Source organism: Perca fluviatilis, chromosome 9 (assembly GCF_010015445.1).
Source record: "Perca fluviatilis chromosome 9, GENO_Pfluv_1.0, whole genome shotgun sequence".
Lineage (NCBI taxonomy): Eukaryota > Metazoa > Chordata > Actinopteri > Perciformes > Percidae > Perca > Perca fluviatilis.
The window spans coordinates 33,977,569-34,121,747 of record NC_053120.1 but is presented as its reverse complement, the minus strand read 5'-3'; the positions used below and the strand labels follow the sequence as shown (position 1 = coordinate 34,121,747).

The 144,179-nt window shown below is 40.2% G+C and overlaps 2 protein-coding genes and 1 pseudogene across 11 annotated transcripts; all 3 read right to left on the bottom strand.

Annotated features, from left to right (window-relative positions):
* Positions 1-28,172: 28,172 nt before the first annotated feature.
* On the bottom strand, positions 28,173-55,633 carry LOC120565538 (calcium homeostasis endoplasmic reticulum protein). 4 transcript variants are annotated; one of them, XM_039811408.1, is made up of 20 exons: positions 55,466-55,633; positions 53,841-54,014; positions 51,194-51,232; positions 49,455-49,621; positions 46,306-46,443; positions 46,041-46,192; positions 45,278-45,389; positions 44,622-44,711; positions 39,786-39,978; positions 39,330-39,493; positions 38,653-38,907; positions 37,216-37,420; positions 36,052-36,293; positions 34,439-34,572; positions 32,842-32,928; positions 31,350-31,496; positions 30,124-30,231; positions 29,932-30,026; positions 29,163-29,348; positions 28,173-28,521 (listed from the first exon to the last, which is right to left on the bottom strand). In XM_039811408.1, the coding sequence occupies exons 1-20, from the start codon at positions 55,488-55,490 to the stop codon at positions 28,484-28,486; spliced, it is 2,751 nt and encodes a 916-aa protein (XP_039667342.1). In that variant the 5' UTR covers positions 55,491-55,633; the 3' UTR covers positions 28,173-28,483. The 4 variants fall into 4 exon arrangements, with proteins under 4 accessions (XP_039667342.1, XP_039667343.1, XP_039667344.1 ...); XM_039811409.1 differs by having other exon boundaries at positions 46,041-46,183; XM_039811410.1 differs by lacking the exon at positions 51,194-51,232.
* Positions 55,634-58,172: 2,539 nt separating this feature from the next.
* On the bottom strand, positions 58,173-89,858 carry si:ch211-247n2.1 (calcium-activated potassium channel subunit beta-2). Of its 7 annotated transcripts, none has more exons than XM_039811415.1 (6): positions 89,794-89,858; positions 74,134-74,244; positions 61,464-61,571; positions 59,929-60,099; positions 59,154-59,349; positions 58,173-59,025 (listed from the first exon to the last, which is right to left on the bottom strand). In XM_039811415.1, the coding sequence occupies exons 3-6, from the start codon at positions 61,511-61,513 to the stop codon at positions 58,741-58,743; spliced, it is 702 nt and encodes a 233-aa protein (XP_039667349.1). In that variant the 5' UTR covers positions 61,514-61,571; positions 74,134-74,244; positions 89,794-89,858; the 3' UTR covers positions 58,173-58,740. The 7 variants fall into 7 exon arrangements, with proteins under 7 accessions (XP_039667349.1, XP_039667353.1, XP_039667347.1 ...); XM_039811419.1 differs by lacking the exons at positions 74,134-74,244; positions 89,794-89,858 and adding exons at positions 86,091-86,163; positions 88,094-88,283; XM_039811413.1 differs by lacking the exon at positions 89,794-89,858 and adding an exon at positions 88,094-88,283.
* LOC120564931 lies at positions 80,805-81,466 on the bottom strand (annotated as a pseudogene).
* Positions 89,859-144,179: the final 54,321 nt, after the last annotated feature.

The window sequence follows — 144,179 nt, the reverse complement described above, 5'->3', positions numbered from 1 at the left end:
TCACTATTACTCTCTATCTCCCACTCCTCCTCACTATGTCCGACATCACTCTTACCGTTTCAGCATGCAGACAACTCAAGACCGGACTACACAGTTCAAAACACAACAAACTGAGTTCTTCAGGGATTTAAACTGCCATGCTTAATGATGGCTTTTCAATCCTTAGAAACATAATTTCCGTGTGTTTTTCATGGAGTCTGTTAAAGTAAATGACAATGGGTCATTTACTTGAGGTCTTGTTGGAGTTGACTGTTGACTCACTCCCAACTTTGCTTCATTTTGGAGCTGGGGTTGGAGAAGCAAGGCAGGCTCCCACAGAGATCTGGCTCAAATACTTTTAGAATCCTAGAACATTTAGTGAACATTGAGCACCAGCTGGGACAGGTTTACTAGTTTATGACTATTGCTGTTTTTGGTTTCTTCTTAAGTGTTGCTGCATTTGAAATATTTACTTTCTAGTTGATCTGATTCCTCTTCCTCACTCTTAAGCATCAAGCCTGGGTATCAACAACACTGACTAGTGACCTTTACTCTGCTCTGTAATGTAGACAATAGTCTAGTTGAGGGTGCAGTCCACTCTGATTTCTTCAAAAGCCCAAACAGAGTTTCCCTCAGTGCAGAGCCTGTCTAACAGCACAGACTGATTACTTCCTTAACACAACTGCCTGACACAGCTCACACACACAGCACAATCATGAGACTGTGTGTGTGTGTGTGTGTGTGTGTGTGTGTGTGTGTGTGTGTGTGTGTGTGTGTGTGTGTGTGTGTGTGTGTGTGTGTGTGTGCAGTAGCTAGCCAAAAACAGCACTATAGCCTGTCTGCTTCCTTCCAACCAATAGCCATATGGAGTCGCCTATCACTGATTTCACTAGCAAAGATTATGTTGAAATTCAGAATAACATCAGAAAAAAAAATTATATTATATATATATATATATATATATATATATATATATATATATATATATATATATATATATAGCTGGTAGTAATCAAACACAATTCAATAATGAATAGCTTGAAGAGACACAGAGAATGGTCTGACATGATATTTTCGGGTACACACCACATGAGAATCAAGCCAATTTTGGGCCATATTCCCCCCTCCTGACAATCGTCCGCAAAGCCCAGATTTTTATGATCCTAAAGATTAAAGAAAGATCTAAAGAAAGGTTGTGAGGTATATCACAAGGGTTTTTTACATCCACCGATCTGCTTGGAAGTCCAATCCAGCCCAACCGACTTCAAATCGCAAATTAAAATGTTCGTTATTTACTATCTAAGGGGCCAGCCAAGGACGCAGTCTAGTCTTGTTGTACCTGGGCCGGGCTTCTGAGGGAGAACGTTGCTCAAACGGGGATATGATGCATAAATAGCGGAAAATAGGATGGAAAAAAAAACACATTTGAAGCAGTAGCGTTAAGCCTGCAACTGGAGGTGGATTCATGATAGTTTGGGCTGAGGGTTCATTCCTGCACCTTATGTTGCATCTCCAGTTCCTTCCCTTGCGCCCCTACCATGCGTCTTAGCACCACCCTCGTAAGACGCGAGGGAGAGATGTGAGGACGTGGAATCGTTAGTTGGGAAATAGGACATCCTTGTCACTTTTAAGTAGTGTCCTTTACTTATGGTGTGTGTACAGCTGCATCACATGTCACTGGGCAACACAAAAGTAATGTTTATTTAAAATAAATTCATCTGTTTTTTAATTCCTGTATTTGTGTTTCCATGTCCTTTCACATTGGCATTCATTGTCCTATAGATCCATGCATGGACCACAAACCACTATCAAGGACTGAATTATAATCAATGGAACCATTATTCATGGTCTAAGTATATTTCACACATTGAAATATTTGTAATAGAAGGATCTCCACAATCATTGAAGAGCTCAGCCGGTCCAGAACAGCTGTTGCACACGCCATGACGACGCTGGTAGTGGAGCATTTATACCCATGTAGCTATAATACTTTCGCATAGGCTGCACTCATGTATCCTCGCTTCCCTCTCCTCTGACAGCCTCTTCTCCTCTCAAATTATTCTGATTGATTTAAGGAATTGGGATGTATTTGAGATGAATTTCCAGGTCAAGTGAATGAGGATAGAGTAATCGAGGGGGGATTTTGAGATGAACCCTGAAAGTGTACAAGTGCAGGTGCGTACCATTTGAATCCCTTGCTCCTGCCCCGCCCACTTTCCCTCTGCTCTCCAAGTGGCCTCCGCCTCCTCCCCTATCTAATGTTTCTGTTTACAACACTCTGCTGCTGGCTCTTGGAAACATTTTAACCTCTATGGGCCCAGCTGAAGTTGTCAATGATCTATTTTAGCATGTTGTAATTGCTTAAAGATGGCTAAACAAATGCACCATTTTTCATGTAAAAGTTACACCACTTTGTGCAGACGTTGCACAGATGTGGTGAAGTAGAAAGAAGCATTTGTAATAAAAATGTAATCAAAGCTGCTTTGGGCTTTGCAGATCATCTGCAATGATTCAACAACTTAGGGCCCTATCTTGCACCCGGCATAGCGCAAAGCCCAATGCAAGCGTCTTTGCTAGTTTATTTCCCATCCAGCGCCCACCTTGTTTAAATAGAAAATGCACCTGTGTCCATCTGAGCGCCCATGGGCGTGCTGGTCTTACAGGGAGGTGTGTTCAGGTGCATTCTTGGCGTATTGCTATCTTGAGGCAGCGGAAAGTGATCGTGCCATTGACCAACAAAAACCTGGTCTAAAGTCAATAACGCAGGATTTCATTGTTATTTTAACAGAACATTAGTAAAAATGTGCCTAGGCTTGTGCACAGCGCGCGCACACTATGCTTGTTACACACACAGACGTGCAGCAAAACATTAAAAATAAAAAGTAAACTTGCCACATAATGCTGGAGAGAGGCAGGATTAGTCACACTATTATTTGTTACTGCTACGTATGTAACTTTATTTTTTTCCCCCAGTAATTCCATAAATTACTAGAGACAAAATACTATATTGAAGAAAACTGCTGATTTTCATTCCTTCTTGTTTACCTTACGTAAAAATTGCTATATTATTCAATCTATATATTTTCCTTAAATAAACTATTGAGTAGTGTCAAGTCACATAAATAATTCAAACTGTAAAGATTAAAAGTTTGTAATTTCTGTATTGGTGTTTGATGCTAGTGTTTTTACTCTGTGTGTTCTGAGTGACAGTGTGTGTGTGAGGCTTGTGCAGTGTTTGACAGCACTGAGCTTGTTTTGAGGTGTGTGTTAAGAGTTGTGTTGCTTTGAATTAGTTTTGCAGGTGATGTGAACTGTTTAGCTCAGGTGACTGTTGGTAATGCAGACGGTGGCTTGAGTTTTCAACATGTGACTCCAGTTGTGCCCGTTGTCGTTTAGCAATCGAAAGAAACTGTAACAATGAATAAATAAACAATTTCTCACAGTGCACCATTTGTACCTATGTTGGGTGTGTCATTTGAGGTCCAGCACGCTACTGCATGTAAAGGGAGAGTTTAATTAGACCAACAAGAACCAGCTGTGTCAATCAACTCCACATGGCACTGCTCTCATGAACTATCCCCACACCTCTCTCCCTGCAGCTGAATGCAATCCATCGACTTTAATAAAGTGAATGTACTTGCATAATTCTTACACTTTTTGGGGTTGTACCCACATGGTTAAATGCATTTATGGTAAGTCACTTTGGATAAAAATAGATATGTTAATTGTAATGTTTGAACTCTACTGATGAATGATGTTAAAGTTGGTGTATTTGACATTCAGGACAGACAAATATTTTCTATGTAAAGATATAGTGGAGTAATAGGGTTCTGAACATATAAATGGCAACCTGCAACTGATAAAAATCAATAGTGATTCTAATAATGGACAGTAAAAGTACAAATTAAGTCAGTCTGTTTGGAACAGAGATGGCCCGATACCATTATTTGCTTCCCAATACCGATTCTGAAACCTGAACTTGTGTATCGGTCGATACCGAGTACCGATCCGATACCAGTGTGTCATATATTTTATTATGTTTTAACAACTGTATACTACTATCCCTGTATGTGATATTATTTCTATCTTTGTTGTCTGTCTGGCTCAGGTTAAACTCTTTGTGAAACATGAACAAACACAAACAATGAATGCCACAGAACTTTCTTTTATTATCCAGTTTGACAGTCAGTTATAACGGAAAAAGAACATAAATAAACTACTTCAACGTAGATTTTCTCTTTAGGGCTTTATTACGTGGTATCGGATCGGTGCATAAACTTCAGTACTTCCCGATACCGATACCAGCGTTTTAGGCGGTATCAGAGCCAATGGCGATACTGGTATCGATATCGGAACATCTCTAGTTTGGAATAAAGTTAGGAGGTCCAGGGATAGCTACTATTGTATCGATCAGTACAACGTTGTAGGCGTGGCCTCAGGAGTGGCCCTAGATCCCTCCAAATTACGTAAAATTTGCATGAGCATTAATGAGATATAAACTGTTCATATTTCTAGTGACCCCTAATGGCAAATGTTTTCCAAATATGGTCCAGAGCAAATAAGAATCTTAAGTTTTGCATCGATAGCATTTAATTTGGACGAGATATGCAAAAGTTTGTGTTTTGGTCGCTAGCTACACAAATGTGTTCATTCGTAATTTGTTATTTTTTTAACCACGCAGAATTCTTTTAAAAACTTTTGATCATGTCCATCTGAAGATGCTATATACAAAGTTTTAGGCAGATCGGGAGAAAACCCCAAGGGAAGTTCAAAAAAGTAGGTTTTGCACATTTTCGCGATTTTGCGAAAACATTTCCTAGGCACAAATTGGCGTGGCTTACATTGTAATTTAGCTGCCTTGCTTACGTGGCTCCCCACCTCTTCGGGCATGCACCCGTAATAAGCTCAGATTCTTCAATTTAAAACTCATTTGGGAGAAGTGCAACTGCCTTACAGCAAAGTTTGCGTGATGCTGATGAAGTGATGCAGCAGAGCACTGTTAAATAAATGGATTTTTTCTATTCTACAATGGATTCTACAATGGATTTTAGGATAGGTGATGTGGATTGCATTAAAATAATCTTGAATGGATACTTTCAGCCCCATTGCTCTCCTGTTTCATATGTCTCTACTGAAAACTATCAGCACTATATAGGCAAAAAAGCCTGGGGGTTTGTATGTTGTTTTCCCGACCCATCCTTCTTCAAGTGATAGTGATGTCATCATGTTCCCAGATCTTAGCAATTAACTAGTTAAAAACAATGGTTTTATTAACCTGAGAGGAATGATTGATGAAATCATGACAATAAAACCCAAGTTGTAATAAACCAGATTTATCCCTAACGTTCGCCTTGTTTGTGATTGTTATGCAGTCAGCAGGTGTCAACAGCAACTGCAGTGTTCTCCTACAGAGTGAGAGGGCAGTCAGGCTGGTGTGAAATTACTGAAGAACCTCACAAAAATGAAAGTGCTCATGTTATGCTTTTTGATTTTTCCCTTTTCCTTTATTGTGTCCTATATCTTTGTTGTGCATGTTATAGGTTTCCAAAGTGAAGAAGCCCAAAGTCCACCCCAAAGGGAGTTACCATCTCCAACAGAAAATAGTGTTCACCAACTGCTCGAAACAGCTCTACTACTTCTGTTACTTCCGTGACAAACGCGTGTCATTTTGCGTCACTTTGTATCACTTTGTATCACTTTGTGTCACTTTGTATCACGTTAATAATAATAATGCACGCCTAGCTGCTAGCGTGGCATGCCCTCAAACCAAGCTAGTTAGAGTGGAGGCCTGAAGAGTTCAGATAGCTGTATCGCCATGTCCAGGAGACAGTGCAGAATTAAAAGGTTACGTATGAAAGATTAATTTGTCAAGATTTAAATACAACTCTGAAACGTCTTGCTCCAGTCTAGCTTATGAAGCTGTTTCAGGTAGTTCTGCCTGTGTTTCGGGATCAGACTCCGAAGCCATGGTTACCAGCTAAAGCGGGTTTGTTTGGGATCACACTAGCTTGCTTGTCAGGGCCCGCCCCACTCTGCTTCTGACTGGTTAGTTGTCCTTACCTAGGTCCTACGCATGTGCGACTCCCAGCAGCAATATGCAGTACGACAAAAATATCATGCAAACCTTTTCAGGTTGCAGAGCAAAGATCAAGAAATAGACTTCAGGGAGAAAAAAAATACCACAGTTAGCAATTACACACAATGGAAATGTGATTGCTTACACCAAAGGCAATAAAAACAACATAGATAACAGTACGATCATAGAAGAGCCAGACATCAAGGAAAAGAGGAAGAGGAATTTGCCTCTTAAATCTTTGCCAAAGATTAAACACTGGAACCAGTTGCTCAGGAAGTAACAGCGGTGTAGAGATGTGACACTTTGTATAAATGTCCTCCCACAGCACAACTCACATAAATATAGCTGATATTTTTATCTATTCCATATGGAGGCGGATGATTTTCAGCCCTGGGAAATGAGGTTCCTGAACACCAGTGGAACATCCATCTACACTGTCAATGTAACAAAGAAATACACAGGCTAAGACAACTTTTCTCTTACTGATGTGTGCACGCCTAGTTCCTTGGATGAATTAAGATTTTAAAGAGTTACTCTATTGAACAATGTTAAAATTGTGTTGTAATTGTTATTTCATTCTGTACAGAAGACAAAAGCCAGAGCACATATATCACTTAAAGGCCTCCAACATTTAAAATGGTAAGTTTTTTGCAGTGCAGTCAGTTCATTTGAATGGAATTGATCGGCTGATTCATATGTGTAAGTGATTCGTATGAGTAAATCTGTGCAAATCTTTTACGTCAACTTTGATGAAGACGAGTGAATTCTGTGGCAAACTGTGTTGACAGTGTAACCCAGGGAGGACAAATCACAGGAAGCTATTATTAGTTGCGTTACACCATCCACTTTTATATAACCCACAGTATAAACTGCTCCACAAAAAACAACTTGAGTTCAGTATACCTTTGTTAGATCACAGTTACACTCTTTTCCTTATGTCTACTATTATACTAGAAGACTTTGAACAGACTTTGAAAAGACTAAAGTCTGACACCATCTCACATCTAAAGACAATCATCATGTATCTAACATTAAAGACCAACCCGGTGTCACACCAGGTCATGAAATAGTCACGTTATTTTGATTTATTAATATGTGTACAGGTCACGATTTTGACATTTATTTCGTGTACACGCCACGAATTTTGAACGTGTACAGGTTACTATTTTCGAACCTGCTCTGGGGGACGCAACAACGGGGAAATGAGGCAACACATGCCGGCCACAACAACGGGATGACCCGCCACTCGCGGGACGCGATCCACTCGCGGGACGCGATCCCCGGGCGCAGGGGCACACAACAACGGGGAAATGAAACGCCACAACAACGGGACGGTTGTGGTTAGGAAAAGAAGAACAGGGAAAGGAACCATCACACAAAGTCCTGTGTTGTTTGACCCATCCACCACCCCGCCCAACCTCCCTGCGCGGACTTTCGCCTTATCAATAATACTTGCTACCGTCATCGTTCTGTGATCACGAAATATGCTTCCCATTGAAATACATTGCTTTATAATTCATAAACGCCACACGAAAAAAACGACATTTACGTGTCCTGTCCACGTCTTAATAGATTCAATAAAGTGACCATATCACGTCTGCCATGAGACCGGGCTGTAAAGACATAAGACGGATCTTGCAGGGTCACACATTGCAAGACTACAGCTAGATTCGTTTATAAGATTTAACCTGGCTAGCTAGCTACTGCTAGCGTTAGCTGGTAACTTAAGGGAAAGTTTGTCGATTTTTCTGTTCTGCCGTACATGCAGATGAATGGCGGCAGTACCCGGATGTCAGTGTTTATCCGCCGGTAAATCTCCCGTTGGATGGCGCGCTTCAGAACTGGCTTTAGCCGTTTGCTGCTTCCTGTTTGGTGCAGGAGGGCGCGCACCCATTGGTTGTTGACAATATTCACATAATTTAACTTCACTACCAAGACTTAAAACTTACGATAATCTCAAACACGTTTGATTTTGTTGGAACATCAAGACGGGAAAAACACAGACCTGGACTGAGTTTTATGACCACCTTACAACAAACAATTAAGACGTGAATAACAATATAATTTCAAGTGAATGTACAGTAGCTAAAGTAAGTGTAGTTTGAGCACAAATAAATGCTGCAGCTCCTCAAAACCAATGTAGGTGTCCTATCTTGTTTCCCAGCTGCTGAGTGGAGTGACGGTGGTTATAGTGCGTTCCATTTTCCTCGGAAGCCGGAGTTGGGAATAACGTCGCACACGAGTTGACCGCATTCCATTTAACAAGTTGGAATTTACAGTGTAGTTATGTTCACGCATACAAACTGCGTAGCCTCGTCCACAGCTAAACGTTGGACAGTACTGTGTGTGCAACTGATTTAGTGAAACACAAACAGACAGACAGAAGTGCTAACAAACGGTATATTACTACAGCTTTCACTACTGTTGATGCACCGAGCAGCCATGTTGGATTTTGAGGTCAGCTTTGCTCGGGGTACTGTGAGGATTTCCAACTTTCCGAGTTGGAAATCTAACTTCAGAGGGCGTTCCATTTGAAGTTTCTGACTTGGAAATTCTGACTTCTGACTACAAACAAAACACACCGTTAGCTCCGGAGAACCCGGCCCGAGCCCGACAGGCATTAAGAAATTTGTGTCCGAGCCCGACCCGAGCCTGACACAGTTAAAATCTAATTTGTTTTTCCTCATACTAATGACACATGTAGGCTACGTTTGTGGAAAGCTTTTATGAAGCAACTGTAGGTAGGCATTCGGAAATGTCAACAGATGAGCGCATCAGTGCACACAGGGCAACAAGCGCACGTTAATCAGCTGTTAAAATGTTCAATGGGTTAACCTCTCCTGATCGCTTCGTTTCCGACTGTGATCAGAAAACCAGGGGAGACTGGTTACCTCCAGGGCCGACGTTATAACATGAATAACCACTAACTCTGCTCCGGTTGCATGATCTACAACACGCATGCTTCCTCTTTCTCTAGGCTATCTCTCTTCTTCCCACTTACCTCACACACTCACACACACTCACTCACACACACACACACACACACACACACACTGAGCTCTCTTAAAAGGAGCCGCAGCACCGTTTACAACAAATGCCTTATCGCGCTGATGTGACCGAGCCCGACCCGACCCCGACCCGACCCCGACCCGACCCCGACCATAATTTCTAAATATCTGTCCGAACCCGGCCCGGCCCGGCCCGTCGGGTACCGTCGGGACCCGTCGGCCTCGGGTCGGGTATCCATGCCTTAGTCAGGAAGCAGAAGCAGGAAAAGCTAACACTAAGCTACTATAAGTTATGTTATTAAGTTTACTTTCAGTGAAATAATCTTAAAGGTGCAAGGTGCATGTAATATTGTATGTAATACTGGCAGCTAGCGGTTAAAATAGTTACTGCACTACCAATTCAAAATACTGGAGAGTCGTTTCCCCCGCCCCCTCCTGCCCAGACTCGAAGTTCACGGGGGTTGCCAGGCTGAGACCGCAGCATTCACAACAATGTTGCTAGACGCTTTTCTCACATAGCCAGACTTTACTTCACAGCATAGCAGAGTAGCTAACGTTAGATGCTAGTCTCACATAGCCAGACATTACTTCACAGCATAGCAGAGTAGCTAACGTTAGATGCTAGTCTCACATAGCCAGACATTACTCCACAGCACAGCAGAGTAGCTAACGTTAGATGCTAGTCTCACATAGCCAGACATTACTCTACAGCACAGCGGAGTAGCTAACGTTATATGCTGGCTGTATTGACAGTCATAAAAGCCCGTGCTCACGCGGAGCTCTGTAACCAACTGACAAACACACTTTTTTGGCTTAAAATTACAGTATGAACCGCTAAAAACACAACAACCTCACCGTCCTCTCCACACGCCAGTCAGGCACACTTCCTCGGTTTAGAATTACAATACGAAACGCTAAAAATACCACTACCTTACCGACGGAACACACTTCATTGGCTTAGAATTTCGGCAACAATCGCTAAACACACTGCAAACTCACAGTCCTCTCTTCCTGATTTACAGACCCCCTCTCGTGGCTTAAAATAACTCACCATTGTCAGCTCCAGCCGCTGAACTACACGTTGTAAACGTTAGCAGTTAACAGGGTTAGCATGGCGGCGTTAGCCAGGACCAGTCGGTATAACTTTACTGGCTATGTCTCAATTGTTTTTGCGAGTAACCAACTCGGGTACTCTGGCTATATAATTCAATGTGAGTACACAAATGTTGAAATGACATAAAATGCCCGTCACTAGTGGCTGTGATAAATTAGCCTGAAGCTATGCTTACCTGTTCAGGAGGAAATAAGCCAATTCTGCGTCCTTTTGGGATCCAAACTGTCTCCATCTTTCAAATACATCTCCAATATTTACCAGGGGGTTATTACGTCTCTGGTCACGCAACTGTTAGAAACATGCTGTTTTCTTTTTTTTTAGGTCGGGTAGAATCTATCTCCTACCCGTTAATCCTGTTCGTTTGTGTGCTGCTTTCATGGCTGTACTACCGTTACAGCTGTAGCGCGCTGGGTTTACGTTTTTACAGGTATATCTGGCAACCCGGCCTGGCTGTCAAACTGGGCAGTTGATAACAACACACAGATCAAAACATAAACATAAATTCCGTCACGGAATGTAAATTTCAAAAAGAAAAAATACTGACATTAGCATTGTTGTCAGAAAAGATAGTATTTCAGTTTAACATGTTTCCTTAATATCTGATGAGGCATTGGGGTAATTTTGGGATTTATTACTGTACAAATATTACATATTGGACCTTTAAGTGAATTAAATTCCTCTGGTAAATAGTTCCGCAGTGAATACATAGAATGTATCATAGGTCTATGGCTTTTATTGTGAAAAGTAAGACCGGAGAGATGGTCTCTGGTAAACGCTGTCTTTGTCAAGGTTGAAAGGAGTACTAAAGTTTGCCGTCTATACAGCCTTCTGTTGTTGTATTATGATCCTCATAAGTAAACACAAACAACACAATGTGATTGGTTGATTTCTTTATACGCAGTGCGAAAGCTCAGAAAAATCAATGTTAATACTTTATCGCTGCGTTCTGTGTGAAGTGTTTATGACAAAAACAACAGGTTGCTAATTAATTGCACGAATCACACAGTGTGTAAAGGCCTTAAAACCCTTTTTTTACATTTTTGTTTGTGTATGGACCATATAATATTATGTTACAGTTTTTAGTCTCTTTAGAGATGTCCGTAGGTCTATTTGAACTTTCGACAGAGCCAGGCTAGCTGTTTATCCCTGCTTCCGGTCTTTATACACAGATATGGCACTGATATCCATCTTATTCTGAGAAAGAAATGACTTAGCTCAACAACAAAAAAAGATCTCTATAACGTGTTTACTTATGGTATCTTAAGACCTAAAATGTCCCAACTAGAAGACATTTATTGACTCTTTGCTGTCTGAGTTTTAACATACTTTATTTCCCCGATAGTAAAAAGAGTACAAGCAGATGGGGATGTGGCAACAATTACCACCCAGGAGAGCCGGTAGACATGAATGAGAAATTAATGAACACGCGCACACACACTTTTACACTTGCACCATTCAAACCACTCCTGTGGTCAACTTCCCTTTACCACCGTAGGGTTTTATCTGGAGGCCGTGTGTGTGTGTGTGTGTGTGTGTGTGTGTGTGTGTGTGTGTGTGTGTGTGTGTGTGTGTGTGTGTGTGTTTTTATGTGTGTGTGTGGTAGTAGCAGGGGTCTTGCCTCAGGCCACATTACAGCTCCTTATCACATGTGATCTCTCAGTAATAGCAGGCCTTGTAGTAGCTAATGGCAGCATCTCTCTAATGATGTCTCCATTGATCCAAGTCCACGCAGCTATTTTGAGAAGAACTGCGGCTTCTCCGCCACCCGCCTCTGCTCTTGTCTCTGTCTTTACAAGGTGCCATTAGTTGAGGTTGAGCCTGTGAAATGAGTGTGGCTGGGTTAAAAGTGGATCTGGGTACATGATGAGGAAAATGCCTGGGTTAATTGAAGGCCGCGTCTCTGGCTTTGGTTTCACAATGAGCCCTGCTGGGCTGGTGAAGGTCTGTGGTTCAACTCTCAACAACTGATTCTCTGGAGTTTATTTTTACACTTATGCTAAACCAACAGCAAGACAATGGCCACCTTGCTATTTATCTCATCCGGAACCAAATCTACTCATGTCAGCCCTCTAACAGCAGGGCAGCAAATACAGTCCAACCACAGTGCTTTAATTAATGTATCTTTTCATATTACCACTTGATTCTTCTTAAGATTTTTCTTTTGTCATAAAAACATTGTACTCATGAAAGTAACTGCTGAGATCCGAAAACACAGTGACATCACTACAATGAAGTCGGATGGGGATATTTACTTTGTACAATGGACAGTTTGAGTTGTAGTTTTACTGTTCACCTTTGTTGTCTCCGCTAAATAGGTTTGACTTACCAGCGTTTTGTTTACAACCTGCCTGACACCTCATGTCTGACTTCTTTGTAGAAATGACAGCATGTTCTCTGATCTGAGCATTAATATACTGTATATATATACACACACACTAATGGTCAAACGTTTTAGAGCACCCCAATTTTTCTAGTCTTTTATTGAAATTTTAGCAGTTCAAGTCCAACGAATAGCTCGAAATGGTACAAAGGTAAGTGGTGAACTGCCTGAGGTTAGAAAAAAAAGTAAGGTTACCCAAAACTGAAAAATAATGTACATTTCAGAATTTTACAAAAAGGCCTTTTTCAGGGAACAAGAAATGGGTTAACAACGTAAAGCTGTTCTGCAGCAATGGAGGTTGATCAAGCTTTGAAAGTTGGTGCTACCAATTCCCACAGATGTTCCAACTTGTCTGGATTACTTACAACCCCCTCTGTTTGTATAAAAGTATTGTTGGAACACACTGTGGAACCATACCCTCGTGAGCATTATTTGAACAGTATTGTACTGCAGAAAGTAGTGTGTTGCCATAAAAATGGCGGGAAAAAAGGCAATTAACAATGGAAGAGAGACAGACCATCATAACACTTAAGAATGTTGGTCTTTCCTACAGAGAAATTGCGAAGAAAGTCAAGGTGTCAGTGAGTACAGTATTCTTCACCATCAAAAGGCACTTAGAAACTGGGGGAAACTCTGACAGGAAGAGGTCTGGCAGACCCAAAGCCACAACAGAATCAGAAGACAAGTTTCTGAGAGTCAACAGCTTGCGTGATATACGGCTCACAAGACAACAGCTTCAAGCACAGCTTACAGTTTTTTTCAATTGCTTAAGCACAATTTTGAAAACAGGGACAGTCTTTTTCAAAACACTACACACAATTAGCACAACCACACACCCAATTAGCAGAACACCTTTGCAAAATGAAACGCTCTTGCAAAAACTATACACTAATTTATAAAAAACATATTTTGTTACCATATGAAACACACACTTTTCATTTGACTTAATTAAGTTTTAACCAGATACACACTACTGTTGCTAACCTAAAACACTTTTAGCAATTCTACTTCTCAGTGATTAGAGTACTGTAAATGAATTACACAGAGAAATTTACAATAAGTTCACCAAACACTACACAAGACCACTGCTGCAGACTGAGGAAAATATCATTTATTTCTCTCCATATATCCAAATCAGTCAACATGTCGACATGGAGAATGACAAGTTTTCATGCTACTACAGTAGTGTGCATAACACTGTTAGCTTAGTAAACAACAGACAAACATAAAATACGGTATCCAGTACAGGTTACAATCACAAAAAAACAACAACAAACAAAAAAATGATCTGACAAAGTACAGAAAATACTAGAGATTATCTCTTCTCCTAGCTGGATCTGGCCAGAGAATTTCATCAACATCACAAGCGATATCCTCATTGACAAGACAACCGTCTTGAATGTCGAATCCATCCTTGCACAGCTGCGGCGTCGACTTGGTCACAGGCGTCCTCCATGGCCTGAATGAGGGCTACCTGAGCCTGGGGACGGAGATCGTAAACCCTTGTGTGAATAAGGGCCCCCTTCCTCCTTGTCGTTCTCGACCCTCAATCCTCAAATGTCACAGGGAGGGGTATCAAAAGTGCTGATATGGTGCATACAATGAGCAGCTGATTACTGTAACTGTAGACAGATTTTCTTTTACCCGTTTCCTTGTCGAAATGTCCTTATGACAGATGCCGCTGTATATCTACTAAGATTTGGCTGAACTCTTAGTCCAGCCTCCCTCAGCATCAATCCGTGGTTCACAACATGGTCCACTAGTGTTGCGCGACTTTAATTTAATAAATTTGGTCCTCTTCTTCTTTGAGAATATTCTCCGGCTTCAGGTCTTCCTCTCCCTCTCCCTCTCCCTCTTCCTCTACCTCCACCTCAGCCTCTACCTCTGGCTGGGCCTCTTCCTCTACCTCCTTTTCCTCCTCTGTGGATTCCCCCTCTCACTCTCAGTCTTCTTCTTCTGACTCCTTCCATTTTGGTTGAAGGCAGGTGAACGTACCTGCTGCATTTTATACAGTGCTTAAACCTGATTGGTGTGTCTACAATTAAGCAATCGTGTTTGCATACCTGGTGGCTGTGTTGAACCAATTGGTTCATGTGTGTGTTCATTTGAAAGCCTTTGCTTTGAAATCGCAAGGAAATTACATCATGATAAATGTCTGTGTCAAATGCATACAAGTGTGTTTAGTGTTTTGCAATCACTGTGTGTAATGTTTTGCAAAAAGTGTGAAGCTGACAATGTGCTTACAGTTGTGCAAATCTAGGCTAGTGTTTTGCTCCTTGAGTGTAAGGTTTTGCTAATTGTGGGAAAGTTTTAATTTTAGTGTGTAAGCAATTGTAAAAAAAAAACTGTAATAGTGGTCGTAATAAGCAAGTCTCAGTTTCAACTGTAAAGAGAAGACTTTGGTCGAGTAGGCGAAAGGATGGTTCCTCAGTGTGTGACATCAACTGTCAAACATGGAGGAGGAAGCGTGATGGTCTGGGGCTGTTTTGCTGGATCCAGGGTCGGTGATTTGTACAGAGTGAAAGGCACCCTGAACCAAAACGGCTACCACAGCATCTTGCAGCGCCATGCAGTACCCTCTGGTATGCGCCTAGTTGGTCAGGGTTTCATCCTACAGCAAGATAATGACCCAAAACATAAGTCCAAGCTATGCCAGAACTACCTTAGCAAAAAAGAACTAGATGGTAAGCTTAAAAACATGGAGTGGCCAGCACAGTCACCAGACTTAAACCCCATTGAGCTGGTTTGGGATGAACTGGACAGAAAAGTGAAAGCAAAGCAACCAAGTGCCACACATTTATGGGAACTTCTGCAACAGAGTTGGGAAGAACTTTCTGAAGAATATTTGATTTCCATTGTTGAAAGAATGCCACGAGTGTGTTCAGCTGTTATATCTGTCAAAGGGGGCTACTTTGATGAGTAAAAAATGTATAATACATTTTGGTTTATAAATTGATTCCATGGTTTCTTTTTTAACTTAAATTGTTCATTTGTTCTATTCTTTCATTTCAGAGTACAATAAGACATTGAACTGCATGGATTTCAATAAAAACCTGGAAAAATTGGGGTGTTCTAAAACTTTTGACCAGTAGTGTGTGTATATATATATATATATATATATATATATATATATATATATATATATATATATATATATATATATGGTTAAACTACAAAAATCATACCCAAGTTGTAAATAAAGGGAATTCTGCTTTAATTTAATTTACCCGTTGTAACGTTAAATGCGCCTTTTTTAAGAATCTCCCATATGAACATGAATTGTTCTAAAGAGGCATACAGTAAATGAGAGATTTAAGATTTGCTTAGATTCACACTAAATTCACGGTTGGTCTAGACCTTTCGTACAACGAGTCATAGATTAAGATGCCATCATCAAAATGAGCATATTTGCATATGTTATGAACATTTAATGAAATAAAAATATAAAAAGTAGACTTGCAAGCAAGCATAACGTGATCCAGACACCATTATGCAATTCAGAGCTGGAGTTTCACCGTCCCAAGGTAAGCTGAGAGGGACGCTGATCAGGGCTTTAACAGATAAGATAAGATAAGATAAGATGAGCCTTTATTGTCTCATATAAAAGAAATTTGCCTTGGGCAGTCGAAGATAATAAATAATGACATTCAATAAACCTCACACAAGACCCCCCCTACCTTCTACCACATTCACTTCACTGCCCCCAGACTGCACATTTCCCCTTTAAACGTGCTGTGATCAATAACTTATGTACTGCACAATGTCCAAATGCACAATTACACACTGCTGTATCAAATAAAAAATATTGTACCAGTGCCCTACCAGATATTGCACATCCTACAGCCATAATAGTGAGTACCACAAATATTAGCTATGCTTAAACTCAGGACATTCAAGCCCCCCAATACACACTAATCTCTTATTATTCAGTCATTTAACAGGTGGTGTAACAATGTATAATTCCCTCAAAGCACAGGCAGACACAAGTGGCTTTCTTGCTAATGGTTTATTTGAAGCTTTTCTCCCAATCCACCGTGAACCCCCACCACCACCACAGCATCAACGAGAAAATATAGAGACCATGTTATCTTAACGTAAGCATGCACAGCATGTAGAATAACATTTTTCCAACGTAAAATACAGAAAAACAAAACAAGATACATGCCAATGTTTTCCCAACATTTAAATTAGTTTAAAAGTATTGAATTCAATTAAATGACATTACAAAAAGCATTTCTGAAGTGTAATTTAATTGAATTCAATACTTTTAAACTAATGAAGCGTAGCGGAAATTCAATCAGGAAGACTCTCTTTATGCTCTCATTCATTCACAATCTCTCTGTCTCCCGCTGCCAGGCTTCTACTCTATCAGCTGACTATGGCTGTTCGCTCTAAAGCCGTGTTCGAAACCGTTCCCTATCACGGAAATAGCGCACTATAAAGTGTGTTCGCCATTTTGTAGTGGTGTTCGAATTCTCCACGGATAATTTAATTCACTATATAGTCCACTATAAAATGCCCACAATGCACTGCTGATTTGAGGGTACATACGATGTACACTACATTTTACTCCCGTAAACCACAATGCAACGCGGCTGTTTTCCGGAAGGAGAAGAAGAAGCAGATGTCACCACCAAAACTGAAAAGGAAAAATAGAGCGGACTTTCATTTCTAAACAGTGAAAATATGTAAAATGCAACATATATACAACCTTTTGCTTTCCTCCTGGGTGCTCGGTTTGTTTCAAGGACATATTAGAAGTATTTTTGTTTCGGTTTGTTTACATGACGCTGGGCGCGCCCGCCTCAGTCACACAAACAGCGGGCGCATCTCCTGACGCAAGTCATGCAACAATGTGTTATCAGTAAGTGTCTGAAATCTGGTTTGGTCGATCCTTATATAGTTCACTATTTAATAAATACTATATAGGGAATAGTAAGTGAGTGAGTGAATGAGGGAGAGGTTTCGAACACAGCTTGAGTTTGACCAACCAGTAGTGGTGGGCGGATCGGTCCAAATTTCGATAACATCGATACCAACATTGGTATCGATATTGATCAAGCAAGCAAGCAGCCAAGCCCAGCAGCGGCCAGCAGCACACACACACACACACACACACACACACACACACACACACACACACACACACACAAGCAGCACAGAGACAGAGCACAAGAATGGCTGAGAGGAAGAGGAGCGCTGTGTGGCTATATTTTCAGGCCAAAAATTCAACAACGGACACCTGTATAATTTGTAAAAAGGCTGTAAGATGCAGTGGTAACACGACAAATTCATACAAGCATATGAAAACTATTTCCTGGGTTTTAACTTATTGATAATCCAAATGTAAAATCACAAAAACACTTAAAGGTCATGAAAATTCATTCAGATTTAGCAATTTCATGATGAATCCACCTTAATTATTAAAAAGTACTGGTATCGTATCGGTATCGTAACGGTACTGGTCCTGTATTTACTTGGTATTGGATCGATACCAAATTTTGCAGTATCGCACACCACTACCAAACAGATTTTGCCACAATCTCTCTAAGGCTATCATATCGTCACAGTCAAACTGTTCACCTCTCTGCTGCTGTCGCTGTCGTTGTCATTTCAGTCATTTTACAGTTGTGCGGAGGCTCAACACTGAGCCCTCGCCGTAGCCTACGTAAGTGGCCTGATGTTTATACTTGTGCGTTGGTGTGTGCGTCGAGCTGGCATGTGTGTGTGGGGAGTGGGTGATAGAGCGAGGGAGACGTGAGAGAGTGACGGCGATTAGCTTTGGAGCGGGTACCGACTCTAGAGTCATAGTGACAGAAACAAAGTGTCTCCCCTGTTGGGGAGGGGTAGGGTCCGGCGTAGACACAGAGGGGTCTGCGGGGCTACGCCGTCGATTTTACGCACAACTACAAAATGGCCTTTAGTGCAGGTAACAACCCGATCGCCACCATGCAGTCTCCAGCTAATTCCAGCCCGGTTATCCATTCACGCCTACAGTCCCTGGAAATGCATCAGCCTCGATCCTCAGCATCCTTCATCGCTGCCAGGACAACACACCAGCTTGCCCGGTGCATAACGTTAAAGTCCGGGACTTCAACTCCAGCTGGATCCCTCACGGCAAAAGAACCGACGTAGCTCATGTCATCTGATAAAATATCCATCCACACATATAAAAGTTAAGCGTGTCACATTTGTCTTCTCGTCAATTCAGTGTTTGAAGACGACTGTTTCCTGGATTACAGGTCATGCTGCTAGTTTCTGGGCGCTTCTCCAAACTGTAACAATGTTTGCATTCTGTCGTCGTCCCCTGTAAATTCCATAAGGCATCAGACCGGCAATACGTCATCCAGAGAAGGCTTGTGTGACCATGGCCCTTTCTGGGGGGAAACAATCCCGCGTCCCTAACCCTAACCATGTAAGCAGAGCAAATTGAACATATCGCACAACTTCTACTTTACACAAATTGGTTCCCATTTGTAACGATATGCTGAAGAGTTGCTGTGTAATTGCCATGTCCAAAAAAAGATCTCAATAGACAACATGGCATCATGACTTTGAGTAAACATACACGCCACTTTCCTAAAGCCAAATGGTGTGTTATCTGTACGCATTTTGAGCTATCCACATTGTTATATCTACGCTGTATACAGCGTACACACGCATGTAAAAAAAAAAAAAAGTTGGGATTAGGAAAAGAACATTGGGAAAGGCTTTAGAAACACACACAAAAAAAAAAATACGACAAAAACACAACATATAAGACTTAAAAAATAAATTTTAAAAACGCCACACGCAGGACGCGATCGTTGCTCTCCTGGGTGAAAGTCCTGTGTTTTACCCATCCGCCACCCCAACCAACCTCGCTCCGCGGACTTACATCCTTTCATACTACTCGCTACGGCGAAAATTCACACGTAATGTAGGTCAATGGCGGCCGAACGGCGTTGATAAACACGCTAAAAAGCGATTATGCGTCTTGATAACACGCCAAAATGGCATACGAATTGGCGTGTCATACTTACGCCACTTTAAGATATCAGTCTGCAATAGAAGGGCTTTATGGCTCTAAGCTAGCCTCGTGAGACCGTCCTGATCTCGTGAGCTCCAGTTTTCCACTCGCAGATCAGTCTGGCATCTTGAGATAGAGAAGATTTGGAGCCGTTCGCCAAACGACCGACCAATCAGCGTTGGTTTTGAGGCTGGTTTAGGTGGGACGCAACGAGAATATCACCAACATAGGTGGTGATAGACAGATGGTTTATCCAATCAGCTAACCAGTATTTTCAGACAACGGTAGCCCTAATTCTGTTAGCCGCTCGCTAATGCTTTTTTCTCTTGGATCCCTCTTTTGGAATATGGACCGGGAATCTGAAATGACGCCTTTTTATTCGTAAATTCTCGTTACACAAACAGCAAATATCCTTTACCGACATGTTGCTTGCTTGCAGAGCTAACGAGCTATGCTTTGCCTGCAGTAGCAGGGGTTTGTGGTTGTATTTTCATACACTTCGTTGATCTGATTGGTTGATTTACAGATGCAAATTAGCCTAAGGATAACTCTGGTGCAATGCATTAAATGATTACATTTATGTTTTAATTGCACATTGTCCCTTACAAATAAAATTGAATTGAATTGAATTTGGCCCATCTATCACCAACATAGGTGATAGACAGATGGTTTATCCAATCAGCTAACCAGTATTTTCGCCCCTTTCCAAAAGTTCTCAAACGGAAAGTTCACACATGGATATGCCGAGCAAATGCGAAGCAATCCATCTAGCGGAGTCAGGTTAGCTCCAAGCTACAGTATAAGAAGAAACAAGGAAGCTATGGAATTAGCTTTAGCTGAAGTGACTGGGACACCTGCAGCCTAGAGGCTAGCCTCCTGTCACTACAGCCACCTGTCAATCAACGTGACCACGCCCTTAATTATGCAGAACTTTAAAGCTATAGTGCGTAGTTTCTAACTTTAACTTTAACTTTATACTTTATTAGTCCCATCACTGGGAAATTTGTCTTGGACACCGTGCATAGTCTAGTCCTGCAAAGCAACATGATCGAAGTACATAAAACACATGATCAAAATACATAAAACACAATAATAGATCATTCACACAATACAGCATCCATTAAAACAAATAAGATAAATAAAAAAAAAATAAAAAAAACACAAGAAGGCAGTTCATAGTATTTCATTTCTATTTAGCGCCTTGATTGCAGTAGGAACAAAGGAATTTTTTTAGTCGATTAGACCTGCACATCAAGACCCTATACCTCCTTCCCGAAGGTAATAATTTAAAATTATCATTCAAGATATGCGTATCGTCTCTCACAATTTTCTTGGCATGGTTTAGAATTGAAGCATCAAATAGCTCTTGGGGTGATCGTTCCCCCACACCTCCTATAATTTTAAAAGCCGTGTGCACCAATCGTCCCCACCTTGATTTTAATTGGACAGTCAAATTACCATACCATGCCGTAATACCATATCTGATCAAACTCTCAAAAGTAGACTGGTAGAACAAGTACATAATTCTCTGATTTACTCCGAACGCTTTTAACCTTCGTAAAAAATATAGTCACTGCTGTAACCTGGAACAAAGATTGTTGACATGAGAAGACCAACATAGTGCATTATCTATATAAACTCCCAAGTACTTATATGAAGGTACCTGTGCAATGATATTACCATATATCGTTACCGGACTATGGTCTCTTACACTTCTAGGATCAAAAATGATCTCTACAGTCTTGGCTCCATTCAGTATTAAGGAGTTATTATCGCACCAGCCAACAAATCTATCTACCTCAGAGAAATAGTGTGAAGCATTATCTTGCCTATTTAATAAGCTTAAAATTGCTGTGTCATCCAAAAACTTGATAAAAAAAGTACTCTCTTGACTTGCTACGCAGTCATTGGTATATAATGTAAATAAAATTGGTGAACAGACGCATCCCTGCGGGGCTCCCGTGTTTGTAATTTTAACCTCAGAGTACGAATTGTTGACTCTCACTTGTTGTGTACGATTGTTCAGAAAGGAATAGAGCCATTTGATACAGTATGGATTTACATTAAGTTCTTTTAACTTTGTGGTCAGCAATCTGGGATTCAGGGTATTGAACGCTGAACTAAAATCAATAAAAAGTAAACGGGCATATGCTTGAGTGTCTTCTAAATGACTAATCACTAAATGAGAGATGCAATTAATGGCGTCCTCAGTACCTCGCCTCTCCTTATAAGCAAATTGAAACGGGTCGAGTAAAGGTTTAACATAATCCTTTAAACCCATTAGAACATATCGTTCAAAACACTTCATAACATGTGATGTTAGGGCCACAGGTCTGAAATCACGATTCTCCACTGAGTTCTGTTTCTTAGGGACTGGTATAACAATAGATTTTTTCCATAAGGATGGAATAGTATGTGAATCTAAAGATTTTTGAAAAATTGGGCAGAATGCTGTGGAAAGCTCTATTGCACAGGTTTTCAACAAAAAGGCTGAAATCCTATCTGGACCCATAGATTTTTTAGAGCATACACCTCTAAATAAAGTGCTAACCACCTGTGGGTCCACCACTATCCTCTGACCTGGTTCACATGTTACATTATCCAGAACATCCGTGTAATCATCTGGCGACTCAAATCTAAGAAAAAAGTCATTTAAATCGTTTGCCCTATGTTCGTCATCATTAGTTATCAAATTCCTATGAGGGGATGTCAAATTTGTCACAAGTTTCATTGAGTCCCATAGGTTTTTTGAATTCCCTGTGGCAAAATTATCTTCTATTGTATCTCTATATTTTTTCCTTGCACCCCTCAATAATATATTCAGTTCTCTTTGGACCAATTTTAATTTGATTTTATCATTATTTATAAAAGCCAACTTCTTCCTATTCAAACATTCCTTAACTTCCTTTGTTATAAAACTTTTGTTATTTGGAAATACTGTTACAGTTTTCTTCTCCACAATAGAGTCCACACAAAAGTGTATATAGTCCGTTGTAGATTCTGTAGCTGTCTCAATATCCATCTTGTGAAAGAGATTCCAATCCGTGGAATCAAAGCAGCCTTTTAAAGTCTGTATGCTATCCTCCGACCAGACCGAGATTGTCTTTGTGTGTGGCTTAGTTCTTTTTAAAAGAGTTTTATAGATTGGAGTCAAATGGACAGTGTTGTGATCACCGTTAGATAAAGGAGGCTTGGGCTTAGCAACGTATGCGTTTTTGATGTTTCCGTAGCATTTGTCTAGAATCTTGTTACCTCTGGTGAAGCACTTAATATATTGTTCGTATCCCGGAAGCATAAGATCTAGTTTACACTGATTAAAGTCTCCAAGGATGTCTGTCTCCCCCATGATGAATTCTAAGAAATGACAACCTAACTGTCGGCGCGTCCACATGATACAGTCTTCCGTGATCGCGCACAGACTTTGACATTGGTCCAGTATTAAGCAAGAGGGGTATTAAGCGAAACAAGCTACAATGTAAGTGAATAGGGCAATTGTCCAGCTTGTATTTAACTTCACAAAAGTGCTCGTTTTGTCACTGACAGGCCCACATTATTATTCTAAGTGTCTGACAACATTATGGAAAGGATTTCTAAGGAGTGTGTGTGTTGACATCCAAACTTATCTGTTCTTCGTTTTGATAGCTGCTCCATCCGCAAGTGCATGTTGTCTTAATTTCACTTAATGGGAAACATCTGTGAGAGCTGTGTGTAGGCAATCCCAGCCCACTGTTTTTTTTTTATGTTTTTTGACTACAGCCTCTTTAACATAATTCAGTATTAATTTTAGCTCAATGTTTCTTTGTTTGTTTAGGATCCTCATTAGCTCCTGCATTGCAGCAGCTATTCTTCCTGAGGTCCTTAAAGTAAAGTCAATAAATGTGACGTTTCCCAGATAATGCCCATCTGGCTCAATGAAGCAACTGCTGATTTATTAAATCGGGGTTCAACTTAAGTCTTAATTTATTGAGAATAAAGTCACAATATTTCAAGAAAAACACCCACCTGCCCTATAGTCTGCTGTGCATTACGGCATTGCTCTGCAGATATTGTAGTATCAGTAGACGGTGTTTCTTACAGACACAGAAACAGTTTGGCACTCTGCATGAGACAAGGGTGGTAAAAACACAACTAACTCTGAACACTTCTGATAAGGCATAAATCTCACCCTTGTGTCGCTTTTTCTCTACACAAATGTTAACTTCACCACCTCTGATAAAGCACAGCTCAGAGCCGCTTCCCAAGAAAGAATGCATATTATTTAATCATTATAAATCAGATTCAAGTGTAGGTCCATATAAAAAATATATATAAAAGAAATATATAAAAAATATGGGGGTGTGGCCTTGACCAACTGCTACTTTGCTCGTTTGAAAGCCATGATGTCAGAGCAGGATACCCAGGGCTCGGTTTACACCTATCGCCATTTCTAGCCACTGGGGGACCATAGGCAGGCTGGGGGAACGCATATTTATGTTAAAAAATAAAGTGAAATTTTCATGCCATGGGACCTTTAAGGATCTGTGTGCAAGCTGTCATGCCAGTATTTCCTGAGTTTAAATGAGAATCGAACACAGCTCTTCCTAGGGCTTGTTAGAGCCTCTCTGATGCTATTTTCTGACTCATCCAAACGACACATAAATGTATACATTAATTGCCTCAATAGTGCCTCACATGTGGAAACAGCAGCATTTACAAACAATTGGCTGGCACTACGGCATCTGGGGACTCGAAGCAGCAGCCTCATTGCATCATTATATTCCTACAGTGAGTCTGCGCAGACTACTTCTCCTGTAGCTCCACCGGAGATGAGCTACGTACATCGGAGTTCAGAAGGCTCTAAATAAGTTACATTTTAGAGTTGCAGAACACATACTAAATTGGCCTGAGCATACAGCTTACAGCACTGTCTGTATATGTCTCTGTCATCGTTCAAATCATCAGTTATAAAATGACCATTCATGTGTACTATGTCATATTTGATCTAACTTATTGTTTTAATCTAAATATCTTATATTTGCTGTGTTAAATGGCTATGTCTGCCTGTGTTTAATCACCAGTAAACAGACTTTGTACGTGTGAATGCAGTGCTGGTGTTTGAATCCGAGGCTTTATTTTTATTACCGTTGTTTCCGGATCGACTTGTTTCTATCAGGGTTTATTACAGGTGAACAGTGATGGTGTCTCCTGCTCTGCCTCTGTCTCTAACCCTTTGACAACAGTGCCTCCCCGTGGCTGCATACAGTCTTGTATAAAGTACTTGAAAGCAATACTTGATACATACACTTCAGCATTTATCTAGACTGTCTATTCATATACATTGTGTTATAACTGATCTACTTCACTAACTAGACCACTAGACTAACTGTTTATTGACTCTATACACCATCTCAGCAGTGATAGAGACTCTCTGTTCATGTATATTGCACATCCATCGACTTACTTACACCTCACTACGTGCCGGCATTTGTAATGCCCACTTATTCTGCACTTTATGTAGCATATTGTATTCTGTATTCTTGTACTGTATTGAATGTGAAACTATTTGTTATCTTGCACGCCTACGCTTTTCTTGGCCAGGTCGCCGTTGCAAATGAGAACCTGTTCTCAATGTACTACCTGGTAAAATAAAGGTTAAATAAAAATAAAATAGGAATATTACTTGAGTAAAAGTCTTAAAGTATCTGATATTTACAATACTCAAGTATCAAATGTAATCTTCTGATATTAAATGTACTTAATTAGAGGTAAAAGTAAAACAAAAAAAAAAATTATAAAAAAAACTTTGATTTTTTAGAACTTTAAGGCCAAATGTGTGGAACGTTATCTTCATCACCCCCCTGTTCACCACTGTAGAGCCTGCACCAGGTGCTTCCACGACGCTATGATTCCTCCTCTTCTTCTTTAGTTTTGGCTATATGTTTTTTTTTTGGCACTTGGCAACAAACAGGCATCATGTCACCAACTGGAATGGAGCGTGCTTTAACTTGCAACGTAGGAGCAATGATTCGCCAAACCTGCTTTTTTTTCTCCAGTGTAACAAATTTCATCCGATTTTATTTTGTAGTAACGAAGATGCTTAGGGGTAATGTAGTGGAGTAAAAGTAGACATTTTATTTAGGAAATATCGTGGAGTAAAAGTAAAAGTTTCCGGAAATATAAATAACAACGTAAAGCACAGATACGTGAAAATTCTACTTAAGAACAGTAAGAAAGTATTTTTACTTTGTTACATTACAACACTGGCTGCATCTGTCTTTGCACATACAATTACTCAAAGTATTACACAGAGTGACACCTGCAGCACTACAGAGGAACTGAGACCTCTAAACATTTGAATTCCACCTCTCTTACATATTAAACTACTGTCATAAACACTCCTTTTAGAACGATTTCTTACCTGGAGGCTAGCCGTCTTTGTCCTCTGCTTCCAGACTGTGAAGGCCAGAGTCGGCCCTCATAAGATATTCTTTACCACCCTGAAACTCATCAGGACACAGTGAAAACAAAATTACAACAGTTATGATCTCCACACTTCATTTTAGTGCTATGCCAGAGCTGGAGAAATGTCTGGCTGAACACATAATTCCACACTAAGGGCAAAAAAAACCCTGTTCTGGGTTGTTTGTATTTCTTTAAACCAATCACAATACTGATTTAATTTATTTATTCATTTTTATTCCTTTATATTGCACATTTCAATATCTTTATCTTCAGTTTTCTGTACTGTTTGATATTGCCTTACATTTGCACTATTTAGAATTCATTACTTTATTGGTCGTATTACTTATCTTTCATCTTATTTGTATATATTTCTTATCTTTTACATTATACTTCTATGTGTCCTTATTGCACCGTGGGTCGGAGAGAAACGTATTTTGAATTGCTCTGCATGTCTGGCACATATTGCAGTAGACAATAAAGTCGACTTGACTTGGGTCGTGGCCATAGGTCTCGGCCCAGAACGCAGCGGCGGTGGAACTTGTTTTGGTGAAACATTTGCACGTAGGAAGGCGAATAGGGCTTTAGTCAAAATTCTGTGTTAAGCCCTATTCGCCCAGGACTAGTATTACCTGGGGACCTCTAGTAACTTTTTAAAAAGTTGTCTGTGATCTTTAATTTGTTTATTGTTGTCAAGTAAAAATTCCACTGCAAATTACCGACCATATTTCCTTAGCAAAAATTAATAAAAGTTTCAACAGAGCCTTGGCATCATATGTAATACTTCAAAGTAATGTAAGCAGACTTTTCCCAGATCCAATGACTGTAGTTGGACTTCCTTAGCAAGTTCTGTCTTTAAAGCTTTAGTGCGTAACCTTTTGATATTTATGAACGTCTGTTACATTCAAGCCATTGCCAAATGAGTTGCTACAAAGCTAATTAAGACCATCAGCTCCACACAACTCTCTCGGACTTTCGCGCACAGAAACTCGAGTGAAGATAATGACCTCTTCTGAAGAATCCATGTTTTTTAATCCTCCGTGTCCTCCTTGCCTACTAGCAACTGCGTGGAGGAGGCGCACGATCACGGAAGGCTTGTATCTCGTGGACGCGCCGACAGTTTAATTGTCATTACTTAGAATTCCTCATGGGGGCGACAGAAACTACCCACTATAGCTTTAAGCTTTTAGAGTGTTATTTATTTATTTATTATCTGCTCTAGCTTTTCCAACGTTTTAGACACAGATATGGTGATATTGATTCAAAATTATGTGGGGAAAAAAAGAGACGCCAAACTACCACAAAGGGACACAAACCGACTACAAAGAGACGCCAAATGAGCACATAGACCCAAAACAACCCCAAAGAAAACAAAAAGGACCAAAAAGCGATACAATCCCACAAAGAAACAAAAAAATGTATGGAGAAATTGCTTTTTTTTGCAATTTAAAATTTTCTTGAGGAAGGACACATAAAAGCTTGGGTGAAAAAGCCGCGAGATGTTTCGACATTGACCCCAGGAGCCGACAACAGCTAGCTGGAGGTGGGAGGAAAAAAAGTTAGGCTGGCTCTGGAAACAAATAGCTACCGTCTGTAACGTTAATTAGATACTGGTGTGCTGCTGCGAACCAGAAATGCGTTTTACTAAAGTACTGTATGCTCTTATTGTAATCTACCAGCAATACCAATAGTACATGTATTTGAAATAAATACACGGTACATTTACAGGGTTCAAACTGACACAGTGCTGGTGTTTGATTCATTCTGACCCAAGTTGCTTTGGCTTTTGGCTGCCATGGCTGTCGTTTTATTTTTGCAAATGTTTCTTAAAAAATTAATGATCTCTATCCACTGGAACGCTATGGCTTTCCATTTAAAACAGTTTATTTAAAAACAATTATACTAATCAAACTGATGGAATTAGAAATAAAGGCCTGCCTCTAACAGCCTGCTTCAAATATAAGCCTGGTACCTTCTGCAGTTCAGGTAAATAAAGGCCCCGGTTTTTATTTGAGGAATTACGGTACATTCAAAAATGACTTAATTAAAAAGCAGCAGAACAAAATTCAGCTGAAAAAGATGAAAAATCTTTAATCTGATGTGACTAAGAGGAACTATTCACGGATACACTTTCCTTCGATATTTACACATAATCAAAAACAGGCCCATTTGTTAGTCAGAGATGTGTTTATTTATGTTATATCAACTGCGTTTCTAGAGATAAAAATGCTGATTTCATATTCACGTCTTTTTGTTTTGTGGGATATATTTTAATACTACAACAAAATGACAGACTCACATTGCCATAGAATTACTAATTACATGAAAAAAAGTATCAAAATAATTTCCCTTTGTGGTCAGTAGAGAACATCTATCCATCGATCTATTCTGGATTGAAAACTGACAGTGAAATTCAGATCCTTGGTGGAGGAGGAGGCGACGGGGGAGACGAGGAGTTGTTTGACGCTATTTGATGACATCACTCAGCTGGAGGGGCCTCGGTAGGTTCACGATTGACTGGATCAAGAAAAGAAGATAAGAGTTAAGAATGATTGTTATCTAATCATAATCTAATCTTGTTTCATGAAAAATGACATCAATTGCAAAAGTATAAAGATAAGGTGCAATCCAATCCTTTTTTCGCATTCTTCAACAGAGAATGTGCTTTTGTAAAAATTAAATGCATAGTTCCTGAATATAATTAGAGATGGTCAGATACCATTTTTTGCTTCCTGATACCGATTCCAATCCTGAGTACTGTTCCAATACCAGTGTGCATATATGTTATGTTTTAACAGCTGTATGCTACTATCCCTGTATGGACACGATAGGATTTCTATCTTTGATGTACGGTCTGACTCAGGCTCATTTTATTATCCAATTTGACAGCGAGTCATAACGGAAAATAAAATAAATAAACTACTTTAAAAAAGTAGATTTTCTTCATGGCTAAGTTACGTGGTATCAGATCTTTCGGATACCGATACCAGCATTTTAGGCAGTATCGGAGGCTTTTCTGATACTGGTATCAGTATCGGAACATCTCTAAATATAATACAACCCCAAAGACGTAATATCCACAAAAAATATATACCGTAACAGAAATGGCTTATTTCTGAAGTTAATTATAAACCCAACATAAAAGTCTGCGTGTGTACCTTCCTCCCGTGCCTTCATACGTGCGACAAAGTTGTAGCTCTTGTTCCTGCGATAGTTCTCGTAAGGGTCGTCCAGTGACACCCCCACACCTTTATACTGGTCCCACTTATCCCTGATGTCTCCTCCTTTGATGGGGTCCTGGATGCCCTGTTCTTTGGCCCCCAAACCACCTGAACCACTCCAGCCTACAGCAGACCGGACAACACAAGAACAACACAAGGAAAGGTAGAAATCAGTACATGCGGCATCTGGTTCTTTTTTACTTACTTACCCAAACACATTTTACAGTGGAATAAATTACAATATTCCTAATGGAAAAGATAGGGATGCACAATATGAGGAACATACCTTATCGGGATTATTTTGACTGATATTGCGATTGCAATATGATTCACGATATTGGAGGGGGTTAACGTTTTTTTGTATCACTCATTTTCATTGAAAAATATTAAAATAAAAAAATGTAAATGATTATCGTGTGATCTATGAGAGGATCTGTACCAAACAAAAGAAAGATTTTTTCTTTAGTCCGTAGGACACGTTTTGTACAGAAGGCCGGGACGTCTCTGCAGCACCACAATACTTCATTCAGAATGGTTGGACACATATTTTGCCGTTAACAAATATTGGGCCCCCCTGCGATTTGGATATTGCACTAGTCCATAAGGCGATTTTGATATAATTGCGAATAATTGTGCAGCCCTACTGGAAGATTGAATAAGCTTACATCTAAATTATGAAATAATGAAGAAAAAGTAAAGAGCATACCCATCTTCATCAGCAGCTGATGGCCCTTATTCTCCTCCCCTAGCCTCATATCTGATATCGGTTTGGGGGGAGGGACACCAATCACTGATGTGGAGCTGTAGAGAGCAGATTAGATATGTAATATAATACTACAGAAAGAAACAAAGGGGTCTTACGAAAACACGTTATCAAAGAGCAGTGAAGGAGACTCACGGAGGGGAGGAGCTCTGGGATTTGGCGCCATGTTGTCTCTTGGCGGGTGAATGGGAACGGGATCTGGAGCGAGAGCGACTCCGAGAGGACCTGGATCTACTCCTGGACCTAAAGAGAGGTCAAATGGTGAATGGACTGCATTTATTCGGCGCCTTTCTACCTTACGGACAAAGTGCTTTACGATTTGATCTCTCTCTCACACACACACACACACACACACACACACACACACACACACACACACACACACACACACACACACACACACACACAAAAAAAAACACAAAAAAAAAAAAAAAAGAGTCTACGCTTAACACAAACCTTGTGATTTGTTTTTTTTGTTACCAACAATTTTTTTATTTTTAATATACAAAACATACAACTTGCAACATAAACACATCCCTCCCTTCGTCATCACCACCCAGACAAAAATCAAGAAAAAGATGACACAGTAACTACAATATTCAAGACATTCAATAACAATAATAACAAATAGTTAATAATAATAATAATAATAATAATAAAAAATAGACACAACATAAACCAAATAAATGCATGTATAAATGACAACACACCATAAGCCCATCATACACTTCTCTCCCCAGCACAAAGCTTCCTAGGAGCCCTCCAGAAAGTTCAGGTACTTTCTAGTATAGACATCTAATCTGACAAATGTTCATATGACATCTTTTCAAACACCGCCACCTTAGCCATCTCACAAGCCCACTCAAAAATAACTCTAAATAAAGATTATTACTAGGGGTATATGATACATCGATCTGGATCGATCCATCAATTCAAAGATCCACTATAATCGATGCAAAGTGAAAATATCGATACATATCGTCTGTAAGATTTCCCGTTACTTTAGGTTTCCGCTTTATATTTATTCAAGCATAGCTTGTTTTTCATTTAAATGCCTGGAAGAGCTCAGGTATTAAACTGACAAATCATATTTAGTTTCTTATTTGAGTTGATATAAATGTAACTGTGTTAAATTGGCATATGATATTGTCTCGGATCGATTGCAGGTTCCCGAATTGAATCGAAATCGCACCCCGACAGACTTTAAGATAGCGTAGCAAATATGGTATCTTTGTCCAAAGGATCAATATAATATCGTATTGTGATAAAGCTTGTGATTTACAACACTAATTATTATTATTATTATTATTATTATAATAAAAGGTATCATACAGATGTGTGTGTGGTTTGTGTTTGCAGACCTGGAGCGTGAGTAGGAGCGAGAGCGGCTGCGGGAGTGGGAGTGAGACGAGCGGGACCGCGACCTGGAGGACTTTGAGGAGCGAGAGCTGGAGCGAGACGAAGATCGCCCTCTGCTGTGACTCCTGGAGCGACTGCCTCCACGGACACTGCGACCAGGAGAGGGGATGGAACAGAAGAGAGGAAGCGGGAGGGAGGGTTTACAATTAAAATTGACATAATCAATCAATAACATTGTATTTAAAGTGTCAAATCGCCATTAAACATGGTGCCATTGTCCTTTAGAATTACATGAACACAGAAATAGCAGACAGTAATTAAAACAGTAATAATAAACAATACAAAACCAGCAACATAAGAGAATAAGTGAAAAAGGTTTGTTAGTGCAGGAAGCAGAAAGGATGGTGTGTTATGGTTGGCTGAGTAGAGGTGGGTTTTCAATCTAGATGTAAAGATCTCATCTCAGTGAGCTTCTTTAACATGTAGTGGGAGGCCATTCCACAGATGAGGGGCCCAGTAGTAGAATGCTCTATAACCAACTGATTTTGTGTTTACTAGGGGAATTGACCAGGAGACCAGCATCAAGGGAGCGGAGAGTGCGTCCCGGTGTATATGGTGTAATAAGCTTACATAAATAAGGAGGTGCGAGTCCATGCAGGGCCTTATACTGTATGTTAAAAGAAGAACCTTAAAATCAGCTCTAGCTTGCACTGGGAGCCAGTGAAGAGAGGACAGAGATATGTGATCATATTTTCTAGTTTTTGTCAGGATTCTGGCTGCAATGTTCTGAGCAAGTTAAAGGCCTCTAGTGGCACAATTTGGAAGACCAGAAGAAAATAAGGACATTGCAGTAATCAAGTCAGGAAGACACAAATGCGTGGATTATAGTTTCAGCATCACGAAATGATAAGCTAACATGATAATCACGTGGGACAGGTTGGCAGGTTACGCACCAACAGCGACATCCTCCCCATAAAGGATGTGAAAGCCTTCTGTAACCAGTAACAAACCTACCTTTTACTAGGGCTGTGCAATTTATTGAAATTTTAATCGCGATTTGTGATTTTGTCTTCTAATGATCACAAAAACAGAGTAATCAAGAAAAAAACGATTATTTTGGAAATTACGTTTTGCAAGTCAACTCTTATTTTGTCTTGTGTTAAAAAAAAAAAAGTAAATTATTAAGAGAAATTGTACAGTTCAAGGCGTTTTCAATGTTGATTTGTTTAACTGTTACACAGTTTTTTTTAACTTAAAAAAAAAGACAATGAATAATCATGTTAAATAATCGTGATTATGAGTTTTTCCATAATCAAGCAGCCCTAACTTTGACCAGAATGAAAACAGAGTGCAATTCAAAAGCTCATTTTGACAAGACAATTACGAAGCTCTAACACTAGCTGTGAACTCGGAATATGTGTGAAACACGAAGAGACGGAGAAAAAGGCAAAGAGCCAAGAGAGAAAATGATCAAAATGAAGAGCAAGAGGTTACCTGTTGCGTTTCTCCTGTCCCTTTTTCCGCCTGGCTCTAAACTTGGCCCTGAAGAACTCATACAGGCCGTTCTGCTCCCAGCCTTCACTGGTGGAGGAACAAACAACAGCCAGCTAAAAGACAATGACCTACAGCAATTTCCATCAGAAGCTAGCAGTACTACACAGATGCTGCTGCAAAATAATCAGATGATTTCATGGTGATCGTTTGCAAGCAAATGGTACTTTGTTCAAGTATATTTTTCATGTATACTTTTTAAACTACTTTATAATTAGTCTTGCATCGCCAGACCTTCCTCCACAGCGCTGCGGAGGAAGGTCTGGCTAGTCCGCACAGCATTCTGGGATGGGAGAAAAATGTGCTCTGGTTTATTGGAATTACTTTGCAACAATCACAACCGTCTCGGGCGGCGCTGAGCCCCAGACACAGTGACGGTGCCTCTGTAAAGGAGGAGGTTATGGTGGAACGTGTACGTTCAAAACTTGTTTTAGTCGTGCAACAGAAAACTCAGATTGGACATATAGTCTAGCTAGCTGTCTGGATTTACCCTGCAGAGATCTGAGGAGTTTAGAACGCCAACGTAAAGAAAGCTGAAGGATACGGACATCGGGCCGAAATGAGGGACATCCGGCAGATCTTTTGGCGGCACCGGCGCAATCCCGGAAATGAATTGTCGATATAGACTACTTTGTAATTAAATCCTTATAAACAAACAAAAAGCTGAAATAATTCCTATTGAGCATAGCTAATAAAATACTAGATCCTTGCTCTTTTTACTATTAGCAATGTACTTAACATTCTGGTAATGTCAGTAGGCTTCTCATTTTTTAACCTGCCACTGACCATCGCGGTTGCAAGTTTAAAGGTGCTCTAGGTAGGATTGTGAAGATCCAGGATTTAGCCAAAGAATTTGAACGTCGACAACTTTTCAGTCCCTCCCCCCTTTCCGCTAAAGCCCAAACGGTCTCCTAAGCCCCTCCCCCCACAAGGGAGAATGATTTTGTGTGCATGAGCAGTGATTGACACGCAGTTAGACACCCCCACCCACCCCCTGATTGGTGCATCTGAACAGGGAGCGGTGGATTTTTGCAAATCACACAACAGGCTGTAGGTGGTGCCAGAGGAGCCAGATTTTTTTTTTTTTATTACCTGCTTCATGTAGTTCTACTAGAACATAAGGTCAGTTTCAGCAAATATGATAGAAAGTTAGTTTTCTAAGTCTACCTACTGCACCTTTAACTGACAAATTGTGCCTGTGGACTTATTAACTAACTAACATCCATTGCTAAAGACACTTGAAAAAAGGCTGGTCTGGTTAATATGGACTTTGCTAGCCAGTGCCTGTACTTAGCAAAAGATCATTTGTTTATTTTACTAAGAAATGTCAATAAGGGATTGGACAGGATTTGGATTTGATAAGCCGATTTCAAAGTGGATTCAAATTGAATACATGTGCTATCAAACCCCAACCCTACATATGACAAGGGGGGGAAAGGGTTTCCCACTGACCAATGGGTAAATTCTGATGTATTCACAAAACTGCAATTTTAATTTCAGTCATATTTGTCTTGCAGACAGAGTGGAGGTTTGTGCGTACCTGTTCCTGGGCCGATCATGGGATGGAGGGCTGTAGAAAGCTTCCACAGCAGCTAGCAGGCGATCGCTGGGTGGCATGGGAGGGGGCAGCCGGATATCTTTGGGGTCCAGAGGTTTGTAATCACAGTCCTCAAGCTGAGCAATAAACATAACAAGGAGGATCATGAGACACGCAGGTTTTACTGCTGTGTGTAAATGAGTCTAAAGAGCCAATTCTAAAATTGTACTGGTACAGGATCAGTCTTTTCAGATTTGGATTGGCCTCTATTATTATAATAATCTATTTGGAAATGTCTACTTGTCGGTTTCCCAAATGGTCTTAAAAATGTTCTGTAAATTACTTTTCATTCTGTAAGCCAGTGGTTCCCAACCTTTTTGGTTTCAGGAACCCCCACAGTCCTGTCCGATGAACTCACCCCTACATCGATTACAAATCTATGTTACAAATGGATACCACTATTCATTATTTAAAAGTGGATATTGTTAATTTTTATCATACAATTGAACTTTCAATATTGTTGTTAGTTTGGTCAGCAATGGTACTACTACTACTACAACAACAACTACTACTACTTCTTGCAGTCAAGCTGAACATTTCAACTGTTTAGTTATTACTTTTAGCTTTTTTAGTTTTTTGGCAGTTTGCAGATTATCTGTATCGGTGTTTTATTTGCCTGATAACCGATAAAGTTAATGAAATAAAAAGGACTACTTTGGCTCGGCTACAGCTCTGTGTCTGTCCCTCTTTTTGGGTTTCACTCACCACTGAGTCTGACTTAATGTCCCGCCCACAACACCATCTGACTATCTTTGACTGTGGATTATGTTAAAAGTTTCTCATTTATTAAATAATTGCTTAAAGCAGTTGAACAAAGTTCTGTGTTGGAGTTCGTAACATTCCAAAATCTTAATTTTGACTTAAAGATTAAAATCTTTTACTGTAAATGCATATCTGTTCCAAATATCGGTTATATTAACTACTAATAATTGGAATTTGCCCTGAAAAAACAGTATCGGTCGATCCCTAGTTTGCTAACTAGTTTTCTCACTCTGACATAACTGCAACATGTGGTGTTCAGGTGTTACGAGCTGAATTAGCACAACTTGTATGAATTTCTTCCACATCTACTGCAGTCAGATTCACGGTGTTCACTCGGGAGGAATCACTTCATATGGGTAGGCACTTGTGATGACATTTCGAACATGTTAAGAGGCTAAAAGCACGTTTAAAACTGTAGCAGGAGGATAACACTGTGTAGGTAATACCGATTGTTTTTCTCGCTACTGACAGCACTCCAAATTTACAAACAATAGAGCTACGTGTTGAAATCAACCGGAATTCTCCTTTAATATGTGGATATATTCTTTTAATCAAATGATAATTTCCATTTATTTTTTTTCAAATTAGTTGAGCTACTCTTCAATCCATCCATTTAACCCCTGGCAGCTACGAAAGTACCCCTGGTTGGGAATCACCGCTGTAAGCCACTGTGGCAGTGCTACATCAGTCTTTACCATTGTTGCTTTCTTCTGGCAATAAAGTACATTTGTCAGCTGATAACCGTCTAATTTCATGTCATGCCCTTGTCCTCAAATCAGAAGCAGGTGACTTACTTTGACCAGAGGAGCCATTAGACCAGCTGGCAGGTCAAAGTAGGGTACGTTAGGCACCAGACTGGGGTCGTCCTGGACTGGATGCTGCCGATGACGCATGTGGGGGGAATGGCCGTTGAAGCCGTGTGGGGGTGGGCCAAAATCCGGCTGGTGGCCTCCACCCCAGGGAGGATGTTCAGCCCCCATACCTGGGGGAGGGAGCCTCTGACTGGGATGGTGGTGGGGGGGAGGACCTGGTATGTCTGGCAAACGGGGGGGAGGGGGGTATTGTTAAAATACACAAGTAAATAGTAATACAGGTGCAAAAATAGGCAGCTTCACAGATGTATTTATAGGACTAGTGTGTGGGATTTAGTGGCATCTAGCAGTGAAGTTGCAGATTAAAAACCAACTGAATGCCCCTCCTTCACTCCTCCCTTTCCAATGTGTCCGTGTAGTAGAACCTCTGGTGGACTTCAGCTAAAATCTAGGGCTATGTAAAATCTAGGGCTGTCATCAATTAAAATGCAATCGCATGAGTGTCCAAGTTGATGTCCTATCTGTTCTAAATGTACTATAAAAAAGGGATATTTTTCAAGTGTTTCATGCTAAAGTGGTATTTGAGACTAGACGTAAATAAAGATAAATTTAGTCTTGTGGAGAGAACCATCTGGAAGGGCTTTGAAACGCTACTTGCCACCCAAAAGAACTTTTTCTGTATCCATTTCTGCTCACAGAGCTTTGCATCTGCTAGCAATCCACTCCCGTTCATGGATGTATTAAATGAAAATTTGGATCAACAAAGAATATGTTTACGGCATTTACTCTCTAACTGGGACGTTTTGATACCGATTAATAGGATTGCTGTGGACCAAGTACACACGGGGATATACTGGTAAGAGTATATTACGTTTAACCATGTATCCAGCTAATTTAAATAGCTCTTAGCACCTTATTGTATTGTGTGAACAGTTAACTTCATTTAATATTGTATGTGGCGTTTTCTTTTGCGGGGTGCAAATGTGAGACTAACTGTAAGCTAATGACAACACAACAATTCCCAATTTCAGGCGATTATACACTTATGAAAACATAATTATGAATATTATATTCCATGTCTGCCAACAGATCCGCCTGAATTTGACACAATGGTCCTTTAAGTGAAATTACGGCTCAATCACGTACCTCTGCACTCAGCTCCGGGATAATCTCCCTGAGCGTAGTCAAAGCGGTGTGGGGTGTACGGCGGCCGGTCATAGTGGTGTCTGGGGGGGAAGTCGTCCTGCATAAAGCGTGGCGGGAAGCGTCCGAAACTGTGCGGTGGTGGGGGCTGGTTGAAAGGAGGTGGCTGCTGGTGAGGAGGGAAGGGCCCTCTGAAATGGGGAGGTCTCTGTAAAAAAGAAAAAAAAAAGAAAAAAAAAGAAAGTTGGATACAGTCATTCATGGAAATGAGCAGCAAAATCACGTACTTGACGCAACAGAAAAAAAAAATTAAGTTACATTCAGACTAGGTTTGGATTTCAGAGAACACACCAATGGACAGTTTATCAATCAGGATTAATGAAACTTAAAGGCCTTGTTGAATTAAAGACTTTTGTTGGTGATGTTTAAAGTGCCCATATTATGAAAAAAATACTTTTTCTGGGATTTGGGGTGTTCTTTTGTGTCTCTGGTGCTTCCACACACATACAAACTTTGAAAAAAATCCATCCATGCTGTTTTGAGTGAGATACAGTTTCTGAATGTGTCCTGCCTTCAGTCTCCTGGTGAGCTGTTCAAAATCGGCTAACCACAACCGTTAGCTTGCTAACGCTAGCATGCTACGTCGTTCTCAATAGCAAAGCACTGCTACAACACACACAAGTTCACCATAATCTACAAAAGAACTACTTACATGTGCGCCCTCATTTAGAAGTCTCCCAGCTAATCCTGCCTTGTAACTGACCAAAGTTGGAGAAACAGGCTTTCTTTTACTGTCTCTAGAGTTAGCTAGCTGACATGATCTACATCTGAACTACTGAGCATGTGCGAGTGCAATCAAAGATAGTACAGAAGAAGATGAAAAGAGGTCTCACTCTGTAGCTAAAACAGAAACCAGGTGAAAAGAGGATCTACAGCAGTGAGAGAGAGCTGTGCAGTACAACAACAATATGGTGTTTTTTGAAAATTAAACCATGTAAATCTATTCTGGTACAACCTTAAAATACAGTTATGAACCTGAAAATGAGCATAATATGGGCGCTTTAAGGCAAAAAGAAGATTACTAACAGAAAATATTTTTTATATATAATGATTTAAAGGGTAATACCTATCTTTCAGTACAAGAAAATGTATAAGGAAAAAAAAATTAGACAATATGAAGTTGCCAGATACATGTTCATTTTATTATTACTACTTTTGTTTTGGTCTTCTCTCGCTCTCTTTTCTCTGTAAAATTGACTGTTAACTGATGAACCGAATAATGATGGTTTGATTATAAAATGTGTCTTTTAAGGGTTAGTTAGTGAAGTGAAAGATAATTACAGATTGTAAATGTAGAGTATACGATGCAACACAATAAAAAAACTGGAAAAAGAAATCACCGCAAAGACAGTCAAAGCACAGTGGATATCTATCACATGCCTGCATGCGTGGAGGAAATGGGGGCTCCCTCTGGCCCCATGGAGGCTGGTCAGGCTGGTTCCCCCATGGTGGCTGCTGGTCATATGAGTTCCAAGATGGAGGGCCTGGGTCAGACCCACCTGGACCGCTCCAGGGGCCTCCTTCTCTGGGTGGACCCCCGCTCCAGTTTCCTGGGTCCCTCTGGTCATTCCACATCCCCTCATGGCTGTTCCAGGGAGGGCAGGGAGGGGGGGGCTGGTTTGGGTCAAAAGGAGGCTGGACACAAGAACAAGTCAGAAAGGTGTGTTAGGTAGTGGTCTATCATTATATGCCTCCAGCATAACGGTTGGAAATTATTTTCCACCTAAGTAGGTTCTGTAAGCAGAATCCTTCTCCATCTTCGGAAATTGCCCACCTATCTCTTCGGAGAATACATCCACATCTAATATGCCATCTCTCTATTCTTCTCTATCTTAAAAAAATATATCACTTGCAGCATTAAGTTGTGGCACTTGTGCCAGGTGGAACATGGAACTGAGTGTTGAGACATGGTCTACTCTGGCTTGGAAGTATCTTATTTGTAGGTTGCTTTGGACACAAGCGTCTACTGAATGAATAAATGTAGGCAATGGATAGCACGGATGAGCCATTGCCTTCCTGTCCCCACACAACCCACCCACCCACCCACAGGTCTTTACCGGCTGGTTGGGGTTCCAGGGGCCTATGTGCTGGGGGTCATACCACCCAGGTTTGTTAGAGGGGATATCTGAGGGTCCACTGGGGTTGCTGGGGTCCTGTGGCCTGGATGAGGCTCCATCAAACTCCCCTGGAGGAGGACCCGACATGGGAGGCTTCACATCCCCTGCACACACACACACACGACAACACAAACACACATGTACTTGCCCATTGCGGAACAGATCACAAACCTACACAGCAAAACCTAACAAGACAAGTTGGTGTTGTATATTACTTGTATGTTTTTCTAAAATAAAGTAAAAAAATCAATTCAAGTTTAAAACTGAAGTAGAGTGTGACTGCACTGTATTAATGTACAGAACCTTAACTTTTAGTTTTTGCTGGCATGTAAACTATAAATCTGGCTTCATGTATCAGTCTGTGCCTCTGGTTTTGTTAAGTGTGCGTCTTCTCACCAGCTTTTGTGGTCATAGGTGGGGCCTTTTCAGGCTCAGCAGAGGTAGCTAGCGGCGCTACAGGGGCAGGCTGTGGCTGCTGCTTCAGGCTGGAAACAAACTCTTCGTGCTGGGTCTTCAAAGCCTGAATCTGCTGCTGGAAGGCCAGCTGGATCGGCTGCACCGCCGCAGCATACTCTGTTATCAGAGACGCCTGAGAGAGAGGCAAAGGGATTTAGATTATCTAAAAATGTTAAATACAGGGTTATCAGTGAACAAAAACCACCAATCGTTTGATTTTCCTGAAATGGGTTGCAAACACAAGCAAAAAAAAAACAGCTGAATACATAATTGGGCGTGACCAGGCGCAGCTTGCACAGCGTGGAAGAGAGCCTGAATACATACGATAGAATACACAGTAAGAGGAATACAATATCAGCGGGTGGAGTCAGCTGTGCGTAACGTATGCCAAATTTTTGAGAGGCGCGAGTGTGATCCTCTGCCATTGAGTTGGTTCTGAGCAGAAGGAAACACAAGTGAACACGCTCTGATGAAAACATGAGTGTTTTGGACTCCGCAGTACTAACACTAACGGCTGTTTTTTGTTTATTCTTATAATTTATCACCTCTCTCCGTTGTGCAGCAAGCTCTTGCCTTCGCTGCCCCGCAGCACCTCTGAGCCTATATTCAATTATGGGTCAAGTCAGGTCTTATATTGACAGGTCGAGTCAAGTCCAGGAATTGATTTAAAGATAATATCCGTCTATGGTGCTGGTACAGGTTTGCAAACTAGAACCCTGCGAGACTCCGCTCCAGATATTTAAAAAAAACGGCCCTTGCATAAAAACTTCACAAACACATTCTCTTTATTTGCAAAATATAAGATTGATCATTCTGCAGTGCTACTGATTATGTGGATATGCTTGCATGCACATGAGCCACACCCACAAATATTAAACCATGATTGGAAGTGGCATAACTGAAACCGCACTGTAATAAACTTCTCGACGTGACATAAATCAATGTTTGGATTCTCCAGAAGAAGGACAGTTTGGACTGATTCTAATTCAAATGTCCCGCAGGATTTGATGGAGCACATGATGACAGCTGCGTTATTCCAGATGATTTTACTAAATTTGGAATCTGTGAGTAACAGCTTTCCAGTCAGAGGTTTAGAAAAACACACAACAGTGATTACTGTTGGAACCTGACCAACCCTGTCACCGTGTCTGGAGATCTAAATCAGTAACTAATGACATTGCCACTGCTGTGTCATCCTGTAAAATCACAGAAAGCTCCTCTCTCGTATCCGAGACTGTAGATGCATGTAGACACGCATAATTACTGCGGTTGTGTGATGACTACGAGGTATTTAATTAACTGCACGGAAAGTATCCAACATTCCACAGGTTCCAAATTTCTGTAAAACTTTGAGTCACTCTAATTCACTTACGATTACATGGATGATATTAGGGCCACACGATTAATGGTTTTTCAAATCGAAATCGAGATTTGAAAGAATGCGATTAGGTAATCGCGAAGACCGCTATTAATCAATGTGAATATTTAGTTGAATGTTTGGTGTAACATTTGATTTAAAGTGCTCATATTATGCTCATTTTCAGGTTCATAAATTGTATTTAGAGGTTGTACCAAAATATGTTTATTCAATTCAATTTTATTTATAGTATCAAATGGGGATGGGCATGATTACTCGACGATCGATAATTGATTATTAAGAATTTCGTTGATCACGTTAATTTGTTATCGATTAAACTAATACTGGTTGCGTTGCGTAGTGGGAGTCTTGAAGCAATGAAATTAATTTCACAGTGTGGCAGCAATTAAACATTTTACCACTCAGGGGCAATATTTGACTCCATACTCAGTTACCTGGCTGCGAGTTTTGATTTCAAAAGTAATCATGAAAAAGACACGGCGAAGTGTGGCGTGGGACTATTTTGATTAAAAAAAAAATAATAATTACTTAGTTCACTGTAAACACTGAGATGCTGTGTATAAGTAAAACACGGCCACGACTCAAATGATGTAGCCTACCACTAAACAAAGTGCATCCGACCCTGGTTAATGTCGGTGGCGGCCGCGGTGCATCCTGCTCTGTCTCAACCTAGCATAAACTCGGCGTTAGCACGGAGGAGCTGCGATGCACAACGAGCAGAGAAAATCACCCAAGGGACCTGCAAGTTCATTGACATGGATATTGGAATCAGCATATCACATTCCGTCACGACGTACCATCACCAGACTGGTAGAAACTCGCTACGAATAACGGAATAAGGTTCTCCGGGCTGGCCAAGTTAGCGCGGAGGTAGGCGACCTGTGCATCCCGGCAATGTGGGTGTTTTCGGCGCCTGACTGACGGTCACCAGGTAGCGGTCGCGTCTGACCCCAGATCATGTCAACATGCTTATCTTTCTCAACAAAGATCAGTAGACTGGTGCAGAAGTTGTATGTAAGTTAGCCTACTGGTTATTTTTTATTAGGCTTTGTCCAGGCCTTGGATAGTTTTGAGTTACATTTTGACAAAACCTGTCAGATCTAAGTATTATTATGTTTTTGGTTAAGTTATTATTAAACATGATTCTTTTTATTATTTTGGAACAAACAAGTCTCTCTGTTTAAGAACGCCGGCTCGGAACGCATATATCTATAATCTATATCTATAATCTATATCTATAATCTATAACCTCCAGTTTAACTGCCACAAGTTGTTCTTCTTGTAATTAAGATCTCATCAAGGAAAACGCTGTATTTTTGTATTTTCATTGCATTGTTAACTTATAAAAAGTTAAATAAATAATGAATTTTAATATAAAAATATTAATGATTAATCGATAGTCGATCGCTAATTCTCCCGACGATCGACTAAGAAAATGTAATTGAATGCCCATCCCTAGTATCAAATCATAATGAGTTATCTCAAGACACTTTACAAATAGAGTAGGTCTAGACCACACTCTACCACAATTCCAGTAATTCCCCCAAGAACAAGCATTAAGTATCTAGTGGTTTAATAAAAAACAAAAACAAAAAAACAAACATATTTTTGTTGTCCTGCACATTGCTGCAGCTCCTCTTTTCACCCTGTGTGTTGAGCTCTCTGTTTTAGCTACAGAGTGAGGCATCGCACTTCTGCTCCATCTTTGTTTGGAGTCGCACATGCGCAGTAGCTAGGTAAGGACTACTAGCCAGTCAGAAACAGTATGAGAGCGTGCCACGCTAGCAGCTAGGCGAGCATTATAACGTGTGTTACAAAGTGACGCGCGTTTGTCTCTGAAGTAAAGGCTGGACTACAATAGAGCTGTTTGGAGCAGTTTGTGAACACTGTTTTCTGTTGGAGATGGTAAGTCCCTTTGGGGTGGACTTTGGGCTTTTTCACTTTGTAAACCTATAACGTGCACAAAAAAGAAAGGGAAAAAGCCAAAAACCATAATATGAGCAACAATTTTTTTTATTCCTCTTTTTATATTATATTTAGTGTTTTTTCATAAGATAAATCCTTCGATAATGCTAAATATTACAGATTGTTTACAGAAATGTCCTGTTTTCAGTGGATATTTCATTCATGATTTATTACCGTATTGGTCCAAATATAAGACGACCCTGATTATAAGACGACGCTCCCCCCCCCTCTCTTTCAAGACTCACTTTTGGAAAAATATTTTTTGAAGACCAAATCTTGTTTTTATAAAGAACATAATTTTATTTGAAAATAATTCTAATAAAAATACAATGAATAAAACAAGGTAGGCCTTTTTTTTTCCATCTTTAAAATAAAATAATATTTTCAATATCTTTTTAGATGAAAGGGTCACATTTAAAGTAACGGTAAATATTTCCAGGGCCTTCAGCTGAATGACTGCTCTGGTAATGGGCATCCCATCATTCTGTTTTTCAGTCACGTGATCACACACTCTCCTGCCAATCGCTTGGAAGCGAAGGCTTTGAGGACCACGGTAAGATTTTTCCCTGGCTGTTTGTATTTTTTAGACGGTGCATCATCTCCATGACAACGCCTGGTTGTACTTCTGTCTAACTTCCGACTTTTAGGCTTTTTTGTAGCTGGATATATCATTTGTTGCGTCTAAATATGAATGTGGATAACGTTGGTGATAGCGAGATGCTTGCTACAGTTAAATTTGTAGTGATGAATCGGGCGAAAAACTTTTTTTTTCTCCGATTCACTATCTGGCTTGACCATATAATGTTACCGTGCTTTCGGGCGGTCGTTGGCTCCGTCTAAAACTCTGCCATTTCAAACAGCTGTTTGTAGCATTAAAATAAAATGGATTATGGAGAATTTCATTTCTATAGTTTATAGCTGACTTTACCAGCTGGCTTCTCTATTGGCTGTTGAAACAGGAGACGTCCCTTACGTTCTAACAGCTGAAGGGATAGACCCCAAATATAAGATGACCCCACTTTTTGAGACGTATTTCCAAGAAAAAAACCCTGTCTTATATTCGGACCAATACGGTACTTTATTTAACATGATGGTAGAAGGTGGAAGACATAGATGCTGCAGTTGAACACATAGGCGCATTTGTTCAATGTTCCATGCTTATTAAAAGAAAAACACTTATTGCTGGCAATTCATGTCCATGTTCTCATCCCTGCATAAGAATATAGAGCAGTTTTGATGGTGTCTCATGTTATAATGCTCCATGACACGTTTGATCTGTTACATAGTGAATATTGAACTAGAATCTGGCTTTTCCAAATCCATGTGTTTTTCCAAATCGTTTAGCCCTGGATGATGTTGGTAAAAAGTATTTTTATACACATATCAAGCTTAAAGAAAACACTGGCAGGAACGCAGAGTCTCATTTCACTCACTTGGTACTGGCCGAGCCCCAGTGCTGGATTCTGGAGCTGCTGAATGGTTTCCTCATCAAAGTACCCGTTCTTCTCCCACAGTTGCAACAACTGGAAAGAAGGGGATGGAATAATCAGAGAAAATTAACTTCAGACTTTAACATTTTTCACCAAAAAGAGGTACAGATTATTTCTAGCTTTCCAATTCGATAAATAAGCATAACAAGCTAGAAGTGCTGAGGGATCTTTATTTGTCATGCCAGCCGTTGGGTGTTTGGACAGACGGGCAACGAAGTGAAATAGCGAGAGTATCCAGTCAATTTACCAAAAGACCCCCACCCGCAAAATATCGTTTGGGTCTCCTTTACAACACCACGGACGACAAGAGATTCATCTTGGAGGTTGAAAAACATAATACGACATCACAGATCTTTTTTTTAAGGACATCACCAGAAAAGAGAAGACATGGAGTTAAACTGTAGGAGTGCTTGGAGTGGAAGGTAGATACTAGCTTAATAAACACGGGAATGTTCTGTGAAGTAGTCGGGCAGAGACGCTCCCGGTGTGGTATGGCACATGGCGGAGAATGGAAGAAAACCGGAAACCAGCACAGACGCCCAGTGGAAAATCGGCGTTAAAGATGTACACAAAAATGGACACATAGTCCATGTGTTTACCCTGGTGATCTTCTGCTGTTTCTCTTCCTCTACAGCCAGAAAGCTGGTGCAGTAGATGGGAACCACAACCTTCTGCAGCGCTGCCAACAAATCCTTCTGCTGCTTCCGCTGGCTGGGAGGACACATTTGAACACGTTACAAAAAGGAATATACTGAAAGCTGCTCAAACTATTTTATTCTCACTAAATGGCGTGGCTTGTGGCAGAATGATCCTCCGGCCACATGTCAGAGTGTCCCTGAGCAAGACACTGAACCCCAAGTTGCTCCCCGGACGCTGTTATGTATAGCTGTCCACTGCTTCTAATACTAGGTAATAATAGTTATGTGTGCTGAACTTACAAACATATAGTTAGCCTAAAACTGACATTTGGATATTTGACTTGGTAACAAAATGCTTGCTGCAAACGGACATAACTTTAGATTAGCTTCCCATTCTCCCTGCCGATTTCTCATGTCCGTATCCACTTTTGTATTCATAAAAGCTCAGTTATTCGGGTTGGCAGCTTATAACAACTTAAGCCATGGGTTATTTTCCCTGTTGGTAGTAAATATATCACCACACAGCAGCTTTTAGGATTTTTTTCAGTTTTTTTTGCGTTGCAGACAAAATTGACGAGGAGAGCACAGAGTTGTTTTCCCCTCTGGTGGGGGTGGCTTTCAGAGTACGACGTGATGCGTTCTGTCTCTATATAACACTCCCTAGAAGCAAGTGTAGGAGTCAAGGGATCGACATGTATTTATTCATGTATTTAGGTTTGTGTACCAGTGATGGAGAACGTCATTGGTTAAATAGATGAGATGGAGGCGGAGCTCAAAATGCGCTCCATCAGCAATGATGCGGTTGCGAAGATGTGATGTCATCAGTTCACAGTGCAGTGGAGACTTGGCGTTGTTGAACATCCAGTTCTTACCGCCCTGACAAGAGGACAAACAAATTAGTGAGATATAAATCTTTTTTTCCAAACTATTTTAGGAATCTACAGGCATAAGCCTCCCTAAAAAATACATCTCCATTATGGCAGGCTTACAGAGATGGCGTCTTTGGTGCAGGTGTCTATAATGGGCTGCAGGAGGTTGTCAAACTCTGTGATGTCCAACTGAGTTTCCAGCAGCAGTTTTTGGGTCTGCTGTTCCATAGCAAGAGATATGGCTGCAGTCACTTGTTCCTACATTGAGAAAGACAGAAAAAAACATCAGAAAAGGCTATCAACCATCTTCTTTCTTCCTGCTTTCTTACAGTGCAGACGCTTTGCTGCTTGCTCCTGCCCCTGCTTGCATATTTCTGTTGATAATATTGCTTTTCCTCTGTGAGAAACTATGAGCAGCAGCTCCTGGATACTTATAAATCACTGGACTATACATTTTTGTAGACCTAGTAGGCTATCGTCATATTTCAACATTTTTATGACCTCCTCAGTACTGCGTGAGCGTGGCCTACCAGTAGCACAAGCGTGTCCTACAGTGACTGGAAACGTGGTACTTAGCTAAAGCTAATTAGCTTTAGATTCCTCACCTCTCCGTGGATGACTACTACAAACTCCTAGAGAAGATTGCAGTTCTAGAAACCAAAATTCACCAGTTAGAAGTAAACATGGAAGTGAACGGACCATGTGGGAATGACACCACTTTACCATGGACCAATAGATGCTAACACACGGTTAATTAGCACCAACAAGACTACAAAGAAACAGGAGGGCTGTGGAACTGGTAATAAATCAACAAGTGGTAGTCCTCCCTGGAACTATCTTGGTGCAAAACCTAAGAGTAAATCATTTTCCTGGGAAATAGGAGGATGAGTAACGGGCAATGCAGAGCGCCTTGAGATTTGGACTATGACTGGCTGGCCTGCATTATCATCCAGGCAGAGCGCCTCTTCAATCCCTGTACATACGTAGTAGGACACAGCCGTGGACATCTGCGAAAGGGAGAATTAGCAAGAAAATGCCTCCCAAACAACGAAGTGTGCAACGGGATAACAGATTTGCTCCACTGCTGCAGGACCCTGGATCTCTGTCTGATGACCTGGATTACGTCTCATCGTCACACAGCAGGGTAAGGACTGAGAGCAATTCAAAAAGTAAAGAGCTACAGGGAAAGCTAACGACTAGGCCTCAAACTCTGATTGTGGGTGACTGTAAGAGATGTAAAAAGCATGTTCAGTAAAAACACCAAAATACAATGGTTTCCCAAAGACATGGTGTCTGACTTGACCCAAAGAATCCCGGACATCATGGCAGCACACCCAACATTATACTGCATATAGGTTCACATGATGTTGTAAAGCAACAGTCTGAATTGCAGAAACTAGACTTTAGGGATCTACTGAACACAGTCAGCTCTCTAAACGCAGAGGAGTTTATCAGTGGCCCTCTACCGCCAGTCAGAAGAGGAGTTGAGAGATTCAGCAGACTGTTGGCACTGAACACGTCTTTCAACTGCATTTACTGTCCATTCTCTGCAGTTCATTGATAATTTCACCTTTTTCTGGGACCGCAAACATCTTTTTAAAGCTGTTCACCTCTAACCAACTTTACTTTCTGCGCCACACATCTGCTCCCTCGGCCAAGGCCACCAGACAAGAGGAATGAGCACGTCAATAATGAGCAGTTACAGGCCAATATCAAACCTTCCATTTTTAAGTAAAAACATTGAAAAATAATTTTTTTCAACAACTCAACCTTTTCTTGTCACTAAACAGTTTTAATGCCTTCTAGTCGGGTTTTCGACCACACCACAGCACTGAGACGGCTCTTGTTATAGTTTTTAATGACATCTACATAAACACAGATAGCGGCAAAACTTCAGTCTTAGTATTACTTGATCTCAGTGCTGCATTTGACATGGTCGATCATGACATATTACTAGACTGAGTGGAAAACTGGGTTGGACTTTCTGGCACAGTACTAAACTGGTTTGAATCCTACTTAAAGAATAGGGACTACTTTGTGTCTATAGGTAATTATGAATCTGAGCATACAAAAGTGACGTGCAGAGTTCCCCAAGGCTCCATTCTGGGGCCTTTTCTGTTTAACATCTACATGCTTCCACTGGCTCAGATTATGGAAAACAACAAACTAAATTGCCATAGTTATGCGGACGACACACAAATTTACATAACCTTATCGCCAGGGGACTATAGTCCAATACAAAAACTGAGTAAATGCAACAAATTAACGACTAAATGAAGAAAAAACTGAGGTGGTTGTTTTTGGAGCAAAAGATGAATGCTTAAAAGTGAGCGCTCAGCTTCAAACAACAATGTTAAAAACAACAGACAAAGCCAGAAATCTTGGTGTAGTCATGGACTCAGACCTGAATTTCTACAGCCACATTAAGACAATTACAAAGTCAATTATCACCTTAAGAATATATCAAGGGTTAAAGAACTTATGTCTCAGCAGGATTTGGAAATACTTGTCCATGCTTTTATCTTCAGTCGACTTGACTACTTTAACGGTGTCTTAACAGGTCTCCCTAAAAAATTAATCAGACAGCTGCAGCTGATTCAGAAGGCTTCTGCTCGAGTCCTCACTAAGACCAAGAAAGTGGATCACATCACTCCAGTTCAGAAGTCTTTGCACTGGCTTCCTGTCCCTCAAATAATTGATTTAAAAATACTTTTGCTGGTTTATTAATCACTAAACGGTTTAGGGCCAGAATACATTTCTTATCTGCTGCTACACTATGAACCACCCAGACCTCTCAGGTCGTCTGGGACAGGTCTACTCTGTCCCCAGAGTCAGAACTAAACACGGGGAAGCAGCGTTCGGTTTTTACGGTCCACATATCTGGAACAAACTCCCAGAAAGCTGCAGCTAGGCCGCAACTCTGTTCTTTTAAATCAAGGCTAAAAGACCTTTCTTTTTGATGCTGCCTTTATTTAAATAATTGTTAATTTCTTATACTGAGCTGTAACTTTTATTCTCGTATTTTATCTGGTTTTAATGTTTTAATTTTTTTAACTGCTCTTTAATGTTTTATGTAAAGCACTTTGAATTGCCCTGTTGCTTCCCTGCCTTCTTCAGCCTGTCAATGTTCTCATGAGTGTAACAGGAAGGAAACAAAATAGTATGAATTGCTGAACAAAAGTTGCATTGCTCTTTAGTAGCCAAAGACAAAAAAGGATGAATAAATCAACTCCTGTGCCAGATATATTAATTTCTCTCTTGCTCTGTACCTGTCTGAGTGTGTGCATATGCTGCTCCTGCTGCTGCAGATTCCATAGGCTCTGTTGGATGAGCTCATCCATAGAGGGCGCGGCAGGCGGAGGAATCGGAGGCGGAGCAATCATTGGCATCGATGGAGGGATATCAACCGCGTCTTTGGCGCCCGGGTTATACATTTCTGCAAAGAGAGCAGCAGGAAAAGAGCGGGGGAATATGAACATTCGAAGTCTGGAGGTTTAGCAAAGCTTTGATTTTGAGGCTGAGGTTAGGAGGCTTGATGCTGTGCCACTGCTGACGTGATGTAGATGTCCAAAGAGAAAGTTTCTGTCCATAAATCATATACAAGGCAAACATAGCATGGTTTGTTTACACAAACATATTTAAATCAAAAGGGACCTCAAAAGATAAAGCAGATAAAACATGTCAAGTACAAAGCAGAAGAGTGAAAAAATTTTTAAGACATGCAATCAGCACTAACCCCCCTCCCAACCACCCTCTGACTACAGAAACAACTGCAGAAAGGAAACATGTTAGCACCTCAGAAAACTAGAGACCATCTTGCCAAATTGGACCAAGGGCGTAAAGGGATGATCCCTTCCCTACCCCCTACTTCTGACGCTCTTGCTCAGACCACACTAGGGCTGCACAATATCGTTTATTTTTTTTAATTTATTTATTTTTTTTAATTGTCATCGTGGTATCAACTAGCGCAATATACACATCACAAAAGCAGCTACATATCTCGAAAAACACTGACATTTTTTGTGTTACTTGAAAGAAAATATCAGTTAAAAACTGCACTTTAAAATGTAACCCATTCTTTTTTAAGTGGTGCCTATTATATTCCATTCAATGTTCAATTTGCTCAATAAAAGAATGTTGGAAATTGTTTCATTCATTTTAAATTCAACAACCATATTTTAGCAGAACACTGAAAGCAGCAGAAATGGAGTACACTTTAATATTGGTTTATTTTTCGCAAGTAATATCATTATCGCAATATTCAACAAAGCTATCGCACATCGCATATTTTCCTCATATCGTGCAGCCCTAGACCACAAATCGGCCTTCATTTTGAGCTCAACTACACACCAGTAATGTTTCATGACTGCATCTTGCACGGTTATCGGGCCAATATAACTATTCTATGTTCGACAGAATCCTAGAAGTCTACAAATAAGGCAGCAAGTCAAAAATCCTCTGAGCTGATAAATATTGGGCTGATCAAAGGAATCATTAAATCAGCTATGTAGTATAAATTTGTAATCTTTAGTTTAATCTGATTTAATAAGATCAGGGTTATGCAAGCTGATAAAACATGCCCCACTGCCCTCAATTAAACGCCTGAACAAATTTAAAACGTATGCTGATTTTAGGCCACTAGTTTGACAGCAATGTGGCACAGCAGTAACAAGGTGGTAATGTTAATTTTATAGGGACTCAAATTTTTAACCAAGAACTAAGATCATTATTCAGATACTATTGTTCTGAACACAACACTTGAATTGTGGGTGAAATCATGCTGCCCTTGCACTTCATTCACCCTGAATCGTGACAACACAGTAAACAATACAGCACAAACTCAAAAAGAAAAAAAAAAACATACTAAAAAAAAAATGCAACTGAAAACAAACCAAAAAAAGCTTTCAAGCACAAATATGATAACGTCCAGCAAAAATGTGCAAAAACAAAATGTCACGGTTCAACTGGAATTTTGAATTTGTCGATCAATCTGGTTCCAAATAAATACCTTCAGATTTATACTCCTCCCCATCTTGGGTAGAGGGATCTAAGTGGAGAAAAGCAAACTTTAATGCATTTCAGTGGTATTACATGACTGACAGAACTCCATGCAACCCTGCACAACACTGTGCTATTATTACCAGGCTGTTGATAATCTGATTACCATACAGTGACCAGAAAACACTGTGGGCCGTGTAAGAAGCTCTGACTTCCTCTACATCAGCAACAAGTGGCAGTAATAGTCTGATGAGTCAAAACTAAGAGTAAGTACATAACCGTTAAATAACTTAACGGATTTGTAAAAACATTACATCTGTTACTTTCCCTCAAATCAGTTTCTTCAGTAAATTCATTTACTCTCCCATTTAGTGTTTAGTACTTTAGAACAGGGATTTTCAACAGGGGGTCCGGGACCTCAATGTGGTCCTCAGAGTCAACGCAGGAAGTTTTTTCACAAATTAAGTCTTAACATGAATCTAACATTTTATTAGCAAATAAAAATCCCCACTGATGATAGGCTTACTGGCCTATAGGTAAGGTAGTCACTTAGATATCCATCCCCAGATACAGTCCATCCTAAGGATTCACTGTGCCACATGTATGTTTTAACATAAAAATATGATTTTTAAAATCATGCCAACAATTATTAGGCTATTTTAGTGGCTTAGTATTCTATTAAAAAAAAAGGTATGTATATAGGTTTTAGGCTGCCCTGTATGTTATTGTAAGCCCAGTTTAATATGCAACTTCATTTCATACAACATATATAGTAGGGGGTCCCTGCTCCTTCTGTCTTTCAGTTAAGGGGTCCTTGGCCTAAACTACGTTGAAGACCCCTGCTTTAGAAGGCTCAACCTGTTCCTCCTTCCCAAATGGGACCGTCTACAGAAGATTCCCCACTTCTATGATTTCAGACTTCTATGTTTATAGTACACAGCAGTGCATTACAATGCAGATGTTGCACCGACTTCTTGAGTTTTTAATTTAACTGATATTTTCTGCTTTTGCACTTTCAACAAACAGTCCTTAGTTATGAAGATGTTCGTTTCTCACATACAGTCCTCCTCACCAGACAAGAATCCTATCAGCTCTGACTGCTTGCATCTATCATGACGGATACACACGCACACACCTCATTCAGGTGCAGAGAGAATATAGGACACAGATGACCTAATGAAGCACAAAAATTCTAACCGCTAACAATTCAGTCTCCACTACAAGGCCACAAAGAAGGAGTCAGAGTTCATATTACCAAGTCATGCTGCTCAGTTTTCCAGAGGTATAGGATATTTTAGGGCTGGGCATTGCGGTTTAGAATACTTAAATTTGGTTAGAGAAGCCCAAATACATGTTATATATACACACAATATAAACATAGATGTACAATATACCTGACCTATTCAAAGTACTTATTATTTTCCATTAAGCAGTTTTTACAAGAGCTTTGCTAAACTTTTTATGTATCAACAAGGCGTGGAATCTGCTAAAAGGGAGGGCAAGTGGCCTATGAGGTGACAGGTGTGAACTGATAATCAAACAGTAGCAGGCGGTTGAGATGCTCTTGTAAACTATAATTTTGACAGTGTCTGTTTCTCTCAGCATTAAGTGTTGGCAATGACAGAATAGTACCTTTTCCACTTGAATTCAGCCACAATAAGCCATGCGAAATGTGTGGTTTTTAGTCTGTACTTTTTAGGACGCTGTTAGTATACCTGGCATTTTGCTAACGTGCCGTACAGTGCTGATGGTTCGGGTTTCCCATACACCCAGAGATAATAAAGGACATAGACATGTTAAATAGTAGATATAAATGGTATGTCAATATCTCTGACAGTTGACAAATTTGTCCTATTGATATTGCCCACCACTAATATGAACCATGCCTAAATACAATCAACTATAAAATTGAGAACAATCTGATTTGAATAATGAAAAATCTTCAAATACAAAATATCTGCTGGCATTGAATGTCAACTGTAGGTACTTGAATTTAGTGCTAAAGACACAATTTAAGGTTGCATACCCAGCCCTACTCGTTTCAAATAAAGAGCAAATTCCATGTTCTATACAGTACAGCACTGGTGAGCTCCACATGGCTTTGTTGTGAAAACGTGGCCTAGAAGATGGAGGCAGCTTGTGGTTGTACTGCTACTCTACTGTAGAACACAGCTGACATGGCAGGATACATTAGGTTCTACCCTGTGCTATAAGTAAGCACAATAAAGTAGGTAAGTGTGAGTAGGTACAGCATTTGCTTGATGGGCTTTAAATGCCTAAAAACACAAAAGACAAATCCACTCCTAAACAGAATACACATTATTAATATGATGTTGGTGAGTTCAATCAAAAATAGTTCCTCTGTCTCTATATGGATGCACAAGGTGTTCTAATTGGTTATATGCATTAAATGCAAGATGACATGCTTTAATTTAACAAAATGAATTACATGTTGATGACTTATTGGCATGTAAAATTGCAAAAAGCTGCATATCAATTAATTTTGTTTCTTATTTTCATTCATTTCATTAGGGACTCTATAGCACAGGGAAAGACCTAATTATATTGAATACCAAATCAACTGAACATTACAACATCATACAAATATTTATGTGCAAATTCTGGTTAAATGGTGGACTGTTCCTTTTACTACATACGCTGCTGTTGCTCTATAGCAAGCTTGCACTTGTAGTAGCTGAAGTAGTCTCCCCCAAAGAGGAAGGAGAACTTAGGGTTGTCCTTCTGTTTCTCCATTGTCATCTTTTCAAACTCTGGCCCGTTCCGAGCGACAAACTGGGCCAGCTTGTCAATGACATTCTTCAGTTCTTGATCTGCACCAGAAAGAGAAGAAGAGGAAACAAATACAGTCAGAGCTGATGCAGCTGGTGGTCTATCTAAAACAGGTGGCAAACAAAAGGTATTCAAAATTACCATTACTTATGCTATTCTGACATTTTTAGAAATTTTTTACTGACTTGGCCACAGTCTTTGCCCTCATGTGTTATCATTATATTCCAGTTACAGAGCTAAGCAGTTTTTTTCTGAAAGACAAATACATCCTATACCTACATTTACCTCTGTTTTGTAGGCGTTTCCAGAATCCTCAAAGACTTTTGTACCAATCTGAATGAAAGAAGAATCCCATCTACTGCAAGATAAACAAAAAGTATTGACTCCGTTTCCCATTCAGGAGCCTCCTGCATAGTGGAATACGTCCTTGCTCTTTTTTCATACACTAGATCAATATAAAACATACAATTGTGTATGAAAATCTACAACAATGTGACGCAACGTCAATATTCACAACTATAATTATTATTATGTTTAAATTTGGGTTCATGTTGTTCAAATTGAGCAGGGAAATATATCACTTGAGGAAACACGGTTACAATTTGGGAAACTGTTTGAAAAACCTGTTACTCTGCAGTAGACAGTATTTTTTTTTTCTCCATCCAGATGGTTAGAAGAGTCTTTGAGAATCCTGGAAATGCCTTTAAAACAGTCAGTGGTAAGTGTAGTTAAACAAACTTCTTTTTTTTTTTTCAAGATTGCTGTCTGGGTCTTTCAGTAGAGGCACAAACGAGGGCTATTCTAATCAGCATTGTCAGTGGATCTTGTGCCTTTTCAGATAACTTTAAAAACACACATTCTTGCTAAAGATACACAATCAACTGTGTACACTCATCAACGAATTTATATTAAATATATATAACGATGACCTGATTTTTTTTTTTATTTACAGACATAGCTTGTAGTGGAGTAGCCTTAGGAGAGAGGGATCCTAATCCTTAAATTGTCTACACTGGAAATCGATGTTAACGTTAACGTTAAAAAGTACGTATTTTTACATTAGCTTGGTTACTTGACTAACGTTTAAACTAAAAGGGAAAAAGCTAATTGCAAACTTGGACGAAAAATAAATAAATTTAGCCGCGAAAGGAAGCCAACTTAATAATATTTGTAACAACTAGTTAGCTAACGTTAGCTAGCTACTTAACGCTAACGTGAACTGTCAACGTTACAGAACTATTCTATTATTATTATTATTATTATTATTATTATTATAACCATTATTGTTCACACTGCTTAACATTGGTGCAACGGTGTACACAAACACCTGATGCAGCTAGCTAGCTACTGATGTTACAATCTGTGGCCGAAATACTAGCTAAATGCAGCGGTGATGCATTGTGTTGAGCAGTAGGGCCAGGTAGCATGATGCTAGCTACCGTTGAATGACAATAATACAACGCTGCAGCGCAACGTTAACGATATTGCTTACCTTCGGGGGGATTTGGGATATCCATGTTTGGCTTCAGTTACAGCGAACCCGCTGCACTTTAATAAATAGTCCAGAGATCACTCAACTCGTTTTAGGTGTCACTAAATTCACAAAATTGTCCCTGGAACGTACACCGGAAGTACTATTACACAGCACAGAAACTGCGCCACGAAACAGCCGTATTGTCTACAGCGCCACGTGGAGTTTAGTGGAGAACATTCTTCCACAGCAAGCCAGTCCTTTTTTTTTTTTTTTTTTTTCGCCTAATCAATACCGAATTCAATCTAATTGGATGGGAATATACGTTGTTATAATAAGGGTTCAAATTAACTTTTTCGTCCACCAGCCAAATGGCTAGTGAATGTTCAAATTTTTCCAGCCACTCAAAAGATTACCATTGTTTTTTGGCTGGTGAGTGAAGCAAATCTACCAGATATTTTACCAGCATTTGTCCGGTAGATGATGCTAATTCTGAACCCTGGTTATAATGTGCAGCAAATTGTGCCAACCGAAACACCACGAACTGCTGGCTTTCAAGAATTTACCATTGAATTAAAAAAACAAACACATAATGGTAAATGCGGTAAATGAGGTAAATGCATCTTTTTGTTGTTATTAAAAGCTGTTTGTTTCAGTAACTTTATTAAGTTTACGTTAATGGTCAGTTACATTTGTTCTCCTGCTAGCAATGACGATGCCTTGGTTTGCTAGCATTTAGTTAAGTAACCCAAGTAACGTTAAGCGTTAGCGAGCGTTCAGTTTATTTGAAAATAATCTAATACTAGCTGATACAATATCCGCATGTATAGCTTTATATTAAAAACAAATTCAGTAACTTGATTTAGTGTAACAGTGCTGTAGTAATGTTAACGTTACTCAAGGCCGTTCTTGTTTTCGAGACCACTTAAGTTAATGATAATGTTACTTGGTTTTGTCTCAAATCGACTTTATTTTGGGCTAATGTTAACGTTAATGTCTCAAACCTCTCAGATGTAAGTTAGAGGACTGTTTGAATTCTCACAGAATCACAATTGAATTCATATCTTGCTACTCAGTCAGAATCTTATTAACCTGGAGTCCCAGTCTCTGTCACAATAATCATACTACATATGTGATGTTTTAGGCCTATTGGCAGACATCCATTTAAAATGTAGGCAATGACATATAAAGAGCCTTTTTTCCATGTCCACTGAAGTTTCTCAGCTTGCACTCTAGTAACATTTGTGTGGTCCAGGTAGCTTTGCATAAAAAAAATGGTTGTCATTCGCAAGGCTACTTTTACTTTTATACTTTAAGTAAATTTCCAAGCCTGTACTTTGTTACTTTTACTTGAGTAAAGAAGTTAAATCAGTACTTCTACTTTTACCAGAGTATTTTTTAACACAAGTATCTGTACTTCTACTTGAGTACGGGAAGTGAGTACTTTTGCCATCTCTGACAGAATGATCTACCCTACTTTTAACTACATTCATAGAGTAAGTCCTTTCTGAGAGATATTTCCTACCTACACAATGAGCTACCCTACTTTTAAATCAGTTTATATAGAGTAAATAGTCCATTCTGATAGATATATCCCACCTAACAGAATAAGCTACCATCCTTTTAACTACATTTACAGATGAAGTAGGGCATTCTGATAGTTATCTCATACCTGACAGAATGAGCTACCTTACTTTTGACTACATTTATGGATGAAGTAGGGTTTTATGATAGATATGTCATACCTGACAGAAATATCTACATTACTTTTAACTTCCTTTAATGAGGAAGTAGTCCATTCTGATAGATATTTTCTGCTTTATATATTAATTTTTTTTTTTTAATTTTTTTAAAAAAAAAATTCCCTAAAAATATTTATTTCCCCCCACCAAAAAAATAAACAAAAAAATATAAAATAAACATAAAAAAAAAAATTTTTTTTTTTTTATATATTTTTACCACCATAAAAAAAAACCCCCTTCTTTTTTCTATTTTTAAAATATAAAATTTTCATTTTTTTTATATACCCCCCCCCTAAAAAAAAATAACCCCCCCCTTTTTTTTTTTTTACATAAAAAAAAAACCGATAGATATATCCCACCTGACAAAATGATCTAACATACTTATAAATACATTCATAGAGTATGTCAATTCTGATTGATATTTCCTACCTGACAGAATGAGCTACCCTACTTTTAATTACATGTATAGAGTAAGTTGTCCATTCTGAGAGATATTTCCTACCTGACAGAATGAGCTACCCTACTTTTAAGGCATTGTGTAGGGCATTCTGATAGAAAAATATTGCGCACCTTTGCAAAGGAAGCTCACAAGCCATCTGTGGATATAGTCAGATGGAGAGTTGTATATTTTAATGAGCCTGCATGAGAAATAGAAAAGGGAGCCATGTCTGAATGGCTTGTTGAATCCCATGTTTTCTGATCTAGGCAGCCCACAAAATACTGAACGGGTTGTCCTATTTCACATGAAGCTGCTTCAGTTATCCCCATGTCCACATAAGAGGAACTTCCTTTACCTCCTAATGCGGCTTAGTCACTCGCACATGATGACAGGTACTGGGTCAGCTTCACAATGGCAATGATAATGGTTCCTCCGATCAAAGTGCAGGTTTGCTAGAACAAGGAGTGGAAGACGGCAACACGACTCTACCAGGTTTGTAAAACGTTTTTTGATAATTTATTTAAATGATGATGTAAAAAATGCAATTTATGTTGTAAAAAATTATATTTTAATTTAAAATCTATGATAGTTCACAGATTATGTTCTAATCAAAGAAATCCATACTAAGACTATACAAGTGTAAAAATAGGCTACAGGACATACGTGAGGGGGTCCCCGGAAAATTCTCTATCTTGTAAGGGCAACATTGGCTAGAAAACATTAAGAACCTCTAGTATAGATCTAGGCAGCCCACAAACAACTAACTGGGTTGTCTTATTTTACAGTTTGAGGGTTGGTAGGCACCCGAGATACACAAAGGTATGTGCACAACCACTGAAAAACAGTATTTTTGATATGTCCCCTTTCAAAGAAATAGTTCAACATTTTGGGAAATAGACTTGCTACACACTGTCTCAAAGGTATATGCTTCTCGTTTTAGCTGCTTTTAGATTGTCACTGATGCATGTCTTTGAACTCCAACATTCCAGCTGTCACAGACAGACCACTTCTGGGCGTGAAACAGCTTTCTCCTCTTTGTCTTTCTGTCTTGCCCCCATGAAGCTGGTTCAGTTGTCCCCATGTCCATATAACAGGAACTTTCTTTTGAACTTCCTTCACTTCTTAATGCGGCTTTGTCGCTCGCACATAATGGACAGGTACTGGGTCAGCTTCACCATGGCAATGATAATGGTTCCTACAATCAAGGTGCAGGTTGGCCAGAACAGGGAGTGGAAGACGGCGACCCGACCGTAGATCTGTGTCAGGATGGCACTATCAATTCTGTCTGTAGGGTCCACGAAACACTGAACTGTGTGCTGAGACCGGAGATGCTCAGAAATGTTCTGAACGATCAAATGCGTGGCTGCATAGTCCTTACGGCACTTTGGGAAGTAGAAGCACTGAAGGAAAGAAGAGAAAAGAGAAGGAGAAAAAAAGACATTTCTTTATTTGTATAGAGCTGGCTTGTGTGTGGTAGTCCAGGTGTTCTTAAGGTTACAAAAGTGTTTTGGCCATTCACAGTCCAGACCTCAGGGTTGCTGTCCTGCGTCTCCTCGTTGTGCAACAGTCGTAGCACCTTTCCTGAGGAGTTGAGGCTCACGTAGACCTGGAGACACGGGTAACGGGAACTCTTCCTGCACTCTGATCCACAGCTGTATGAACAGTTGACATCGCCCACGATGGTGGAGTTCACGATAGTGCAGCTAGCCTCATCAGTCCACACGCTGTAGAGAAATAGCAATTCTTTTCAATGCATGCTGCAAACACACCTTCATTGATTTTACTGGTTAGTCACTGAGTTTCACTATGCAGATCAACACAAGGTTTGAATTAATAATCACAATTAAGTCAGTTTCTGTTTTCTAAACTGAAAAGTTCTGTAGGTGACCTTGTAGGGTCTGGCTAGAAAAATGTGCTCTTGTTTATTGGCATTTCCTTAAATCAATCACCATTGCCTTGGGCGGCGGACACAATGACAGTGCCTCTGCAAAATAGCCTCGGGAAGGAACTTTGTGGTGGAACATGTTTACGTTCAAAAGTTGTTTTAGTCGTGCAAAAGAAAACTCAGATTGGACAGATAGTCTAGCTAGCTGTCTGGATTTACCCTGCAGAGATCTGAGGAGAAGTTAACCGTAGTCCTCATAAATCCACCGGAGTTTAAAATGCCAACACAAAGAAAGCGGAAGGTGTGGGACATCTGGCCTAAAAAGAGGGACATCTGGCGGAATATCCAGTGGCACCTGAACAATCCTGGAAGTGGAACGTCGTCGATATCGACTTGTGACCTTGTGACTTATTATTACCTGTCAGAGTAAGAGCGCAGTATGGTGATTCCCAGGACAAAGTACATCATGACAGAGAAGACGACCATGCTGAGGCCCAGCAGTATGGCTCTGTCCTCTCCTGCCCTAAGAGCTGTCATCGTCTTCCTCTTGTCCAGGACATCATATTCACGGAACTTCTGGTAGAAGGAACTAAAAAACAGATTAACGTGTAAGGTGTCCCACAGCAGTTCGAAATATTTTACAGTCAACATTGGAGACATCTCTAGACCTTCTATGGTGTAAAATGCAATCTCCTTTAAAAAAAAATATATAAATCACCAAATGATGTTAAAGCATTTCATCATCCATGGAGAAACAAAGATTACATTATTTTGTTGCTAGTTCTCTTCACACTGGGTAAGCTGAGCAACAGGACACACTCTGTGGTGTCCTTTAACTATGTCTATTAATGTAATACCTGCCTTTAGTCCTTGCACTGCCCACTCGTTTGCAGGGTCCACGAAATAGGGAATTGTGTGCTAAGACCTGAGAAGCTCAGAATGTTCAGAACTATAGGGTGTGTGATTGCACAGTCTCTGCCTACTTTATATTAGATTAATTAATATTAAAGCAGATGAGCCTTATATAATAGGTACATGGGGGAGTCATAACACCCCAGTCTGCTTTGCTAAAGTACATGAAGTTTTAAGTAAAAAACATGCAAGGCATTTGGCATCACTATGCAATAATGATGGTGATTCCTGCACTGGCTACCACAGACTTTTCAACACTTTTTTAACGCAAGTATGTGTCTGCATGTTTACCTTATAGAACCTTTACCTTCTTATGAACCAGTATGCTACATGATACCCTCATGATAAAACTTTGTTAGATGTTCCTAAGCCAATCCTTAAGACTAAATGTGATTGTACCCCTGGGCCAATAATTATCTATCATGACATCAGGTAATTAAATCATTTGTCTTCTTTTAAATCACTTCTGGAAGCCAACTTCTGTAGACTGGCTTACTGTTATTTTTATTATGTCTTTAAATCAGAATTTTACTCATCTATTTTTACATTCATGTATTATATGTATCTAATTTTAGATTCATTTCAGATCATCTACTTTTATTACTGATGTTTCTCATGTTGTATTACTATAAAGGTGTGTCATTACACACTGCCTTGCCCCAGCTCTTGAATTTACTGACACTTTCACTACACTTAATGTGATAATTTAAGTCTGTTAATCTCTACTCTTCAACTGACAGTTTAACTGCTTTTGGCCTTGACAGCTAAAATACTCCAACTGACATTTTAAACTGTTGTCACTGCTTACATACTAACTGGCACTTAATTTAGCACACACTTATCTCTGACGCTTGAACTGGAACTGTAAATGTAATAATCATCTAACTGCATCAGTGATTTTCTATGAGGTCAACTGCTTTTCATTTTAACATTTTAACCTGTTATGTCCAGCAAACTTACACTTTCTTCAGAAAATGTAGCCTTTTCTAGATTATATTTTGCATTAATATTGAAACATATTGAAACATAAGTATTCAATACCTGCGGTCACTTCTTCCATCTGTTGCTTTACTTCCTGCCCACAGAAACATCCTATCTGAGGAATGTGGGGACTGTAGTCCACCGATGCTGCCAGAGGTGCTGACCCACCTGCAAAATATATGAGACAGTTATTAAAAAACCCTACAGAATCTAACCTCTATTGTACTGACGGACCAAGAGACGTAGGCCAGAAATACTATGGGCTACGGCTCAGATCCTGTGGTGGAAGTACTCAGATCTGTTACTTAAAGGAGAATTCCAGTCAATTTAAACACGTAGCTCTGTTGTTTGTGGTCACGGAGTGCTGTCAGTAGCGAGAAAAACAAAAATAATCGGTGACTGATCCCTCACGAGTGAACACAGTGAATATGACTGCAGTAGATGTAAAAGAAATGCATAAAAGTTGTGCTAATTCAGCCAGTACACATATCTCTGTTTAGTTCCGGTGTTCCGGTGAAGTCCACACTAGTCGATTGTCGAACTCATTCAATCCAATATTCAAAAACATATTTTTTCCACCGTGGTTATGTCCACAGTAATGACTATGTAGCAACATAGATAGGCCGTAGCCTGACATCACAACTGAGACTGCACAGCTCCAACAAGGCTTGAGTTCTCGCGCATGCTTGTGGGTAACTACGCAACAGTGGAGACTGTCAGCTGACAGACGAAGACGGAGCTTTGAGATAACGACGAGATTGGGTCAGTGTCTTGAGAATATCAGCTCAGATGGATAGTTCATCCGAATCCGATGTGGAACATACGGAGGAGTTTTTGGAGTTTGATGGTCGGGGTTATCTGTTCAACCCTGAATATACGGACAAAGCGTTATTGGCATAAGATGTCAAGAGAATGGCACAAACAGAGGAGCAGGCAGAGGCTGCTGCTTCAAGGCCACGAAGTGCAGGGACATGGTGGTACTCCTTTGGATACTGTATCGCAATGACCACGAGGAAGAAAGCCAGTGCTATAAGGAGTGGGATCTCATATAGCCTGGTCTGGACGGGTCCCCAGATAACGGACATTGTTTCGCCCGTACAGAGAGGTTTCCCCATCTGATCTACAAGGATGTTCTGGAAGCGGGGTTTTTTTTATACTGAAAGTAAATTGGGAGAAGCAACCTAAACCAGACGGACCTGACTGCCTATCTATGTTGCTACATAATCATTATTATAGACATAACCATGGCAATTCGTGACCATCATTTTTTGGTGGAAAAAAAACATTTTGGAATATTGGATTGTATGAGTTTGACAATCGACTTGTGTGGACTTCACGGGAACACCGGAACTAAACAGAGGTGTGTGCACTGGCTGAATTAGCACAACTTTTATGCATTTCTTTCACATCTACTGCAGTCATATTCACTGTGTTCACTCGGAGGGAATCGGTTCAAATGGCTAGGCACTTGTAATGACATCTCAAACATGTCAAGAGGCTAAAAGCACATTTAAAACCTGCCCCGTTTCAGCCGCCTGGGTGTGAACTGTAGCAGGAGCATAATTCGGTGTAGGCAACACCGATTATTTTTGTTTTCCTCGCTACTGACAGCACTCTGTGACCACTAACAACAGAGCTACGTGTTGAAATCGACCGTAATTCTCCTGTAAGTTAAAGTAGCAATACCACACTGTAGATGTGAATGTGAGCGTGAATGGTCTTTCTGTGTGTATGTGTCAGCCCTTATGCCGAATGTCAGCTGGGATCGCCTTGAGCCCCCCGCAGCCCTCGAAGGATAAGCAATTATAGACAATGGATGGATTGATCTTTTTTGATAGATTGATGTATGTTTCAGTAATGATGCTGCTTGAATTCTGCACTTTTTATATACAGTCCCTGACAAAAGTCTTGTCGCTTGTGTACAGATTGACCTGAAGTGCCGTTGAAATATATTTCTAATCAAGATGTTTTTACAAGAAATGGCTCATTTTAATCCCAACAGCTTTAGTAATAATGTTTCAGTGCAAAACGAAACTGTCAAAAAGTATTCTATTATTCACAGCTTGGTAAAGCCCATTGAGTAAATTTTTGCAAAGACATAAGTGTTGTCGCCTTGTCATATGAGCTTCACCTGTGACTAATAATGGATCAATTAGGTCTCAGGTGTGTATAAAAACAACCCCAGTACACTAGACCTTCACATCAACTGCAACTAGACCTCTGCAAACATGCCTAAGATTCACCCTGAGACTAAAGTTTTGATTATCAAGAAGCTGAAGACCAGATCCACTGCTTATGTGGCAGACACCTTCAATGTGTGTCAGCGTCATGTACAGAGGATAAAAAAAACATTTGAAGACACTGGAGACGTTTTTGACAAGCCCAGGTCAGGCAGACCCCGCAAGACAACTGCTCGAGAGGACCGTTTGTTGGCTCGAAAATCCAAGGCCAGCCCATTTTCCACTGCAGCAGAGCTCCACGAGACCTGGTCACCTGAAGTCCCTGTGTCAACCAGAACAGTTTGTCGGATTCTGTCTCGAAATGGCCTCCATGGTCGAATCAGTGCCCAGAAGCCAGCACTAAACAAAAGACAATTGAAAAACCGTGTGGCATTTGCCAAGGCCCACAGCCTGCTAAAAGGATGGGCGCTGGAAAAGTGGAAGAAGGTGGATTTTTCAGATGAATCTTCTGTAAAATTACACCACAGTCGCCGCAAATATTGCAGGAGACCTATTGGAGCCCGCATGGATCCGAGATTCACCCAGAAAACAGTGACGTTTGGTGGCGGAAAAATCATGGTCTGGGGTTACATCCAGTATGGGGGTGTGCGAGAGATCTGCAGGGTGGAAGGCAACATCAATAGTCTAAAATACCAAGAAATCTTAGCTAACTCTTATATTCCCAACCATAAAAGAGGCCAAATCCTGCAGCAGGACGGTGCTCCATCGCATACTTCCATCTCCACATCAAAGTTCCTCAAGGCGAAGAAGATCAAGATGCTCCAGGATTGTCCAGCCCAGTCACCAGACATGAACATCATTGAGCATATGTGGGGTATGATGAAAGAGGAAGCATGAAAGACGAAACCAAAGAATATTGATGAACTCTGGGAGGCATGCAAGACTGCTTTCTTTGCTATTCCTGATGACTTCATCAATAAATTGTATGAATCCTTGCCAAACCGCATGGATGCAGTCCTTCAAGCTCATGGAAGTCATACAAGATATTAAATTTGGATCACACAGCACCACTACTTAATTTGCTGACATATTTTTGTATTTGCAGTAATATTTGTTCAATTTCTGTATAGGCGACAAAACTTTTGTCTTGCCAAAATTTGACCTTTCTGTCTTGATTAAATGATAAATCTTTTTTCAGTGAAACTAATTTATTTCAGTACATTAAACATCATTTGGGAGGGCTTTAGCTTTTCATATGAGCTATTTCTAACACCAATTGATTAATTAAAAGTCAGGTTAATAGCAGGTGTTTCTACAAAATAGATAAGCGGCAAGACTTTTATCAGGGACTGTAGATTAGATTAATTTCATCAAGGTATAGGGATTTCAAAAACAGCCTCAGGATCAACGACAAAATTAGTTGCAAAAAAACATGTTCGGTGAACATCAATTAAAAATATCACTAGCTATATCACAACAATACCAAATATATCAGTTGTAATAGAATGCAAAGACTGTACATAACATCAAATACACAAAAACAACCCCCGATGTATGTTCATATGTCATCACTGAGCTGGCCAAGCATACCTCACAATGATTTACAACCCAGGTAACAGGTCTCTTTCATCAATCATCAATCATTACATTTACTTGATTTTTTTCTGTGATTGTGTGTAATCACAAAAGTGATTTTCCCCCATTCAATATTTCCATTGACATTTCATCAAATGCCTATATAGATAGTTTTAATTCTGGAACCAAGCCAACCAGCTACTACATGAGTAAAACATTTGATTCAGCTCAAAAGAACATTTTGAAAACGGAAAAAAAGGCAAAGGTACAAGACTGTTTACATAAACATTCAGAGACTTCAATCGTAGCAGTTTGCTATAGCCTTACGTAAGTGCGGTTAACATTTCCATGGCAACAGTAATCTCCACCAATCAGACACGTCACTGTTACGCTTATTTATTGTGGGTAGTGTAGTACTTCTCCATGAAATCGCAAATACATGTTTCATTGTAAAGATCTGCTCTAAGATCACTGGAGTCCAGTTACCAGACCTGAGCTCCCTCTGGAAGTAACAGGTAGTCCAGAAAGCTAAGAGAATCATGGGTAATTTTGACCATGTTCTTTCTTGCGTATTCTCTTTAATGCCCTCAGGACGGCAATATCTTGAAATACATTAGCCGATAAGGGACATAAAGGACATACTGTTCCGCCTTTTGCGTTTTCGCTGTCACATGATAAACTCACAGGTGCTGCTAATGTTACTAAATGGTATTGTAGCTTCCAGACCCCGGCAAGTTCTAAGAAGGAAACATGGAGGACCACACCTATTCAAAATCCAAATTTCAGGAACAGGAGTCGTCTTCTTTGCCCAGAAAAAGAAAAAGGATATTGAAAAGAGCAAGAGACCGGCTTTTTGAAGTGTGAAGGCTATAATACGTACTTTGAACTGCGTGGTGCGAGAGAGTTGATTGCGATATATGATCTCAACGCTAGATGGAAGAAATTCCTACATATTGGACCTTTAAGTTAGATTATGGTTGTATATTTATTTTAATTTTTATTATTTTACCCATTTGTTGACCAGCTGCTACTGACATGTTGGTTGATTGAATGATTGCGATGGTGTCAATTAGGGGTGTCCTTGACTAAGAATTGACATTGTCGAATCAGATTCGTCAAGTCTTGCCTATCGTCAACTGAAATATTCAACTGTGATAAGGTTGTGTGTAAAGTTCCTTTTGTATGAAAACATGCAACCGATTAGGACACAGAAATAAAAAGAGTGGCTTCTTATTGTATAAGTGTTGCAAGGGTGTAGTAACCTGACTCCGCCAGATGGATTGCTTCGCATTTGCTCGGCATATCCATCTTGGAGAACTTTTGGGAAGGGGCAAAAATACTGGTTAGCTGATTGGATAAACCATCTGTCTATCACCTATGTTGGTGATAGACGGGCCAAATCAACCAATCAGATCAACGAAGCATATGAAAATACAACCACAAGCCCCTGCTGCTGCAGGCAAAGCATAGCTTGTTAGCTCAGCAAGCAAGCAACATGTCGGTAAAGGATATTTGCCGTTTGTGTAACGAGAATTTACGAATAAAAGGCACCGTTTCAGGTTCCCGGTCCATATTCCAAAAGAAGGATCCAAGAGAAAAAAGCATTAGCGAGCAACTAATGCAGAATTAGGGCTACTGCTGTCTGAAAATACTGGTTAGCTTATTGGATAAACTATCTGTCTATCACCACCTAAACCCGCCTCAAAACCAACGCTGACTGGCCCGGTCGTTTGGCGAACGGCTCCAAATTTTCTCTATCTCAAGATGCCAGACTGATCTGCGAGTGGAAAACTGGAGCTTGCGAGATCAGGACGGTCAGATTAATTAAAAAAAGGTTTGGTTAACTTATTGGGAGAAAACAGGTGTAAAATCAAACATTGAGCACCCCTATATAGCCAAAATGGCATGATCCTCATTTCATAACGCCTCTACGAAGATTTGACTGAAATTGGCAGTCAAAGCATTGAATATTTGACATTTTGGGGTCGCCGCGAGTGTTAATTCTTGTCTGCTTTTTATGTGACTGGTTGACTGCTAAATTCCATTGCCCTGTTGGAGTAAATAACATTTTTTGAATTGAATTGAATGTTTTTGTTTGATTTAATAGGTACTACAACATGGGTTCTACAGGGGCATGAACCTTCATTTCACAATCTCGTAGCTCGTAGTAAGTCTACTTTGGATAGTTTGGACATTATGGCTAATAATCAAAATTCTTACAGAATAAATGAAAGGGATATTTACTTACAGAACCACACTGCTGAGCTCTATTGGGGTTGAAGACTACATATTTAACAGAAAGCCTGCATTAGAAACTGAGAGCATGGAGTAACCAGGCATGGGAAGTCATTATGGGAAATGTAGGATTCCGTGTTTTTTTTTATGTGTCTCTTTAAACCCTCCCAACTTTGTGAAAGTGGGATACTACTACAATACACCTTTTATACGTACAAAGGTTCCTTCCTAAAGCTAGTATATGTCTAGTAGGAAGTTGGAAGGTCAGCCTGGCTAGCGTAGATAATTTATTGCTAAAGTCGAGATGGCAACGAGACGGTATTTTAATACAATATTCACGTTCCTTTCTCTTATAGGGCTGGGTATTACACCTTAATACTTCTGGGTATCGACCAAAATAAGTCTGGCATTAATTATATAAAAATCTGAAATATCAAACTTGCATGCTTGTTCAGATTCTCGTAAATCTAAATGTATTCTTTGATTATATAATCCAGAGTAGCCTTTGACTCTATAAAAAGTCTGTATAGAAACCCATTGTGACAGCCTATCAATCACCCTGACAAGTCTTCCTGTTAGTGTGGAGAAACGTGTAACCTAATACAACTAGGGTTGACATTGTGTGTGTGCACGTGTCTTTCCTGAGAACATGTTCTTTTGATTGATGACTGACTGCATACCTAAACAGCTTTTCATGTGTGTCTTTGAGTGTTTATATTTATCTTTGTAAAACTAATGGAAAAACTCACACACACACACACACACACACACACACTCAAAAAGGAATGTCGACATGCTGTCTGAAACATAACTGTCATTCCTTTACAGTTTAAGACCTCTTGCACAAATGGAAAACACTCTCTCGTAAAAGCTGACATTGTGAAGGACAGACTTGGGCCTTGTCACTGGACAGGCTGTTCTCATTCATTCTCATTCATGCTTATACCTCAGAAAAAGAATGCATTTTTTTAAATAATATATATGTAATCGTGAGCCAGGACGTCCAGGGCTAACCTGACGCACCAGATGTTAACACAACCATCTGAGAAGTCATTGTAAACTGTTTTGAAAAGGGGAGACACTTTCAAGAAGATACCTGGCAGGTGATTGGATGAACCATCTGTTTATCACGTTCACCATTGCAGTTTGTGAAACAGTCACGGAATTGTAACCATTGATTTGTGTACACGTTTTTTCGTGATGCTGAGCACATTTTTTAAACTAATGTATTTCAATTGGAAGCATCTTTTGTCACGGTCAGCACATTTTGTTTTTCTCTTAGTCTGTCCATCAGGAAAGCCGTATCTCTTTGATGTTATTGATATAACAATAATAAAAAAAATAGTTTTATTTAAAGCACTTTCAATTGCCTTGTTGCAGAAATATATAATAATATATAAAATAATGCTATATAAAAAAACTCACAATCCAGTGTATGGCTTCTTTACAAATTTGCATTTGGTGTATTTTGACTTGTACTGTTGTCTAAAACAAAACTAACTTTTTACAAAAAGGAGCATTTTGAATGTTTCATTGCTGTCTACCCTACATGCAACTGATGAAATAGGGGACACGCTGAATCTCTAAATGAGCTGCAGCCGAGCCGCAACTAATTGAGCCGCGCTGCAACGGTTTACAGGTTGGGGCAGCCCATTCAAACAGGCAAATTTGGAATGGGCAGTGCACTAGTTTTTTAAAAACACAGTGTTCTAGTATTGCGGTTGATAAACGTTAATAGCTAGAGACAAAAGGGAAAATAAAAATTTGCATAATTATGTGTGTAACATCACACTGCATTATTAGTTTTTTGTAAATAAATTACTTCTTTGAAATAACAATTTGGGGTAACTGATTAATTATTATATTCAGAAGATGATTCTCATATCGTTATAGTTCAGTTATAGGCTAGATAGCCATCCTAAACTTTGTAGCCTTTATTGAGGCATTAGGAAAGACTTAATAGGGACTAGTTTTAAGAAGCATTTTCAAGTAATTACAATTACATTAAGTAGATTGTTGGGAAGGTTTTTGAGTAGGATGTATATAGCTTTGTATAGGTATACAGTATGTGTACATTTACACCATGTGTTTTGGTATTTTTGGCACACTGCTATCCTCAGCATACTGCACAAAGACACAAGTCATTTAGCCTGTTTTACTGAACTAGAGAGCTTTGTGCAGTGGTGCGATGCCAACCATCTCATTCAACAATTTCAAAAACTGAGGAAATGGTTGTGACATGAGTCAGTGGGTATCAGAGGTCATAAATGATGAACCAATCAATCAGGTCTGCTCCTATATGTACCTTGGCGTTCATTTGGACAACACCTTTGGTTGGAAGGCCCTGTGTTGAAAGTTTGTGTTATCATTTACAGCAGAGATCATACTTTTTATGCACACTCTGTATTACAGAGCATATTCAGGTATGGGATGTCAGAAAGGTATGGCAATATCTCAAAACATTTCATTAAAGGTACCATGGCATGACATTTTCAATTTATGAGGTGTTTTAACATTGATATGCATTCCCCCAGCCTGCCTATGGTCCCCCAGTGGCTAGAAATGGCGATAGATTTAAACCGAGCCCTGGTTATCCTGCTCTGCCTTTGAGAAAATGAAAGCTCATATGGGCCGATCTGGAATCTTGCTCCTTATGAGGTCATAAGGAGCAAGGTTATCTCCCCTTTCTCTGCTTTGCCCGCCCAGAGAATTTGGCCCACCCATGAGAGAGAGAGACATCATGGCTTTCAAACGAGAAAAGTGGCAGTTGGTCAAGGCCAAACCCCCACTCATGTACTTTTATTTTTTACTCAGGTTGATTTTCCATCACAACCACAACTCAGTGATTACAACCTCTCGAATCTGTCACTGTATGCGCTCTCTCGCATCACAAAGAGGCGAATCTGCGCCTCGACTTTTGCAACACTTGTTGCGATACATTTGGTGCAAAACTAATTTGTACCTGTGGACTTAGGCTGTGGAGCTCTGATCCAACAGAACGGGGAAAGCAGGGTTTCTATCGCCAGATGAGGGACAACTCTGTCCGGCTTATTTAGCTATGTCGCATGGAAGCCTGGTTGAATAGCAAGCTAGCGTTAGCTAACTAACCAACCAGCCTGATTCTAAATAAATACCTTTTAATTATCTTAACACTTTTTAACAGTCAAACTGAAACACTGGCGGTGAGCTCCAGGTCCTGCAGCGCGAGACGGACCGTCACCAGCGGTATCGGCCAGCGGAGCAACATCGCTATTATTGCCAAAAAGCTAACGCTGCCGACCTCGACCTGCAGTCGGAGCTCCAGCGGGACACGGAGAGCCCCGCGCACTCGGTAGCAGCTCACCGCTAGTGTTGGCGGAATAGCAAGCTAGCGTTAGCTAACTAACCAGCTTCTAAATAAATACCTTTTAGTTATCTAAACACTTTAACAGTCAAACTGAAACACTGGCGGTGAGCTCCAGGTCCTGCAGCCGCAGACGGACCGTCATCAGCGGGTAACACGTGCCAAGTTCTGCATCCCTGCCAAGACTTCCATCCATAAGGGGAAATAATGATTTTATAAGGCAAAGTAGCTACTGTTTAATTAAAATGTAGGCTATATACATTCCTTTGTCATGTTCATCAATGATGATTATAATTTTACAACGTTTAGAGACATCAATGTTTTATCAGACTATCATTTCCTTGCTACCTGGGTGCAAATCTCGGCAGCAACGAGGGTTAAGAGATGACGCATTATTCGGCAAAAATGATTGCTGCTGCCCGCGAGGTGGATGTAATTCTGCAGAAGCTATTGTTGCGCTGCGCGCCGGGTGCAATGATTGGCAGTGAGGCACAACATCAGCAAAGCAAGCTGTGGTCATGGCCGGGGATGTGCCGATGCTACCGGGTGCGGGGCTCTCCGTGTCCCGCTGGAGCTCCGACTGCAGGTCGAGGTCGGCAGCGAAGCTTTCTGGCAATAATAGCGATGTTGCTCCGCTGGCCGATACCCGCTGGTGACGGTCCGTCTGCGGCTGCAGGACCTGGAGCTCACCGCCAGTGTTTCAGTTTGACTGTTAAAAAGTGTTAAGATAATTACAAGGTATTTATTTAGAATCAGGCTGGTTGGTTAGTTAGCTAACGCTAGCTTGCTATTCAACCAGGCTTCCATGCTACATAGCTAAATAAGCCGGTGTTCTAACGGAACACCATACCCATCAGAATGGGATACCTTCGGTTAATGCGCATGCGCAGCAGTGAAATTTGTGGGATTGCGCATGCGTTAAATTTAAACCATCATTTCAGCATACCTAAGATTACAAGCGGTAAGTGTTGGTGTATTATATCCAACCCGGTCTCACGGCAGTTCGTGTAAATGGCCACGTTATTCTTAATCTATTGATACGTGTTCACGGAGACGTTTTTCTCGTTTTTTACGTGTAAATGTAACGTTATTTTTTACGTGTAAATGTAACGTTATTTTAGGACTTGTAAATGTAACGTTATTTTTTACGTGTAAATGTAACGTTATTTTAGGACTTGTAAATGTAACGTTATTTTCTCGGGGTAAGGACGCCGGGAGGCGGCCGGAAAGGTCGCTCCATAAGCCGGGAGGCGCCCGGTGGGGACCCGCTGGATGAGGTGGCCGGGAGGCGGCCGAAAAGGACGCTCCATAAGCCGGGAGGTGCCCGCGAGGCGGCCCGCTGGTGAAATACATTACTTTACATTTTCGTCTTGTCCACGTAAAAACCGACAAAAACGTCTCCGTGAACACGTATCAATAGATTCAAATAACGTCACAATTACACGAACTTCCATGAGACCGGGCTGTTATATCGCATTAAACAATGGGCTATCAAAACAGCATACCCCTTTATAAACTGTATTTTTTTTATTAAACCAGGGTTTATCAAAACAGCATACCCCTTTATAAACTGTATTTTTTTTTATTAAACCAGGGGTTATCAAAACAGCATACCCTTCACAAACACTGGTATGCTGTTTTGACAAAGTAGGCAAAATTGACAGACCCCGCTATAAAACTAAACTTCCGGTATGCTATTCTGACAAAGTATGCTACATCGACAGAACACCGGACAGAGTTGTCCCTCATCTGGCGATAGAAACCCTGCTTTCCCCGTTCTGTTGGATCAGAGCTCCACAGCCTAAGTCCACAGGTACAAATTAGTTTTGCACCAAATGTATCGCAACAAGTGTTGCAAAAGTCAAGGCGCAGATTCGCCACTTTGTGATGCGAGAGAGCGCATACAGTGACAGATTCGAGAGGTTGTAATCACTGAGTTGTGGTTGTGATGGAAAATCAACCTGAGTAAAAAAAAAAAAGTACACGAGTAAATGTTGCATTACAAGTTTGCAGCTGTCATTGTGTTCATGCAAATATCAATCTACACATTTGTGAATATTTTTTCTACAAGTGCAAATTTCAATTTACAAGTTCAGATTTTTTTTACAAGCTCTCATGTTTTTTTTCTTTTTGTGACTTCAAATGTGAATAATTTTTCCAAGTGCAAATTTTTATTTTACAAGTGCAAATTTTTATTTTACAAGTGCACATTTTTATTTTACAAGTGCAAATTTTTATTTTACAAGTGCAAATTTTTATTTTACAAGTGCAAATTTTTATTTTACAAATGCTATTTTTTTGTTCTGCAAGTTCTCACATTGTATTCTACAAGCTCTCACGTTTTGCACCATATTTACCAAGCTCTCACGTTTTGCACCATATTTACCTTCATAACCTTGCCCCCCCCTCTCCTCCTCAATAGCTACAGACACAGAAATGGCACATCCTAAGGAAAGCTCATTGTGGGACTGGCTCTAGTGGCTGTAATTCTGCACCAAGGCTGAATTTCTGGATAGAGACTTCAGATACAGTATTAGGGGACCACTAAGGTCTATATAAAAGCATCCAAAGAGCCCCATGTCATGGGACCTTTAAAGCTTGCTATGTAAAGACTCCATCCATCCATGCAAGCACAGAGAATATTGTCTGATCTATATTCTTTATGCCAAGTATGCTTGACGCTGCAGGGGTTGTATGAAAGCTTCATGCAAAGGGTTGTGTAATAGGTTACTCTTATCACTGTTTGTGATTTGCAATATATGTAAATTATGGCTGCTATCTGCTTCAGTAGGCTACATGTCACTTTATTTTTATTGTAACTATGTCAGCTGTATGATAAGACAATATGTTAAATGTTATGTCTGAAGCATTTGAGCCCAAGGCACATATCATGGGACAAGCAGGCTATCGCATGCAAAGTCGTCTTACATGAAATGTAAACATTTTAACTTTGTCATAGGACTAAAAAACATCGTTGGAAAGGTCTGAACCTGGAGAGTAACACGTGTCAGTCTGAAGAGGATAGATCACTCCCGCTTTGAAATATTGTATACCTCTGAACCTTCAACCCAGTACGTGTATTTGTGAAGGCGTCATTTAGCAACAGGAGGTGCTACACACATGGGACCAGCTGTTATAGAAAGCTCTTGACCTCAGCTGTCATGTAGATATGGTCACCAAAGTTCACCCACTGTAAGCGCTGTCAAATATGGTAAAAAGCTATTTTCACCTATTTAACCATTAGATTCTTAAAATCTGATGACACCGATGTTTTCACCATCCCAAAACCCCCAGGGACTATCCAAAGTTCTACACTGCCAAATTCTACTTGTGAGAAATATACCAATTTATTTTAAAACTACAACTCCCACTAGAGATGCGCCACAGAACCTATTACCTGAACCTGTAGTTCTTCTGGGGTGGGTGGGTGGACTCGTTCGACTCCTGTTTAGCGCTGTCTGCCGCAAATGGGCTTCATTCCATTTCAGATTGCCGCCGGCTGAGCAATCTAAATCATATAGAGTACATAATACAAATACATAAAACATGTTTATTTGGTTTACAGTTTGTTGTTTATTTAGTTGTTATTTCATTGTATTTAATTTTAGATGGGGAAGTGATGTGTTTTATTTATTAATTCAATGATTAAATAAGGCAAGTGTTATTTACATAAACTTCTGGTGTACTTACAAACTTTCCAATCCATCATTTTATGAGAGCATAACCTATTTGTACTACTTGTAGACGTTTGGTATCATTTCGGGCATTATTAATGGGGTAATTTACGAGATACAAACGTGGGTCCGTTAGCCCCTGCGCTAAGCTATTCAGCTGATAATGCTACTCTAGCTAACTCTCCCAATGTTCGACCCAGGTGAAAAAAGCTTCTGGGGGGGTGTTTGGCTCGAGGTCATGGTGCAAAGGACCCTAGGGTGAATTACTCCGAACCATCACTTTAAATATGTACATTGAAGCGATACTAACATTAAAAATATTATTATAAAAAATTGAACTGAGACTGAGTTGGTCACACTAAGCCCGTAAATGCCAGTAGCTCCTCACTCCTTCATTGCTGTCTGGACACCAACGCATTCCTTGAAGCCTGGCGAAATGGATTTTTGTGTGATATGTGATCCCGCAATTCTCGCGTGATATCGTCATATGGCGAGAATCCAGCTGCCGTGCAAGGTAAGTCCAGGGCAGCCTCTAAGGAGGAAGTCAGGTGACGTAGTATGAATTGGTCGGGGTGGATGGATGGGAAATCAAACAAAGGACTTTCACCCAGGAGACCTATGTGAAAGAACATTATATTATAAAGCTACTTACAATACCCGTAAATAAGAATTAAGAAAAACACACCTCTTGCTACTCCCCCCTACTTGGTAACATCAAATCAAAGCCATGACCTAGGGAAATACTACATGGGAGACCAAAAGGCAACAGATGTAAATGGATGGAGCTGCATTGCTTCAGTGTATGTACAGTATGTGTATGGATAATACACTATTGGGTAGAACACAGGTGGCATTAAAGGGCTGCTAGTTGGCGCAGCTATACCTGGCTAACCTCTTAAAAAATGCTTGAAATTTCATGCTTTTTGGTCTAAACGTCATACCCAAATTAAAAGTGGTACAGCTCCCATATACGTTGACACTCTGGGGTGTGCCTGACATCATTGGAAAGGAAACACGCTCAAACTTTTGTTACAAGTGTCAGGGTGATTCTAGGCCTTATAGAGTTACAGAGGCTAGAATGGAGGGTTTTTATTTCCGTCCAAGTCATACATCTGTAAAATGATTAAAATACACTACTGTAAACACATCTGGTAAGATACAGATACACCTAAGGCCATAGCAACATGTCTCAGCTTACTACAGAAAAAATCCAGAAAATAATTGATTTTATATGAATTCTTTTCTACAGATATGTCTGTCCGTTTTTCTTATTTCAATTTGAAAAGTGCAAAGAAAAAAGCCAATAAAGTACATGGCATGGCTGTATATTTTGAAGATTTAATGCTTTAAAGTTATAAAAACGTTAATGAGTGGAGGTTACAGTGACACCACAGCCACAAAGTGTGCCGTCCACGGTACAGTAATCCTTGAGAGGCTCTGGAGGCACTGGAGAGCTCAGAGCTGCAGCTTAGTCAGTAGTTAGTAACAGCTTAAGTTTTTAGAAATCTACACTGGTAATAAGGTAGTCATTGGTGGGACATGTCAACACAAGTAGTAAAAGAATCAAAAGAGTGAAATCTAAACTCTCTCTCCAATATCTATATTAAAACATTGTGAAACATGTCATTATTATCACAACTGGCCAACTATGCATCTGTATACCACTTTAGATTTTTCTATGTCTTTACACACGTGTCTGACGCAGCGCTGCAGCTGCTAGCCTTGTCTGTACACATGTATGTTTCCCATTGATTTACTGCACTCAAGCAGCAGTATACTTCATGTTAAACATAAACATATACTGATTTGATTACAGCAAAGACAACGTCGGCAGTATTGACGGTAAAATAGGCTACAGAATATTTCGTTCTGTATTGACAGGTACAATACTTGAAAATCTATTTTTTTTTTTATTACATTTATATCTGCATTTATGTCAAAACCTAGAGACTTTCAAACATCAACATGTCATTTATTAATATGTATGTGTCAAAATGACATATAAACATCTTTTCCTATTCTATTTTGCCAGGAAACACTTCCAACACGCTTCCGTGCCACGTAAAAAATAGGCGTCGGTCCTATTTCTAACAGGCAAGCGTTTTCTGCGCGGCTCATGTCACACAGGCAGTTTGCAAGCTCTAATCTGTTAACATGGGAGCCGAAATAAAAACGGACACCCCACGCAGCTGACCCCACGCAGCTGACACGCTCACGCGACGCATCCAGTCTGTTGCCGGCCTAATATATTCTGAAGTGGTACATGGTGTAAAAAGTTTGAGAACCACTGGGTTAAGGTAAGGCAACTAAAACATTTATTGTTTGAGAAAGATTGTGGTTATGATTAAAAATAAGAAAACAATAGTTGCTTGTGACAGAAAACAAACTCCTGTTTGACTGTGATCATCTGGAAATCACCTTGGCTTCCAAATCCCAAATCACATCAAGCTGTCAAAAAACTTTAAAAACAGAACGTTGGATGCCAAGATGCTCAGTATCTCCATATGCCCTTTGTCCACTTTTTGGCCACTTGGGAGCAGGGCAAGCTGTAAACATAACATTAACATTACCTTTTTAAGTTAAAATGGCAAACTTGTTGGCACACAGTTCATTATACACATCCAGCAGATGTAGAGTGACATTAGAATGTCGTGTTGCTGTTGACATGATAAATGTAAGTCCAATATTCACTCCAGCTGTTTTTGTTCTCCATTTATATATGGCTCTTTAGCTGCTAAATGCTCCACTATGCTGTCTGTCAACATGAGGTAGAACAAACAGAAGACCTAAACATCAGGAAGCTGCACCTGGCTACTAAAGCAGGAACAGTCAACATGACAAGACTAAATATTGACTGAGCCACGCTTCACTACATTCAAACGACTGGTCTATAAAAGTAATAGCATGATGCATGATGGTACACCTAACGGGTGCCTGAGTCAATATTTGCTTGTCATGTATATGTACGCTGTCTGGTTGGTTGTTGTGAACACAGTTTCAGACAGGCCTTTCAGCACTGGAGAGCTCTTAGCTGCAGCTTAGTGACAGCTTAAGTTTTTAGAAATCTACACTGGTAATAAGGTAGTCATTGGTGGGAAATGTCAACACAGGTAGTAAAATAATCAAAAGAGTGAAATCTATATATATCTCCAATATATATATTAAAACATTGTGAAACGTGTTATTATTACCACAACTGGCCAACTATGCATCTGTATACCACTTTTGAATGTCATAATTAAATGTAAATATTACTGATTCATGTCAAGTATACCACTAATATCAATTGGCAACTGTATTACTGTATCTGATTATATTCATTCAGAAATAAGAACCTTTTGTAATTGTGCTTGGTACAATTATAACTTGTTTAATATTATGTAGATGACAAACACACAAGTTTGTAGTTTAATTTAAAGTGAATAACTGCAATTTAAATTGCAATTATGCTGGTCAGATATTTTTTTCATACATGTATCAGCCTTGCACGGAGGTTGGTATATGTTTGGTGCCTTTGACCTCAGAGCGGTATCAAATGAGTAACAACATAATATGTATATATATATATATATACAGACATACATGCATACATACATACACGTTTGTTAGTATTCAGGTCAATATAATCTAATTATGTTGTTATATATATATATATATATATATATATATATATATATATATATATATACAGACAGTATATATATAATGCAGTAGAGGAAGACAGCAAGTAGATTAAAATCAAAACACAAAATCTGAATAGATTCAACAAACCTGGCTCAACCCAATCACACGAGGACTGGAAATGTTGCCCCAGTACAAACATCCCATGAAACAAATGCACTTACTTTAGCTTATTAGTGTTATTTGTATAGGACTTATAAAAATGATAGAGTGATGAAATGGAGCTCACCTGATTTCTGATGGTGGTGTCAGACAAGAGTCAATGGTCAGACTGCTGGAGCAGTTGTCTCCTAACATGTCTCTTTGCACTTTACAAGACCTCTGCCCATGGGCTTGTTTTTACCTTTATCCAAACTACTGCTTTCATTTAATACACCTAGTAGTTCTGACTACTGCCTGACAACAGGGTCAGTAGTCTTCACTTTTAAGCTGCTAAAGCTTGGCAACAAAAAGGAAATCGTCAATGATCGTCTTTTTACTTCCGATGTCACACAAACTGAAGCTATACATTATATTTCAACAAGAAATCACAAATTAAACTAAAACCAGCCCTTAAAAAAAAAGGGTTTCAAAAGTTCTTAACCGACGTAACTCATGACACAATTTAGTAATGCATTCTACTGGACTTAGCAGATTGCAAACTAAAAAGCAAAGAAAAAAACGGTAACCGGTCAAAATTTATCCTTCGTCTAGAGCCATTCTCCAAATAATAATCCACGGGTCTAAGGTGAAAGAAGCCTATTGGCTCTGTTTTCAACTGATCTGTCTGAGGTCTCTATAACAGCAGTATAACTGCCTTCGGGTCAGACTCGTCAGCATGGATGTGGGAGGGGGCTGGGCTGTGTGGATGTAGGTTGTGGTTGACAGGGAGGAGAGAGACATGAATATTAAAATGTCGTTTTTTCCAAAACACAAAACCAAAGTCAGGAATCCTCTTCACCCAATATGAAAAACTTCTGTTTTCCAAGTTAGATAAAAAAACAACAACTGATGATTCTACAAAATATTTGTGTATGGATGAAGCAAACTATATTCAGTGTTTTTATTTAGGCTAGCTATGAGCTATGTTACTGGATACTGGTTACACGGCGTTCGTCATTCGACTGGTCATGGCTGTTTTCCCAAGATGGCGCCTGCCTGTATACCGAACAGTACTGTCTTTATAAACTATCTTTTTATCTGTATCTGTACACTTACAAACTTCTCAATGCTTCGGTTTACAGGTATGGATCCTCATTATGCTACTGTGGAAGTGTGGTGCTATTTTGACCCTTGTTAGTGGTATAGAAATAGCGATTTCTTTTTACTTTCGCGTGCCCCGATGACTAGCGTTATAAGCTAATTAGCGGTTTGCGCTAAAACTGGTCACATTCGATTAGCATGAAAACATATTCCAGAGAACGGTCGACTCGGTACCCATGTGTTATTAACCCCTAGGTTCATTTTGCGCCAGAATTGTCCTTTAACGTGGGCCATAATGGTGGTACTTAGAGAGCCTAAGGCCCGCGACAGACTGGATGCGTCGCGTGAGGGTGGAGTTTCTGTTGCGTATCAGCTGCGTGGCGGCTGCGGGGATTTTTCTGTCTTTACACACCAGAAACGTGTCTGACGCGGCGCTGCAGCTGCTAGCCTTGTCTGTACACATGTATGTTTCCCATTGATTTACTGCACTCAAGCAGCAGTATACTTCATGTTAGACATAAATATATACTGATTTGATTACAGCAAAGACAATGTCGGCAGTATTGACAGCAAAATAGGCTATAGAATATTTTGTTCTGTATTGACAGGTGCAATATTTGAAAATTGATTTTTTTTAAATTACATTTATATCTGCATTTATGTCAAAACCTAGAGACTTTCAAACATCAACATGTCATTTATTAATATGTATTTGTGTCAAAATGACATCTAAAAATGTTTTCCTATTCTATTTTGCCCGGAAACACTGCGTCGCGTCGCGCCGCGTGAAAAATAGGCGTCGGTCCTATTTATAGCAGGCACGCGTTTTCGGCGCGGCTCGAGAGACGTGCGTGTCACGTAGGCAGTTTGCAAGCTCTAACCTGTTAACATGGGAGCCGAAATAAAAACGGACACACCTTGCAGCTGACACGCTCACGCCACTCATCCAGTCTGTCGCCGGCCTAATATATTCTGAAGTGGTACATGGTGTAAAAAGTTTCAGAACCACTGGGTTAAAGTAAGGCAATTAAAGCATTTATTGTTTAAAAAAGATTGTGGTTATGATTAAAAATAAGAAAACAATAGTTGCTTGTGACAGAAAACAAACTCCTGTTTGACTGTGAGGTGTATTTTCATCCTATTTTATCTGATCATTCTATATAACATGTATTTGAGCTTTATCTGAACATTTAGGACTGGTATCTAAGATTCGACAGGAGACCTCGTATGAACTTTACTCTACTTTCAGAAGACATCTGGGATGCGTTATCAATGGCCTTCAGAGATAGAGCCAGTTGGCTTGTAGCCATTGGTCAAAGTATTGTTTCCTCCCCCATCTATGTTATAGAATATATACCATGTTCAAACAAAGAAAGCCAGAGTGACCACTGGACAATTGGGAAAACAGGTCCTCTCCAAGCTCTGCAGAGCTTGTACATGATGCTGATTTCTTGAATGTGAATAAACCTTTATAAACAAGAAACAGTGTTGGCGGATTCCTCTCCACACAGCATTGCACCATCGCTACCAATTACACCACATTTCTGGCGACGAGAATGGGATGAAGTGTCTGGTAAGACTCTGATGAAGCCGGGCTCTGAGTATTCAGAAGGAGGGACACATTGAGCATGCTCAGCACCGTAGCTGACAAAGTAGTCTGAGGTATAACGGGATTCCTGGAAGTTGGAGGTCAGTCCATTGATGGGGTAATGCTTTGCATCCTCTTTCTGAAGCATTTCTAAATGTTCCCAAAGAATGTCACCCACAAAATCAGGTGCTAAGTCCAGAAAACGCTCCTTCCCCATCGCACAAAGGCTGGCTCCGTTCATGCAGAATTTGTCAAAGTTGAAATTCTTCAGACTGAACTCGTTCACTGTCCACGTTAGCCACTCAGCCACATGGTTTTCAGTCCACTGTCTGGGATCTTTGGGAATACCCAGCCGCTGCTGTTCCTTTGTGAAGCCACTGAAGGTGGCCTTCAGGGCCTGGGACATCATCTCTTTACTTCCTGGAGTTAGCAGGGGGACATCTCCACACTCCGGATCATCCATTTTTTCAGCCTTTATGATTGTTAACGTCGGTTTCATATCGACAGCTGCCGTCATGACCATCAGATCAGTTTGACTTAATAACGCCGCGTCCCTCTTTTATTCTAACAGCTCCAAAAACACAATATATACCATGTTCAAACAAAGAAAGCCAGAGTGACCACTGGACAATTGGGAAAACAGGTCCTCTCCAAGCTCTGCAGAGCTTGTACATGATGCTGATTTCTTGAATGTGAATAAACCTTTATAATCAAGAAACAGTGTCGGCGGATTCCTCTCCACACAGCATTGCACCATCGCTACCAATTACACCACAACTGTGATCATCCACACCAAAGTCTTTTTTTTTTGTGTGCATCATGCCCATCCCCCAGCTTAATCTCCACACCTCTACTTTCCTCTTTGCTAAATGAAGAACACAGTACTTCCTCCAGTGACACTGAACTTTGCCACATGACATGCAGAATCGCCTAATATGAATGTAATTCCCAGGGATACTGGGCTGTGGAGGCCAAACCAGACCTAAAAGAGTTGATACTGGAGTTCTATTCATCAAGTAGCCAGAAATGCAACTCAGATAGGATGATAATGTTACTGTGTGTCATCAGGACAGCTTTGCCGAAGCTGTACGATTTTAGAAATGGTAAATTCCAACTCATTCTGTATAAGTAAATTGTAGCATTGGTTTTACATCGCAATGCAATTCACAATGATTTATGTGCTCACACTTTAACTTGCGGTCCGTTCTGGCTAATGAAAATTGTCAATAAAGATTCTTTTAAAAGCTCAGAGGCGGCTAGAAGTTTGTTTGCTGGTCACAATGCTAAGAAGGCAGGAACGTGCTGCCTTGATCAAGCAAAGAGGCATGTATGCAGTTGCCACAGCTGTTTGCCGCTTCGACCAGGCGCAGTGAGAAAAAAGAAACTAACCTTTGGTAAACAACCTGTGGCTCGCTTTAGCTGTGCAAGAGCTGGAAGTCGGCCGACCAAAATTTCTGTCACGTCAATAATTCATCCCAATGTCAAAGCTTAAAATTAATCATGCGGCTCAGAAATCAGGTCAGAAACGGACTTTAATCATACAATGTCTGACACATTAACCGTATAGGTGTTTGTGTCTTTTAGCTTGTTTTAGAGTTCTTTTTCTTCCTCTTGTTGCCAAAGATAGTGTTTTTCCAATTAAAATGCAGTGCCTGTTATCTGCACAACTGCAAGCTGACAAATAATAAAAATGGCAAATGTGTAGATCATTGCCAGCCATTATCTAACGTCTGGCACTACGCTCCTGTGTTCCCAGCAGTCTGAGATACACTGCCTTTGACTTTTCAATGGATGATAGATATCTGAAATAATAGTTCTGTATGTTTGTGTATGTCAGGGTGGTGATTTCTTCTGTCTAGCAGCACATTATTGCACCAAAAGTGATGTCGTACTGAATAGTAACAGAGGCATAAAAAGGCATAAAAGGTGATGAAAGTTAGGGCGGGTGGGTGGAACTCTATCCCAAGTCACATTAGAAATTTTAAAACGTATGGGTCTTTTTAAATGTAACTTAAAGAAAAGGCTAACAAGTAGTCAGCACTGTCAACATTAATTTAGGCACTAAAACTTGCTGCCATCTTGTCTCTCCTGGTCTGCCTGCCTGTTTTTGTCTGTTTCACTATTGTATAGTTAGGCAAATCTTCTGTTGCTTGTTACTGTCCCAGCAATGTTGTTGCTAGATTTAGAACTTTTAGACTTATTAAGACCCTGCAGAAAGCCAAAGATGACGTCCTCAAATGTCTAGTTTTGTCCACAATTCTAAGATATTCGGTTTATTGTCATAGAGGACTGAAGAAAGAAAATATTCACATTTAAGAAGCTGGAATCTGAGAATTTATATTTTTCTTTCTTAAAATGTACTCAAACTGAATGATTGAGTATCAAAAAAGTTTAATGTAATTAAATGTTAAAATGTAGTAGTAATGGATTAATCTTTGCAGCTCTAGTGTCATGTGTAACTACCAGTATTAGGCTATGACAAAAGTCTACATGTGTTTTATAAAAAGCCTATAAGATCAAATAAGGGACATGTCTTGTTATAGTACGTGGGCTCACTTTTCTTACAACTGTTAAAAAGGTCATGGGCAGCATGTCTTGTGCTGTTAAAACCACAAGAGGAGTGTTCTCTGATGTGGTCATACATCCTACTCCAGATACACACACCGTCCCATACTGCATCCTTTCAACACAAGCAGCAACACAGCCACATACCACACACACACACACACACACACACACACACACACACACACACACCATATTAAGCAGTTCATAAGCTAGACCACTTCTCTCTTTGGCACATAAACCTCTCTGCTTTCCTGGAAGGCGGGTTTGTCAGGTGGCATGTTGACGGCACAGGTGCTGCTGTTCTCTGTGACAGGGTTGGACTCACTGACACACATGCATGCCTGACACACACACACACACACGGTGTGTCTCAGCAGTGATGTCATGGTTCTGTTTATGGAGGATTATCTGGATGCCATGTGTTTCAGTGTGTATCCTGCAGTTGTCTTTTGCCACCTGACTGACTGCACAACAGACAGGGCGAGTCTGACACAGCTGTTCAGCCTTGTTTAGAATCAAAGAGCTACAGTATAATACAGCTTATAAAATAAAGCTACAGTAAAATGAAATCACTGTAAAATCAATCCTGGAATTGCACACTTTCCCCCTCAACCATTTTAACTTTGGGCATCCACTGCTGTTACAGTAGACTAAACATAACGTAACATACTGTGCGTCATCTATTCTCTCTCCACAATTTCCTGTCTTTATTATCTAATAAATATGCATTAAAAAGAAAAGTTGAAAAATGTCAATCTTGCACCGCATAGTTGAAACTCAACACACCTGTATCATGTTGTGTATTATTTTAACATCAGTTTGACTGAATTATAAAGTGAATGCCAACTGATTGGATTTGTCAAGAATTCTGATGAAGAGAGAGGAAGAGGGAGAGAGGGAGTTGTGAGTGACATATATTTAGGTTATGCATTAGTCTCAATCTCAAAACAGAGTTTTTTATTCAACACAGTTGGGGGCAGTTAAAAAAGTTAGAGAAGCAGGCTTGTGGTAGCAGAGTCACTGGTTCCAAACTCGGTCCAGCAAGGCACCTTATCCCAAACTGCTCCAGTGGAGCTGGCTAGCACATCACACTGTGGTTGTACTGTGCTGGTTAGCCTCCAGGTGTGAATGTATGTAACTGTGAGTGTGATCAGGAGGTCCCTGTGTGTTGTCATTACATGTTCAAAGACCACGGGTCTCCCTTTAAGGTATATTTACAATTAGACAGTGATAACTACTGGATTTTCTGGATAATTATTTTTAAGCCCTCAGCAGAATTTATTCACTTAAAGTGACCATATTTTAAATGTTTCTGAAACTGTGTAATTTTCCATCTGATGATCATAAATGACCTGTAACAGCAAATGAGACTAACAGTGAAAAGAACGCTATTTTTATTTTTATTAATGCCTTTGCCATTTTTTACGAGAAGTGACGGAATTTTTTACGGCAGGTAGACGATGCTACAGAGCACACATTATGATGGGTCACAGATTTTGGTGTAACACCGGAAAAGCCTGTTAGTGTATCCAGCCAGGTAAAGGGTAGCTGGGTAGCTGTTATTTTAGAAGTTATCTGCTGTAGTTATGGCTGATACTGGGGTAGGCCAACACAGAAAAGAAGGAAATTATACAAAGTACAACTAACGGTAAAATCTAAAAGGGAAAGTGAAAGACAACAGACAAAATCCGAGTCACACTCGGTCGGGCTTTAAACAAATGGAGACAATTACGGGATTGTAAATTATTCAATACTGACCCAGAATTAGCCCTCATGTATGTTGTATGTCTATTTCATTCATAAAATAACTTTAGATTGCGGGATTTGGTTGTATGTCAGTAGTCTACATTAAATTACGTCCCCCTTCCGTTTAATTTTTTTAGTCTGTGTTTGTACTTGTTACTATTTTCTTTTCGCTTGTGCCCCTGTACTTGTGTAAAGCTTCATTGGGTTTCATGAAATGCGCTATATAAGTTATTATTACGTTGGTTGCTACGACAACGTCTTAATGCTTTGGCTTGTGACACAGTGATAGTGATACCCAGTTTAGCTCACGATACATCCAGGCTAAGCTACCATTTGCAAAACTTGAAACGCAACGATGCATCTGTAATGTATTCTCTTACTGTAAATGAATGATTTTCTGTCTGAGAAAAACATACATCGCTACTATATGACCTCCCTGTAACGCTAACTCCTAGACCTTTACGACAGCAGTGTGGTAAAAACACAACCGCTTTTGTCCAAATGGGCCGCTGAAATCAACATAAACTGTAAGTTACATATAGCCTTTAAATGCAAGCATTTTTTTACCAGGCAAAGATTTGATTAACTGCAAATATGAGGCATGTGTCTAAATACAATTTTGATCAATCAGATTACTACAAACAAGTCTAACATTTACTATGGGTCATATGTTGCAGCAAATGTAAATGGACTGTATTTAGGCTTACAGTCTTAACGACTACTCAAAGCGCTTTAACATACAGTATATATACAGTACAGGAACCATTCACAATTCACATACATGGTATGTGGTACAAGGTACAAGGTGCTGTCATACAAGGTGCAACCTGCTCATCAAAAACATTCACACACATTTAAACTCCAATGACGCAGCCCAAGACATGGAACTGTAGGACCAGTGATCGAACCACCAACCTTTCGATTGGTAGGTGACTGCTCTACCACCTGAGTGACAGCCGGCCAAGAGACATCCTGGTGGGTCACCTGTCTGAGACACAAACCATCGATGCACAACATCTTTGATTTGATTCTAACATGAACATGAATTATATTTATTCCAACGAGTCCTCCAACCTATATTCTTACCCGCTAATACGACCCACAAGTTTGCCAAATTAGCATCCTTACCAATGGCAGCAGATCAATACGTCCTCACACCTAAATGTTACAGTCAAAGTTTTAAACACGTGGTTAACATTGTTAAACGGTACCAGTTTGGTTTAGGAAGGTTGATTAAAATAAGTACATTTGTGTACATTACTGAACTTGCGTACGTGGTGTAGAATGTGACGTAACTAAGTTACATACGTAACTTAACTTACAAGCAAACTAACGTACGTAAGTCAAATGAGTAAACAATGACTTTTGGTTTTACACAGGAAGCGAACATCGGGCTACTGGGTGAAAATCCTGTGTTTGTTTGACCCATCCATCCAACCCGACCTCCTCCCTAAGCGGACTTTCTCGCTCTTTATACTAGCAACAGTGGGGTATCCTTTTGTAAAGCTACAGCCACAATGATAGATTGCCATACTTTGTTTCTTGCCCTTTTATGACAAAAATGAATGGTACTGAAACAGGACCACAGACAGATAGTTGGAAAGACAGTGTGATATTCTATAGATAGGGTTCAAAGTTGGCTTGTCTGAGACATATTTCGTTTTGAGTGTTAGAATGAGTGCTAATGGCAGGGAGGTAGAGACAGCTGCTGTAAATGGTTCAGACCAGACTATGTGGCTCCCCACAGTGAAGTAATCTTAATGGAATGATCCAGACTGCTGGGAAGTTATTTTAGTACATTGAATTAAATATTCCACTGAACTACAGTTTACAGCAGCTTGGCGGTAGGTTAATTGAATTTAAATTTGGAGAAAGTGTTTTGAGACTATAACAGCTAATTTTGCATGACAAATCTTTCAAATCAATTATTCTGTTTTTGTTTACTCCTTACTCCTTAAAATGTCCAAATAATACGATAATAATAATACGTCCAAATATCCAATATATTGTCATATTCAGAATAATAGTGGAATATTGGTGTACATGTAAACGTACTCCCAAAATGAGTGAAATGACCGTTTGATTTACTGCTGCACAGTGGCCGTTTTAAACACGTGACCGGGACGTTATTAACGTAATTATGTGACAGTTCTGTTTAACGTAAACGCCGCCGTTTTAAACACGCAGTTAACTTGTGAAACAGAACTAGTTAAGTTTAGGCAACAACAATATTTCTTTAGGGTTAGTAAAACATCAGGCATTGGCTTAAAATGAGCCACGTTTACCAAAACGAGGACGTAACAGAGGTCATTTCATCACAGCCTAAGGTCCGTAAACCTCAAAAAGTGACGTGTGACATATGGTTTCACACGGGAGTGAAAGTCCTGTGTTTGTTTGACCCATCACCACCCCAATCTGCCTCCTTGCGTGGAATTTTGCACTCTTTTACTTTCTCAGCTCGCTTCTTTGTTTGCTCTCGTAACAACTACTACAGCCACGAGAGGTCGCAGCATAGCAAGAAACGTCAGTATGGGTCGTTGTGAGCTGCTTGCACAATAGACCTGTTGTTTTCTGGGATAGGACTGTCTGGATATAACTCCACAGTGATAAGTGAGAGCTTTTACATGTTTTGTTCTAAACTTCCAGTGTTGATACATGGCTGAGAGTTTGGTCTGTGCAACATGCTGCGCAGAAACATTGAGGCAACACAAGACACATTGCATTGATTTTGTTTTCATTTCTGTAATCAGCAAAGTCTATTTCACAGCAGAGCTTTACCTATTAGTGGAACTACTCTTCACTTTTCTACCGCCCCAACTTTTGGGCAATGTAATCAAAAACCTTCTTGAACACCAACATGTTTAGAGGACTTTGCTCCCTTAAATGTTTTCTTATTTTGTCAGACGGTGAGAGCTTACCTTCAAATACTGCTGAGGTCAAAATGTTTCCTGGCTGCAGGTGTTCATTTTGTATTTTAATCCCATGGCATGTTAAAAAGTGTCCTCTAAGCTGAGCCAACATGTGTTATTCTGTCTATCAGGGACTGAGCAGCCCTCAGCATGCCTCCCATACTGCAGACTGAGGGACACTGCCCCTCACTGCTCACACTAATAATCAGTCCCCTTTCACACAGAGATTTCACAATAGCGCTGCAACGAAGGTCTGCCGTTATGTCAGCTTTGTTAATTCACACAGAACCAAGCAAAGGCGGTATAATGCCACCCCACTGTGTGATTTCACATGCCGGCATTCCGGGATCCAAACAGGCGTGGCGTGTAACACAACAACATTGGCGTATAGTGTGTGTGAGCTGGTCTACACCGTTAATCAACCACGCAAACCCCACTGGACCCACAAAACTGCCTACAAAAAAGGTGTGATAGCATTACAGTATATCATATGTATGAACATACAGCATGAGAGAGGATACATGTGTATGTGTGTGTGTGTGTGTGTGTGTGTGTGTGTTGTGTGTGTGTGTGTGTGTGTGTGCTTAACAGAGGCAGAGACGAGAGAATGAGAAGGTGGACAATTGCACACAATGTAGTTTTTAGTCTCGCATTGCCAGACCTATCTTCACAGCGCTGCGGAGGAATGTCTAGCAATAGGAGCATACCCTCCTGGATAGGATAAAAAACGCCCTGGGTTGCTTGCATATCTTTAAACCAATCACAATCGTCTTGGGCGGCGCTTAGCTCCGTACGCAGCGAAAGTGGCTCTGCAAAATAGTCTCGGGAAGGCACTTGTTTAGGTGGAACATTTGCACCCCGCAAAAGAAAACGCCACATGCAATATTAAATGAAGTTAACTGTTCACACAATACAGTAACGTGAGCTATTTTAATTAGCTGGATACATCGTTAAACGTCATTTGCCCTTACCAGTGTATGGCCTTGTGTATTTTGCCCATAGCAAATCCCCACCAATAGTCCCAAAACGTCCCAGTTAGAGAGTAAATGCCGTAAACATATTATTTGTAAATCTTTACAATCATTCCGGTTCCGCATCAAGCAACATTAACCGGTTCCGGTTAATGTTGCTTGATGCGACTGGAGTTTAAAGTAAACAGCTTGTGGAAAGCGAACCGTCGTCAATCCAGACTATGTAGTTATTTACCTTTTGGGCCTAATCTTTTTCTTTTTTCCGCAATATTTGGTTAGAGAGGTTTCTTTGTGTAATAATGCCTGTATAACCTCAACCCTGTAATGCAGGCAGCTCTAAAGCTCACTATTTAACACTTTATGCCTACTTGTCATTTTTAAATTTCAGTTTTTGAAGACATTAAATGGAAAGTTATAGTCCCTTCATTATTTTCACTATATATAATATGCCAACAAGGGTGTTACAGGTCTTAAAGAGTAACTTGCAGTTTGAAATGTTAAATGGATGCATTGTTTAAAACGGCTGCTTTTTCCACTGAATTTTTGCCTTTTTTCTGGTAAAACATATAAAATCATGCATTAACTTTTTAAATGGTAATTTTCAGAAAATGTTAAGTATACATTTAGGATAAAATCCACCTTGTTGCTCTTTCACATTTAAAAAAACAAAAAAACAGATGATGAAAGCATTTCTTAAGCGCTGATGTGGACTAAAACAGATGGTCACAGTGGTCTCACCCTGGGGTGCAGTGAGCGCCGGCCTTTCTGAAGCTCCTCTGGCGTAGCCTACTGTTGCTGTGTTTATGTCCGAATGTGACTGACTGGCTGAGATGACTGCCTACACACACGCACGCACGCACACACACGCACACACGCACACACATACATAAGGACCACAGGATGATGTGCAATCCAAAAAGCAAACAGTGAGAGAATTGGAGGAAGTGGAGGCTTTGCTCACTTTCCTGATGGTGGGAGAGGGCGGCTGCAATTAGAAGTTTCCAACCAGTTCAAACTGCAGCTCAGTTGGAACTTTGACTTAGTGAAGGCAGTTGTTGACAGTTTCCTCATGTTCATTCAGGTCAGACACTTGAAAAATGCATTATTTGTTTTATAACAAAAGGGCCTTTTTCTGTAATCTTTTATCCATGTAAAAATGTTTGACCTTAGGTAAAACCATAGACTGTTAATATGTCATTAGAAGACTTGCGATTGAGGCCATGAACTCTCTTACTGAGGTAATATATCAAGGCAGAAGTAGGGTCATTTCCCTACAGACTTCTATAGAAACTGACTTCTTTTTGGAGCCAGTGGAGTTCCCCCATGCTAGAAATTAGATTGAATGCAGGTTTAAGACACTTCAGCATTGGCTTGACTTTTCAGGCCTGGAAGTTGCCGCTTGACTTAGCCTAACAGGAAGATCTGCTGAAACAAAGAGTCTACAGCCATGCTAGCAGCTCTGTAAGGCTTTACATAGGCACAGTGCTGCTTTGAGTGAATTGTCAGCATGCTGCAACATGAATGTGAACATTGTAAGATGTTAATGATAGGTACTGTCTAATGTATGCCATGTTTCCCATATTATTAGCATGTCACTTTTGCTAATTATCTCTATACACAAAGTAAAACTGAGGCTGATTAGAATGTATTTAGTTTTGCAGGTATTTAAACCAAAGTATTGGACAAATTAAAATGTAGACGTGATGATGATAGAAGATAAAAAGTCAGGGGTCTCCAAAATTATATAGCTATTGAGTCATTTCACAAAAAAATCACAAATTTCAACCTCATGGTGGCACTCAATAGTTATATTAGGATTCATTCTCTGGGCACTATGGATATACTGTATGTACCAAATGTCAAGGTAATCCATCCAAAATTGTTGAGATATTTCAGTCTGGTCCAAAGTGGTGGACCAACTAACTGACCAACATTCCTAGAGCCACGCTACTAGAAGTGTGACAATATGCCATGAGGATATTCTCATAAAAAGATCATCAAATCAGGGCGGCCTCTAGCTCACCCAGTATAGCGTGCTTTGCAGCGGCCTGGGTTCGAATCCGACCTGCGGCCCTTTGCTGCATGTCATCCCCTGTCTCTCTCCCCACTTTCCTGTCTATCCACTATCTAATAAAGGGAAAAGCTCAAAAAAATAAATAAATAAACGATGATCAAATTGACTATCAGTCAAATATGTAAAAGATGTTGCTCTCGTTAGTAAAGATGCAAATACACTATTAGGGTATTATAAAATGATCAAAGAAACGGTGTATTAAGCAGGGTTAGTGAATAAATAATGCAGCCGTTTAAAGCATTTCTAATTCTGACTACCATTATCATGAAAGGCACAATATCCAATTTTACCATAATGTGATATTTGCAGGATTGATGAAAAATTAAGATAAATCTATCTTTATATATGTATAAAACAAAATTAATTACTTCATTGTTTACCAAACATGTTTGGTATTGCATAATCTACACATGCACTGATGACAACAGACCAAAATAGTTTACCTTTTATTAGTAGTTTTACCATAGGTAACAGCTGCATTGTTACTGCGTGTGAAGAATCGTAACAGAATAAAAGTTATACAAACATGCTTTAATGGGAAATGTGTTCAATCAACAGGGTCATCATGTAATAAAAGGGATTTGTATAGAAAGGAGCTCCTCTGCAGTCTGACTGCCACCACTAGATGGAAGCAATGAGGTGATATGATTGTGTTGTGACAGTGGATTGTGGTTGTACTCTTGAACAAGGCTCAGCAGGTGGCAGCGTGGAGTCATACATGTCATCACAGAGGGGATGCTGTTTGTCCATAGGAGGCACTATATCCTTTACCTTCACTATTCTCTTTCTCTTACACACACACACACACACACACACGGGCAGTGTTTTGAAACAGGGTTCACTCAGGGCTTAGCTTGGCATTCTATTTTAGAACTCCACCCTTAACAGCTCTAAATGGACTTAGTGACTCCACTCCACCCCCATCCTGCTGCGGGACTGTGTGTGTGTGTGTGTGTGTGTGTGTGTGTGTGTGTGTGTGTGTGTGTGTGTGTGTGTGTGTGTGTGTGTGTGTGTGTGTGCGTGTGCATGTCTTTTAATGTGGGAAAGAAGAAAAGACAGCGAGAAATCTTAGGACCAAGACATGGGGAGGAAATGTAGGTCATGCTAGATAGGAGGGAGGACGAAGTGAAGAGAATGGAGATAGAGAGAGAGACAAAAGGACGGAGGAGGACAAGACACCCGGCCTCCAAGTATCCCTCACGTCTGCTTTGGATAATGAACAGCAGGGACAGAGAGGCATACAAAGTTTCACAGAGGGATGAAGAAAGCGAAACAGCACTGGATGATCACAAGTGTGTTTGTGGGTGTGTATGTATGTGTGTGTGTGTGGGGGTGTGTTCTGGCCAATCAACAACAACGATTACATTGCGATGCTCCCTCCCTCTCTCCTTCCACAAAGAGGTGACCTAAATACTAAAGCTGCTAAACTATTGGAGAAAAAGCTAAAGAAACTGCTCCCTGAGTGTGTGTGGGTGGGTGAGGGTGGTGGTGGTGGTGGTGGGGGAGGGGGGTTATGGTAAATGTTGCATCAGTCATGAAAGCCAACGTACTGCAGCTCAAAGCTTTATTCTTGCCTGTTGGCATAGCAACCACTGAGTCAAACCAGGATGATCCATGAGGGCCTGATTACCCTGTGTGTGTGTGTGTGTGTGTGTGTGTGTGTGTGTGTGTGTGTGTGTGTGTGTGTGTGTGTGTGTGTGTGTGTGTGTGTGTGTGTGTGTGTGTGTGTGTGTGTGTGTGTGTGTGTGTGTGTGAGAGAGAGAGAAACAGATTAGTAAACTCAGAGTGAGACCACTGAGTGTTTTTAATGTAGGGAATAGTGAGTAAGGGAACAGGGAGTGGTATAGGACACAGACATTGTTTTCAGATTTTTCACAACTATGGTTACAACTGGGGTAGGCAGTTGTTCTGGAAAATGCCCCCAAAAAATGGCAGAATTTCAAAACTCAGCCCTCCTTCTGCAGCTCTCTCCTCTCTCTTCTAAGCCTCTTCCACCAGACATGCACGGTTAAATCCAGTAACCTGTACAAGTCATTCATTTTAATCATCCTGATTGTGATCCTGATGCTGTTATATAGCTGCAATTCTATGGTACTTGCCGTCCTGTTTTCTTTGCAAACTTGTGGGCCTGTAAAGCCCTTTGAGATGACATTCCAGGCCCAAGCTAGCTACATAAACATAAACCTGAATTAGCCACAGCTCTGAAACGCGTCGCCCAATGATGCAAAAGAACTGCCTACAGTACATCAGTTTTGAGGTCTGATTAAGTTTAAGCAGCTAAACTATTGGTTTACAATTGGTAAAAGATCACACTCACTGTTTAAAGAAACCAACCTGGGTAGCTCACCTGGTAGAGCGTATACAGATACAGAGGCTCAGTCCTCGCGCAGTGGCCGCGAGTCCGGCTCCAACCTAGCTACATGTTATTCCCCCTCTCTCTCCCCTTTTGTGTCTAAGCTGTCCTATCAAATAAATGCCTAAAAAATCACAAAAGAAAAGGAAACCAACATTGGTAAGAGTCAGGACACAAGCTATGGTCCCCAGTGATAGTTTGCCAAATCATCCACATGGATCTTCTCCATTAGACTTGTAATGGCGGTTGTAACAAAATCCTACCACCATTGTTATTGTTGTTGTCATTGTCATTATTTGCACAAACACAAAAAAAGTTAACATAAGGTAGGTCGTTTTAAGTTATTCAACAAATGTACAGTTCCACCAGTATCATTTGGCATGCTAAAGGCGAGGCATGCGTGAAACAAATGATGACGATTTGTCCGATCACATCTGAAGCTGAAACATGATGACATGTGGAGATGCACAGTTTTTTTCAACTGCTGGTCATGTTCATGTGCTGTGTATATGTGTGTGGAGGGGTGGGTGGGTAGTGAACAGCATTATTAAGATTATTGTGCCAAGACCCAACCCAATAAAGTAGTCTTAGGATCAACTTCAGGATAGGAACTTACAATACCTTTGAAGGATCCCTCTTCAGGGAAACGCTGATGAGCTTTTGCTTTGTCAATGGGACAAAGCCCCTTACCACACACATTACATTTTTGCATGCAAATATGTTGCCTGGCACCTTTGCGAGCATCTGGACACCACGCCCGTGGACTTGCGTATTCAGAAGCATGTTTCAGGCTTAAAATAACTCAATGATTCTTTTGGCCCACACCTCTGCCTCTGAAAAATGTGTGCAGAGCTACGTATAGACAATCTGCACCGAGATCACGACAGGAAAATCGACAAGATTAAGATGCAGTGCACTTTTCTGCTCAGTTAAAACGTGTAGTTTTGTTAGAAGTGGGGGCCAATTCAAATGTCATTGCTGACATATTCTGTCCTACCTTTGTGTATCTATGGTACTACTGGACATTTGTATTTTATTTCATTAGAATCACAATGTTGGCTCAGTGCCACAGGATCTTATCAACATCGTAACACAGTGGCACAGTAAATCTTACCTTGCTACTTGATTTTGTAGGCGTAGGGACAAATATTATTTTTAGTCTTTTGTTCTGTTGTCTTACATTACTAATTACAACAGACAACATTCCAACAGTCAATATAGGCCAAGTGTCTATCAGAAGATTCACAGTTTGTCCTTTTCCTCAGTCAGGTAAAAAGACAGTAAATGTGGAATTATTGCAACCATTTGAATTAGTGAAGATACATTCAGTATGATGAAGAGGAACAGGACATACAGGGTTGTTGCTTTTGTCAACTGAGGGACCTGAGCTTTTTTGTGTGTTTATGTAACTGCTTGTATTCCATCATTTCTCAGAAACCACAGAGCTGGTTGCCATGGGAATGCTGCAGGGAGCTCCTCATCCTCCCACCAATGGGCTTCAGTGATTTGTTACCGCGGGAAACCTGGCTTGTTGCCTAGGAGACCAGAGGCTGTGTGCTCCAGCTCAAATGGAGAGTTGTTTCTGCTTGGCTGTTACTAAAGATGAAACACTCAGTGGTGAAAAAACTGGTACACAGATTTATGGCTCTGCAGGTGCATTTGGGCAAAATTGATCTGTTACTTGAAAATTGGATATTAGCCAGTGAGCATTGTCTGTGGAATTATATATATTTCAGCCATATTGATTCGGTTTTATAGTACGATTTCTCACTACTACTGTATACTGTCTTTGATAGACATAAAGGAAGAACCCACACAAACGTGGCTAAAAATATCCAATGCAGTCAATAGCATAAAACCTCAAGCATCCAAATTATACAGTGAAAATAGATTCAGATTCAGACACTTTATTAACCCCAATGGGCAATTCAATCAGGAGAGACTTCGTTGCAGATATGCAAAAGTTTATTGTACATAAGCCTAGTGAAATATGCTGAGGCTTTGGCGATTAGACTCCATCGTATAAATAATATTTAAAAGGGGTAGAAGAAACAGGACATATCCCTCGATGGAGTCTAGACACTGGTGATGGTGGAGAAGGAACCCCAAAGACCGACCGAAGGAGCTGTCTGTCAGAAGGGGACTCCGGGTGCCTTGGTTGAGGATGACCGGAGGTGGAAGGGGAGGAGGAGGGTTGCGCGTTTGCCTGAAAAGACAGCTGACAGCAACGGAGAGAAAACATTTAATCATGAATGTCGTGGCCAGTTCTGATTGGTTTACTGAAAAGTGACCGCCTCTAACCAGCTGAAAAGTTTTAGGAAGAGAGAGAGAAAGGTTATTGAAGTTATTGAAGTCTTCCTGAAAGAATTTACACTTAGCTTCATTTCATTTGCAGCTTCACCAGACAATAGTTAAAAATTTTAAAAATGTCAGAGGAGACAAAATAAAAAGGTATGGCACAGGTTACAATAACTAAAAGCATTAAATAAAAGCAATACATAAGAGATGGTAAATAAAGGCAACAATAAAGTAATAGGAAGCATTTCATTCTAATAACATTGTTCACAATAATGCAATCCAGCCAGAGTTGTTTGGAGTAAAGCTTGGGTCGTCACACCCATGTGACATTCATAATCGGCTCAGCAGTCGTAATGTGTGTGGCACGGCTGTGATCACTGACACACCACACCCTGCCTATGCCTACCTTTCATTGAAAGTATCTACTCACACTCCTTTTTTTGCAGGGATGTAAATACCCAAACCAATGAATAGTAAGATATAATTTGACTACATTTATCAAATTCCCTAGTGTTAATGTTCGTTGGTAACAGTAAATAAAACGTTGAACTTATAGGTAACGTACATGTAGCTGCATCTCCTAATACCAACTGTAAGAGGTTAAACTTGCAGCAAAAACAATTCATTTTAATGCAATCACTGTGATCAGTAGACTGTGATGCACATTTGTGCTGTTGACTAATTGCGAACAGTCTTGACAGTGCTGATGTTTGACTCCAAAATAGAGGAAAGCTATCGTAGCTTATTAGCCGTTCAACATTAGTAGTAGAGCTGCACGATATGAGGAAAATATGTAATTGCGATTATTTTTGACTGATGTCGCAATTGCAATATGATTCACGATATTAAAGGGAATGATCATGTGTGTATCATTATTCTTATTTTCATTGAAAATATTGAAAATTAAAATGATTATAGTGTGATTTTTGCGAGGATCTAAACCAAACAAATGTTTTTTCTTTAGTCTGTAGGATAGGATTTGTAGGCCGGGACGTCTCTGCAGCACCACAATTCATTCAGAATGGTTGGACACATATTTTGCCTTTAACAAATATTGTGCCCCCCTGCAATTTGGATAATGAACTAGTCCATATTGCAATATCGATAAAATTGCAAATAATCATTATGGTGCCTGGGTAGCTCACCTGGTAGAGCATGCGCCCCATGTACAGAGGCTTTGTCCTTGCCGCAACAGCCACGGTTTCAATTCTGACCAGCGACCCTTTGCTACATGTCATTCTCCTCTCTTTCCCCTTTCAAGTCTAAGCTGCCCTGTCAAATAAAGGCCTAAAAATGCCACAAAAAAAAAATCTTTAAAAAAAATAAAATTGCAAATAATTTTGCAGCCCTACTATGTAGACAGTTAGACAGGAGTGAATTGTACAAAAACACCTCTTGAATAATCTATGTGAACATATGTTTCCTAATGCAAGCAAGCAGTTATTGTGACGGACTAGCTGTTCCTGACTGGCTACCATGTTAACAGTTAGCTCGTCAGCTACAATAGGTCACCTAGTCCTGCATGTAGTCACTACACTACCAAGCTTTTAATACCACATTATTATAATATTTCCAGAGGACGTGCAGATGAACTTTGTTGTGGCTTTCTGGTGTGACTAGTACGGTGACCCTGAAGTGCAAACCCTGGCAGCAAATCCCACAACGCGACAGCAAATCCCACAACGCAACAGCAAATCCCACAACGAATTGTGGTGAATTGCTGTGGTGATGTTGCAAAATGTTGTGGTGTTATGGCAAATTGCTGTTGTGTTGTGGCAAAATGCTGTCATGTTGTTGCGAATTGCTGTCGCGTTGTGGCATTTGCTGTCGCGTTGTGGCATTTGCTGTCGCGTTGTGGCATTTGCTGCTGTGGTTTGCACTTCAGGGCCACAGTAGACTGGGCAGTAATTCACAAATGTGAATAGTGAGTAAGCTACAGTGTGTGTGTTGATGGTAATGAAGGAACATGGAGTAATAGAATTAACTACATCAAGCTTTGGATACACACACACACACACACACACAGCACTTGTTAGTAGATCAGTTCATTGTTGGTTTTGGTCCTTTAATGGGTTTTATTGACAAGAAGAAAAGAAAATCACTCAACGTATCCTTTTATCCTAAATCATACTGCCATAGAGATATATATTTTGAATATGTGATGATACGTTTGCTGTTACCTACATTTACACAAATATCAATTTAGATGATGAGTTGGTTTTGACTGATTAAAAATTGTGCTGAAGTAATTGTTATACTAAAAAATATTAATTAGTTAGGTTTGGAAATACAACTTTGTGTTGCAAAGATTTGTATGACAAAATGGGGCAGCGTTTTATGTGAAACTTTACATTTAGATGTTTCAGTGCAAAGAATGAAGCACAAGATTAAGTATTCAAAACATGATGAATCATTGATAAGTGAGCCATCTGGAGATGCAAATAACCTTCTACTGATTCACCAAGGACATCACCTGAGTGCACAACAGTACTGCAATGCAGAGGAAAATACCACAAAGTATGTCATATTGACTACTTGTCGACGACAAAAAAATACCATGTGGGAACAAAGCTCAATACCTGCTTTTCGAACTTTGGTATTTCAGTGTTCCCACTCTCATAAGGACTGATTGATCTGAATGTCACTTGTGGCATTAATCAACAGTTTTTCAAACAAACAAGCATAATAACTACTCATTACACTGAATAACATATCAAATGTACGTAGTGTAAAGTAAGTGTAATGAAATAAATAATTCTGCTGAGGAATTTAAAAGCTTTTTGAATTTGAAGAATAAATAAAAAAGTGCAAGAAACAAAGAAAGGGCTGAAACTGATTTTTTTTATAAGAAAAAGTAAAAAAAAATAGCAGGTAAAAATCTGTATAAAATACAATATAGTTTGTAAAGTAGCAATTTGTAAAACATTTCTCAATATTACCTTGTTCATTAGTGGTTGCCTACAATCACAGCAGCTTATAATGGACCTTAAAGGCCCTGAACACCCACACAGGTGTAATGAGTTAATCTGGCTGATTTAACCTCTTCCCAGGACTGTGTGGGTGTGTATGGACTGATTGATTGACATCTAATCAGCCAGAATAATTTAAAATGACCTGCGTGGGTGTTTAAAGCCTTTAAATGTCTCTTTAGCCTAACCGCCATGTTATGCATATCCTTTTATAACAACAGCTTAGCAGCATACAAACAGAACACCAACACTGTTCTGTGAATCCTCAGTGCACCCTGACCTTTTATGGTCATTTTTTTTGATTATTTTTTGTGTATTTTAGGCCTTTATTTCAACGGGACAAATTAGATGTGGAAGGGGAGAGGGAGGGGGAATGATATGTAGCAAAGGCCGCAGGTCGGAGTCGAACCCGTGGCTGCTGCGTCGAGGAGCAAACCTCCACACTCCACATATGGGCGCCTGCTCCACCAGGTGATCTGTCCAGGCACCCGGGACCGTCATTTCTTTGCTTCCCATTCATCTATCCAAGCAGCTGTGCAATGCATTCTGGTAGCGCTGCGGTGAGTTTCGAGATATGGGGCGTTGCATTGGACGTTCCTCATTTGAATAAAGTTGAGGTCTTTGCTACTTTATGCAAATCAGGGGCCTCCAGCGTGACTCATCGCCTCTTGCAAGTCCCAAAATTCTTTTAAATTAACTGTTGATCTAAAATGAAGACAGATTAAGTAACTGCATAGCTTATTTCTCGTCTCAAATGTTTTCATAATATAAAATGTTTGTCACACGGTTGTGTGAGGTCCTGCTTTACCAGCAAAAAAAGTGTCTCCACTGTTAAAAAAAAACGTAAAGTTCCACAGGATGATTCTTCAATAATTTATTTAAAATAAAGTAGGTTTATTTGTTACTTTTTTACTTTTGTACAGCATAAAAAGTACTAAAAACAAAACTCTCCTCCGGCCGGTCACACCCGTGATTCTTTTTCTTTGTAACCTGGCCCCCCGACTCATTTCACTATCAGATTTTGATCTATCTGGTCCGATAACATTTGGAATATATATATATGGCATACACTTCTGTCATCTAAATGGATGCAGCAGTTCCCATTTTTGCAAACCATACATAATTACAAAGGAAACATATTACTGAAAATGCGCTTCAGGTGTTTGTATAGGTCAGGAGGCACTTTACAGTACAGTCCTCAAAAAGTCGCAGCATTCTTTGTGGCTTGTTGTGATTTACACAACATTTCCATGAATCATGAATGTGTTGATGACATAAATGAGGAAATATTAGAGGACTTAAGGAGACGTGATGTTGAACTACGGCGGGATCTGGTCCGGGAGTAATGCGCGATGCGCTCCTGATGGAGCGGGTGGACGGAGGTGGAGTGGGGGGAAGAGGAAGGGGCACAACATGTGCAGGTGGTGCGTTTGGAGGTCCACGCTCCATGGCTGCAGCAATCCTCTCCAGACTTGAGGAGATGCGCCCGAGGGGCCGCAGCAACATCGCCACCCGGTCAGGACGGGCATTTATTACTTTGCCGCATCTCGGACAGCTCCCGCTGGCGTGCGGCAGGCAAATTTAATATAATATAATAGCAAAAGCGGCCGAGATCCGCCCACAAAAATACTTGCGTTTTGCGTTTCATACTTGCGTTTCAGATCGTTAAAATAGGGCCCTTTATGTGAAGCAGGAGTGTTTTGATTGTTTATCAGTGTTTTAAGCCCCCAACATCGCACTAGGATTAGGCAATGGTTATGGTTAGGGTTAGGTGCCTTGAAGTCAACAGTTGCAGCGCTGCCTGGAAGGAGATGTTGGGGGTTTAAAACACCATTGAGCGTTTTGATTGAGGTCAACAGTTCCAAAGCCTCCTTTTTTTTAATGGCGTAATTTTACTCAAACTATCTGTGATAAGTGTGCAATGTCTGAATATAAAATAAAAAAAACGAAAGACTCTGAGTATGTTACATAAGGATAAGCCACTTTTTGATACACAAGGTTAATAAAAATAATGGCTTTTGAACTGCTAGTGTTTTGCCCATTATATGCTGTGTAGCGTTTTGGCTGCACAGAGTGTTTGTGCCACTTTAAAAAATGAACACTTATCTACATTATAGAAACTGTTTTAGGTCTTGGGACATACAGTATATATACTTTAACACGGTAGACATCTGTTCAAAAATGAAAGTAGTTTTTAGTAGTTGTACTTTAAGTACACTGAATTATGAGCTTCAATAGAGAAGGACAAACTCTACGTTACCCATGGGGCTCATGTAGTAGGAGCTTAAAAATAAATAAAAAGGTTTGTGTAATGTGTAATGTTGTAATTTCTTTTTGTTTTATAAAATTGGTACAGAAAAAAGTATCGTTCAGGAACCGGTATCAAAGTCACCGTATTGGTATCGGTACCGGTATCGAATATTTTTGAACGATACCCAGCCACTCAGGACACTTCACAGATCAGTAAATATGTTTATTATGAGTTTATGGTCTCAGTCGCTAGTTTCACGTCTTCTTCAATACAGCATGAAGGTTTTGTTTAAAGCTCCACTGTGTAATTTTGTGAGTTGATTCTTAGCAAAAAAAACGTTGTTCTTTCACAAAGATGTGCTCATTCATGTGTAATTACTTCCACCAACTAATAAAAGTATTATCATTCAGAATTCATACGAGTGACTCGTATGTATATTCTACCATGTTGCACATCCATCTGTAAAATACATTAGCCAAATAGGGACGTACCTCCGCGTTTCACGCTTTTACACTCAGTGACGCTGTGACGAATGTCAAGGAGGGGGAGAAGATTACTCAGCGACTGCCGGCAGATTTGAAAGCCGGTTGAAGATGGAGGATCACGCCTCTAGGACATGACAGAGTCGCCAAGGAAGTTAAAAAAAGAATTAAAACGACTTGTTTCCAAGATGGAAAGAGCTCATAGGGAGCAAGGATTTTAAAAGGGACGCCGAAGTTGCCTGCTTTCTTCTCAAAAGGTAATTCTGCCTATTTGTGTAAATTTGAAGTTTTATAGTTATTAGGCTAACTAATAGCATGCTTGTGCATAATGCTAGAACGATGTCTAAGGATACATTTCCTTGCGTCAATGATGAAAAAGGATTGTCTACCTTGTAACATAAACGTAATCATATGTGTCGTGATTTCCCTGGCAGACAACTCACGTCACGGCAGTTGTAACACAGACTAGCTACAGCTGCGTGTAAAAGATGGCGATACTAAGAGCTAATTTCGGTTACATTGACATTGTTCATACTTCTCAGAGAAATATATTAAAAACACAAACCTCCGTTGCTTCTCTACTACGCTGTAAACATTGCCTTACACTATTAATCTCGTACAATATGCAGAATAACGATAGCGCTGATACTTTACTAACATTAGCTTGCATATGTTTGGGAACCTGATAGCTGATGTTAGCAATGAAATGGTACCAAAATAACGTAAATTTATTATTACACTGGAATATACAATTTTACCGCTAGATGGGAGAAATTCTTACACAATGTAGCTTTAAATCATGGTCCCATTTAGAGTAAAATAGGGGATGATTTAAGATGTCGCTACCTTGTCATTTACAGGTCGCCGTGGTTAGTGACAGGACAGAGGCTTAGCAATGCTAACCATGACAACTTGTACTTGTACTTGTTTTTGGGTGTTGTCTGCAAAATAATAATAACATAACATATATAGATATCTGGTGTAATTAACTAGGTTGCATGTCTCTATTGTGAAAATGTGATTCTTTGCTCACCTACAGGCAACTAAAGTTCAAGGTTGCCTTTCTGTGACTGGGTGGAGGGAGGTGCTTTGATCATCTGTGTGTGATGGGATAAACTCTCACTACTGCTACAACTCCTACCATAAGGGGTCAATTGAGGTCATAAATAGTCTATATCGACGTTTTATTTTCAGGATTGCTCCATTGCTTCTGGAAATTCTGCCAGAATCAGGCTGTCCGTCACCATCATCTTTCTTTGTGTTGGCATTCTAAACTCTGGTGGATTTATGATGACTATGGTTAACAGATCTCTGCAGGGTAAATCAAGACAGCTAGCTAGACTAACTGTCAAATCTGAGTTTTCTGTTGCGCGACTAAAACAACTTTTGAACGTACACATGTTCCCCCAAAACGGTTACATGCTGCCAGTCCGACATGCCGCCACTCCGACATGCTTTTATTCAGACATGCCGTTAGTCCGACATGCTGCTGTTCCCCAACCCTAACCCCTGACCCTAACCCTAATGGAAACAAAAATTGTCGGAGTGGTGGGACGTTTGAAAACAATGGAAGTGCCACCACTCCGACAATTAGACGTTAATGTTGGAGTGGGGGCATGTCGGAATGGATGGCGGAACGCCCCCAAAACAAGCTCCTTCCTGAGGCTATTTTGGACCGGCACCGTGGCTCCGTCCGGCGGTCTTAGCGCCGCCCCAGACGATTGTGATTGGTTTAAAGAAATGCCAATAAACCAGAGCACGTTTTTCTCCCATCTTTGAATGTTGTGTGGACTAGACAGACCCTCCTCCGCAGTGCTGTGGAGGAAGGTCTGGCAATGCAAAACTAGGTCATAAATGACTTTTAGACTTCAGTTGACCCTCTAGAGACTGTAACCGTGATTGGGGGCTTTACAAAACGACTTGACAGTTGGAAACAGCTAATGATGCCTTAATAGTTTCATCAGAGAGTACCAGGAAAGCTTTCTAACACTTACCTCCTCTTCTCTCCCCGCCGACCTCCTTCTGGATCTCTGCCTGCCTCCTGTTGAATATTTCAGATTATCACTAATGAAGGAAGTTATCTGTCTCTCACTGCGGCAGGAGCTTTAAATAGAACTAGAGCATCAATTCACTGCTAACAATCCCAGAGCTGTGTTTGTGTGTGTGTGTGTGTGTGTGTGTGTGTGTGTGTGTGTGTGTGTGTGTGTGTGTGTGTGTATCACCAACTGGCCTTGTGTGATTCCAAAACCGAGAAATTAACAGAATTATTGAGCATGTGAAATAGGTGTTTTGTTTTACCTGCAAGGCAGCACTATGATAATATTGAGATCAAAACATGAAATGAGTCTGAAGTTCTGCTGCAATTAAATGAAGAGGCTGTGGCTTCTGATAAATCAAGCTGATATTCAGATCCTCAGGGCTCAGATTAAATCCTCTCACAGATGAATGTTTCATCACAATGCCTGGCTTGGTTTACTACCTTGCTGCCGTACAGATAATTACACAGATTGACATTGAAAGGTATTTCTACAGCACGGTGAAATACTTACTTATCCATGTGAGGACAAGACGGAGGACTGATCTATCTCTCAATTAGCTAACGTCAGTAAATATTTGTTTTTGAAATGGGATTATGTTTAGTTAGTGTGGTCTACGACTGACTTGATGGATTTAAGTTTGGTTTATTATATATTAAGTACAGAAATGAATCAAAGCAACACTGTTTGTCACTTAAAGGTACCCTGTGGACATTTTGGAACTTGACAGTGTTCTTTCAAAAAATTCTTGGCAACTGCGGAGGACAACAATGGCAGTGTGTACTGCTTGCAAATAAAAAAAATAAAAAAAAACTTGAATAAGAAAATGACAAACAGGTGAAATAGGATGCAAGTGAAGCCTGTGTGCAAAATCATCCGGTGTAATGCTAAATAAAGATGGCTTTAACCTCAAAGTTGTGCCATGTGTATCAAAGGAAATTTGCGCGGTTTGACGCCATTCCACCGATCGAAAGTTGTTGGTTGTAATAACTAGGGCAAATGTAGCAGAGCACAAACAAACGATGGGGAAAGAAGAACAGCTAGCCGATGTCAGGATTGATGTAAAACAATTTAAATGTTTGATGAGGAAGGACATGTATTGCTTTGAAAGGCCTTAAGTCGCCTACACATGATACGCAGCAAAACCACCAGGTAAGGCGCAAAAAGGCAAAGCGCAGCGCAGGAACATTCTGAAATTGGTTGCGCCCAGGGTTGTGCCTTGAAAGGTTAGCGGCAACTAGGTCAAAGTTAAAAATAATTTGAACTTTGAGCACAGCGCACTAAGGCAGTTCCAAGCAGTGCGCGACGCCTAGGGCTCAGTTGGGCGGCGCCGCTCTCCCCATAGGAAAATAATGGTCAGCACAGAGCGGTTCTACTGCGGATCACATGTAGGCAGCTTTGGGAATGGGCATTACCCACAATGTGTTTGGGTGAGAGAAAACACTGACTGTAAACATAACTGTGTATTGCGTTAGACTACTTTATTTCCATCTAGTTCTTCACTGGAAAACCTACCCGGACGTGAGGTGCATGAATTGATTTTCAAAAAATAAGACTTGATCTGAAACGGACCTGAAGAAAATTGGGTCTGATCCAAAATGCGGTCAACCTGAACAGACCCAAATAGAGACAGAACACCAGCACTGGGAGCAGCACCGAGCACTGCCAACTAATTAATCAATCAATCAATCAATCATTTATTTATATAGTACTTTTCAGCAACCAGCAGATATCCAAAGTATGTTACATGAAGTAACAACAGTAAAACATAACATACAGTAAAATCACAAGGAATAAAACATACAGTAAATCAGAAAAAGAATATATGAAAGCAGAAAAAAATGGAAAATGTCACAACGCTACTATGTATTAAAAACCATTCTAAATAAATTAACAAGCAGGCGCAGTCAAAAAGAGCAGCAGTACATGTCACGAGTGGACAGTGGAGATCGCTAGTTTGGCAGATGTTTATGTGGTAATATGTATAAGCACAAGTAACACAATCACCATTATCATCCTGGTTTTAATGGACTCAAACAATAGTGAAATGGTGACCCCTACATAGCATTCATTTTAAATCCTAACAGTATAGGAAATAAACTTCAATCCTGCTTCTCAGGTCCCCTCCCTCCTCCTAACCCTCAGCTTCTCTCTCCTGAGAGAGACAGAGAGAGAGAAAGGGAGGAGGGGGGGGGGGTCTTCAGAAGTGCTCGGTATCCAACAGAGAGACAAGTGGAAGAGACAGACAGACACATAGAGGATTGCCAGCCGGCAGAGATAAAGGCAGGCAGAGAAGAAAAGATGGCAAGTCTGCAACAGACAGATATCCAGAGGAAAAAAGAAATAGAGAGATGATTAAAAGAGAAGCCTGGCTACATTAAAGTTCAAGCTAAGTTTAGATGTCAAAGCAAAGTTCAGTAGAGCTCAGTGAACTGAGATGCCCCGATTTTGTCCTGAAAACTGCGTCATAAGCTGCAGCTTCACAAGCCATATTTGGATCTCCACTTTCTCGTTGCACAGCGACTGTGTTACTCTATCAATCCATACACAGGTCTTCTTAAGTATTAAGTATTAAATATCAAATATTAAACATGCCATACGAAATACAGTGCTAAGTGGGGGAATTGCATCTCCTTTATCAAAGGTCCCTAATACAGCTATAAGACAACATAACGGCTCAAGTCCTTATTACTTTGAATCATGATATGTGCCACTAAACTCTCTACACATCTGTCAAAGCATAGTTACGTGTGTATATAAATATACAGTGTACATATATATATATATATTATTATTATTTAATTACTGGCTGGTTTGTTTTTTGTTTGATTATATAATTTCATGTCATTGTCCATTCTGTGTACCTTTTTTTTAGTTTTCTTATAGTCTTATGTTGAAGACTTTTTGATGTTTTCTCTTTTCTTTTTGTTCAAAAAACAATAAAAATTACTGACTACACACAAAAAATGCCATAAGAAGGATTCAGTCAAACTAAATAACAACAGCTGAATATGAAGACATTATGCACAATGTATTCTCAAGCAGTATTTTCATGTGCGTCTGTGAGCGTGTGTGTGTGTGTGTGTGTGTGTGTGTGTGTGTGTGTGTGTGTGTGTGTGTGTGTGTGTGTGTGTGTGTGTGTGTGTTTTGGTGCGTGAGCTGTGAGCCTCTGGGCTACATTCCTATTTATAACCGACATTGGCGGAGTTGCATAAGGACACAAGCAGCACATTAGACTGTCGAAAACAGTGAGAGATTCAGAAGGAGAACATGTATAGTAAATGCCCAATTCTACTTTAACTCTGCATGTACTAGGAAAATGTTCGTCAGCTGACATCTTGTACTGATTTTATCTATCATGATAGAGATTTAATTCAGCAAATATTTCTCGGAAGCAGAGCAAATGTGGATAGTAGACACAGATTCCTTCTTCTAAAAGTGAAGCTAACAACATCTTCATTCCAACTGACAGCAGAGTAGAGTCTGCTGCAACATTAACCACTTTTATGCAACATACTGTGTATTCATATGTGTAGGGGGTCCCTTGTAATGCTCCACTAATCAATACATCAATATTTATCACATTAACAATTAATCAAATCACAAGCAATGTGAAAAGATGGGGCAGCTCATTATATTAAGCCCATAGAGCCAACAACCAACCAACCAACGCTGCAGCTCTGCAATGCCTTTTTAGCCTCTTTTAGTTAGACAATGTACTGTATGGTTTAATCCCAGTCAATGAACCATTTTCAGCCACAGCAGGCAGCTAATTCTAGCAGAAAAGCTGGAACACTATATGTCCACCAACACTATATGGCACCAAGAAGGCATACAAAGTTATCGTGTAGCAAAATAATGTCAAACATTTAGCAGCTAAAGAGCCACATAGAAATCCAGACATTGCTAAAACAAGATTGAATACTGGATTTGCTTTCATCAGGTGCCTCAAAATGAATGCTAACATTCTGCTGGATGTTCGTGTTTTTCTTCCCTCTAGTGGCCAACGTCTGAATAATGCAGCTTTAAAGTTTCACTGTCTTACTGAATAATTACAGATTAACAGAAACGATTTGTGGTAGATTTGATTTGATTAAGAGATGCAGACGATTGACTCCTATTGCTGACATGCTACCGTAATTCAAACACATTTTGAAAAAAATAAAGAACTTGAATTTAGGGCTGTGCAATATATCAAATAATATATCGATATCGATATATGAGGCTAGATATTGTCTTGAATTTTGGATATAATAATTTCGGGATATGACACAAGTGTTGTCTTTTCTGGTTTTAAAGGCTGCATTACAGTAAAGCAATGTCGTTTTCTGAATTTACCAGACTGTTCCAGCTGTTTTATTATTTGCCTTTACCCACTTAGTCATTGTATCCACATTATTGATGATTATTTATCAAAAATCTCATTGTGTTAATATTTTGTGAAAGCACCAATAGTCAACTCTACAATATCGCCGCAATATTGATATCAATGTATTTGCTCAAAAACATAATTTGATTCTTTCCATATCGCCCAGCTCTAGCTGAATGCATTAGACATTTTTCCTCATCGTAATAGCCTCACTTATTATTCAATGTCAATAAGCATTCGAGGTGATTAGCAGCAGTAGCTTGTATTGTTTCACTCTGACCTTAAATACAAATCAATCCTGAGAGTATATGTATCAAAACATAACAGCTACTTATTGGAGGTAGGTGGCAAACATTGATGGATATGGACAAGTGTTAAAGAGCAATTGGAGAGGTCTAAAAGGGTAGATGGATTTAAAGTGACATGCATGATGGGTTACAAGAAAACAACAATTACAATCCATTCTGTGTATGGAAATCTTCTAAATCTGAGCCAGAGACGGCTTGGGTGAAAGATATGGATCTGTTCTCTGATCTGTTCTCTGTGTCCTATCACGTTTGGAGGTTGTTAGTACAAACAAATGTACTCTGGACCACAGGCGTAGATTTCGGGGGTGGGGGGGGGATATATCCCCCCCAATATTTAGAAGAAGTAGATTTGTCCACCAAAATATGAAAGACAACCCACACCCCAAAATAGGTAAAAAATAACCGTTCAGGGGGCTCAAAGCATGTACGTAAAACAGTGTTGGTGTCTACTTTGCATCATTGGGGACAGAAGCATGAAAAATAAAGATGTGATGTATGTAGATTTAAACTTTTGGAGCTTCTGGCTTTAACAAGGTCTTATTCTCTCACAGATTTGTTGTTTGAGATGTACACGATTCCTAAAAAAACCCATCTTGAAACACGTGTGATGTTCTTTATAGGCAGAAAGTTTTAAACAAAATATGAGAATAATACAGTCATTTCCTTTACATAAATAAAAGCAATTGTTGCATAAAAATTCACCAGAATGCAGGAAATTTAGTGTTTGATGTTCAAAATGTTATGAGGGACGATCCCCAGAATATAATGTGTATACAATACTGGAAGGCTAATGTGTGGTAATATCAATATATAGCTGTTCTCCTGGTGGTCTCCGTTGGGACAAGGATGAAATGAAGTGAGCTACGCTGGGTATTGTTTCATCAACACTTCACTAGCGTGTCTCTAATTAAGGTCCCAATGGGAGCACAGAGGGAGGAAGTCAAATTTGTCTTTCGATATCTGCCCTGCATTTAGAAAACGTTACTTCATCCAGAGTCAGGCAGGGGCGATTCCAGGATTTTTTAAGTGGGGTGGTACAGGGGGGACCAATAATTAGTAAGAGGGGGCCAAGGGGATTGGATAGGATAGAACAACACAATGTTATTCTGCTAAATAAAACATCACATTAAATATCACATCACATTAATTATCACATTCATTATTAATTTAACTTGTTTTCATTTTAAACAAATTGTTTATCCGAATACTAAATGACAGTACATTGATTCAATGGAAATCACAATTCCATCCATAAACACTCTAGCCCAATGGATTTGGGGGGGGGCAATCATACGTCAGTATCCCCCCCCATCTAGCCCCGCCCCTGGAGTCAGGAGTCTGCCTGACTGCCAACTAGCTGTGCTGTGAGACAAAGAACAGACAGACAGGAGATGTTTAAAAATAGGAAAGGTTGATCCTGTCCAGGTACAGGCGGGACAAAAGACCCATTCCATTCCCTGAGTGAGAGACTGAAAGCATCCTAGCAGGACAACAACAGGGACAGATCAGGGGTTGCATTATCAGTTGAAGCTTGTTTAATCAGTCTTGGGCTTGTTCTGTGCAGAGAGTACATTAAGACATTCATTGAACATTTAGGTGGTTTCACTTGATGTTTCAGAAGTCATTTAATTCATTTTCTGGTTCATTTTGAAATCTGATTTATGCTTTTTTTTGCTTGACTGTGCTTTATTGTCACAATGTTATTGTCAGTTCCATACTAAAATGTTATTATTACATAATACTGTAAGATTGTTGCTAAATGTTAGACATTTTGAAGCACTGTACTAAGAGTTGTCTATGTAACATCCATGTGTAAATTCAATTTTAAACTGAAAATATGCTATTCCAAATGCAAGCTTAAGTAAGCTGAAGGTGATACTGAGCTTGCACAGAGCATAGCAGATAGATAAGATGCCAAACCAATTGGGTATTTTAAAAATGAGGAAATATATATTTACATGTTTTATTTAAATGTAATTTATTATAAAAAATAATGATGTGACTGTCCTATTTGTCATTTTTTCTCAGTATCTATGAATCCTAATTGTATACAATTTGTGTGTGTGTGTGTGTGTGTGTTTAGATCCTTTTCAGTTTGCTCATAGGCAGGGGCATAGATGATGCTATTAACAGCATTTCACATCTGGTCAGTAAATACCTTGAGGACCCCAAGGCCTACACAAGCATTTTGTTTGTTGATTTTAGTTCAGCTTTTAACACTCTGCAGCCTCACATGCTCATCCAAAAAATTTTGGGAAAACACTTTTATTCTCAACTGGTATTTTACCTTTTTAAGAAACCGTACCCAACAGGTCAGAGTGAATAATGCTCTCACAGAGCCCAGGACAATCAGCACTGGCGCCCCTCAGGGCTGTGTCAGCTCTCCAGTCCTCTTTACACTGTATACTAACGACTGCACTAGACTCCACAATGACAATTATATTATTACATTCTCAGATGATACAGCAATCCTCGGCCTTATGCATAGAGATAGAAGCCCAGCAGCGTATCATACGGAAATTGAGGAATTTGTCCAGTGGTGCGACAAAGAACTATCTTGTGCTGAATGTGACCAAGACTGAGGAGATGGTGTTTGACCCAAAGGCCATAGGCCCATTACAACTTACCAATTACTCAGGTTAGCTCTTACAAGTACCTTGGTGTACATATCGATAATGCACTCAGCTGAATGGACCACGTGAATACTCTCTGTTCCAGACTTCAACAGAGGATGCAATTTTTGCGAAGACTTAGAGTGTATGGAGTCGAACAAAAATGTATGTTGTTGTTCCATCATGCAACACTAGAGAGTATTGTAAAATACGGTATCACAGCCTGGTATGGTAACCTGACAGTACAGTCCAAATCACAGATCGCCCGTCAGGTACAGACAACTATGAAGATTATGGGGGTCAAAAACCATCTGTCCCCCCAGATAATTTATGACCAGTCGGTTATCAGACAGGCACAAAAAATTGTTTCCGACCTGACCCACATACCAGGCACGGCGCCAGGATTCCAGTTTTGGATGGGCCAGACCAACTGTGGGTGGGCCTTAAATTAAAAATGTTATCAAATCACTGTTTAACCTAATACAAATGACTGACTAATATACTGTTATATCATATATATTATATATGCTTACATAATAAAGATTGTAATAGCTTGATGCTATTTAAATATGTTGTTGCATTGTAAAAACCATACCTGGCTGTGCTATAGCGCATCTCTCCTAGCCTAAGGACTAGTATAGACTGTAAAAGTGGTCAGGAATCTAATATTTCCCCAAAACATAGTTTAGTTCTGCTCGTATAACATGAGGCCGAATATTTCACAATTATTTTCAATTGTTTTAAGTTTTCAACAATACAAATCAACACCACTGCCCGACAGTTTCAATCAATACTCGGCCACAGAACTTGTTTATTGACAACGTCATCTGTCATGTAAAACAAGACTCAAGTTATTTCCTTACTTTAGTGTGATGATTCATGTTATAAGCATGTTTAACAAACAAAAACAAATAAATCGCATTAACAAGCCCTAAAGCATTATTGGCCATAACAAGAGAAAAACATGAGGGAAATATCTCATATAACATAATACAATACAGGCAGAGTAGCCTTCACATACCTTACTGTTATCCTCTGGCGGTCCTACACAATTAAACTCGCTAAAGCAGAAGAAGCGACCGGATACTTTAGCACTGGTTGAGTTGCGGGCTCTTTCACGGAAGACAGATCCACAGGGCTATATCCATAGGGGCTATATCATCCACTCGCAAGTCAGAGGCAGAGGCACTAACACCGGCGCTGGTCGCGCTAGCCGCGCTAACCGCGCTAGCATCCTGGAGAGGCAGAGACAAAGATGTGCTCGGCGTTGTGGATCTCAGCTCTCCTTCATCTCCTGGTTGCAGCGATGACTCTGAGACCGCTTGTGCACGTTTAAGGTACCTAAACGACTGTTGCAACATTGTCCTTTACTGGAAATGATTTTCACACTCTCAGATCACTTGGAGCTAGCCTAGCATACCGACAAGCTACATCCGCTCCCGAACCTCACAGTCTGCTGAACTTGCACAGAAACATACAAATAGACATGACCAGTTTTTTTAAATTGTTTTTGAAAACTAAACATTTAGACAATTTTTGCACAAATTATGAGATTATTTGCAGATTTTTAAATAATTCTTCACCAAATTATAATATATTAATTAATTCATGTTTTTTGAAGAAAAGTTTTGGGTGGGCCTGTTGAAAAGTGGGTGGGCCTAGGCCCGTCAGGCCCACCCATAACGCCGTGCCTGCCATATACTTCACCCAGAATTTCAGGTTTTACCCTCTGGTAGAAGATTCAGGGTTCCTAAATGCAGGCTAAACCGATATAAACACTCATTTGTGCCTATGTCCATTAAGTTCATCAACACCAACATGTAGGCTGGCTGGGTTGTGCACTGTCATCGTGCAATAAGTAGGTTATTGGGGTTATGCAATATGTTAGTGGTGCAATACATGGGCTGTTGGATTGTTCAATATGTCATTATGTACTGCATAGGTTATGTGGAAATGTGTCATTTGTGCAATATGTTGGCTATTTGGGTTGTGCATTATGTCATTTTGTGCAATACATACGCTATTTGCGTTGTGCAAAATGTTAGTCGTGCAATATGTAGGCTATTTGGGTTGTGCATTATGTCATTTGTGCAATACGTAGGCTATTGGGATTGTGCAATATGTTAGTTGTGCAATTGTTGTGCATTATGTCAGTGCACAGTGTCATTTTGTGCAATATGTACAGGGTCGTCAATTAGAAACTGCCAATGAAAGGAGGAGTTAATGTGCTTACTATATAAGTACCTGCCCAATGTATATGAAAGTTTTGTGCTGCATGAAAGTATGTGTTGAGAGATGCTTATGTTCTGTATTTTGTGTTGTCTTTGTAAAGCTGTGGAATGGACAGAGTCCAAAACAAATTTCCCTTCGGGGACAATAAAGTATAACTTATCTTATCTTATCTTGATAATGAAAAGTCAGGCATTGCAGCAACTACATTTTTATTTGTGTCTCCTTGAGCAGGTTGGAGGTGTTGAAATGAATTCTGTCACCTGCTGTGACTGTTTCGCACTTCTAACTCTGAATACATTAAAGGCTAACTTCGCTTTTTTTTAACCTGGGCCCTATTTGCCATATTTTTTGTGTCTAAGTGACTGATGGGAACAACATCCATCCATCCATCCATCCATCATTGTCCGCATATCCGGGGTTGGGTCGTGGGAGCAGCAGCTCCAGCAGGGGACCCCAAACTTCCCTTTCCCGAGCCATTAACCAGCTCTGACTGCGGGATTCCAAGGCGTTCCCAGGCCAGGGTGGAGAAATAATCCCTCCACCTAGTCCTAGGTCTTCCCCAAGGCCTCCTCCCAGCTGGACGTGCCTCGAAACACCTCCCTAGGGAGGCGCCCAGGGGGCATCTTTACCAGATGCCCAAACCACCTCAACTGGCTCCTTTCGAAGCAAAGGAGCAGCGGCTCTACTCTGAGTTCCTTACGGATGACTGAGCTTCTCAACGTATCTCTAAGGGAGACACCAGCCACACTCCTGAGGAAATCCATTTCGGCCACTTGCTTTCATGACCATTGGTAACGGTAGGAACAAAAATTGACCGGTAGATCGAGAGCTTTGCCATCTGGCTCTGATTGTATTTCTAAGTGTCTGACAACATTATGGAAAGGACCCATACATAGGTTGATTTTTTTGTTAAAGAGTAAGATCCTTTTTGTTTAACGTGAAACATCCCCAAAATCGCTATTTCCACACCCACCAGACTCCATTTAAATAAACAGTGATTTTATTATCGTTAAACACACTTCATTCAAAGTCGATTTATCGTCTTGGTTCATCTTGTTTCAACAATCACCACTCTGGTTTGGTTGAAATAAACCCTTAATTCACCCATTTACATGTGAAAATATGCTGGCTCTATACACACTAAAAGTATTGTTTATTTGAATGGAGTCTGGTGATAGCAATTTCTGAGCTGTTTCTGGTCAAATATAAACATAATACGTGTAGCCTATATAATAATCTGAGCCTGTCAGTGGCAAAAACCGCACTTTTGGTGGAAGGAATTGACGATGCACATTTGCCATATAGGGTTACATTGCAGCTCGGTTCGCGGCTGCTGGTTACAGCGTTCTCGCTCAATACTCGACCAATTTCAAAGATTAGCGTTCACGGTAGTCACTTAGACAACAATGCATGGGGAAATAGGGTCCAGGTTGAAAAATATTAAAATTACCCTTATACATTATAGTGCAGTGAAGTTGCCAGAGGTGCCCTCTGTAAAATCTTACAGGCTCTGTGACCTAGATGCAGCACAGGTTGTTGGAAATGAGACCACTACCTGACAGATGGGATTTCAAATTTCTAAGACATAACAAGAAAGTGTGATAGTGTCATATCATATGTGAACATACAACATGGGAGAGGATGGATGCGTCTCTCTGTCTGTCTGTGTGTGTGTGTGTGTGTGTGTGTGTGTGTGTGTGTGTGTGTGTGTGTGTGTGTGTGTGTGTGTGTGTGTGTGTGTGTGGTTTTTAGTGTGAGTGCAAGCACATGTACACACCACCCTGTGCTCCAGTGTGTGTTTTATCTGTGCAGCTACACTGTTGATCCCAAGATCAATAACTCGAGCCACTCTTTCACGATTGCTTCACAGTGGCCTCGATCTGTCACACAACATCATGTCAGTGCCTGCTTACAGACACATGTACACACACATTTCTGTATACAGTAAGTGCACACTTGGCTTCATTTATGTTGAGGCATTTTATCAAATATCACAGATGAGATTTTAATTCACTATGTTTATTTTCACTTCTTAATACAGGTGGACTTACCATGGTCTTTGTCAGCCTTTACCAACCTTCACTATCATGCTGTTTCCAGTACAACCACATCTTCTACTATTCTATTCTATACTATGCTGCAGCAACTTTAAAGGCACCTTGACCGTAATATTGGAGAGAGACAGTTACTCATTCACTTTCCATGCACACACTTTCTCTGGCAGGCTGGAAATTTGCGCTGGCACCGTTGCAAAGAGAAAAGCCACCTGGCAGCTGCTGCACTTTCATTATTTTGCTGACAAATATAATGAAATACATAAAGATTGAACATTGGAACATACATTACATTAGTAAAGGCATCATACAGGCTCTTAAAGGAGCAGTAGGTAAGACTTACAAAACTAACTTTCTGTAATATTTGCTGAAATTGACCCTATGTTCGAGTAGAACTACATGAAGCAGGTAATTAAAAAAAAATCTGGCTCCTCTGGCACCATCTAGCCTGTAGAGGGATTTGCAAAAATCATAGACAGTAAAAATAATGGACACAGCGACCAAATAGACTCTGGACGGAGACCAGTGAAGGCTATTAGAAGCACTTTTCCGGTGAGGGCTGAGCATTACTGCGCAGCCTCGAACTGAGAGAGACGACGTAGATGTGACGTGAGCAACCTGTCTGAAAGTTGTAAGTCTTCTGGTAGCTGTGCCAAGAGAAATCTCAATCATTCCCAATCTTGCTGAGAAGGAGAGCCTAGGTATATGTAAGGAGATAACATAGGCACAGGCTAATTATTGCTAACTAAAATGCTAGTTAACATTAGTAATTAAACTCAAACAGCTAATGTAAGTTGAAACTGCCTGCGAGCTTCTCCTGTACTATACGGTAATTCCTCTACTATGCGACAGTAAGTCGCGTGGTTATGACACAATCGTTAGCACAGTTTTACAAAAACTTCTGCTACGGAGCCATAACGTGAGATACAAGGTAATGGAGCCTTTTATACATGAAAAGTATAATGTTAACAATAATTTTTCATATTTTTATTGTGATTCTTTTGTTCTTGAGCAAAACACCATAGGAAATTAGTTTTATGTGAAAACCTACTTGCCAATAAACCTGGGAGGGGGGGTGCATGTCCTTTCAGGGGCCGTAGTAGTGGAGTTCAGCCAGAAAAAGTTAAGAGACAGTTAAGTTTAGGCACCAAAACGACTAGTTAAGTTTACGAAAAAGATTGTGTTTTGGATTAAAACACTCCATTGGAACGAACACGCGTTTCCTGGGTGAACGGAAGCCAGGAAACACCGCTCCCCAGCTTGAAAGGACTGTATTTTATGTTGACACCACGTTGTGCTATTTCATTTTGATATTTTCCATTGAACATTGAAGTTCATAGATAAGTGTTTTGGCATGCCTGGCTGAGTGGCTCTATTTCCTTTTTATTAGAAGAGGGATTTCATTTTTGCATGTTTTGTTTTGTTGTGCACGATAAAAGAACATCACCCCCTCCCCTCTGTTTTTATTCACAAATCGCACCCTGGTTATATCAATACCGTGTCCACTGAATTAGTTTGACTGTAGGTCTGCATAGTTTCAAATAATTAGGAAACTAATGAGCAGAGTATGTTGTAAAGTTGGATTTTCACTGAAGGAGTTTCACACGGCTCAGTCCAATTCAGATGGATTACTGATGTCATCCGAGCTGATGGACTGCCAAACAGCTGCTGCAGCACTTCTCTTTTTCCTTCCCCTCAGCTTCCTCTTTCAGTGGTTGTTTCTGCATGATAACTTTTGTCAGTGGGGAATAAAATTGGAGCTCCAGCCCTAAACTAAAAGTGTCACTGTGGTGAACAAAAGTCAACACCTAGCATAAGCCTTGAGCCTTTTCAGATTCCCTGATATAATACAAACATACTGCCATAGCACGCATGCTAGACAGGAAATTGATTTGATGACAGTTTACGTTTAGCTTTTTTGCTATGCTATAGCTTCAACCTTAGAATAAAGCTTGTCTGTCATGATAAATACCTAGTATTGATACAGACTTGCCTCTGCTGCTCGGATAAAGCTGGCACTGAGCCCGTCTCAACCTCTTTCACATGCACAATCTGCTCCACACTAGCTATTTCTGGTTCTCTCATTCTGTACGGTTCTCCCCCTTTTGCTCCGCGTTTATCTTTTTGTGTGTGTGGGAGGGTGTGTGTCTTTCTCACACATATACACACTCTCTCTTGGCTCAAGGCCGCCTTCCTGCAGCTTCATCATTAATTCATCCAATTTCTTAATGTTCCTCCTCTGCTTCGCCTTCACATGGCCTCGGTGTCCCTAGCTCCTCAACCACCCGCTGGCTCCTGTCCATCTGCACTACTTTCAGATTGGAGAGCTGGACTCGACTTTATTGGCTTCTGTGTCATTGAGTTCCTCCATTAAAACAGATGACCCTTATGCCTTTTGGGGACATTGGGAAAGGAGGTTTGGATTTTACTCTTTCTGCACCACATGCTTTGCCAGAGCAGTTTCTACTGTATATTATGTAATGAATGGGAAGCTACTTATCTGCAAATTTTATAGAACAGAAGTCACACAGCATGCCCCCTCCCCCACTTTTACTATGTCAAAAATCAGTACATCTGTCATTATTATCAAATCCATTCTGGTTGCTTATTGAGAATGCTCAAATCAATAAAGCTCTTCTACCTTCCACCTACGCAGATTCAGCACACTCTTGCATACACAACGCGAATAGCGAACACGTAACTGTTATTTAACTAAATGTTTATTTGTTGCTCATAGCCTTCTTGTTTTTTGTTACAAAGTCTCTATACTGACTGTAAAATGCAAAGTTTGACTGCTAGTTTCCCAAAGGAAAAAGCAGTGTCATTTTAAAGCCCAGACTTTGTAGTTTTTAGCGGTACCAAACATGTCATGTCGAGTTTGGATCTCAACTTCTTTATATTTTTAAGACTCTATTGTTAAAATACTTCATAATAAGACACAGTTCCGACAGCATACAATTCGTTATGGATTCTGGAAGCTGAAGATCTGATGTTTTCAAAACAGTATAACATTCATATCTTTTATGAATAGATTATGAAAAAGGGCACTAGTTTTTTTAATCATGGAATTATTTTCTTGAGATGTTGCCAAATGCAAACAGTGTGGCCTATAAATGTTTAAGGTTAGGTGAATGTTAGCTTTTGTTGGTAGCAAGCCAACACTGTTTTACAATGATGTTTATGTACTCATTGTTGCTGTTAGTTGTGGATAAACCGAGTTGTGTTCGTAGGTGTCACTGCAAAACATGCAATCAGTATAATAATACTAACAAGCACAAGGCTAAAAACCCTGGAGTATTTATTAGTGAGTCAGAGTGTTTAAGCATGAGCTGTTCAGATGGGATGCAGGGTGAGAATGTAATGTGAGATTTTATTTTCACACCGTTCAACTGACCTTGGCACTGGTGTTCTGCTTAGAGACAATGAGAAGAAAAATCAAAAGAAGGATGAGACAGAGGCGAGGAGAGTTGGATCATTTCCTCTCCTAAAACAGTATCCTACCCTGTTTAATTAAAGCTATAGTGCGTGGTTTCTGCCGCCCCCATGATTAATTATAAGTAATGACAACAAAACTGTCGGCGCATCCACATGATACAAGCCTTCCCTGACTGTGCACCCTCCACGCAGTTAATAGTAGCCAAGGAGGACACGGAGGATTAAAAAACCATGATGGACTCTTCAGAAGAGGTAATTGTCTCGCCACAATCTTCTGAACACAGCCATACTGAGAAATACAGACAAAGTTGTGTGGAGCTGATAGTCTTAATTTGCTTTGTAGCAACTCATATGGCAATGGCTTGAATGTAACGGACGTTCATTAATATAAAAAAGTTACGCACTAAAGCTTTAAGTATCTTCTTTGGTGTAACTGTGTGTAGAGCTGTAGCAATTCCAAATTTTACCCTACGATTGAGTGTCTTGTACAATCTGGTACCTACTGCACAGAACATGTTCCCTCCAGTCTGATTGAGTGTCTTGTACTGTGTCAAGAGTAGGGGTGGGGGAAGAAATCGATACAGCATAGTATTGCGATATTTTCCGTGGCAATACTGTATCGATACACAGACGCCAAGTATAGATCTTTTATTATATATGTGTTGGTCAGTTTGTCTGCTTCACAATCCCATTTTGCAGCAATAAAATTGAAGCGATACGAACAAAGAGATATGTATCTTTTTAGATAAAAACAGATGCTGACAAAGTTTCCTGTGTATGAAATTGGGAAAGAATCTGAAGTTGGAAAAAAAGGTAATACATTGCAATATATCGCAGAATATTGCAATATGTTTAAAATTGCAATAATATCGTATCGTGACATAAGTATCGTGATGATATCGTAGCGTGAGGCCTCAGGTGATTCCCACCCCTAGTTAAGAGTGTCTTCTACCCCTAGGTGCTAGCGGCTTGTCTTTCGTAATAGCAGTTACTAAAATAGCTAAGTCATGTGTCCTTTGCTGCATAATTTAGTATCACTCCAGCACACTCTGGTGTTGTAAATTTGCAGAAATGTGATATGGCAGGACTACTGTGTGCCAATTCAGAAACTGAGGACCAGAGAGCTCAGCATGTTGTCCACCCCTATCCCCGCCCGTTTGCTCATTGTCCGAAACCATTGATATGTACAGTATATACTAGGGCTGTAAAATTAATCGAAATTTTAATCGGAAATAATTTCATTTTGGCTCCTAGTGATCACAAAAACAGATTGTTTGAGAAAAAAAATTATGTTTTGAACATTATTTTTTGCAAGTCAACTCATACATTTTCTTGTGTTCTGAATGAAAGAAAAAGTTCAAACGACAATAGTATTAAGAAAATTTCACAGTTCAGGGTGTTTTCACTTTTGATTTGTTCAACCCTTTCACTTTTTTTTAAGTACAATTGCAACGTCTTTTAATCGTGATTTCAATATTGACCAAAAATAATCGTGATTATGATTTTCCCTTAATCGAGCAGCCCTAGTATATACTCGCACTCTCTCGAGTTGCCATTGCAAGCAAATCAGAAAGCCACCCGGAGGGTCAATGTAAAAGGGTCAACCTATGATCTCCTTCGTACAATGCTGATCGTTTACTATTCACTCCAAAAGCAGAGCAATTCCTGCCAATTTCATTCCATTTCAAGAGGGAAGTGAAAGAGTGAAAGACTGAGTGCCCTTGAGATTGATTTAATTTGCTGTTATGTGGTAGGAAAAAGATTTCCGGTATAAAGCCTTTTGAATACAATTATTTTTTATCACACACACACACACACAGATGCCTCTCTCTACTGAACCAGGTATAACATGAGACTATATTAAGGCTGATAATAGCGCAGGTCTGCAGTGCTGCTGGACTTGTCTTCCTTTGCCTGTTTCCACAGATCTATAAATAGCAGTGCTGCACAGCCTGCCATCACCCTGCGTGTTCTCTGCAGCTCACACCTACACACTACACCCCATATTTCCTCGGCTCCTCTGCTATTCTCTCCTATCTGCAATTTCACACGCATTTGCTCCTATTCCTCACTTCTCCTTCCCCCCCTTTCCCTCCTCCTGTAATTTTATCTCATTTCCCTCATTATGCTGTCCCATATTTCCCTCTCTAACTCTCTAATTTTCTCCATTTTAGACTCCACATTCTCTCTCTCTCTCGCTCTCCCTCGCTCTCTCTCTCCCTCTCTCTCTCTCTCTCTCTCTCTCTCTCTCTCTTTTTTTTAAAGTAGAGCACAAAACTACAGTCTGTGACATTAAAGAACAGTGTGTTTATTGCTAAGGCCATATGCTCAAATTTAAATGATTTATTTGATTGTTAACTTGTAACAATAACTTATTTCACCAGTAAACTGCTGTTAAATGGCCAAAACAACCACTATATGGCAAAAGGCTTTGTTTACAATACCTTTGAATGCACCACAAGGATTTTGTTCCGTTATTTATTTATTTTTTTTATTGCAAGTGAACGTACCATAAAGTCCCGTCTGTGTTGTTTTTCTGACGGAAGTGCCTACAGTGCAACTGCACTGTCTTTAGCTGCAGACTGCTCTATGTCTCGGTGTTGGAATCCTTTTCAGTGAAACACAGTCACACTTTACACCGTTTAGCAGTGTTAGGTTGTAAAAAGTTAAAACCATGTTATGTTTTCAAAATAATGTACTTTTGGTCTTATTTAGCCTGCCGCTAAATCTAATCAAATAACCACACCTAATCAGCATTGGTCTGGCTCACACCTACTCAAGTTTCTAAAGAATCATCAGGTCATATCTGTCATTTAGCATACTGGAGAAAGCCCCTTGTCCCCACACACGGAGACCTATTGTTTCTGCCTTTTGGGGAGCCATTCCCTGCTAGGTCAGTCTTGATTAGAACAAAGGAAATGCATATCTCTGTAGAATCGGCACTACATGATAATCAACCTTAGTCTGTGACCTGGAGTAAACCTAAATTCAGAGGTGTGTCCTTAATCCGAGACCCACAATTCCACAGGAATATAATTCGTAAACCGAGGTGATTTCGGGACTACAAGCCTGGGACCCGACAAGGGAACAAGGTTTTGTAGTCCGCTGTTTACAGTGTATTGTTTGTCATGTCGCATGGCTGCTTACTTGTGACCCGACAGGGGAAGCATGTTTGCAGTCTGATGCTGGCAGTGTTTTATGTTTTATGTTTTATGTTTGATTGTGTTTTGACTGTCGTTTTCATTGTGTTGTTTTATTAAACCTTTTGCTTAACTTTCAATTCGACCCCAGCCTCTCCTTCCTCCAGAAATCGAAGAACACGTCATTTAGAGATATTCTTACAGCAGTCAGCATTTTAACCATGTGCGGCTACTCGCTAACGGTAGGCTAATGTTACTTGCTGCCAAGTGTAAGTTAGTGTTAAGTAGCGTCACATTCAGCGAGGCTACTAGGCTACTACTACTTAAAGCTGCCGCGAACGATCTGGTCTTTCATACTGATTGCGTTTAGAGCGGCTCGAAATAACGGACTTGTTCTCTCCTTTAGACAAACATTGCAACGCGATCTATGCGACCGTGTCTGCATTGTTACAAAATGTTGGAGGTGCGCGGCTCGGCAATCAGACCCTCCGCAGACACTCCACGCACAGGCCAGGCCCTCTTTGCGTGCCGACCGCGCTGAACGCAAGAAGCATGAAACAGCTTTTAGAAGGAAGCTGAATATTAAACCAATAATCCACTGATGTTAAATTTAGCTAACTATTTCAACCGTTTATCCAGTACTTATAACTTATAACTGTTTTACCATTACTGTAAGCTATTTATTTCTACCATTTAGTCATTATTTTTTGCCACCTGTTTAAACTCCTGTGCTCACTTCTAACTAGTTTTCTCCTACATAACTGCAACGTGTGGTGTTCAGGTGTTACAGTGGACTTAATGTTAATATGTGGACATGTGGGCGCCCAGATTGCTCAGTTGGTAGAGCAGGCGCCCATATATAGAGGATTACTCCTTGACGCAGCGGGCCTGGGTTCGTCTCTTACCTCCGGCCCTTTGCTACATGTCATTCCCCCTCTCTCTCCCCTTTCATGTCTTCAGCTGTCCTGTCAAATAAAGGCCTAAAAATGCCCCAAAAATGATCTTTAAAAAAAAGGAAGTGGATGTTTTTTTTTTTTAATCAAATCATAATTTCAAAATTTTCAAATTAATTGAGCTACTCTACAATCAACGAGAAGTACCATCTTGGGCACAACAAGTACCCCTGGTTGGGAACCACTGCCATAGATCACAATCACCCATGGGTGCTGGAGCTCGCAAGCACCTACAGGGAAATAATATGGTGAGGTGATCAATCAGGCCTGGCACCAGGATAACATGACTAAGGGGGCTGGTAAAAAATTGTGGGGGCATTTTTTTCATACAGTAAAGTAGGCTTAAATGAATTAGTGCTAAAATGAGTGAAGAACTTCGGGTTAATGAAGTGAGAGGACGGCTGGAGTGCTCTCTCTCTCTGTGTGTCAAATATCGTTTTTGTACTTGATGTATGATGCTCAAACAAAGGGGGCAAAAAATACAACTGAGGGGGCAAAGCCCTCTCTCACCCCCTCGCAGCGCCAGGTCCGGATCATATTGCTGAGACTGGTAACATCGTCCGGCCAAATTAGTGCCTCAGCCATGCTAGCAGGTCTGTGAAGCTGTACCTAGGCATAGTGGTGCTTTGGGCTAATGCTAACGTCAGTGTGTTACCAAGCTTATTGCTCATGCTTGTTCTTATGTTTGAAGTGGCTTGTCCTAGACTAATATAATCACTAGCTTGATAGTGTTTTGCTTGATATAAGATGCTGCATAACATTGAAAGTCATTTTTGTCACACTTAGCTAACATGCTTCCCAGCACTGTTCTAATGTGAGCTGCTACGTACACTTCAGACTACATGAGACTACAGCTTCTTTTTAAATTTAGAATCCACTACATTCATACATCTCAGTCTGGAAGTTGTTCTGACTGTCTCTGCGTCCTCAATACTACACCTGACAGCTTACAGATGTTTTCTTGTTTCTGATTTTAAATCATAGCTACTTCTTTTTTCACATCCAGGCGTCCATTTTGTGTTGATTCAGCATTAACCGTGCCCTGTGTGTCGCTCAATTTTGGCAAAGATCTAGTTTGTTTCTGTACTAGTACTAGTCTCAAAATGAATGTATCCTTTTGATGGTAAAAAACAAAACAAAGTTACAAGCAGCCAAGGCTTCTTAAGGGCACTGCTTTCTTTTTGCCACACATAGCTGTAACAATTGTATTAGTAAGCTCACGTGACCTGAATGATGAGTGCACCCAAGATGAATACCAGTCATGTCTAGGTGGAAGTAGTTTGTGATCCAGGGGGATGTTATCCATTAGCCCTGACCCAGCGCTCGCTGTCTGGCTGTGTACTCTGCCTTCTATCCCTCCTCTCACATCGGCCCATCCCCATAAGTGCTGGCAAAAAAATGAACCAACAAACCTTTTTTGTGTTGGGTATACAGGGTCTGCACTGATGTACTGCTTCCAGGAAATAGCTACAGCCTCGCCCCATGAATCCCACATTGACAATAGCTCTCACCTTATCCCGCCCAATAACTGCTGGTGATTGGAATGGGAAAATTAAACCCTGACACTGGGTTACAGACACAATAAGTACTGTGTGACAAAGTTCTGCTTGCTTTAAGCGAGTAGAGACTGACACGTTGTCCCCTCAGGGCTTACAATAGCTTTAAGTACCCAAACGCTTAACTCAGCCTGACCCGTACATACTTGCTTCCCTCGAAACTTCTTGTACATACCAAAATTCAGCCGTAGAATACCAAAGATACAGCCTTGGGGCTTTGGGGCTTGCTTAATTCGTTTATGTATTAGAGTTAGACAGTCGGCTCAGTGCTCATTAGCTTGTAGATGCTATTCCTTGCTACCTGTTGAGTTTGGTGTCACAGCTGCCGTTTGGATGATAGTTAGACTACTAGAAGTGTGCATCAGTGTTAATACAGTATATGTTTTGCCTGTTGATTTTAGTGCTTTAAAGGGGAAATCCACCAATTGTATATGCTCCTCATCTCTGCTAGAGACTCCAGGCTACATTAGCCACTACTAACACACCTGAATCTCAGACTGAGCTGTGGGCGGCCTCGTTGCGCGGCGGTTAATGTGGCACCGGATTTTGACAAGAATTTAAAAAAAATCCATGGACAAATGTGTGAATCAATCTCCGCTTCTGCATCGATTTGATCCTTTTTCTGTTACAGATGTGCAATGCTAAATCAGTACAGTATTCTTGTAATCATCTCCATTTCTTATTTCTGCTACTGTCAGGATACAATATAGATAGATTTGTTCATTTACTAGAAAAATGAATGCACAAGTCAACACAATCATCACAGTAAGAGCACTCTCATATATATATTATATATATATATATATATATATATATATATATACACACATACTTGAAAGACAAAAAACATTTTAAAAGTTTGTACTATTTATGTAATTTATGTAATGCTAAGACTGCAGCTGCTATTTCACATCCTGTAAATGCTGGAATTTTTTATGTGATTTATTCATAAGCAGCATCTCAAATCAATACTTCTGAGTGTTTATATAATCAGTTGTTTTATATGTCCATATGGTCCTGTTTTTATTTGTAGCCTTTTTCTGCAAATAAAAACATGCATTTTGGTCCTGCAAAAACCAGCTCTCCCACAAATAGGAATCATTGGGGATCATCAATCCATGCTAGCATCGCTATCTGTCACCACTGCCCTTCTGTTTCTGTCTTTCACCTTTTTTCTCTTGTTTTCATCCATCCCCTCTTCCTTCCCTTTCCCCTCCCCTCCACACTGCTCCATCTCCAATATTATGATCTGTCCCTCCCTCTCTCACACACACCTCCTGTTTTATTAGGACATGCAATTAAGGGAATCACTTTCTCACACCATTTATGCCTTCCTCCCAGTCCCTGAACCCTACCACCCTCGTCCACCCCGTCGCCATCTCTCTCTCTCTCTCTCTCTCTCTCTCTCTCTCTCACACACACACACACACAACACACACACACACACACACAGCAGTTGAGGACATCAGGTTTAAAATGGTAAATGTATAAATCCTGCACTTAAAGCTTTAGTGTGTAAGTTTTTGATATTAATGATTGTCCGTTACATTCAAGCCATTGCCAAATGAGTTGCTACAAAGCTAATTAAGACAATCAGCTCCACACAACTCTCTCTGTATTTCTCAGTATGGCTATGTTCAGAAGATTGTGTCGTCCGGCAACTTTCGCACACAGAAACTCAATTGAAGATAATTACCTCTTCTGAAGAGTCTATCATGTTTTTTTAATCCTCTGTGTCCTCCTTGGCTACGAGCAACTGCGTGGGGGAGCGGTGGGGGTTGTGGGCGATCACGGAAGGCTTGTATCATGTGGACGCGCCACAGTTTTGTTGTCATTACTTAGATTTCCTCATGGGGGAGACAGAAACTACGCACTATAGCTTTAAGTGTATTCATGATAGTATTTGTTTCAAATGTTTGATGTTGGATGTTTTAAATGCTGTTCTGTTGACTTTCTAGTTTTACTGTCACATGTTGAAACTAGTGTTCATTTTGAAGGCTTTATTTAGATTAAGTACTGTTCACACGGGGCTAGTGATTTAGAAATTACCCACAGACACAATTTCAGTCATTTTCAGTCAACAGTTAATTAAATATGTGCTGGTAGAGGAATTTATTACAGAATATGAGGTAGCAGAGAAGCCGCTGATTTTTAAATGCTTGTGTGTACAAGAATGATTGTTAAACAATCATACACGATCATAAAGTTATATATGCCACATAACATTTGCTACCATAGATTTATGGGCAGTAGACTCATCTGATGGTAAGGTATTTTGTGTACTTTTACATACTATCTGTAAACTGGGAAGTGGTCAGTCAGTGTTTCACATGTCTCCAACATAACCTGTTTTCCTGCTCCGTAGCTCTACGAGTGGTCATACATTTCACAGGGCACCTGGAATCAAAGCATTGGGCAGTTACAAATATGAATACCATATGGAACTGAACAGTGATGCAGGACAACACGCTGTCAAGATTTTCCTTTTAGCATTTCAATAAATAAAGGTTTATATAGATTTCAGTTTCTGTGTACTGCCCTATGTTTAGTATTGCTGTTTTCATCAGCCTATTCCTGTGAGAGAAGTTGGCCTAAAGTGACCTTAGCCTTCCTCCCCTTCCCCCCCTTCTCCAGTCAGCAATTAATTATCTGATCTAACCAAGCACACAAGCAAGCCCTGACTCATTTTTCTCCTTACCTCTCTCTCTTTGCTGAACCTCCCCCACCAACTCCTTCATCCCCACGCCCGCCTGTCTGTAATTGTTGATTGTCCCTTCCAGTTTATGCCTGCGGAAAACTCACATAACACAATCACACTCACTGAATCTTTATCTTTTTATAGCTCTGTCTTGAGCAGCTTTCTCCAAAGCATGAACAGTTCATTTAAAATCCATTTCCAACTCCAATCCTATTATTGATGTTCTCTAAAAAGATGCAATACATAAATGTTAATGTAATGGTTAGTTATGCGTTTGAAAGCTGTGGTTTTGGTCTGACAGTGTTTATGTATAACACCACAAACCCAAAAGTACAAGGTGTATTCATATCTGCTAGACGGAAGTGGGTAAACACAACAACAACAAAAACAAATCCACTGAAACCAGACTAGGCAGCTAAGTTCAACCAGCATAAGCAAAGAGTGCACATAAATACAGGGGTCTGTATGTTCTGGTGTTTCTAAGAGAATGAGAGAGAGAGTACAAAAACTGACTGGTATATGTAACTTTCAATAAATAACTAGTCATTGGGTTTGAACACAGGAAAAATTATAGAGATCAACAATAGCTACTTCAAATATGTTTTTGTCCATGAAATGTGTGTCTCAGGCTCTGCCACAGGGGTTTGTGAGCTCAGTGACAGTCAACCTTGTGTGTCAACCTTGTTCAGATTTTCAGATTTGTCCCAGAGCAATGAATGAGCAGGGCCACATTGCCACACTAAAATGCGCATTGTCATAACAATTGGATAAAACTTGATATGAGTTGCCCTGGTAGCTCACCTGGTTGAGCATGCGCCCCATGTACTTACCACAGAGTTTGATTCTGACCCGCAGCCCTATGCTGCATGTCATCCCTCTCTCTCCCCCCTTTTCTGCCTTCAGCTGTCCTGTCAAATAAAGGCAAACAAAAAAACTTGACATGAGTTTCCCGACATGATAAATTGCAAACTCCTGGGCCCGGGTTCGACTGCGGCCCTTTGCTGCATGTCATCCACCCACTCTCTCTCTCTCTCCCCTTTCATGTCTTCAGCTGTCCTGTCAAAATAAAGGCTGAAAATGATTATTAGGCTTTATGGTCTTATAAATATAAAATAATGTCATCAGCGTATAGATATACTGTATACTATATGTGTTAATTTACAGCAGCATTGAAACCATAAATGTTATTTTGATAAATGGAGAGTAGAAATGGTTTCAAGACAAAATCAGGGAGAAGTGGGAATTAAGGACTTTCTTCGCTGGGTCCTTGTTTTGGTTGAAGCTGCATTTTACACTATGTGGTGAAAAAAAGTACAAGGCAGAAAAGACAATTACTTTTTGTTCATTCAAAGGCCTCTGAAACATCCATATTACAAACAGACATGACTGGTATTATAATTTTCACCAAAATATGGCTCAATACACAACTTCCATATCACATTTTTAAGCTCTATGGACAGGTATGGGTCTGAGCATGAGCACAATAATCCATTTTTACCAACATGAATCCAGCTGCTCTTGTCTTTACAGCCACCTTTCAAGGCTACAAATGTGATACTAAACAGATCAGTGCTTGAGAGTCCTATAGAAACCACTGCCTTTACTCTGAAAGTTAGTCAACAGACTTTTGTATCTTTCTCTCATACTGCCCTCCCCTCTTCCTCCCACATCGATCCGCCTCTCCACCCCACCCCCTTGGGAAAGATGGAGGGGGAGTGTAGATTATAGTTTATCCCTGCTCTGCTCGACTCTGCATTGCCTCACTCTGACAGCAAAGCCCTTTCACCTACATTCACTGACAGTCTGCCTGCCTGCCTAGCCACACACACACACTCGCACGCAAGCACGCATGCACACACATACAGCCTGCCTGCCTGATCTTGTCATGCAGAGTGCAGCAGTGCTCTGCAGTCTGACATGGCTCCCTACAGGAGGGAAGTATTTACCATCTGTCTACATTTACATATGATCTCTTTCTTTTTCTCCTTTACCCTTGTCTTCCTTTCTCTCCTTCAGCCCTCCCTCTCTCTAAAACAGAAACAGGAGGAGTAAAAGAAAGCAGAGGAGCAGAGAGAGTGACGGAGGAAATGCTGTAGGAGACCAGATGAAGTAATAGGAGAGGAGCTGTGTGCCATAGTTGGCTGTCGCATAAGCAAAATGGTGATTATTTACCTTAATGTTACTGTATAATGTCGCTGATGCGCTATCTAGGATTACACTCATGTATAAAGTCTAAATTTGCCTTGCCAAAAATGACTTCTAGGGGAACACTGAACTCTTAAAGTATATAAAGTACAATTTTAACCAATTTCATCGCAATGAAATTGTCAAATGTAAAGCCTGAATATCTATACAATAATATCTTCTATGTACAGTTTTAACTCAACACATTAAACAAGTTGTCCCTTTGGCGCCTCTTTGGAAAGGAGCAGTAGGATTCATCATCTCTCTAAGTTTAATCAGAATCAGACGAGTGATGTTGCAACAATGGACTTTTCAAAGTTACAAAATGTGATTATAATTATAAAGGTTCAACTGTGCCAAATGACATTTGTAAGGAGAGCTAAATGTGTGTCAAAAGCTTTGTTTCAGTAAAGGTTTCAGCCAACTCAAAAAAGTTATCTAATAGTTAATAAAACTTTTTTATTTATGAAAAGGAAAACACTAAATTCAGGAGGCAGGTGACACTTCAAAATATAAAAATATCATGTAATATAATGCAGTGAGGTGGCTTTCACACCATGGACCATGGTCCCGGATCTGAGTACATTTGACCCCACGTCCAGTGTTTAGTGTGAACACCGTGTACTGTACCCAGCTGCATGGAGCTTAGCCGATCCATGCCCAAGTCCACTTGAAAAAGTGGTCTTGAGTACAGTTTATGCGTACTCCCCATAGAATGTAAAAATAATGGACGAAGCTTCCGGGTCTGAAAAGTGAAGCCAGTGCTACCTGCATTCCATCTTATTTTCAGCAGGGGGGTTGCAAAAACAAGTCAGTTTTTATAGAAGTCTATGGGGCAATGACAATGCTTCTCAGTTTATAACCTCAATAAACATTTGTTACATAAACATGAGTTATGGTCTCAATCGCTAGTTTCAAGACTTCTTGTCAAGCACAATGCAAACCAAGCTAGCTAGCTACTGCTAACGTTAGCTGGTAACTAACAATTTTCGGTGTACTGACATACATGCATTACCCACTGGTAAATCTCCACTGGATGACTTGCTTCAGAAGTGCTAGCTTCACAGCGGAGCATTCAGGTCCAGTCAAAACAATGCAACTTAGCTGGCTTATCAGCGCCAGTTGCATCTGTAAAATATATCTGCTGTGGATGAGAAGGAACTTGACTGCTGGAAGTCAAAGACGTTTTGGTGCTGGCTAAATCCTCATTGGGGGGGCGCCAAAAATTCCCCTTTGCAGGATAAAGCCTGGATGTATGAAAATGCAAATCAGATTAATTTCCTTAATAATCGAAGGTGCCAGAATTCCAGATCTTTCCTGCCCACTTTAATCCATGGGTGTGATAAATCAACACATTCTCACTCCCATCCCGTCAATGTAAATTTTTACTCGTGTCACCACAAAGTACTGTTTAGTTTTTGGAGGACATGAAGGCTTCACTGCAGTGCCCCTTGGTTTCTGCTAATTAGATTCTGTGCACGTACTTTGTGCTCTTCTTAGTTATTTTGGAATGATAAAAGTCGCTGTGTAATTTCTACCACAGTGAGCCTCTGGTGTGCTGTTGCGCAGATCAGAGTCTGCACAAGACTCTGAAGTCTTTCTCTGAGTATTATGTGTACATATAATCAGGGTGTGATTTGTGAAAAGCAGAGGGGGGGGGGGGTGTTTTTTGATCATACATGCAAGAATTAAATCCCCCTTTCAATACCATTGATATAGTGCCACTCGGCCAGGCATGCCAAAACACTTATTTGTGAACTTCAATATTCAATGGAAAATAATCGCGAAATGAAATAGCACAAGGGTGTGTCAACATTAAACACAGCGCTTTCAAGCTGGGTAGTGGAGTTCACTTCAGGGCAAAAACTAAATACTTTCACCCAGGAAACACGTGTTTATCCAAACCACAACCTTTATCGTTAACTTACCAAGTCGTTTTGGTGCCTAAACTTAACTGTCGCCGCCGTATGACGCTCACTTTTTCTTGGCAAAATTCAACTACCATGGCCACCAGGACTTGATATTAACTTTTTTGCTTTTATCAAGACTACATAAAATGTATAACACTGCAGTGATCAAATATTCAGCTCTGATAATGTGCGTAAAGCTTTTTTTTTTGTATGAAAACAAGCAACCGAATAAGACACAGACATAAAAAGAGTAGCTTCTTATTAGCATAGGCTGAGTGGTGCAGGGGTGTTGAAAGTGGTTTGGAATGCGCTAGCTTATTTCTTGGTTTTAGGGGCCAAAATGGAGCTAAAAAGAGAGTGAATATAGGACTTAACTTTGCATATTTCCAAATAAATGCTAATGTTGCACAGTGTCTAATGTATGTGCAAATAGGCAGTAAGGTGCTAATATGTCAGTGTTGTGATTACAACTTGTTGGGTTAAAATCACCAACCTGCTTCCTATGGGTCAAAAGGCTCATACGGACAAGTTAACAGATCGGCATTCGCGGCTTAGACAAATGCTGCCTCTGCAAACATTTATTAAGTATGGCCCTTAAAGGACAATTCCGGACGATTTTTACCTGAATCTTGATAGCTAAATGTCTCCGAGTACTGTCGACAGGAAAAATAACGACAAAAATCGGTGCTAGCAAACTGGAGGCCAAATTTCCCAGTTAGCTAAAATGCCCGTTGTGGGGGCATGTTCTAAAGAGTGCCGTTGTGCCTCTTAACAGACACAAAATGCAATTAAAATGTCTGTGCAACATGAACAGGGCCCTTATGTGACAACAAGATGCGTTTTCAACTCAAACATTGTGAAGAAACCGTTTAAATTCAAAGTTTGTACTGTCACTTACCTCTTTTTCCATCAGTCGCTTCACCGAAAGCCCAGAAGAGTCGATCACACGTTATTCTCACTCCAAGCTTCTTCCCTTCCCGCTGATCTTCACTCTGCACACATTACGCTCCGATCTGCACACTTCTTTTACCATTTCCTGCAACAACTGAATTTTACATTTACATTCAGTAATGCTATTACTGTGCAAGCCACAGGCATCATTTGGACCGTTTCCATGTAGTTACATAGTCACTGATATGGTCATAACAACTACAGTGTTCAATTACCTATTTTTGAGGGGGAAATAAACTTCAAGTTTTCGTTGCAAAGGCATGACCTCCGTGATCGACTCTTCTGGGCTTTCGGTGAAGCGACCGATGGAAAAAGAGGTAAGTGACAGTACAAACTTTTTAAACGGTTTCTTCACAATGTCTTAGTTGAAAACGCATCTTGTTGTCACGTAAGGGCCCTGTTCATGTTGCACAGACATTTTAATTGCATTTTGTGTCTGTTAAGAGGCACAAAGGCACTCTTTAGAACATGCCCCCACAACTGGCATTTTAACTAACTGGGAGTTCTGGTCATTAGCTGCAGCAACTCCAGTTTGCTAGCACCGATTTTGGTCATTTTTGTTCCTATCGACAGTACTCGGAGATATTTAGCAATCAAGATTCAGGTAAAAATTGGCTGTAATTCTCCTTTAAGTCTGCAATATGCATGAACAGCTGCTTAGGTTTTATGTCCTGCATATAATAACCAAGTAGGATGGTGCAATTTGGAATAAATATGACTTTTTCTGCCTCCTGTCTTCCAGCAGGGGAGCTGATTGTTAGCTCTGTCTTCATTAGGGTGCCTCAGGGTCGGCTGGAAACGAAATTAGACCGTGGTGATTTGGTCATCTCTCACTTACACACACACACACACACAAACACACACACACACACACACACACACACACACACACACCACATAATTATTTCATCCTGCAAAAGCGTTCTGTCAGCAACTCAGAATATAGTGTGACCGCTTATATAGTAGCTTCCAACTCATATCTGTTATCACTCTCATTTCCTCTCAAACCTTCTGCATTGCGATGCAAATATGCAGACCGGCCCTTCATCAATATACGAATAGGAGCGCATTGCACAAATTGAAGACTATAAACGGAAAAATCACATCACTAAGTAAAGCACCCACTTCTTCATGCATGCAAATTAATGTTAGTTGTAGAAGTAGAAGCATTAATAAAAAATACTAGCAGCAATAGTAGCAGTGTAGAGGTGGTTTATCAGCACTTAAGTAAAAGTACTATGTAATACCACACTGTAAATATATGCTGTTACAAGTAAAAATCCTGCATTGGAAATTTTACTTAAGTAAAAGTATGTATGTATCATCAGGAAAATGTACTCAACTATTAAAAGAAAAATCCTCACATTTAAGAAACTGGAAAAGATCCAAACTGTTCTATCAATCGATGTTGTTTATTCGTCTAATCATTTCAACTGGACTTGTAGGCCTGTATATTCATTCACTTTTTGTAATAAAACATCTAAAAGCAAAAATTATCAGATAGGGGACCCTGGGACAAAGTCTTATCAGATGGGGGTCTGTGGTCTAATTTGTGTCAGTTTAGCGGTCCTTGATATGAAAAAAGTTTAAGAACCACTGATGTATAGGACCTGAGCATGTGTGTGTATTTCAGGCCTGTGTATAGTGTGTCTAACAAAAGTGTAGAGTTTAAATTGTAATTTCCGCACTGGAAATCAAGTATAAAATATTATTATTATTATTATTATTATTATTATTAATAATAATAATAATAAACAAAGGCATAACTTCTGAGTAAAACATAACACTCAATCTAGGCTGCTCTTAAGTTGTGCTGAACTGACAGTAACTAGGCAGAGGAGTGAATAATATATTTCTCAAATTACAGGGAAGATGTATTGAAGAAAAAACATCATTAATAATGTTGAATGTTTATATATACACACACAGTACAGGCCAAAAGTTTGGACACACCTCATTCAATGTGTTTCCTTTATTTTCATGACTATTTACATTGTAGATTCTCACTGAAGGCATCAAAACTATGAATGAACACGTGGAATTATGTACTTAACAAAAAAGTGTGAAATAACTGAAAACATGTCTTATATTTTAGATTCTTCAAAGTAGCCACCCTTTGCTCTGATTACTGCTTTGCACACTCTTGGCATTCTCTTGACGAGCTTCAAGAGGTAGTCACCTGAAATGGTTTTCCAACAGTCTTGAAGGAGTTCCCAGAGATGCTTAGCACTTGTTGGCCCTTTTGCCTTCACTCTGCGGTCCAGCTCACCCCAAACCATCTCGATTGGGTTCAGGTCCGGTGACTGTGGAGGCCAGGTCATCTGGCGCAGCACTCCATCACTCTCCTTCTTGGTCAAATAGCCCTTACACAGCCTGGAGGTGTGTTTGGGTTCATTGTCCTGTTGAAAAATAAATGATGGTCCAACTAAATGCAAACCGGATGGGATGGCATGTCGCTGCAGGATGCTGTGGTAGCCATGCTGGTTCAGTATGCCTTCAATTTTGAATAAATCCCCAACAGTGTCACCAGCAAAGCACCCCCACACCATCACACCTCCTCCTCCATGCTTCGCGGTGGGAACCAGGCATGTAGAATCCATCCGTTCACCTTTTCTGCATCACACAAAGACACCGCGGTTGGAACCAAAGATCTCAAATTTGGACTCATCAGACCAAAGCACAGATTTCCACTGGTCTAATGTCCATTCCTTGTTCTTCTTGGCCCAAACAAAGCTCTTCTGCTTGTTGCCTCTCCTTAGCAGTGGTTTCCTAGCAGCTACTTGACCATGAAGGCCTGATTCGCGCAGACTCCTCTTAACAGTTGTTCTAGAGATGTGTCTGCTGCTAGAACTCTGTGTGGCATTCATCTGGTCTCTAATCTGAGCTGCTGTTAACTTGCGATTTCTGAGGCTGGTGACTCGGATGAACTTATCCTCAGCAGCAGAGGTGACTCTTGGTCTTCCTTTCCTGGGGCGGTCCTCATGTGAGCCAGTTTCGTTGTAGTGCTTGATAGTTTTTGCGACTGCACTTGAGTTTTCGCAATTTTCCGGACTGACTGACCTTAATTTGTTAAAGTAATGATGGCCACTCGTTTCTCTTTACATAGCTGATCGGTTCTTGCCATAATATGAATTCTAACAGTTGTCCAATAGGACTGTCGGCTGTGTATCAACCTGACTTCTGCACAACACAACTGATGGTCCCAACCCCATTAATAAGGGGAAAAAATCGACTAATCAACCCTGACAAGGCACACCTGTGAAGTGAAAACCATCTCAGGTGACTACCTCATGAAACTCATTGAGAGAACACCAAGGGTTTGCAGCGATATCAAAAAAGCAAAGGGTGGCTACTTTGAGGAATCTAAAATATAAGACATGTTTTCAGTTATTTCAAATTTTTTTGTTAAGTACATAATTCCATATGTGTTCATTCATAGTTTTGATGCGTTTTTTTTTTGATGAGTCAACTCTAAAAAACAATGTGATTGGGGCACAGTCCTGATTAAAGAAATTTATTGGAGCAATTTCCAAGGAAATTGATGGTGCAGTACAATTAAACTAAAATAGAGTTTTTTATTTTTAATTTCAGCACAAGCATCTACGCAGCAAGACTTGCAGAAGACTGAGGTGGACAGGCTAAAGCAGGAGATGTGGTCCTGATCATGTTTAGATTGGATTTATAAATGAGGCTATATAAAAACTACAAATTACAAAACAACAAGAACAGTAAAATTACGGGGTATATAGCTATTATCTTTATGTTGTCTTTAGAGTACAGCCAGCTAAGCTGAAAGAACTGACAATGCAAAGCAACAGCTTAAAGGTATTGTGTAGACATCAGCATAGCTCCGATGTTTAATATTATGAGCTCAAAAAATACGGAGAGGAAGGAGACAGATGGGGAGTGCTGTGATAATCCTCTCATCGGGGGTGGCAGTAGCTCAGTCAGTAGGGAGTTGAGTTGGGAACCGGAGGGTCGATGGTTCAAGTCCCCATATGTATAGTGGTGGATTGGTAGCTGGAGAGGTGCCAGTTCACCTCCTGGGCGCAGCCAAAGTGCTCTTGAGCACAAAGGAGAGCAGTTGGAAACCCCTGCCTTTCCACCGGCAGCTCCCTCACTCTGACATCTCTCAATTAGTGCGAGCATGTAGGTACTGAGCATGTGTGTGTCATTCAGGCCTGTGTGTAATAACAACAGAGTGAAAACATTGTAATTTTCCCTTGCGGGATAAACGAAGTATACATTATTGGCTGACAGTTGTATCCTGCTTTCTTCCTCTCTCCCTTTCCGTCTGCTTAGTAAGAAATAATCCTCCCGGGTGCCCTGGTAGAGCGTGCGCCCCATGTACCATGGCACAGTCCTGTTCTGACCCCATGGCCCTTTGCTGCATGTCTTCCCCCTCTTTCTCCCCCCTTTCCGGTCTACAGCTGTCCTATAAAGTAAATGAATGAAAGCCCCCAAAACTGCACTATAGTTTCAATGTCAAACACAAGATCAAAAGATTTCATATTCATATATACGTTTCAATGCTTTAGTAGTAGTAAAACATGATCCATGTATCACTGCTGCTCATGCGACAATTTTTGAAATGACCCTGGAGCAGAAACTTCTGAACTGTACACATACTGTATACATGTTTTTCATCCTTTTGATTCTCCTAGAAATAGCAGCCTCATTCACAGCAAAGGTTGCTACAGTGTTGCCAAGGAAACTCAGGATATGGGGCTCAGCTATATCCAGGTGGCTGAGCCAATAACAGACACACACACACACACACACATACAGAAACATAATGCCCTCCTTCTCACGTTTATCAATGACTACGTTTACAAGCTGTCAATTTTCGGGTTATGGTCGGGTTAAGGTCACTATTCGGGTTTCTGAAACATTTGGAATAACCCGTTTACATGCGTGAGCAGAGAGAGTTACTCCTGTATACATGGAATTTGTAATCAATTGGCAATATCCCAACGTAAACGGCGACGCACGGATAGCGTCTGGACGTACGGACAAACCCTGCTTCGTGTAAATTTTCGGTCACCTTCTTATAAATCTCACTATCTCAGTACTTTCTGCCGTCAACAAAAGACATTATATTCATGGTTTTCACCACACTAATGAAGAAATTGGTTTCCTCCTCGCTCCAAAAGTGTGGTGCTGTGCTGCGTCTCGCCATGTTTACCTCTACTTCTTGTTTACTTCCGGTATACTGCGCGCAGGTTTTCTGGCGCATACAAGAAGTTCCTCTACTCAAAAGACCAAGATTCCTTGCAAATAGAACATGCGCAGAACACAAATCAATGTTCCTTTTGATGGGGATATGCCGATACGCGTTTACATGACCAAAATGTCGGGTTAGAGAAGGGGTAACCCAGGGATCATTTTCGGGTTTTTAGAAACAGGAATATGAGCATATTTGTGTTTTTGCCGGTGTTTACATGGCCGTGCGCGACCAGGTTATTGCTAATATTCCGGTTTTGAACGGGTTATTGGCTGCTTGTAAACGTAGTGAGTGTTTTAAGCCCCCAGTGTCTCACTAGGATTAGGCAATGGTTATGGTTAGGGTTAGGGTTAGGTTAAAAATGCAGTGCCCAGGATGGGTGTTGCAAGGGGCACAGGCACAAGGGGACCTTAAAAAGCCAGGTTCGGTTATATAAAAGCTAAATAAAAGACGGCCCGATATAAAAAAAAAAAAAAAAAAAAAAAAAAAAAAAAAAAAAAAAAAAAAAAAAAAAAAAAAAAAAAAAAAAAAAAAAAAAAAAAAAAAAAAAAAAAAAAAAAAAAAAAAAAAAAAAAAAAAAAAAAAAAAAAAAAAAAAAAAAAAAAAAATTTAAAAGGTAAAAAGTGCCACACAATAAATAACCATAAATAATTTAAAATACATCATAGAATAAAACCACACTGTTAGTAAAAATGCATAAAACCAATGGCATGTGTATCATCATGTTAAAGTCTTGAGGTAAGTAATTCAATTTGTAATAATAATAATAAATATTAGCAATAAAGACAGAAGTACAATCAAATTATTAAAATATAGGTAAGGCAGAATAAAAGTTATAAAGGACAACCAAGGCATCTTTAAAATATTTATTAAAAAAAACATAAAAACATTAAAATATTAGGTAGGACCTCCTCTGCAGGTAGAAATTAACACCTGAAAGGAAAGAATAATAAAATCTGAGAAACATGCTATAAAAGACGTAAATATGGAAATATTACAACAAATACAGTTATTATTAATCATAAAAAGTCCTTTAAAATAGAAAACAAAGGAAAAACAAGGAAAAGAAAAGAAAGCATGCAGAGGGGGTAAAAGGTTGGGTATGATGCGCTGCAGAGGAGGGTTAAGGTTAAGGTTAAGGTTAGGTGCCTTGAAGTCAACAGTTGCAGCGCTGCCTTGAAGTTGATTAAGCAATGGTTATGGTTAGGGTTAAGGTTAGGGTTAGGTGCCTTGAAATCAACGGTCGCAGCGGTGCCTGGAAGGAGACGTTGGGGGCTTAAAACACCATCGAGCCCTTCTCACACAAACACTGTGCATATGCTCTGGGGCTATAGCAAAATCAACTTTTGACTTTCAAATTTACAGGCCAATTCAATTTGTTGTGCTAGTATCACCTTACATCTTTTTGACACAATAAGAAGTAACTATTAACAGACACACCGTGTATATCCATTTTCAATTTAGAGTGTTATTAAAGTATACTTTTTAGGCTTTCAGAATGAAAGAAAATTTGTTTTTCCCTCATTCAGACTGGTTTCTCAGAAGCAAAACAAAAGCAAGGATTTACAGCCGAAATAAAAACCAAATGTGGTGACCAAAACGGGTGATGGGCTATTCATCTCATCATGTTTTGACTAAACCACGATGCAAATAAAATTGTATTGTGTATTGAAGTGAGAGTCATGCAAAAAAAAAAAGAAGCCTAACACGCTTTACTATGTGCTCTGTGGTAGTGCTTGACTAAAAGAGCATGGGTGCCATTTATTGTTTAGATTCTGTACCAGGGTGTTTACAGGGAGTGTTTCTTCTTAGCACATTTTTGGCAGTGCATATTTATTCTATATAAATCAGTGTCCAGGAAAGGACACAAAAATGGTTTGACATTAAACTTGAAATGAAAAGTATGCCTACAGGTGGAGACCAAGAGATGCCAGATAATATTTTCAAATGACATGAGTTAGAGTGTCGGTGTGTGTCGCAGGTTATTATTCCAGAAGGAAACAGCTAATTAATTATGATCCCGGCACCTGAAATTTCTGACCAACTCTCCCACTTGATGAATGAGTTAGTAATTCATCTTGTATATTGTCAATGATAGGGTTTCAGCTATACCTGTAATTCTGATGTGAGGCTAATGATAGCTGGGGGAGTGTTTGTTCTTAGTAGATTAGCAGTATTTCTTCTTACCAGATTATTGGCACTGCCTATTTATTCCATATAAATCAGTGTCCAGGAAAGGACACACAAATTATTTGACAATAAACTTGAAACGAAAATGATCCCTACATGCAAAACATTAAAGTCACAGGTGGACACCAAGAGATGCCAGATCATATTTTCAAATGACATGACTAAATGTGTGTCGCAGGTTATTCCAGAAGGAAACAGCAAATTAATTATGATCCCTGCACCGGAATTACACCAGGCGCTGCAAGAAAAAGGCTAGGATACATAGATGCACACACACGTATTCATATTATGTTCATGAAATTAAAATTACACTCAACTACTGTTGGTAGAACACATTACACACAGGCCTGAAATACTATTATCCTATACATGCACAAATGGAGAGATGTCAGAGTGAGGGGGCTGCGACTGCTGGGCAGGCGGTTGGGGGGGGTTCAGTGCCTTGCTCAAGAGCACCTTGGCATTGCCCAGGAAGTGAACTGGCATCTCTCCAGCTACCAGACTACACTCAGGGCCTGATTTACTAACACTAGCGCAGTTTGCGCTGCGTCCGTTTATGCGAGTTCGGTAATAGCGCACGCTATGCTTCCACATTTTGCGTAGTATTTATCAACCCTGACACCCATCAGGCAATCAGCGTCTTTCTCCGCCCACTATACCGTAAATTGCTCTGTAGCAAAGCGGTACTGGTGCTATGATATGGCTGAGTGCAGACTGCGATATTCCCACTGCTGATGCTATGACTGTTTGAAATGATCCTGATGCCAGTATGTGTAATGTAGCGAGGAGTTTAATAACTGCTGAATGGGATGTGAACGCTGAGTGGGAGATTCAATTTCATCTTTGATTTCTTCCAGTAACTCTAATATTGCATGGCTGCTTGATCTGTAACTCTAAATGATGTTGTGTTCACTGACAAAGTGTGATTCTTGTGTTAAAAATATTTTCAGCCTCGCCTATGTCTTCGTCTTGCTCAAATTACTGTTGCCATTTCACCAGCGGCATAAAGGTCTACGAGGAAACTTCGGGTTGGGCTGTTGTTTTAAAGGGCGGAGAATTTCCCCGCAGAATAGAGGGCTCTTACTGACAGTCTTTGTAAATACCACGGAATATATAATTAGGGGCACTTTGCGCTTATCCTCCCACCTTTTTGGGTGGAACTCCCACTTTCCCCACGACCCTCCCACGAACGCATATTGAAAGCGCAACTTGTCTCTTCTCGCTCATGTGGCAGACAATCTGCGATTTTACCCAAGTGCGCCCTGTTTGTAAATAGCCCGCATCGGTTACGTCCGTCTTTGCGACCAATTAGCGCCTGGAAACAGGCGCAAATGGCTTGATAAATCTAGCCCTCAGTATTTTGGCCCGTATGGGGACTTAAACCACGACCCTCTGGTTCCCAACCCAACTCCCTACTGCCACCCCAAAATGAAATGGGTTTTGTACTGCAGTGCTAACCTTAGTGTTGCTCTGTGATAAATTGATGTTTTGTCACAACATCAATATAAAAAAGCCCACAAGTATAGCTCTGAAACAGCTGTAAATAACTCACTTTGAAACCTAAATGTTAGCAGGTATGCTCAACAGTATCTTCTGACATGATGAAGAAATTCCATGTGCTGTATAGTAATTGTGTAATTGCCACTCGTGGCATGTAATATGTAAAATTTCAAATTAATTTCAAAAAGTACAACACGTGTTATTAAGGTCTATGTCTCGCAAATCAGAGAGCCTATGGGAAAGTTGATAAAATAACCCTCCTGTTAAGAATTATTCATAAAATAACGTATCTAAAAGTAATGAATAAATGGTAGAGATAAAATGCGTAAAGTAAGACTAAAAAGTTCTAATGATTAGCTTAAAATAATGGAGAAAAGTTTAAAATAGTAAGTGTTGGATTAATGGTTAAAAAAGTTAGTTTAAGTATTCTATAAATAGTTGAAATAGTTCCCTAAAAGTAACATTAATGGATGGCTGAAACATTCATCTTCACTTCAAGTAGTAGTAGCCTATTCAATTCAATTCAATTTTATTTGTAGTATCAAATCATAACAATAGTTATCTCAAGACACTTTAAAGATATAGTAGGTCTAGACCACACACTTGTAGTTGCACAATTGCTGACCAAACCTTAAAGGTCCCATGGCATAAAAATTTCACTTTATGAGGTTTTTTAACATTAATATGAGTTCCCCCAGCCTGCATATGGTCCCCCAGTGGCTAGAAATGGCGATAGGTGTAAACCGAACCCTGGGTATCCTGCTCTGCCTTTGAGAAAATGAAAGCGCAGATGGGCCAATCTGCAATCTTGCTCCTTATGAGGTCATAAGGAGCAAGGTTACCTCCCCTTTCTCTGCTTTGCCCGCCCAGAGAATTTGGCCCGCCCATGAGAAAGAGAGAGACATCATGGCTTGCAAACAAGCAAAGTGGCAGTTGGTCAAAGCCACACTCCCACCCTCCACCTTGCCCCCCCCTCTCTCCTCCTCAATAGCATTTAAAGCTACAGACACAGAAATGGCACATACTCATTGTGAAAGCTCATTGTGGGACTGGCTCTAGTGGCTGTAGTTCAGCACCAAGGCTGAATTTCGGGAAAGAGACTTCAGATACAGTATTAGGGGACCACTAAGGCCTATATAAAAGCATTCATAAAGCAGCATGCCATAGGTCCTTTAATATTGACAGTTCAATTGTATGAACAATATCGACTTTTATATGATATATAGTTTTGGAACGTACATTGGGAATCGATGAAGAGGTACGTGAGTTTGTCTGACAGGACTGTGGGGGTACCTCAGACCAAGAAGTTTGGGAACCACTGCTCTAGACTTATGACAACCCCCTTCAGAATCTGAATAAAACAGGAAATGTCCTTCCATTCCAAGTCAGTGCCTCGATAGTATATATCGACGACGTTTCATTTCCAGGATTGTTAAATTGCTGCCGGAAATTCTGCCGGATGTCTCTCATTTCGGCTGGATGTCCGTCACCTTCCGCTTTCTTGGTGTTGCCGTTCTAAACTCCGGTGGATTTATGAGTACTATGGTTAACTGCTCCTCAGATCTCTGCAGGGTAAATCCAGACAGCTAGCTAGACTATCTGTCCAATCTGAGTTTTCTGTTGCACGACTAAAACAACCTTTGAATGTACATATGTTCCACCCCGGAATGTTGTGTGGACTAGCCAGACCCTCCACAGAAAGTCTGGCAATGCGAGACTAGTGCCTCCAAGGCCAGTCTATGGTTATAACAGTGGTCTGTCTGTGAACATGTGATTAAGTGGGAAAAAAGGAACAGATTTGATTGCATACAGAGGAATCCTTAACTGTCCATCCTGGGCTTAAGGCATCATAGACAATCCCATTCAAGTGCCAAATGAAAACCCAATGCTCTCTTTATTATTCGCCTTCAGAGATCTAAAACGGCAACCTAATCTCCCCAGTGCTTGGTAAATGATGAGCTGTTATGTAAAAGAATCTAGAGCTCTCTTGAGATCTTGGGGTTTGTGTTGAAACCACAGTAGCTTTGCCAATATAATCTCACCCCCTCATATTACTGTTAAGATGCTGCAGAGGGGTGAGGGGCTTACGCGCGAGACAAAGAGAAAGAAGGAGAAACATGAAAGAGGGAAGGGTGGATGGAATGGAGGAAAATGTTAATTTGGTCACAGCTAAAATCATGCACACAGGGAATGTGGGGCATCTTTGTCGTCTTTATCTTTATTTAACCTCCACACACGTGTGTGCACATACATACAAACACATGCACACACACACACACACACACACACACACACACACACAGTACTAAAAAGCTGTCAGTGCAATGCATACACAAAGGGATTCTCTTGTCAAAGAGAGGGGGGGTTGTTGAAACACCCGTAGAGATTTCTCCTAATCTGCCCTGAAAGATTTCAAATATTTTGCGTGTGTGTGTGTGTGTGTTGCGCATGTGTATTCATGAAGAGGCAGCAGAAAGCGCCATGGGAAAGACCTTGTCGCTTTCAGTTTTATGCTGATATTTCACATCCCTCTGTCTATGTGTGTATATGAGGATGTATTTGAACGTATTTATGGTTACCGAGTGGGGAGAGTGGGTGCGTGCGCGTGCGTGTGTGTGTGTGTGTGTGTGTGTGTGTGTGTGTGTGTGTGTGTGTGTGTGTGTGTGTGTGTGTGTACTTTGATCTCCAGAGCTCCCTAGAGTTAAGCTCTTCTCTGCCTGACTTCTGAAAGCAGGCATTCAGTCATGGCAGCCTCTTTACTTAGAGTTGCGAGAGAGAGAGTGGAATGTGTGGTGTAATAAAGATACAGTACAGAGAGAAGGGGATGGGGAAGAATTTGGTATGTCCTGCCAAAATAAATGTGTAACTTATAATGACAGTGGAAGTGAAGATAAAACTGATTCAGTGTCTTTGGACCTCACCTGTGACAGCTCTACCTGCCACTGGTCTACATTCACCGCTGCTGCTGCTGCTGCTGCTGCTGCTGCTGCTGCTGCTGGTACCAGCATTTCCCTAATATAGTAATGTATGACAATCATATGCAAATCAAATGAGCGTCATATGAGCAATAAATAAATTACTATTAAATAACTCATTAGCTAGCAAGGCATTAAAATTTTGAATTAATTGACTGATGTCAGGCTTGTCCAACGAACATATTAGCTAATTCTGTTGAGAACTCACAGCACAATACACAATCATGTTCATACGCAGATAAGTTAAGTACATAGACTTGATTTAACTTGGTTGCTTTGCAGGTAAATATTTTAAATATGACAGACTGTAACATGCCTGGCAGGGTGGAAAAGTACCTGTGGTTTGTATTTTTGTGTTTTCCCTCCTGCT

Excerpts from the sequence above, each read along its gene's own strand:
- LOC120565538 (XM_039811408.1), bottom strand. The coding sequence starts at position 55,490 with ATGGATATCCCAAATCCCCCCGAAG. Across the intron at positions 54,015-55,465 it reads TATCCCAAATCCCCCCGAAG|ATCAAGAACTGAAGAATGTC; the intron begins GTAAGCAATATC and ends TTTCTGGTGCAG. Across the intron at positions 32,929-34,438 it reads CATGATCGGCCCAGGAACAG|TGAAGGCTGGGAGCAGAACG; the intron begins GTACGCACAAAC and ends TTCCTCCACCAG.
- si:ch211-247n2.1 (XM_039811412.1), bottom strand. The coding sequence starts at position 65,508 with ATGGAAATGTTAACCGCACTTAC. Across the intron at positions 60,100-61,463 it reads GATGGAAGAAGTGACCGCAG|TTCCTTCTACCAGAAGTTCC; the intron begins GTATTGAATACT and ends TCTGTTTTTTAG. Across the intron at positions 59,350-59,928 it reads CTGCGCTCTTACTCTGACAG|CGTGTGGACTGATGAGGCTA; the intron begins GTAATAATAAGT and ends ATTTCTCTACAG.